General features: G+C 39.7%; 8 protein-coding genes and 2 long non-coding RNA genes across 16 annotated transcripts in view; 6 read left to right on the forward strand and 4 right to left on the reverse strand.

Moving 5' to 3' along the window:
* LOC105354409 (cadherin-like protein 26) overlaps window positions 1-1,512 on the forward strand; it is a 3,560-nt gene extending 2,048 nt beyond the window's left edge. The window contains exon 5 of the transcript XR_909040.3: window positions 1,164-1,512. The gene's annotated coding sequence lies outside the window, so the exon portion shown is untranslated. The remainder of the gene's footprint in view (window positions 1-1,163) is intronic.
* A 13,122-nt stretch (window positions 1,513-14,634) lies between these two features.
* On the forward strand, window positions 14,635-16,720 carry LOC111947664. The gene is made up of 2 exons (XR_002873531.1): window positions 14,635-14,812; window positions 15,099-16,720. It is a non-coding gene; the product is annotated as an uncharacterized LOC111947664 (long non-coding RNA).
* Window positions 16,721-17,886: 1,166 nt separating this feature from the next.
* On the forward strand, window positions 17,887-19,130 carry LOC110015367. Its single transcript, XR_002290564.2, has 2 exons — window positions 17,887-18,052; window positions 18,689-19,130. It is a non-coding gene; the product is annotated as an uncharacterized LOC110015367 (long non-coding RNA).
* A 10,444-nt stretch (window positions 19,131-29,574) lies between these two features.
* On the forward strand, window positions 29,575-50,690 carry LOC101154865 (cadherin-like protein 26). The gene is made up of 14 exons (XM_011477314.3): window positions 29,575-29,857; window positions 30,830-30,881; window positions 35,257-35,313; window positions 35,400-35,492; window positions 35,566-35,712; window positions 37,379-37,526; window positions 39,618-39,787; window positions 39,873-40,001; window positions 47,046-47,090; window positions 47,932-48,117; window positions 49,118-49,389; window positions 49,506-49,651; window positions 49,739-49,963; window positions 50,043-50,690. Exons 2-14 carry the CDS (start codon window positions 30,855-30,857, stop codon window positions 50,294-50,296), a joined length of 1,899 nt encoding a protein of 632 aa, XP_011475616.2. The 5' UTR covers window positions 29,575-29,857; window positions 30,830-30,854; the 3' UTR covers window positions 50,297-50,690.
* A 1,945-nt stretch (window positions 50,691-52,635) lies between these two features.
* Window positions 52,636-60,173, forward strand: LOC105354410 (cadherin-like protein 26). Of its 4 annotated transcripts, none has more exons than XM_020704788.2 (17): window positions 52,636-52,808; window positions 53,201-53,320; window positions 53,401-53,547; window positions 53,647-53,788; window positions 53,894-54,063; window positions 55,012-55,143; window positions 55,233-55,415; window positions 55,978-56,321; window positions 56,665-56,807; window positions 57,595-57,819; window positions 57,988-58,215; window positions 58,309-58,427; window positions 58,553-58,645; window positions 58,736-58,822; window positions 59,203-59,298; window positions 59,506-59,565; window positions 59,752-60,173. In XM_020704788.2, exons 1-17 carry the CDS (start codon window positions 52,776-52,778, stop codon window positions 59,890-59,892), a joined length of 2,463 nt encoding a protein of 820 aa, XP_020560447.1. In that variant the 5' UTR covers window positions 52,636-52,775; the 3' UTR covers window positions 59,893-60,173. The 4 variants fall into 4 exon arrangements, with proteins under 4 accessions (XP_020560447.1, XP_011475620.1, XP_020560445.1 ...); XM_011477318.3 differs by having other exon boundaries at window positions 52,702-52,808; window positions 59,656-60,173; XM_020704786.2 differs by having other exon boundaries at window positions 52,704-52,808; window positions 59,653-60,173.
* Window positions 60,174-61,305: 1,132 nt separating this feature from the next.
* On the reverse strand, window positions 61,306-64,019 carry mtg2 (mitochondrial ribosome associated GTPase 2). The gene is made up of 6 exons (XM_004070559.4): window positions 63,516-64,019; window positions 63,026-63,173; window positions 62,735-62,850; window positions 62,446-62,664; window positions 61,814-61,952; window positions 61,306-61,729 (listed from the first exon to the last, which is right to left on the reverse strand). Exons 1-6 carry the CDS (start codon window positions 63,765-63,767, stop codon window positions 61,356-61,358), a joined length of 1,248 nt encoding a protein of 415 aa, XP_004070607.1. The 5' UTR covers window positions 63,768-64,019; the 3' UTR covers window positions 61,306-61,355.
* Window positions 64,020-64,582: 563 nt separating this feature from the next.
* Window positions 64,583-75,761, reverse strand: ss18l1 (SS18L1, nBAF chromatin remodeling complex subunit). Its single transcript, XM_020704789.1, has 10 exons — window positions 75,393-75,761; window positions 70,604-70,680; window positions 70,447-70,531; window positions 70,199-70,316; window positions 68,871-69,035; window positions 67,422-67,523; window positions 67,002-67,094; window positions 66,742-66,861; window positions 66,566-66,672; window positions 64,583-66,276 (listed from the first exon to the last, which is right to left on the reverse strand). Exons 1-10 carry the CDS (start codon window positions 75,459-75,461, stop codon window positions 66,250-66,252), a joined length of 963 nt encoding a protein of 320 aa, XP_020560448.1. The 5' UTR covers window positions 75,462-75,761; the 3' UTR covers window positions 64,583-66,249.
* Window positions 75,762-76,115: 354 nt separating this feature from the next.
* On the reverse strand, window positions 76,116-79,417 carry LOC101155350 (protein LSM14 homolog A). Of its 4 annotated transcripts, none has more exons than XM_023956732.1 (8): window positions 79,326-79,417; window positions 77,827-77,993; window positions 77,630-77,753; window positions 77,364-77,552; window positions 77,141-77,227; window positions 76,893-77,042; window positions 76,437-76,572; window positions 76,116-76,351 (listed from the first exon to the last, which is right to left on the reverse strand). In XM_023956732.1, exons 1-8 carry the CDS (start codon window positions 79,387-79,389, stop codon window positions 76,198-76,200), a joined length of 1,071 nt encoding a protein of 356 aa, XP_023812500.1. In that variant the 5' UTR covers window positions 79,390-79,417; the 3' UTR covers window positions 76,116-76,197. The 4 variants fall into 4 exon arrangements, with proteins under 4 accessions (XP_023812500.1, XP_023812501.1, XP_004070608.1 ...); XM_023956733.1 differs by having other exon boundaries at window positions 79,291-79,399; XM_004070560.4 differs by lacking the exon at window positions 79,326-79,417 and adding an exon at window positions 78,104-78,291.
* On the forward strand, window positions 78,963-96,630 carry taf4 (TATA-box binding protein associated factor 4). The gene is made up of 16 exons (XM_023956731.1): window positions 78,963-79,249; window positions 79,408-80,148; window positions 81,261-81,412; window positions 82,071-82,190; window positions 84,286-84,417; window positions 84,505-84,624; window positions 84,716-84,805; window positions 90,072-90,293; window positions 90,400-90,535; window positions 90,821-90,938; window positions 91,482-91,651; window positions 91,748-91,878; window positions 91,956-92,081; window positions 95,489-95,545; window positions 95,631-95,750; window positions 95,838-96,630. Exons 1-16 carry the CDS (start codon window positions 78,982-78,984, stop codon window positions 96,003-96,005), a joined length of 2,871 nt encoding a protein of 956 aa, XP_023812499.1. The 5' UTR covers window positions 78,963-78,981; the 3' UTR covers window positions 96,006-96,630.
* A 35,240-nt stretch (window positions 96,631-131,870) lies between these two features.
* The window catches only part of LOC101175079 (cadherin-4), a 334,935-nt gene continuing 323,851 nt past the window's right edge, over window positions 131,871-142,954 (reverse strand). Inside the window, exons 13-17 of the mRNA XM_023957138.1 lie at window positions 138,111-138,350; window positions 137,069-137,305; window positions 136,405-136,544; window positions 136,161-136,325; window positions 131,871-133,793 (exon numbers count right to left, since the gene is read on the reverse strand). Of these exons, the coding sequence (XP_023812906.1) occupies window positions 133,587-133,793; window positions 136,161-136,325; window positions 136,405-136,544; window positions 137,069-137,305; window positions 138,111-138,350 (989 nt within the window). The 3' untranslated portion in view covers window positions 131,871-133,586. The remainder of the gene's footprint in view (window positions 133,794-136,160; window positions 136,326-136,404; window positions 136,545-137,068; window positions 137,306-138,110; window positions 138,351-142,954) is intronic.

Raw genomic sequence — 142,954 nt, forward strand, 5'->3', positions numbered from 1 at the left:
CCTGTTAAAGTGTTTACATTTGGTGAAACAATCCGCTTCTTTCACAGCCTCAGAAAAAAACAAATCAATGTAGTCACTGCTATGTGGTTATCATTTGTGACTGTCGTTAAATCACCACTAGCTGTACCTCTATGTGTTTCTGCTAATGATAAAAAGTGGATCACTGAACTCTCTTAATATGCAATCCTGCTAAATTGCTATTATTATTTCTATAATAGGCATTTAACATACATATTAGATGTCTGCTTTGTTAGATTGGAGCCTAAAAGTAAAATTTGAAGACAAATTGGCATCATTGCAAAATAATGCAACAGTTTTTAGTATTACATCATCTTACCGGCCTACTGGCCATCTAATAATAATAGAAGGTTTTTTTGTCTTATCAAAATAAAAATGTCTTATTGTGAAATAAAAACCAATAATTATATTAAAGCAGCTTGGCCAGAATCAGTTCTAGGAGACAAATAAAAAGACCAAAAGGAACCAAGAACTACTTTTAAAATGTTCTCAGGCTGCTAGATGAGATGAAACATCAACAACTCTAATGAAAAGGTTTCTCTAATATCTGCTTAAATAAAGTTTATCGCATCCGCAAATATGCAGCTGAGTATCATCATTCAGTAACACCAACATAATCTTGATAATATAATTATAATCTTCAAAAAATCTTTTGACTATTGCCAAACTGAAAGACACCATAAAAATGGCTCAGTGGTCTTATGGTAGTGTCCACCCTGAGATTGGAAGGTTATGAGTTCAAATCCACAGCCGAGTCATACCAAAGACTAAAAATTCCCTCCCTGGGAGGGTTAAATCACCAAATGGTTCCTGAGCTGTGTCTGCAGCTCACTGCTCCCCCAGGAGATGGGTCAAATGTGGAGAACAAAGTTCACACACCTATAGTTACTGAAGGAATTTATATTTTTGGTAATTTCATTAGGGTTGTCAGTCTTAAATTTTATTACATTGAAGATAAGTCATTTGCTGAAGTGTGTGCTTTAAAATCCTTTGAACCTTGAAGAAGCTTCCTTAAGTTGCATATGTGAGAAGGCAGCTCCACGTCCATCCCCCGTCAGGGGAAGAAACAGTCTTTGATCTTCTAAGGCCATTTGGTTGTAGGTCTGACATGGGCCATAAATTAACTATCTCTATACGGATTGTAGCTGTGGGAACAACTCCAGGCGTCCGCTCACGTGTGGAGGACCACGGGAAGCAGAGACCAGATGCTGTGATGGACTGAAGGAAGTAGGCGGGCTCCTCTGTCAGCCAATCTCTAGCGTCCAGAGGTGGAGATTCAGCGGCCATCATGCTGCATGAGGAGGGACTCTGACCACATGTTTAAAAGAGCCATGCTTTGGAAAAAGTTGTGTGTCCAGACAAGCTGCATGTGAATTGGATTGTAATGTCTTACGTATTGCAGGCCTTGATTTTGGACACCCAGATCGATCTGCTTTATTCTGTTTTATTTTTGTTTAGAGCTCTTTGTTAGGGAAATAAAACCTCTTAATCTTATTCCGTTCGCATTTTCTGGTCATTCTCCCGACATACGAACACGCATGGAAGAAATCTCAAAGCGACAGATTTCTCATTTTTCTTCAGTACGTAACAACTAATGGGACTTTATGAATTTGGGGAAGTTTACGAGAGCATTTGTGCCTTTTCGGTAAAATTATGGTGAATTGTTAAATAGTCATAATATTAAATACATTGAGTCTCCTTTGGTGAGCCATCATTCTTTTGCTTATTATTGCTTCTCATCTGATCCCAAACACTTGTGCAGCATAAAATAACATGTGCTTTAAATCTTTTATTTTTTGGTTTTAAAAAACAGATCTTGAAGAGAATCTCACTTTTTACCAATAATTTGCTCTGCAGGATTCACAGATCTCACACAGACCTGATGATTTAATGTCACCAGATAAACTTTACTGTTTCAGGAGATCCCCAGCCATAAATTCACAAATCTGACTTAATAAAAATTAACCAATGTTAAAAAAAGAATGAAAGTATGAATTATTGTTACAATTACAAAAAAATGAAAATGTCTTTGTGGGATCTTGAATTTGAGAAGATTGTGTTTCAATATTGTATTGTAAATGAGTGACCAGCAGAGGGCAGACCTGCAAGTTTAGTTGAGTTGTGGCATTGTGTGTTGAACAAGAGGAAGTTGAAAAAGACATGATGTCAGGCTGTGCAGAGAGGTTCGGTTATGCAAATTAAAAACTGTTGCACCCACTTATATGTTTGAGACCTTCTTTTTTGGATGAAGATGCAACAGTCAACCAAAGTTGCAAAGTTCATCCAAAAAGGCAAATTGAGGGTAAAAAGAGCTGGTTCGGTTTCTGTGCCTCGGTAGCTGACACCATGTTAGATAAATATGGCAATTTGATTGGTTAGGATCTAGACCAATCAGCAGCTGTTTGATGGCAGCTTTGTCACGTCAAATTGAAACTTAACTCAAAGATAAGAAAAAAAAGTGAGATAACAAACAACGCATGCGAAAACTTTGTCGTGGCAGTTGTGACGTATGCCAGTTTTTTGTCATCGTGAGATACACACTAGGAGGCGGTGTTGTACATGTGGCTGAAGTACAAGGTTAATGGCGAGTCTGTGTTATAATTAAAGCCTGTTCCAACAACGGAGGGCGTCCGGACTCATCAATATTACATGGTGTCAGAAGAAAAGCATTCTGAAAGAAGAGGAAATGGCGCAGTTTCAACCACCACCGAATCTAAGTTTGCAAGGAAACTTGACGGAAAACTGGAGGAACTGGAGTCAGCGTTTTGAGCTCTTCTGTACAGCCAGCGGCATCACGGAAAAGTCCGAGAAGGTGCAAGTGCAAATTTTCTTCACGTCGCGGGAGTTGAGGCGGTAAAAGTATACAATACTTAATTTGTAATTATATAATTTGGAGACGACGAGAAAGACAAAATTGAAGTGCTAAAAGAGAAGTTTAAGGACCATTGTGAACCTAGAAAAAACTTAACTTACATACGGCACATGTTTTTCACAAGAGCGCAGAAACAGGAAGAAACCATTGATGCATATGTCACAGATTTAAAAAAAAAAGCCAAGGACTGTGAATTCAAAGATTTACACGATTCCCTGGTATGTGACAGAATTGTGTGTGGAATTACGAATGACCAAGTGAGAGGCAGATTACTCAGAGAAGCAGATCTGACATTAGAAAAGGCCATTAATATTTGCAGTGCCAGTGAAATAACGACCATCCAGGTGAAAGCTCTCCCTGAAGAAGCAGAAGTGAGTAAACTGATGACAAAAGAAAATAAACGAACATTTAAACCTGTGAAAGCAGAGCTGAAAGAAATAAACTGCAATAGATGTGGACTCAACCATGCAGTTAAAGAAAAATTATCGTTTTGCTAAAATCTGCAGATCACAAGTCCAAAGGAAGCAGCAAGGAAAGAGTGCATACAGTGGAGCAGAGAAAAAGGGAAAATGACATGTTTCTGGGAGCAGTAAACACAGAGGAAAAGGCCATTGCTGTCATAGATTCTGGAGATACAAACACTGAGATTTGGACAGAAAACTTCAAGATCAACAAAAAACAGGTGACATGTAAGCTGGACACAGGAGCAGATTGTAACGTTATGTCTGTGAAAACTCTCACTGCACTTGAAGCTGCAGGATCATTGAAAGAAAGCAAAACAAAACTAGTCCCCTGTTTTGGTCACAAGGTGGCACCAATAGGCAAGAAACAACTGATCTGTAAGTTCAAAGGAAAAAGCACAAGATTGAGTTTGAAATCACTCAGGAAGATGAGAGCACTATAGCTGGAGGTGCTACATGCTTAAAAATACACTTAGTTCAGAGAGTATATGCAGTTGGAAGAGAACAAGACATTCTCAAAGACTATAATGATTTGTTTGACGGTCTTGGTTGTTTGCCAGGTCAGCATCTAATCGAAATAGACCACTCAGTCTCACCAGTTGTACACGCACCCAGAAGGATTTCTGTACCCTAAGAGACAGAGTAATTAAAGAACTGCAGAAAATGGAAAACATGGGAGTTATTATAAGACAGACAGAGGCGACCGGGTGGGTCAACAGCATGGTGACTGCGGTTACACCCAAGATAATTCGGATATGCATGGATCCAAAAGACTTGAACAGAGCAATAAAACGAGAACATTATCCATTGCTCACTGTGGAAGAAGTTGTGTCTCTTATGCCAAACGGCAAATACTTCTCTGTGTTAGACGCTAACCAGGGGTTTTGGCAGATCAAGCTGGCTGATGAAAGCTCAAGGCCTCTGTACATTTAACACACCCATCGGTCGTTACAGGTTTCTACGGCTGCCTTTCGGCATCTCATCAGCACCCGAAGTGTTCCAGAGAGGGGTAGCACAAATGATTGAGGATCTGGATGGTGTTGTAAACATCATAGACGATATGCTAGTATGGGGCGACTCGAAAGAGGAACACGATCACAGACTGAGAAACCTGCTGGACAGAGCAAGACAATACAACCTGAAACTGAACAGAAACAAATGTTTCATCAAAAGTAATGAAATCAAATATGTTGGACACACACTCAAAGATTAAGGACTGAAACCAGATAAAAAAAAGTAAGAGCAGTGACGCAGCCACCCCCACCTCAGGACAAACAAGAACTACAGAGGTTTTTAGGGACGGTCCAGTACTTGACCAAATTCATACCAAAACTGTCAGACATCAGTGCACCACTGAGAGAGCTGCTTGACGGAGACATAGAGTGGCACTGGGAAGAAGCACAGAAAAAGAGCTTGGAACATCTTAAACAGCTCGTCACCAAGGCTCCAACTCTGAAGTTTTATGATGTCAACAAGCCAGTGACACTCTCAGTCGATGCAAGTTCAAAAGGCTTGGGATCAGTTTTACTGCAAGATGGACTACCTGTAGCCTACGGGTCACGAGCACTAACAGATTGTCAGCAAAGATATGCTCAGATAGAAAAGAGCTGCTAGCAATTGTGTATGGCTGTGACAGGTTTCACCAGTACGTTTATGGAAAAGACATTCAGGTTGAAAGTGATCACAAGCCACTGGAGAGCATCTTCAAGAAATCTCTGCACCAAGCCCCCATGAGATTACAGAGAATGCTCCTGAGATTGCAAAGATACAGCTTGAAAGTGACTTACAAACCCGGCAAAGAACTCCATATTGCAGACACACTGAACCGAGTATTCTTAAAAGAGAAAGAAGATTTGATGAGAAAAGAGCTGGAGGTAAACATGATTACACCTCAACTTCCAATGTCAGAGGAAAAGCTGAACAAGTTTAAGAAAGCTGCAGCAGAAAATCCAGAACTACAACACCTAAAAGAGAGAGTTCAGAGAGGATGGACAAAAAAGCGGCATGCTGTTTCACAAAGAAATTCAGCCATATTGGACATTCAAGTAAGAGATCAAATACACAGCTGGACTGATGTTCAAGGGATCAAAGCTCATAGTACCACAAAGGTTGAGACAAGAAATGCTTGAAAAAATTCACGAATCACACTTGGGAATTGTCAAGTACAAAGAAAGAGCCAGATACATTTAAATTGGCCAAACATGTCCAAACACATTGAAGAGACAGTGTCAAAGTGTGCAGTCTGTAATGAGAACAAGAACAGTCACAAGTTCTTCTGCTCCAGGGATCCACTCCTTCACCAGATTGACATACAGAACACAACTTCTGTGGCTGTGATCTGGAACAGAGATTTTGTAAGTGGTGGGACCCAATTTTTGAATAACTTCAAAGGGCCCTTGCCACTTAGCCAGTAGCTTGCTCTCCACTGTTGGCAGCATCACCAACACTATCTGACCTGGGCAAAAACTTCTGGTGCGAGCAGCTTTGTCACACCAGGTTTTCTGGTTTGCTTGAGAGATCACCATGTGCTCCTGACCAAGGGCAGACATCTTCTCCAACTTTTCTCTCATCTTGATGACATAAGACACAATGTTAATTGGTTCTCTACCTTTTCCATCCTCCCAGGTTTCCCTCAACAGCGCTAGAGGTCCCCTCACTTCATGTCCAAACAGAAACTCAAATGGGGAATAACCGGTGGAGGCTTGTGGAACTTCCCTGTAAGCGAAAAGCAGATAGTGGAGCCACTGGTCCCAGTCAGAACCTGTGTCATTGATGAACTTGCGTAACATTTGCTTCAGTGTTTGATTGAACCTTTCCGTTAAACCATCCGTTTGTGGATGGTAAGGTGTAATCCTCAGGCCTTTGATGCCAAGTAACTTATACACATCCTTCAGCAGTTTAGACATGAAATTTGTCCCCTGGCCAGTCAGGATTTCCTTTGGAAAACCAACCCTTGAAAAAAACTGAACCAGGCAAAAAGCAACCGTCTTGGCTTTTACTGACTTAAGAGCAAATACTTCAGGGTGCTTTGTTGCGTAGTCTGTAATGACGAGCATAAACTGGTTACCACACTTGCTTCTCTCCACTGGGCCCACAATGTCCATTCCAAGGCGTTCAAAGGGGGTGCTGATGAGTGGCAAAAGGCTGCAGAGGAGCTTTAGGTGGGTATCTGCTTGAAGTCTTCTTGCACTGCGGGCAACTTTTACAGAAGTTAGTGACATCTTTCTGTAGACTGGGCCAGTGAAACCACCTCTGGATTCGAGCCAAGGTTTTGTTCTTCCCCAGGTGGCCAGCCCAAGGAATTGAATGGCCCAGAGATAAAATGGTGTCTCTGACGTCACGAGGAACCATTAGTTGTTTCACTGCTCCGTGCTGTTGGTAGAGGATGCCACTTTCAATGCAGAGGTCAGTCATGGCACTTCTGCAGTTGTTCAGCTTTTTAAAACACTCTGCTAAGGTCTCATCCTGGTGCTGGAACTCACCAATATTACCAGGGATTTGGTAACCAAGCAAAGTGTCAGGTTCTGGCAGTGCTGCAGTTGACTATGTTGTGCAGAAACTTCTCTCGCTTTTGCCGTTTGTGTGATTTATGCTCTTTAGTCTCCCCAACTTCTATGTCTGCATCATAGAATGGCACTGAGTTCAACATTTTGACAGTCTCATCTTTTTGTTTAGCTTGGGCCCGAGTTACACCAACATTATCCTGGAGTAACATGCAATGAGTCCAGTAGTACAGGTAGATCATGCCCCAACACCACTGGTGCAATGCAAACTGTCTGCAATAAAGCAGATAGATCTGTCCCTTCACTTTAAGGTAAACATTAGCAGTTGGATACTGCTTCTCATCCCCATGCACGCAGCAGATCGAGAGGGCCTTGGTAGGAGAGATGGTGTGAGGTGAGACATACCTTCTCTGAACTAATGTTTGTGTACTTCCAGTGTCTATGAGAGCTTTCAACATTTGACCATTTATTTCCACAGCGGTCTCCTTTAGAGGGCTCGTCACATGGGTTGGTTCAGGTGTTGCTCTGGGCACAAAACACATCTGCGTAAACTGTGCAATAGCTTGGGGGCACTTGGGCTTTGTGTGGCCCTCCTGTCCACACAAATAGCAAATGGACTTTCTAATAAAAGATTTAGAATGGTGTGCAGATGTTACTTTTTCAGTCAATGGTGGCTCACTCACACCCGAAAAAGCTGCTGAATCTTTTTGGGTAGTAGTCTGCCCACTCCTCTTGTGGCTACTGTAAGCTTATGATTGCTTCTTCCATCGAGCAGCCACGAATGCATCAGCTAAGGAAGCAGCTTCAGATGCCGTTTTTGGATCCCTTTCCTTAATCCACACTTGAAGTTCTGGTGACAACATTCGAAGATACTGCTACAGTATAATCATGACCCTAATTTCTTCACCAGTTTTACCTTTGGGTCGAATCCATTTCCCATACAATCCCATCCAATCCTACAGACTCGTGTACAGTTCCTTTGGTGTTTCATCTGGCTTCACATAGAGGGCGCGAAATCTCTGATGATAAGTTTCACAGTTGATGTCATATTTCTGGAGAATAGCACACTTAACTTCATCATAATTCATAGAATCATCAACATCCATATGAACATATGCGCTTCTGGCTTTGCCAGTCAGTAATGGGATGATATGGAATGCCCACTCTGACTTTGGCCATCTGCAAGCTGCTGCTATTCTCTCAAAAGTTATCAGGAAGTGCTCAATGTCATCATCTTCATTTAAAGGATGTAGCTTTGGTTGTTGCTTAAAATGTGAAGGAAGATTAAACACATCATCTGAGCCAAGGTCCCTTTGCGGAGATGAAGCTTCTGAGTGGGAGCCACTGGATGCATTCGTTTTTTGACACCTGGGTGGTGTAGTAGGCTCTTGGTCTGTAGTGTGGGATTGGACCTCACGTTGAAGAAGGCTGAACTGGTGTTGAAGAGCCTTAAACCTCTGATCTTGTCTGGCAACTTCTTTATCCCACATGGCCTGTTGGGCCCTTTGCTGTCCAATGTGGGTTTGCAGAATGTTTGCAAGGTCATATAAGCTGGGCTCCTTACCTTCTTCACCCGCAGTGCCACCTACAGCTCCACTCTCCTCAGTGTCAAAGTCCTTTTATATAATCTTTGTCTGGTGACAGGTTTGAAGCTTTGGCTCTGGCTCCTCGCATGACTTAAACTAATGTCCAATTGACTATCCTACTTCTGACACCAATTGAGAAGGTTCACAATTAGTCAATGGACCAATGGGGATTTTTTGCAAGATCTTTTAATATGTTTGTTTTTTTTGGTAGAGTTTTTTTTAAAAGAAGATAAAAAGGTACAAAAACAGAATAGTTTCAAAACTAAAGTAATTTGGGCCCAACTAAAAACATAACTAAATGAAACAAAACAATTGATAATCAACTGAAAAGGCCTGACCAGACTCCGCCCTGCACTGACACACTGGGGAAGCTTTATAGACAGGGACAAACCATACTGGAGACATAAGAGAGGAGAAACAAGCTAATCAAACATTCCAACCAATTAATCTAATTACAAAACAGGAAAACATAAACCAAACAAAATTCATACAATACAAAAATAGTCTTCAACAAAAAGTTAACGGAATAATTTCCTTTAAATAAGCAAAACTAAAGTCCATGAGGAGTTGTTAATCCCTGCAGTTCCTCAGTGGAATTTCCCAATCTCCTCTGCTGATTACTATGGATGGGCTCACCTGGGATGGAAACTCAGAAAACAAAAAAAAGTGAATAAACTATTTTTTCACTTAAAACAAATCAATCAAACGTGTGCACCCATTGTTAATTTATTTTAAGTAAACAAAGTAAAAATGATCGTTTTAATTTAAAGAAAAATAAAGAAATACTAACACCTATGTGGTGGTTTGAGGTTCAACCACCACACTCGTTTTGTATGTAAAGCCTGGAAATGGTCGTAGAGATTTGCTTGTTAACACGAAAGTTTTAAACATGGAAGCCAAAAACGCACATATACATTTAAACGCACATTTAGAAGTGATGGCTGGAGCAAGCATTTCAGAGGTCAGTGTGTCAATCTTTTGCTTTAGTAAGTCGGTGCTCTTTCACAAAGGTTTAAGTGGATAAAGAAAACAGAGACAGAAAGGCAAACAGAGAAAAAAGAAGGCAAAGTTATGCGAATCCCTTCGTTAAACACGATTGCTATGCATGATTTAGTCTGACAATAATGAAATGATTTTTGACTAAATATGTAACAGTAAGTGACATTTGGGATATGGGATAAGTCGTCTGAATGCATTCTTATAACAAAAAAAGAATTAGAAATTGGTTTTAGAAAGTAGATATATAAAAGAAGCTGCATTAATCCACTACAAATTAATTGTTTGATTCTTAGACATCTCATGATAAATGTCCCGCCTGTACATATCCATTTCATCTGGGCATTTTTTTAGGCTAGTTAACATATATTCGTGTTTTTTTCCACAAATCTTGCACCAGGTCAAACTGAATTATTTCAGTGTGATCCGTTACATTTTTTAAACACTGAATGTAACTTTTATTAAACTTTACATTTGAAAACGGAGAAATCACAACCGAAAATCAACTTTATGACTCATAATTACGTTGATCGGACACAATAATCCAGTTATTACAGCTTCAAGTGAACATAGAAACATATATTCACATAATGAAGTAATCGATTTTACCTGCTCCACCCTTGAAATTTAAGAATAACATCTTTGTTCAGACTGAAAAAATTTTATTCTGTAGTGTTATTCTGTTTTGTCTTGATATATGGTTTTTAATAATTATTATCACCTAGATTATTTTTATTTTTGAATTTTTGGCACTTTTAGATACAACAAGATTTAAAATTTATGTAATATATCAAATGTTACCAATAAAACTGTACAAATGTTTAAACATTTTGGATGACATACTATTCCTACAGACTGAAACAACAGACAACACCCTACAAAACCTAAATAATGAGTTTTTAAAAATTGTGATTGACAGAACCCAGAACTAGAGGAGCCTCTGGCATTATTCAAGAAATAAGTTGTCATTAAAAAAAAAAAAAAGACTACAAATTTACACTTCTCACGAAGTCACAATTTAGGAGTTGATGAAAAATGAAGACTTGCTTTGAACTTGCTCTCTGTGAAGGAATTTGTTTTATTATTATCATTGCTTAAATGTATTTGGTTAAATGTATGTTTAAATGTTAACTCAGATTGACCTTTTTACCTCTTCTGAAAACAGTTGTGTGTTTGTTCATCTGCTTCTCATCCCCCACCCAGGATGAGGGGTTTACGACACACTGTCCTGAGCTCATAAGGGATACTGTTTGAAGTTAGAATCCAACCAAAAGGGTCATTTGACGACACCCCCTAATGAACTTTTTGTCTTTGTCTTGAAAATGTTACCTCCTTCTTGTGTTCTTAATAAAAGCAGCACGGGGAGAGGCAGACTTTTGAGAAGAGAAACGTGGTGGACCTTTTCCAACACATTTGCTCCTCTCCCTCGTGCATGAGAAACTTGATTCTTGTTGTGGTTTGTTGTTTATAATTGTGTTTTTCTTTAATGTCTAGATGCATTTATCTGACATTTTTTGGTCCATTCGAGCCGGATGACAACATATCTGCGTCCTTGGGGGAGGACCATGCCGATTGAAGTCTGTGCACAGCCCGTGAGACTAGGTCTCCGGAGGAAAGTCCGTCGTAGTGAATTCTACGCCGGCCAATCGACTGGTCTGATCCCTGGGTCCGGATTGACGTTATTCGTTAACCAGTCAGACCACAACGACAAGGCAAGTACAGCGCTTTTTCAGGGGTTCAAGTCCCCGAAGTGGCCCAGAATTCTGAGGGACAGGTTCAAGTCCTGTTGCCTAAAACACGTGTGGGTTTGGAGTCCCGGAAAAGTCCAGAATTCTAAATAAAGGTGTAGGTTCGAGTCCTGCAGCCTAAAACGCGTTAGAGGGTTCAAGTCCCTAAAAGGCCTATTAAAATTTAAAAATAAATAAAAATAAAAACGTTTTTTTTGGTGTGAATGTGTGTGCGTGTGTGAAAGGAGTGAACTTGTTCGAAGCAGTGAGCAGCTGGAAACCTTGCGGTGTTAACACAAGGCTGCTTGTTGGAGTAGAACAAGATTTCATCTCATTAGGCTTTAGGTGAAAAGAACTCAGAGTCTAAAACGTGTTTTGCTCCTGGGAGGACCCTAAACGTGTGACCGGATCAGACAATAGGTCTGACCTAGAAGCTTGTTGCACGGGGAGTGAAATTCGGTCCTGAGAGAAATTCTCTGTTGGTTCTGATCACACTCTGTGACTAACATAATGAATAAAAAAAATTTAAAAAATGGGGGAATTCAAATAAAAAAGTTGAATTATCATGAGATTAAAAATATATGGAAAGAGGTTCATCCAGGTTCAACTACATTCTTGATAAAATGGGATAAAAACTACAATTTTAAGGGGAATGTACTGAATTAGTTCAAAGGTTACAAATTAAAAACAAAATAAAAAATACAAAAGAAACAAAAAAATAGTGAAGAATTAATTTGTGCAAAACTGTGCTTAAATGAAGCAACGAAAAATAAAGAATGGCATTCAGAAAAGTAAAACTAGAGATAAATCAGTTGTGAGACTCAGACCCCTGCAACAGCTGGCTGCAGCAGGGTGCAGACCGAGCAGGAGCAGGATGAAAAGGGGGGGAGAGCAGAAACCGGCTGATTTCTCACCTCCTCCCTACCAGGGGACAAATGCTCCTCTGTTGACGGGTTTTAACCCACCAGTGACTGATTTAAATAAACCAGAAAAAGAAAAAATAATGTTAGGAGGAAAAGGGAAAAAACTTGAATGGAGTAAAACTATGGGGGTTGGTTTGGAAGAAGCTGGAGAGTCATCTGAACCCAATGATTGAAGTGCCCAATCCCAGAGCTGGAGAAGATGGCCAGAGGCCTACACTTCTTGTGTTTAGCACCTGGACATTAGAAGATGTTAGGAAGGCAGTGAGGGGAGTTATCTCTCACAGGGAAAATCCACAGGATTTTCATGAGCAAATGATGGAATTTCAGAGAGCTTACCATCTGAATGGCATTAAATGTCAGAAACCATGTATGACTGCTATGAAGACTGGGCAAAAGTAAAGGAATCCTATGAATGATGACTATCCACCCAGACCTCTTCCACATAACAGTTTAAGAGTTGGTTCAAAGTCTTACACTTTTAGGACAAAGAATTAGAGAAGCCTTTCCAATGAGACCTGATTATGGAAAGATTGGTCAAAATAACCAAAAAGATGGAGAATTAGTGTATGATTTTAGGGTCAGATTTGAAGAAGTTTTAAAGCTAATAGTGGACTCAGAGATAATGATAATGATAAAAGTCCCTATAGACAGCAGCTGAAACAAGCTTTACTGCAAGCTATGAGACCAGAGATTGCAGACTAGATAAGGAAACTTTACGTTGATCTACCAACAGGAGCACTACAACAGTTTAGGAATTTTGCTGTTCATGCAGAAAAAGTGATGGTGAATAAAAAGAAATTTAGGAATCAAAGTGAACATACATTTTGGCAGGAGGAAAGTAGTGATGTGTTTTTTGGAAGGAATGTGAACAGAGGAAGAAATTGTGGTCGTGGAAAAGGAAATTTTAAAGAAAATTTTAGAAGAAGGTCTAGAGGAAGTAGCAACAGAGGGTCAGAGCAAATTGATGATGGATGTTGGATTTGTGGACAGAGAGATCATTGGGAGAGAGATTGTCCTGAAAGGAAGAAATCAGATTGATTAGATGGTAAAAGAAATGACAAGATAAAAGATGAATCAGAACTAGAAATTCAACCAATTAGTGATGAATTTTTAGATCTCACTGAAAGAGAAATAGTTTTTGTTGATGGGTCAGCAAAGAAAGATGAAACAGGCAGAAACAAAGTGGGTTTTGCTGTTGTAACTCAAGATAAGGTTTTGAAGGCAGGACCCCTGCCTGGAAATTACTCAGCACAATCAGCAGAGTTGACAGCCTTAACTGAAGCATGCAAACTGTTTAAAGATAAACCAGTTACAATCTACACTGATAGCCAATATGCATTTGCTACAGTGCATTTATTTTGTCAACAGTGGAAGAACAGAAGGTTTAAAACATCAACAGGAAAACCAGTAACGCATGTAGACTTACTGAAAGAATTATTAACTGCTGTAATGTTACCATCTAAAGTGGCAAAATGTAAACGTGAGGGACACACACAAAGAACAGATCATATTTCTAAAGGGAATGCCTTTGCAGATGCAACAGAAAAGCAAGCTGCAACAAAAGATGTAGAAATATGCACAAATGAGAATGTGACTGCAGATGCACCCGCTGATGTTTTAAAAGAAATGCAACACAGCGCACCGAAACAAGAAAAAGATTTATGGTTGAAAAAGGGAGCAAAGTTAGAACAAGGTTTTTATGTCAGCACAGAAGGAAAACCTATTATACCAAAATCCATGTACAAATGGGCAGCAATTTTGAGTCATGGGCCTTGCCATGATTCAACAGGGGGGAGGATGAATTTATCAGAGAAATATTATACAACTTATGGATTTATTCTCTATTCAAAAAACTGTTTGTAAACAATGTGTTACATGTATGCATCATAATCCCCAAGGCAATGTTAAATTTAAGAGAGGAAGATTTTCTGAACCACCTTTTCCTTTCCATACAATCCTTATGGATTTTATTAAATTAAATAAAAGCAAAAAAAAATTGAAATATTGTTTAGTGATTATTGATGCATTTTCCAAATGGGTTGAAATTTTTCCATGTGCAACACAAGACGCTATTACAGTAGCTAAAGCTATTTGTAAAAGAATAATCCCAACTTTTGGCATACCACAAGTGATAAGAAGTGATAATGGTACACATTTTGTAAATCAAGTGATAGACAAAATGGCTCAACATCTTTGTATTGATTTAAAGAGACATTGTAGTTATCACCCACAGAGTGCAGGATTAGTTGAGAGAACTAATGGCACTATCAAATCAAAGTTAAAGAAATGCATGGAAGAGACAAACAGACAGTGGCCTGACTGCATAGACTTAGTTCAACTAAGCATGCGTATCACACGCACAGCAGGTCAACCTTTAACGCCTTTTGAAATGTTGTATGGACGTTCTTATAGGTTACCAGACCTTGATCCTACACAGCAACATTCTCCAGATGATGATGCAAATTTAGTGGATTATTTGAGAAAAATGTTTACCACTAAAGATGTGCAAAGGACAAATCAAGTGCCAGATTCCTTTTTATCTCCACAGGACACTTCACCAGTGCAGGTTGGTGACTGGGTGTTTGTGAAGGCCATAAAAAGGAAGTGTTGGTCCAGCCCACGGTGGGAAGGGCCATTCCAAGTCCTGCTGACTACACCAACAGCCGTCAAGATTGCTGAAAGGACGTCTTGGATCCACCTGTCACACTGCAAGAAAAAGCATCTGGGTAAGGCTAATTCCAACTGCTAGGTGGGGAAGTCTGACTACAAAGGGAGGCAGCTGTATAGAAGCTGCTTGTCTCAACGTCAGCGAAGCAGGGGAATCCACCTAGTCTTAGGGAAGAAAGCACACCAGATCTCTTTTGCACTACACGGATCCTACACTGTTAGAGGACTTGAGGAGGTGATGTGCTAGTAACCTCTCCCTCCCGAAGATAGGTACATATCCACCATGGCGTGTCCAACTGGGCTAAGAGACATTTTATTGTTTACTGTTCCTGCTATTCCTGACAGGAGCCACCACGTGGATTTGGTTCTTTTGGAATCGTTATCCACCTACAAGAAGAACCACCAACGAGGAAAGACTAAATGTTTCTCGACGATGGCTGAGTATTGATGAACATGATGTTTTGAATAGTCCAAAAATGAACATAGCTCACCTGTATATGACAAATTCTTGGTATAGGTATGTTATGTTACTGGCTAAGGAAATGCATAGATCTGATTGCTATGTTGTTCTGTAATTCCAACTTCATCCCTACATCCTAATTTGCAGGCAAAGCAATTTTCTGAGTGGAAAAGCGACTGTGTTATTGAATATAGTACCAGAGGGTATATTAGTACTGGAGCCGTCACCACTTCAAATGGAACTCTTGTAAGACCGAGTTGTAAGAGTTTGTATCAGTTTAAAAAACTGAAATTGACAAAATCATTAGCTCCATATGTTAGTGTGGAACCAGGAACTGTGTTTCCACATTGCGTAACTAAAAATGGCACAGAGTTTTTAGGAACTTTGCCGATAAAGATGTGTCATGAACTTCTTGTTCCCTTCACAGTCCAGATAATCAATGACAGAGTTTCCCATGGTTATGCTGTTCCCTGCCCCAGAGGACGTTGTGTTAGATCTAATCCAGATTTAATTCCAGGTAACAATGGTACTTATGTGGTTCATCAAATGTTTTGGTTATGTGGGCAGGCCCTCTACCTCAGTCTGCCTAGAGACTGGAGTGGGATTTGTGTTTCTGTAAAGGTCACAGGTCACACTTTCATAGTTTCTGCAGTCCATGAGCCTCACCTGAGCCACAGACGTAACCTTATTGATGTCAAGCCACATGATTCCATTTGGGGATCACATGTACCTGAAGACCATAAACACTGGAATACTGGGGAAAAGGTAACTATGGCATTGTTTCCCTAGGTGGGAAATGCTAAAAACACTTTCAGAATTGAGACCATTGATTATCGATTAGGTTTATTTTTGATTATTTTTGAACGCTACAATTAAAGCATTTAAAGGCTATAATGAAGAAATGTCAAGCATGAGACTTATGGTTCTACAGAACAGATTGGTTTTGGACTTATTGGTTGCTCAGGAGGGAGGTGTTTGTAAAATGTTAAATGACACCTGTTGTACATTTATTCCTGACAACATCGATGAAGGTCACAGCATCACCGAAGCATTACATCAACTTGAAACGGTTCAGCAGGCAATTCAGGATGACAGGAAACCCCAATCTTGGGATTTCTTCTCCTGGTTTGCTTTTGGTTCCTGGTAGCAACTTTGTTAAAAATAGTGACACCTATTCTTATGGTACTGATCATATGTTGTGTATTCACTATGTGCATTTTTCCTTGTATTCAATCTATGATTTCCAGAGCAGTGAATGGTGGAGTACAGAGTGTTCTTCTGAGTCAAGAATACAACTTGTTATTGAAGGGAGAACAAGATGACTGTAATGATTTTGAAATTGAAATGACTTGAGAAAAAACAAAAAAAACAAAAAAACTTCTCATCTGAGTGTAAATTGAAAGTGTTATGAAAATGAAGATGTCACAGAAAACTGAAAAGAGATGTGATATTGGATGTGAGATTTTGACATTTATCAATGATAAACAGGTGGGAGTATGTGAAGGAATTTGTTTTATTATTATCATTGCTTAAATGTATTTGGTTAAATGTATGTTTAAATGTTAACTCAGATTGACCTTTTTACCTCTTCTGAAAACAGTTGTGTGTTTGTTCATCTGCTTCTCATCCCCCACCCAGGATGAGGGGTTTACGACACACTGTCCTGAGCTCATAAGGGATACTGTTTGAAGTTAGAATCCAACCAAAAGGGTCATTTGACGACACCCCCTAATGAACTTTTTGTCTTTGTCTTGAAAATGTTACCTCCTTCTTGTGTTCTTAATAAAAGCAGCACGGGGAGAGGCAGACTTTTGAGAAGAGAAACGTGGTGGACCTTTTCCAACACATTTGCTCCTCTCCCTCGTGCATGAGAAACTTGATTCTTGTTGTGGTTTGTTGTTTATAATTGTGTTTTTCTTTAATGTCTAGATGCATTTATCTGACACTCTCCTTGATCGTTCCTTGCTGGAGGTGATCAGCCTACATAGTTAATGTAGAAAGGCCAATTTAGTTGATTCCACTCCAAATGTATTCGTGTAAATAACCTCTATCAGGCTTGTAATCTCACACTGGAATGAAGCAGTGGGTAAACAAAGAAAAAAAGTTGTATGGTTAACATGTCAACACGTACTAACTCATTAAAAGAGTCTGCCCTAAGACTTGTTGGGTCATGGATTTAAAAAGTTTGAACTCATTCCATTTGAGATTGGCACTAAGCCTCATGGGAAGGATAGGGGGGGGTGAAAATCACCAAATGGTTCTTTGAGGGAGTGAGCCAAATTAGCATGTGTTAATGGAATATCAAATGTAGGTACAGCTCTCCAAGGTGAGAAGTAAGAATTCTTAAAGGGTGGTTCATGTCAACTAAATTCACTTAAAGTTCTTTAACATTACTTGACTGGGGGGCATTTAGACAAGGTGAAAACCCTAACCCTAACCCTAACCCACTGGGGGGCATTTAGAAAAGGTGAAAAATGTCACAGTTCAAACTCCACAGGAAGCAGCTAAAAGGCAAAGAAAAATGAAAGTGGAGTAGCATTTTACTTCTCTGAAATATAAAGATGCATTGTTTTTAACTTAACACATTTGGACTTTTTAAATATATAAAATTTTTGGTATTTCATTTGTCATATTTTTTTATTTTAGTAATGGGACAATTACTAAAGCTAGCTAACAAGATCATCCGTGATATGAAAAAGCAACTAAGATAATCTATTTAAAAATACTTCAGGTATTTTTCTTCTTTTTCTACTTTAATTTATTTCCATATAACTGTTTTTATTAAATGTACTTTTTCCATTTCCACTTTTTTTTAGCAAAAAACAAAAAGACAGCAGAGGTTGGTGGATGTTTGGTGTTGAAGTAAAATGCAGTAAAAAAAAATATTTTTTTATTGTTATTTAAATGGTAAATGGCATATACTCATATAGCGCTTTCCACCCTCTTTCAAAGGCCCAAAGCGCTTTACAGTCACAGTCCCGTTCACCCATGCACACACACTTTCACACACACTGGCGGCGGCTCCGCTGCCGAACACTGGCACCAACCTCCCACCAGAGGCAAGGTGGGGTTCAGTGTCTTGACCAAGGACACTTCGACACATGGGCGTGCAAGGCAGGAATTGAACCTGTAATCTTATGATCATGGGTCGACCACCCTACCGCTGCACCACGGCTGCCCACAGTGTATTGACATTCGCGACGAGCTAGCTAACAAGATCATCCGTGATATGAAAAAGCAACTAAGATAATCTATTTAAAAATACTTCAGGTATTTTTCTTCTTTTTCTACTTTAATTTATTTCCATATAACTGTATAAATATATAAATGTACTTTTTCCATTTCCACTTTTTTTTAGCAAAAAACAAAAAGACAGCAGAGGTTGGTGGATGTTTGGTGTTGAAGTAAATTCAAGCAAGCTAAACTCAAAAGTACAAAAATATCCAACTTCTGTTTATTTAACTTCTGTTTACAGAGGATGATGAAGACGAAGAGGATGAAGAGGCAGAGCGAGCGCCTCTGCAGCGACAAAGGGGAAATCTACCGTGGCTCACAATCCCGCATTTCTTCAACGTCGTCTGGTTCCAGTGACACCAGCGCCAGTGGAGCCGACACTCCTGTCATCCAGTCAGATGATGAGGAAGTTCATGCTGACACTGTTGCTGACAAGCGTCCCTCAGTTGAGGGATGAGGAATCAGAGGAGGACGAGGAGGTGAAAACAAGTCTTCCAACTGATCCTCTGAGAGACTGACTTTTATCTATAACTTTCTTTGGCTTTATGTGTAAATTTCTTTCTTATGGACCACAAACTCCAGCATGATTGAGCCTCACTGTGCTCCTCTGTGCAAACATGCCCTATACCTCTGTTAGCTTTACAAAACTATGTGGCAATCTAAAAGTCAATGCCAAAAAAAAACCTCTCAATGTGAATCATTCCGCTCACCTGCAACAACACGTTCAGCTCCTCTTTTATTTATCCTCTTGCCTGAGGGACAACCGTCCTCCAGCCTGCACACATTTCTCTGGAAATCACTGGTTTAGAACCCACAAAAAATGAACAAAAGTCGCTGGAAGAAAAAAATCCAAACCAGAATAAAAGTTCAAACGAATTCACAAAATAATACACATATTTTTGAATGAATTGCTGTTTGTGAAAACTTTAAAGACGTGCTACATGTGCTTAGAGTCACAATGTCTTTGTGAATCTGATAAAACTTAGAAAAATATGTTAGATATGAACCAAACCACCATATTTTCATAAATTAACCTTGAAACGGAGTAAACTTATCAAAAGGACAAACACCGAAACTTTTGTTCAACAGCTTTTTAAGAAACTAAAATAGTAAAAAAAGATGACGTTATGTTTTTGTTTTTGTTTTTAAACATCACAGATGTCTTTCCATGTGTAATTAGTGATCAATAAGAGGGCATAATTCAAAATCACAAATGAGCTTGTCAAAAGGAAAGACTTGATGTTCAAGCAGCTTGATGTTCCTTTTCACTTGAAATTATTAAACGGTAAAAACCTATCCTTATGTTAATATTTTTTTTAGAAGGCCCAAAGCGCTTTACAGTCAAAGTCCCATTTAAACACACATTCAGACTTTGTTTTCAAACGCTTGGGTCAACCCTATAACCACCAGGAGCAATGTGGGTTCAATGACTTCCCCAAGGACAATTTGACACAAAGGCGGGGCAATGTAAGATCTGTAGTGTGATCTACCGATCAGAGGTCGACCACACTACCTCTGAAGCATGGCGGCTCTACAGACAATATACTCTGAACTGGGTCTGCAAATTAAGAAAATGTTGACAATTTAATCCTTGTGCTATCTTAGATGACCCCACCCTTACATTGATGTGTTCTCCCTACCATGACAAAGGTGGATAAAGGTGGAAAGATTTCGTGTAATCCCTGGTCACCAGTGAAGATCACAAATCATTGAAGAAAAAAGGTTCAGAGCACTCTATTGGGTCTAGATGACCCAACTCCCAATGTTAAAGTGCCTTGGATAGTACAAGGGTTAAAGACCTGGATCTAGAATAGAATCTTCCACAAATAACAAATGTTGAGATGTGTTTTCAAATAATTTTAGATTTACATGTTCTGCTTTAGAACATTTTGGATATTAAATGTGTGTACTAATATAGCACTTTTCACCTTTCTTGGAAGAACAAAGAAGCTTCCGGGGAAAATTCTATAGAAAGAGGAGACAAAGCTGGAGACAAAGCTTTTTATTGGGGAAAGTCATCTTTAAAGCACAGCAACTTTACGTACAGATGCAAAAGAAAAAAGGAAACTAAAGAAGCGTAACAAGAAAATAAAATTCTTACTGTTACACATAGAGGAACAGGGCATTCTGCAAAACATGCAATGTGCTGCCAAGAATCAGAAAGCTTAGTCAAAGTTTGGAGATCATGGGTCAACCAAAAATCATCCAAGAATAGCGAGATCCAAAACAGTGGATTATCCCACAGTGGCCTGCTGTAAGGACCTGATCTACAGGAACTAAAATATGTTGTGTGCAAACATGTGACAATTGGAGCTGTTTACTCACAAGGTGTGGTCCAAAATAACTGTTGAGAGATGCAGACATCTAACTGACGGTTATAGAAGTTGTTTGATTGTAATATTTGTTTACAAATGTTGTGCAAGAAAAAAATTATAATCAGAGCATCATTATGGTTTTCCACGCCTGTTTCAATTGTCAATTTCTTTGTGTTGTTTTAGATGTGACATGGGTAAATACTGAAAAGTGAGATTTCAAGACTTTAGAAAGTCAAATTGGCTGATCTGCAGTCTATCACAATGAGGAAATGATGTCAAAGGAGGTTTTTTTTCATTCCACCAATTGAAAATTTGTGAAACTTAGGTAATGTTCTTTAGCCTGTGTTCTTATCAGAAAATTACGAGGCTTTGCGTGAACCACGCATGTACTTTTGAGATTGGTAACACACCTTCAAGTTAATAGGCAAATCTGTACTTGTAGCATGAAGAGACAGCCGGCAAACAGGTTGTGCGAGTGATAAGTTTGTATCAAACTGGATGATGCATTTTAGTCCGGCAAAGAGATCCACTCTCACAATCAGGGTTCAAAACTTTAGTGGGAGAGTGAGTGGGACTGATCAGTTTTCTCAAGGAAGCCATACATTTGGTACCAGATTCTCAGTACTTTATGGAGGATTTTCTGGACTTCATTCCTTTGTAAAATGTGTAGAATCACAGCTGTAAATGAGAAAGCCATTTGAATCCAAACGTTTTCAAAGAGAACCGGGTAGGAAAATGTGCTTTTGGTCATGGGTCAAGTATCTGTTTGGGGAGGATTAAACCTACTGTCACCCCTGAGCAAGACCCTTGGCATTCATTTCCCAATTAGAGTTGTTCAGTTGCCACGAGTGAGTTGTTCAAGGCAGCCATAAATGCCTTTTTCAAGGTACCTAACGGGTTTTGCCAATAGTAAAGACATTTTCTAGTGCTCCACAACTAGGACGGAAAAAGTGCTGTCCCTCCCAAATTTAATGTTTGGGGGGGACAAGGTCTACCTGTAAACTGAATATAATATAATATATCATCACTCCAGGTCTCAATGAAGAGATACAGCTTCAAATGTAAAAACAATGTTTGAGAAAAGTCAACTAAGAAGGTCCTACAACACCCAGAGCCTTAAATAGCTTTGCATGGATCGCTCGTCTCTAAGGGCCTTGTTTCTGCAGAGTTTTTAACCAACCCAGGTGGCCCAGTGCCCAAGTTCCTGCTTCTTATGAAGGACATGTGGATGGTAAGAAGAAGACCTTCATGGTATCCCAACCAGTGCCTGATGACATCATGAGTTCAAGAAAACAGTCATCGAACCTGCACTTACAAGGTTCTTTTCTCAGACAGATGTGAACATTTTCAGACTCTTATTTCTTGTTCAAAAACCCCCAAAGTTCAAGCCTTAGAGAAAAATAAGTCCAGTTTTATAGAATGAAAACTAAGATCTGCTCACGATTGAAGACTTATGTTATTCTTTCAAACTGTACGTGCAGCATCTCTGTAAAGAAGACACAGCACAGAAGATTGACATGATCAACAGGCAATCACGATGCAAAACAAAGTGCGTTGTTAAAAAAAAATGAATTCAAAGTTGAAAGAAATCCACGAGAGTAAGGTGAACCACAATATAGCAAAGGAACACTGTAATGTGGAAGTGGGTGAGACATAAGCCTGTCTTACGCATTTTTCCTTTTATTTTTACCCCAGGTAACTCTGCGCCATCCGCCGGGAGCAAGTGCTTTCAAGTGCAAAGTGAGCACTCTTATGTAGCCTGGCTGTTAGTAATCAAGAAATTGGGCAATCAGGGCATAGTTTGTTCGAGCATCTAACAGGCACTTACAAATCCACTGCACACCCCATGCATGCAGCATTGTGCAGTCTCAGCAGGGTGCCACTGCGGGGACATCACTAATGACCAGACCAAAGTGTGGCATAAGGACAGCCCATGACATTATGCCTCATTTACACTGCATAGCTCAAGTGACCCAATTCCGATTTTTTCCTCTCATGTGGCACAGATCGGATATCACCGGTGAACGTGTAAGCAGGACAAAAGCGCATGGATTCCGTTTTTCTCAGATCGGATTCAGGCCTCACTCATATTTGGAAATAAATCAGATACGAATCAGATACGTGCATTTGCGAGTTGTAGGTCAGTGACATCAATTCAGGACACCACCAACTGAGGTCACATGACTTATTAAGGTGCTTTTGTGCGCTGATTTTGCTGTCAGCGTGTTACCTTTCAGCCTCAGACTTCAGACCGTAGTCGGAAACCGCTGTTATTCCCGGTCCGGTCCCGGTCGGGACGCAAACGGTAACTTATCAAGTGGAACACCGTTGCTATGGAACAGGCTAGAAGCCGTCTATTTATTTGCTTGTGTTGCGGAGTGGGGGCGTGTATGATGGGGACCGCGCGTGCTGTGTGTGTGTGTGAGGGTGTGTGTGTGTGTTTGTGTGTGTAAGGAAAGGAGAGGGGGTGTGTCGGAGAACTGTAATAAAAAGGTGTCTCCTCCAAAAGTTTTGGAGTCTTTCTTAACCCACTTTGGAGGCTGAGGGTTCAGAACGGGAAAGTGAACCCCGAAGGAGAATCTGCCTTCAGTCCTGGAGAAAATCTCCCATGCGTTTCCACGGTCAGAAAAGAGAAGTCATTGCGCAGGAAAGGTTCAACACTTGGATCAAAGTGTTAGTACAGCACGTCTGCAAACACTTCCTCATTAAAAACTCAGAGAGAGCCGAGCAGCCCTCCTTTTTCCTCTCCCCTCTGGAGCGCCCAAGGCAAATCCTCCTTCGTCACTGCGTTGCCTCCATGACAACCGCAGTCACAAAAGTCCGAAAAAGGACCGCGGAAGCTGGAAATGCTGCTACGTAGTCCTTAGAACAGGGGTCGGGAACCTTTTTGGCCAAGAGAGCCATAAACGCCACATATTTTTAATTGTAATTTTGAAAGAGCCATACAATAATGTGGTGTCTCTTTCCCACACTGAGGCACGGAGACTTAACCTCTTTTAAGGTTCTTTATTCTGGTTACTGTAGACCGCAACAAACGCCGTACAATTAATTCAGCAACTCCTGAATCTCTCCCGCTGAGACGAGAGAGAGCGCGTCTCCCAACTTTATATTCCCTCACTGCCGCGTCAGCCCTCCCATTTCCCTTATTCGGCCCATAGCTGAACCCCATTGGTCCAAACTACCTAACAACAGGCTCAGCGACAGAACTGAGAGCCAATCAGATCTCTGCTTGATGCATTCATTGAACTCCAGAATTTTTAACGCGGCCCAACAGCCACCCAGCCCAACTCAGTCTGCGACAATATGTTTAAAACTAAATATACAAATGAATGTGTGCATTTGATTTAATTTCAACACTTTCAAAGTACAAGTCTGTGGATTCTGTTTAATAACATTGTTATGCTGTTGCTAATAAATGATGAGTATTTCTCGTGGTAGTTTTGCTGATGGTCTAGTCTGGTTTATATGTGGGGAGTTTCTGCTTCATGCAGGCGTTGAGACTTTAAACGTGATCTTAGGTTAGTATGAATGCTCTGTAGATGTGAGACAGACTGATCACATGCAGACCTGGAGCCAAATACACACTCACACGCTGCAGTGAGTGACGGGTAGCGGGTTTTACGTTATTACAATCCCTGCGCGATTCACCTGCTGCCGGTCCCCGCAACCCCTCACCCCCACCCTCTGCTTTTATGGAATTACGTTTCTGCCATAAACTGAAAGGGCGTAAAGACAACTAAGCAGGCGTATTTAGGAACTGAGTGAGTGAACCTTAAAACCGCGCAGGCGCAATTCTAACTGAGAAGTGATCTTGCGCGGTCAATTCCTTTTTGCGCGCTCATGTGGATTTACGCTCAGTGTTAAGGGGGCGTTTTTGTCACTTTTGGGGCAGGAACCTTTCTGGTTGATCTGATTGGCTGAAATTTGCATGGCCTATCGGCGAGGCAGAGGGGCGGGACCTTCATTTTTCAGTGCGGGGGGTGGGTTAACAGGCGGCTCTTGAGCTGCGTGCAGCTCTCTGCCTTTTATCATATTTTCTATATTCAGTACTTTCACAACCATAAGGCCGTGAAAGAAGACCCCCCCCCCCATAGTACAAAGGAGCAGATATGTGAATAATGCAGAACAGCTTCGTTTGGAAACCCTTGAAATGCAAAGAGACACGATTATGAGGCACAGTTTAAACTGCAGCTGTCAGCTACGCGGAGGAACACGGGAATAGAGCAGCTGTGGTTCGGTTAAATTAGATCTTCACAGATTCGGACTTCCTGCTTCAATAACTCTTCTGATAAACGTTCAAATGTGTCAGTAAGTATCTCACTCATTTTGTATTAACACAGAGAGTGAACTACAAAAGCATTTTTAAATAAAAAAGTTCGTTTTTATTGCCTTTTAATCAGAATTGTTCGTTTCAAGCTGTGAATGCAAACAGAGCAGCGGGCCGACTAAGGGACCGTCAAAAAAGTGCAACTTCTGTGAAACAGCATTCTGTAAAAATCAGTGAACTTTTAAAAAGTGAATAAATGTCTATATTTATATGAACTGGTAATGAAGACTCGTCAGCATAGTCATGCTACATTATTATTTATTATACTAAATTTTGTTAGAAAGTCAACCTCCATTTTATTGCTTATAGTTTTTAAAATTTAATAGAGATATGAATCATAACATAAATGGTCAATAGCTCTGAAGATACTAAAGCTTCTGTCACCAAACCTCCTGTACTGACTAATCATGACCTTATTGTCCTACTGCAATAAAGATTATGTCATAATTCACCTTGTTTATTGTTAGGAATTTTTCATATTAAAATGTTGATCAGATTTGGTCAAAAATGCTCAATGGCTTTGAAGATGCTGTAGTTACTGACACAAAACTTCCTGTACTGACTAATCATGACCTTATTTTATTGTATTATATTATATTTTCCTACTAAAATAAAGATTATGCAAAAAAAAAAATTTTTGGCATCTTCAGAGCTATTGAGGATTTTTGACCAAATCTGATCCATTTGTAAATATGAAAAATTTCTATAAATAAACAAAGTGAACTATTGACATTTATTTTAGTATGACAATAATGTCATGTCAAGTTACTGATAACTTTAGTCATGATTCATATCTATTAAAATTTGAAAAAGTATATGCAACAAGATAAAATGAAGATGGACTTCCCTACAAAATATGTATTGTAACAATAATATGCTTTATGATCATTTTATGATTTTTTTGTAAGATTATTGATTTTTACACAGTGATGTTTCACAGTTCACAGAGGTTGCACTTTGTTGACGGTCCCTTGGCAGCCGGCAGCGGCATGTCTGCATTCACAGCTTAAAGCGAACAATTCTGATTAAAAGGCAAAAAACCGATCTTTGTTCTTCAGAAATGCATTTGTGGTTCACTCTCTGTGTTAATACAAAAGGATTGAGATACTTGCTGACATATTTGAACGTTGATCAGAAGAGTTATTGAAGCAGGAAGTCTGAATCTGTTGAGATCTTTCTAACTTATCGAACCTCAGCTGCCAGAGAATTTAAAATACTGAATCCATGGTTCACAAGTGAGAACGCTGGAAAACCAACTCCGACAAGACAAGAAGACGGAGCAGCAGCTGAGTTTCCGTGAAAAGGGAAAGGCCTGTGTTGGAAGATCGACTCGAGGCTCAGCGCTGCTACTTCCAGCAGATGACCGTGAAAAGAGCCATCCTCCCCCCTTACCGGGACGCAGCGCCGGCAAGTTACTTTGGGACTGCAGGACTTAAACTTGGCCTGAAGAGTCTGCTTTCACTGTTCTTTGGAGCTGCATAGCAAAGAGACGGACTCTGATGATGAGGAAAGGGAAGCTGGCGTGTTTGATAGAGATGTAGTCCAGCTGTTCCAGATACAGAAGATGAGGACTTTGATGGATTTTAAATGCTGATTGATGACTGAAAAAATAAATCACAACCAACTCAGTTTTGTGCTCGCTGCCTTTTTTAAACACACACCAGCGTGCATGTTTCACCGGTATGTGTGTTAACGTTAAATACAGAAAAAACACTAAACTGAAACGGCGCCGTTGTAATGAGAGGAGGGGGTTATGGCACATAACATGGCTTTAATTGTGTGTTTGTGTGTGTGTCTGGCAGGTCAGTGTGTGGTGTGACTCTTTGACTATCACAGTTAGAAATGTCGGCTCTTTGTGTCAAACTTGTTTGTCTCCCCCCCCCCCCCTGTTAGAGGCAATCATAGAAAAAAAACGCGGATGTAACGTGGATTAAAACATTAACCAACAACCCAAAACTAAGGTAAGAAAGTGCAGCGGGTTTTTTTGTGCTGTATGATTTTCTCATGTGAAATTCACTGCATTTGTTATCGTTTTAATGCTTTTAATCCACGTTACAGCCGCCGTTCATTTCTATTAAAGCCCCAAAATGAAAGTCCCGCCCCGCTGCTTGACATGCAAATTTCAGCCAATCAGATCAACCAGAAAGGTTCCTGCCCCTAAGTGACAAACACACCCCTGAATACCGCCCCCAAGTGACAAAAACGCCCCCTTAACACTGAGCGTAAATCCAGGTGAGGGCGCAAAAGAGAACTGACCGAGCAGGATCACTGTTCATTGGGATTTCAGCCGTTCAGTTGTAAAATACGGGGTCGCTTAGTTAGAATTGAACCAGCACGGTTGTAAGGTTCACTCAATCAGTTTCTAAATACGCCCCCTTAGTTGTCTTTACGCCCTTTCAGTTTTTGGCATTTATGTAATTCGATATGCTTTCTTCTTCATCCTCCCGTCCCCGCAACTGAAAGAGCGCGCAGTATTAGGCACGGCAATTCACAGGTTTCCAGCTGCTGGTACAAACTCTGAGAAAAATTAGATAATAGTAAACTGATATGCGGTGCAGATTTTTCTCCCCAAGCACCGATACTGCTGCGCGCCTCTGGCATCGCATCGCGCACGAGAATGACTGGTCTAATGAAAAAAAAAAGTATAATTAAAGATTTGTCTGTGAGCCACATGTGACCATCAAAAGAGCCATATATGGCTCGCGAGCCATAGGTTCCCGACCCCTGCCTTAGAACGTCTACGTTTGATGGTTTCAGCATTGTATAGTGTATAGTGTAAATGCAAAAATCGGATACGGGTCACTTTTAAAAGATGATGTAAGCGGGTCGTCAAAAAAATCGGATATAGTCAGAAATTCGGATATGGGCATCAAGACCTGCAGTGTAAATGCAGCCTAAGAAGCATGCGTCACAACTTACATTATTCTTACAAATACTTAACGAAACACTTACCACTCGCACAACATTGTTGTTCCATTTCCCTTAAGGTGGCCGTACGAGCTTCAAGGGAACTGCAAGAGACACCTGTTGTCCTCTTAGGATGCAGCCTCTCCTCCTTACAATCCTCTATGGGTCTGGACAACCCAAAAGTCCACAGTATCCGTACAGGAGGACATGACTGAAGAATTAGGAGTTTTTCAGGGATGCCCATACCTTCATCAGCCACTCTTCAACACAACTTTTGAAATAAAGTACCGTAAATTACGCACTATAAAGCGCACCCGATTACAAGCCGCACCCACCCATTTTTACGTGTTTAATTACTTTTATTCATACACAAGCCGCGTCAGAGTACAAATCGCATGCGTTAAGCAACATGGTCATCCTGACAATTCACGTCCTGACTCCCAGAGTAAGTGTGATTCATTAGCACACTGTGGGAGGAATCGGCCTGGCCTCAGGCTCATGTATTTGAGTACACCCACATCTGCCAAACAGCATGGAGCTTTATTCTGTTCATAAGTTCCTCAAGTATGTTTTTTTTATTTTTTTATTTATTTTTATTTTTTTACTAATTGACAATCTAGGTATCATACATAAAATTACAAACAGTAACCATATAATCAACATTACATCCCTCAGTTATGATGAGGATATTTACATCCGCGATCGCCCATTTCCCATGAGTCTCAGAGGCTTAAGGCGGGGCCAATGCCCGGCTCGCCACACTGTTGTACGTGTGTAAGAATGAGCAAGTAGCAGCAGTGCATGGAGGGTTGAACGGGAACAGCTCTCCTTCCGCTTGTGTCGCGGCAGCGTTATGGGAGTAACAGGGCTGGTTAAAAAAACACACCGGTAAAATAAAGCAGCCACGCAGCGAATCGTGTCTGTGCAGTACACCCACATCTACCAAACAGCATGGAGCTTTATTCTGTTCACAAGTTCCTCAGTTATGTTTTTTTATTTTTTTTATTTTATTTTTTTTTTTACTTATTGACAATCTAGGTATCATACATAAAATTACAAACAGTAACCATATAATCAACATTACATCCCTCAGTTATGATGAGGATATTTACATCCGCGATCCCCCATTTCCCATGAGCCTTAGAGGCTAAAGGCGGGGCCAACGCCCGGCTCGCCACACTGTTGTACGTGTTTAAGAATGAGCAAGTAGCAGCAGTGCATGGAGGGGTGAACGGGAACAGCTCTCCTTCCGCTTGTGACGCGGCAGCGTTGTGAGAGTAACAGGGCTGGTTAAAAAAAACACACCAGTAAAATAAAGCAGCGGCGACTGAAAAGCACGCGCCTCAGCGCGATATGCACGCCTCTGTGCGGCAACCGGTCGCTGCGCGTGGCTGCTGGTGGACGGAGCAAATCGTGTCTGTGCAGAGCAATCGGACTTAATACTGAACGCTTTGTGGATGAGGGGCGGATGCGTTGTTACGTGTGGGAGCCATCAGACTGCCATCGGCCCCGCAGCTCAATGTGATCGAGCAGCAGGAGAACATATCTCCAGCTATCATGGAGGCTGTGAGCTTTTCAATGCAAAATTCTGCTCAGTCCTTAGGGGCGTGAAGCGTCTCTGATGATGTTCTTTGCTCTGTTGAGGCAGCAGGAGCTGTAGAGGGGTCCCAGTCTTTGGTATGGCTTGGCCATGGACACAACCTTCCAGTCTCAGGGCAGACACACTGGGCCAATAAGCTGGAATTTTTTGGAAATTTTAAAAGATATAATGTCATATAGGAGGGTATAGAAAATGGATGGATGGATGATTTTGTCTTTGTTTGGTAAAGACTGACTGTTTTCAAGAAAACATTCCACACAGGTAAGAGTTGAGATAAAATACATTTTATATTAACAATCCAACATCTTGCTTCATTCTCAGGCTTCACATATTGAACTTAAACTTGTTTCCTGCAAAAACAAATTTGATCTTCAATTACCCTAAGGCTGAATTAAAGAGGAGCACCTCAGCTTATTTTTTTGCCAAATATGTTCTTTGAGAAGCTCCAACAGCAGTTCCTAGGTTTCAGTTGATATTTTTCTTCCCCAGAATTCTTTAACACAACCTGTTAAAGAGAACTACTGTGTAACAACTGCAAGTTATGCTCACAGTTCATCAGTGTTTAAAGCATGCAGATTTAAAACAAATTGTTGTCTATAATATATATAATATGTTTTTGATCAGCCCAATTATATACTTTAAAATGGGGACCAACCTTAAAAAAATATACACATAAATAGATTTTTGTTATCCCAGCTTTGTTTTACTTTTCCCCATCAGTTTTGAAGAGGTATAAAAATAGAACAGAACTGACATACTGAAGACATGATATAGATTTGTGTTAAAACAAACAAATTGATGTCAATGTAGACGTCAATTGCATCTTTTCTGCATCTTGTTTTTTAAAGGGTTAAAAGCATGTATTATCATGAATGGTATTTTATTTTATTTATTATTATAGATTATATAAATACTCTTAATGTAAGCTCCACGGAACACGGAAACATGGTAACATTAACACTTGAGTCAAGAGGTTTCCCGAGCATGCTCAGATTAAGGAAATGCATTTACATAAAAAAAAAGCTTCTGTAACCTGTTGTTTTTCCAGCTCTAAATGTCTTTCTATTGATTGTAGCTGCATCTAAAGTTATAACTTCACCAAATAGCTGAAAAAGGTGCACCAACAAACAGGTTAATCAGTCGGTCAATTTGCTGCCTGGAGGCAGAGTGGAATTGTCTCCACCCATGTTTTTTTTCAAACTCCTTTCTGCTCCGCTGGGGCATTTCCCACAGTGAATAGCAGGCAGTGGAAACCAAGATGAGGACTGTTTTTCTGCTTCTCTTGGTAAGCATGACTTTTTGTTTTCTTATATTTTCTTAGTCACACACCTGCAATGTTTTAATTTATGGGTGCAATAATCTTTAAAGGTTAATAATTCTACTTGTATTTAAATCAGCCTACATGCTCAGTGTAGAAAATATTACTCCAAAAAGTTTTTTTTTACAAAATACATAAAACATACACCCAAAGGTATGCCGTAGTCTGTTCCAAGACTGTTCTCAATGGGAGGATTGTGGTTTTTAAATGCATTCGATACTTATTTATTGAACTGCAATGTGTATCACATGAATCCTGCAGGTAAATTCACCAAAAATGAAAAGAAAAATTGTATTTAAAAAAGGTTTTGCCCTGCTTGTTAGCTTTTCAGTAAAGGTACATTTTGTCAGACAGTCTCTCTTCTGTCTCTGAGTGGGAGAATCTGTAAGGTTAATGCAAAATAGAACACGATTCTTTTTTCTTTAATAGCCAAGCAGCTCAGTTGGAGATGAGTTGGAAAAGACAAAAAAGTTGTTTTATCCTTCAACAAACCATTTTTTTTTCTAAATAAATAGTCATTTTAACTGAATACAGATATTTCTAGTTTGCATTCAAAATTTATTCAGCAAGTACGTGTGCACGTTTCTTTTTTGTTGTAGTAGAGTCCATCTGACCATCTAGCTGTCTGGACTTCTTTTTCTGGGACAAAAACAGAAGGAAAAACATAAAATGTTTTATCTTTCAATGAACCCAGGGCCTCAGTTGTTAGATAAATAAATATTTTATTCTTGAAAAACTTAATATCAGGGTGGAATTTTCATGTTTGCTTAGGTGTGTGCTCATATCGGTTTCTGCAACGTGCAAACTAGAAACATTTATAAATGAGACCCCGAACAAAGACACCTTTGCAGAGACTCATTGTATTCTTACATTTGGCATGAAAAAGAAGAAAATGTCCTGAGTACAACATGTGCTGGTTTTGCAATGAATTTAAACTCTTCTGTGCTTTAAAATGCACTGTAATGATAAAATATACTAATGTTTATTAAATCCAGCCAACCATCATTGGTGTTTGTCTCTACTCACATTTCCTAGGCACAAAACTTGTTTTGCCACACCTCTGAAAAATAACTGGAATCAGCAGTTAGAACTAAAGCAGCTACTTGGAAGAACAGCAAAACGTCTTCTATATCAACTTCTTAAGTCCAGTTGACCTGAAGAACAAAATACTGTCTTAGTGTTCCTTTTTAAAAGATATCCTTTGAATGGTCCTTAAGTTGTCTTCCATAATACTAGTAATATACTTCTTATGCTACGTCGACACCGGGCATGTGATGCAAAACTGGAAAACTCAGTTGGTTAAGTGCAGAACTTACCTGTGGCGGCCAGGCTTGTGGGTATCCTGTCGGCTGCAGAGGTGGTCGGGCGTGCGGCGCTGGGGAGTCGGTCGGCCGGAGGGGATTACTGCGTGGTGACGGGGGGTGGAGGGCAACCAGAAGATTGTGAGTGTGTGTACGAGAGTGCATGGGTGTGACGGACCTGGGGGTTGGCTTGCTGGGTTCCTCTGGGGCTCTCTCTCCCCATCACAGAGTGGGGAAGGCATTAGGGGGGTTAAGGGATCAGGGGTCGGTTAATATGGCGGGTGAGGAGCGTTGTACAGGGTGGGTGCGCGGTGATTTCTGGGTTGCTTGGGTTGGGTGCCGGGGCTGGCTTGCAGAGACGGGGCGACAGTTGGGTGGTAGGCGGCTCATGGCCCGTGTCTCGGTGTCCGGCGCCCGGTGGCCCCCATGGCTGCCGCCTGGTACGGCTAAGCATGCCTGTCCTGTGGCTTGGGGGTCGGGACGCCGGGTTTGCCTATGCCTATCGCCGCTGGTGGGGCCCCTGTAGGGGGGCCTCCTCTGTGCCTGGCTGGGTGGGTGGGCGGTCCTCTCCTCCCCCCCTCCCGGGCTGCTTGGGTCCCGTCGCCGGGGGCGCTCCTGGCCTGGGGGTCTCTCCCCCCCTCTCCTGGTCTGGCTGGTCGGGCTGGGTAGGATCTGGTTCCCCTTATGATCACACGATTCACTTCGGCAGCATGTATCTCCACCCCCACGTGCACGTCATTACCACACTGCTCCCTGTCTGCTTCATCCCTCCTCCTAACCCACAGTGTATTGATGGACAGATATCTTCCACTCATCTTCGTGTCAGAATTTCACCTTTGATGTAATATTTGTCTTTCCAGCAGATCGGGTATAATTGTTACAGCTTAAAATAATAAATTATTCAAATCAGTGCTTGTATCCCCCACTTTCTCCACCTCTCCTCCTTTTACCCCCCCCGTGTCACATTCTTCCCCTCTCCCTCCCCACACACACTAAATGTGACAACTAAATAAAAAATAATTAAAAAAACAAAAAGGGTTTATACAAATTTACACTCTGGTTTCTCAAAATTATATAATCTCTTTTTGTAATAGTAAAACCTGCCCAACACAAAAGGCCTTCAGCTGTTTGCTCAGCTGTTGGACAGAACAAGTTAGAAAGAAAAAAAAAGTGCAGAACTGGCTCATGGGAAATCAGAGTTTAATTCACAAGGGTCGTAATGAGTTTAAGCCAGTGTGGGTTAACCACAAAGGGGCCATAGTCTGGCTCTCCCTGTGTCAATCCCCATCCCGGATTAAACCCAGGGATTTGTCAGGAAGGGCATCAAGAATAAAAATCTCCGCCAAACCGCCTGTGAATCATTTAAAGATGATTTGCTGTGGCAGCCCCTGAAGAGTTATGCTGAAAGGTGAACAAACAAACACTAGCGTATTAAAGCACTTCTTTAACTCAGGTTTTTAAATGCTCATTTAGAATATGGTGTTTACACTGGACAGTCGCTATTAGCAGTCGATAATAGCACATGGACTCACAGCTGGAGGAGGCTTGGTGCAGATGTTGAAGCTGCAGCCTTTTTCTTTTACAGCTCTATTAGGATATATAAAAGATTTGGTATCACATAATTCTGGCCAGGCGCAAACTGCAATTATTTTTTCTTCTTCTTCATGATGCTACCCATTTTTCACTACCAAATCCGAGTTCATGATTGGTCAAAGTTGAACTGGTTTAAACTTTCAATGCATGTGAAGAGCCTAAAAACTGACTTAGAAATGTAGTGATGCATGATTGCATGAGCCTGAATCGCTAAAAAAATTATTTAAACGCAATTACATCTAGGATCTGAAAATTTCAACTGCTGGTTTCAGTGTGAACTAACAAAACTTATATGCAAATAATAAGAAAAACAACGAATCAGTTACTGTTTTGTGTTAATTACTGTTTTGTCCATTCAGCCTTGAAACTAAAATTTCCACGTAAATAGTTTCAAGCCTAGATAAAATGAGTTGTTAAGCTGGACCCCTTAAGGCAAAGCGGTGGAGATAAAGAGAGAGTTTAAAATGCTTTACAGAGGCGCAGAAAGTGTTGGCAGGACATCAATAAAACATTGAAACAAAAAACTGAAAAACATATTAATACAGAAAATAAATGTAAGAAGGGAAGCTCAGATAGTGCAGCATCTGAACTGCAAACAAAGCCACAAAATGTCTAAATGTCTAACAAAGGCACCAAAGTTTCATGTGTAACCCTTGTGCTGTTTTAGATGACCCCACCCTTGCATTGACGTGTTCTCCCTAACATGACAAAGGTGGATAAAGGTGGAAAGATTTCATGTAATCCATGGACACCAGTGAAGATCACAAATCATTGAAGAAAAAAGGTTCAGAGCACTGTCTAGCGGGTCTAGATGACCCAACTCCCAATGTTAAAGTGCCTTGGATAGTACAAGGGTTAAAAACCAGGATCTAGAATAGAATCTTCCACAAATAACAAATGTTGAGATATGTTTTCAAATCATTTTAGATTCACAGTTCTGCTTTAGAACATTTTGGATATTAAATGTTGTGTATATTATAGCACTTTCCACCTTTCTTGGAAGAACAAAGAACACTTGCGTCACACACACCCACACAAGAGGCTAACCAGTATGCTGGGTTCAGCGTTTTTTCCCACTCACAGATAGGCAGAGCAGAACCTCACTGGGACACAAAGGTCAACCAAATACCTCTGCATCACAACCACCAATTAGTGGCCAAATAAAGGCTTTTTTCCTTTTTTCTACAGTTTAAAATATGTAAAAAAACAACAACATAAAAATACAGAAAATGTCATGTATATTAAAAGAACTGCAAAGAAAATATTTGTAATAGATTTTTGTACAGCCAAAAAAGACAATATACTACTTGCTCAAAAAGATGTACTTGTAGCAGTGTAAATGCATGCAATTTCAAGTGTCAAGTTGAGACTATATAGGAAATAGCTTTTGCTGGTAATCAGAATATCACAAACATTTATCTTGTAACCCATGTTCTTTATGCATGCAGGTTGCATTTCCAGCCTTGGATATCGGCAGTGCTTGCGAGGAAGCTCGAAAAAAGCGGGTACATGAATACTAAATGTTTGCAAGAGAACTATAACTAAAACTTCAATCACTGACCTCCATCTCACCAATTTTTTTCTTTTCCAGGATCTCTTGGTTCGAACTAAAAGAAGATGGGTCTTATCTACTATTGAACTTGAGGAGGAAATGATAGTGAACTACCCGTATTTTCTATCAAAGGTTAAACAAGTATAATCTAAAGTTAATCTGTTTTTGCAATACAAACATCTTAGTTTGAATTTGTTTCTTTTAGATGTATAATGACAAGATACAGGGACAAGACTTTAGCTTTGAAATAACCGGAGAGGCTGTGACTGAAGGGTATTTAGCCATTAATGGAACTTCTGGAGAGGTCTTCGCGCTTAAACCTATTGACAGAGAGAAGTACGACTGCTTCCATGTGAGTCAATATGAAATTGGAGATATATCTACAGTGGAGCAATAAAATATTTAGTCAGGCACCAATTGTGCAAGTTCTCCAATTAATAAAGGTGACAGAGGCCTGTAATTTTCATCAGAGGTATACCTCAACCATGAAAGACAAAATAGGAAAACAAAAATCCAGAAAATCACATTTTCTAATTGTAAAAGAATTTATTTTTGAATTATGGTGGAAAATACGTAAGTATTTGGTCACCTACAAACGAGCAGGATTTCTGGCTGTCACAGACCTGTAGGATCCTCTGTCCTCCACTTGTTACCCGTATTAATGGCACCTGTTTGAACTTTTTATCTATATAAAATACACTTGTCCACAACCTCAAACAATCACACTCACAACTCCACTATGACCAAGACCAAAGAGCTGTCTAAGGTCACCAGAAACAAAATATTTTACTTGCACCAGGAATCTGCAATAGATAAGCAGCTTGGTGTAAAAGGAGTCAACTGTGGGAGCAATTATTAAGAAATGGAAGACACAGAAGAACATTGATATTCTGCCTCGGTCTTGGGCTCCCGCCAATGTCTTACCCTTGAGGTCAAAATGAACACAAGAACAGTAATCAAAAATCCCAGAACCACACGGGAGACCAAGTGAAAGACCTGCAGAGAGCTGGGACCAAAGAAACAAAGGCTACCATCACACATTCTGAGGCTACCATCAGTAACACTCTACACCACCTGGGGCTCAAATCCTGCAGTGCTAGACGTGTCCCCCTGCTAAAGCCGGTACATGAGGAGGACCGTCTAAAGTTTGCTAGAGAGCATTTGGATGATCCAGAAGAGGTTTAGAAAATGTTTTATGGAAAAATGAAACCAAAATGGAACTTTTTGGTAAGAACTCTACTTGTTGTGTTTGTAGGAGAAAGAATGCTGAGTATCATCAAAAGAACACCATAGTTACTGTAAGGCATGGGGGTGGAAACATGCATTGGGGCTGTTTTCAGCAAAGGGACCAGAACGACTGATCTGTGTAAAGGAAAGAAGGATTAGGGTATCGTCAGATTTTGAGCTAAAACTTCCTTCCCTCAGCAAGGATATTGAAGATGAAACGTGTCTGGATCTTTTACTATCACAATGATCCCAAACACACTGCCTGCTTCATAAGAAGCAATTCAAGGTCCTGGAGTGGCCTAGCCAGTCTTCAGATCTCAACCTCATAGAAAATCTTTGGCAGGAGTTGAAAGTCTGTGTTGCCCAGCGGTAGCCCCAAAACATCACTGCTCTATGTGAGATCTGCATGGAGGAATGAGCCAAAATACCAGCAACAGTTTGTCAAAACTTTGTAAAGACTTACATAAAATGGTTGACCACTGTCATTGACAAACAAAGGTATATAACAAAGTTTTGAGTTAAACTTTTGTCATTGACCAAATACTTATTTCCCACCATAATTCACAAATAAATTATTTAAAAATCAGACAATATAATTTTCTAAGTTTTTTCTCCGTTTGTCTCATATAGTTGAGGTATACCTATAATGAAAATTACAGGCCTCTCTCATCTTTTAAGTGGGGGAACTTGCACAATTGGTGGCTGACTAAATACTTTATTGCCCCACTTTACATATAAAAACATTTTAATTGTAGCTATAATGAATGTAACCAGAGTGCTGTATTCCACAGGTAATTTTTGATGTGTATGACACAGACACCAATCAAAAAATAGACAAGGAGCTGGCATTTGATGTGGAAGTAAAAGACATCAACGACAATCCACCAAGGTTTATCCAATTTCCCCAAACTTTCACAGTAAGTGAAAGCCAAGTGGAAGGTGGGTTTCACTTAAAGGAATGAGGTGAAGTAGACACAGTTCTAAAGTTATTTGTTGGATTCTAATGAAACTAATAATAATAATAACAATAATGGATTGGATTTTTCTGTGCTTTTCCAGACGCTCAAAGCGCTTACATTGTGTCCATTATTCATTCACTCCTCATTCATACTTGGTGATGGTAAGCTACTGTTGTAGCCACAGCTGCCTTGGGGCAGACTGACAGACACATTATAACACACTATAGGTGGGCGGATTGATCTGAGTATTGATATTATAAACAACAAGGTGAAGTATTAATATAAGCATGATGAATTGATACTTTTGTTGCATTTTTTTCTTTAATAACCACAGTAATGAGCTTGAATTGACTCATGCAAGTTCATGCAAGCATTGTGCCTCTGTCTGCCATGTTGCCTAAATGGACAAAGAAGAAACAAAAAAATTCCCAATTTGAGCAAAAACCCACCCAATTTGAGTGGAAAACTGCCCAATCTGGCAGCTCATACCTTGCTCCTCCCTTTCCTGCTTCATCAGAGAGCAGAAAGAGCCACATATATGCACATAATGGTTCCAGAGCATGCTCATTGCTACAGCTCACTTCTCTCTCAGGGGAGGGGTCAGATGCATAGAACACATTTCACATAGATGTGTGATAACTAAAAGACATTGTCTTAACTTTATTACAGTAAATCTTTTATTTCATTATTATTATTATTTTTTAGTGACTTAGTTGTTTTCATACTGCCTTTAAAAATAAACATTTAGGGTGCTGTTTATTTTTGTTTCATTGTAGTAGCTTTTTTAAGAATGTTGTACTAGTTAATGTTTCTTTACTATTATTGTAGTATGACATTACTAATATACATGTTCTATATTTGATGCGTGTTCAGTTCAGATTGTGGTGATTAGTTAAACATATTTATTTGGTGAAAGCCTGTTAAAGCCTGTCCTGTGTTTTATTATACACTTAATTAACAAAAAAAATGTGTCTTTCCAAAATTATTCTATAATCAAACATTTCACTAAAAAGTATTGGTATTGATATCTGTGATATGGCCCCCTGTAATTACTTGGTATCGGATTGAAACCCAAATTCCCAGTATCGCCCAGCCCTAAAATACACATTAGCTGCATTTCCATTACATACATGCGCAAAACTTTATCAATATTCTAGAAATGTCAAAAGAACACAGTTTCAGAATTGCAATGTTTCCATTAAGTCATAAATTTCACGAATAAACACAAACCAAATCCTGCGATAAGCCCTTCAAAAACATGGTGACGGATGTGAAAAATACTTTGATTTATAGGAGATGTGTTCAAATTTTTGCCACAGCACTAGCGCTCATCATCATCTCTCAAAGGAGAATGTTTTGAAACTGGTGGGTGTTGCAGAATCAAATCTCTGACATGAAAATAGAGTGGTGAACAGGTTTTATTTTTATGAGGCAGAGGGGATGAATGGAGGAGAGGAGAACAGGCCGGCAGGTGAGCAGACTGACGGCGAGGCAAGGACACGGGCTGGCAGGAATTCATGAGGCACAATAATCTGACGTTTGCCGAAGGTTCCATCCCAGAACAAATAGTCCCTGTGATGAGCTGCAGGTGAAAAGATTAAGAGGAGCAGGTGTAGAGTAGTCACTGAGGAGGCACGGCCACTGAACCACAGCAGAGACGTTGGTTTCTTGACCAGGCCATGGAGCGCTAAGCTCTTTGCACGATTGCTCTTTGCACAACCACGATTTTGGGAAATCGTGGTTGGTGATCCAGCAATTCTGCATGATACACTCAACCTTTGCTCATATGACTCATTTAATTTGAAAACAGTGTTTCCATTGCAGTTTTGCAAAATATTGTATGTGCATTCTATATGTCTCAAAGCGCAAAAACTTTTTCCGATAAATGTGAGTCTTTTCAAAATTGTGGTACTTGCTTTAGGGAAAATTTATAGTCAATAGAAATTCAGCTATTGATAATGTAATGTCATTACGTGAAACTAAGGTTTGGAAATTATTGAAATCTGCAACATTAACTTTAGTTCCATTGATAAGTTTTATAAAATGAAGTTTGCTGTTTCTCTTCTGAAAGGATATCTGGGTGTGCAAGTGGTTGCTCAAGACATGGATGAGAAGAATACCAAAAACTCTACGTTCAACATCACTGTGATTAAGCAGACTCCACCGGAGCCCAAGATTCAGGCAAAATGGATTGATGAAAGAACTGTTCATCTTAGCTTCACTGGATGTTTTGATTATGAAGTAAACCCAATTGGTCCTTTTTTTTTTAAATCAGTAGTTCTTACACTCTTAGACTCATCTGAATTTCAATGTTTTAATGTTTTAGAAAGCAAAGGAGTACAACATTACTCTTGAAGCAAAGGATCATGGAACACCTCCACTGTCAAGCACGGAAATTATATCGCTGAATGTTAGAGACACCAACACACATATGCCAGAGTTCAAGAAGAAAGAGGTAAGTTTTGCTTATATATATATTTTTGTTGGTTTTGTAAAGTTTTTAAGATGTCACTGGTGGATGACAAGGTCAACCTCTTCTGGTTGAGCTATTCAGCCTCACTGTGATTTGTGTTTATGAAGCTGATAACAGTTCTAAATACCCAACCTTCTTGTAGTTGCTGAAAGGCGTCGTCTTTCTGGTCTTAGCTGTTCTGCTGGTGGACTTCAGTTCTTTGGACAGTGACAGTGAAATCAGGATAAGGGTAATTGGGAGGAACGTCCTCTCGGATCTGAATCAAATGGAAAATCACCCTCCTCCTTTACCTGGTAGGGTTAAGAACACTAGAGAGGAAAGTGTAGTTGATAGTAGAACCTCGGGAGAAATAGTTTGGGTTCAGTTCTGACCTTAGAATACTGTACCAGCTAAGCCCTTATGTTGTTGAGAGATACTGGTAAGTTTTTACCTTCAGCTCAGATGTACGTGGTGGAGTAGTATGCTTATTTAAAAATTATAACACTCATACAAAAGGGTGGTATACCATTTTCCGGTTAGAAGAGAGCTCCGGCTTCAACTAGAAGAGTTTAAAGTCCCACTGTGGTCAACCTTTGAGGTATTTTTAAGTGTTTCCAGTGGTCTTTTATTTTAAAATTATAATTTTCAGCTAAAATCAATAAGCCTGTGTTGTTTTCCAAAGCAGTTTCTAGGACAAAGCAGCAAAAGTTCATTTGAAATTCACCTGTGAGTTGTGGGTGAGAATTTTGGTGTGGAGCAAGTCTGTCCCCACCTCCCCTTCACCCATCTGTTTACACACTCTCCCGCTAGCTTACAGCCCCTTAGACCACAATCGGTGCAACAAAAATGGTGAGCAATATTGGAGCTATCCAGTCATACAGTTTTGAGCCAGATGCCAGCTCTGATGAGGAAAACAAAGAACTACATGGACCTTGTCATCCACAAGTGGATGTATCAGAAATGAGCGGAGCAGGGAGCTTGTGGCCTGTCAATTGTACCTTCTACATAACAACATCAAGCTTTTTCTAACTGTATTTTTTCATCCGCTCCCGATTCTCATCAACTTGAATAAAATAGTAATCAAAAATTCAATTTTGAGCTTGACTTTCTTAATAAATCTCAATCATCTGAAAAACTTACAAGAACATGTTAAAAAACACCAAAAAACAACTTGCATTGGAGTGGGTTTTGAGTATCATGGAGTCTTCATTACAACAAGGAGGGGAAAGGAGGGAGCATGAGACTGACTGGTGGATTGGTGCAGTAGTTGCAGCAAAGTAATCCTGTAATAATCGAGGCAAATGTTTTGGTTTACAAGTGAATGTCTGCTCCTACTCTCACCTATAGTCATAAGCTTTTGTTCACATTTAACAAGACAACATCCTAAATACAAGCAGCGAAAATTTAATTTCCTCTGCAGGGCTCATGGATAGAGCTCAAACAAGCTACAAGCTACTGCTTCTCCACATTAAGAAGAACCAGTTGATGTTGCTAGGGCATCTGTTTTAAATTCCTCCTTGGCAAAAATGGATAAGTCCAATTGGCTAGATGTCCAGGGGGAGACCAAAGACAGACCAGTGAACTCTCCCTTGCTTGGCCAAGCCCATGTCTAGAGTACTTCCATAGATCTGGAGAATGTGTAGGTGGAGAAAAGGGCCCAGTTTTTGCTTGGAACGCTACTCCCCTACCTGCCTTTGGATAAGCAAACTTGGATGGATTGATTGTCCCCTTAAGGCTGTTCATGAGTATTTTTTGGAAGTGAAGGAAGAATGCTTGAGATTGTCTGACAGGTCAGTGTGGCATCTGTAGCATTGAAAATACAAGTCCACTGTGGCAAAGAGAGATCAAGCTTTTTTAAATCTTTCCTATTAACTCCTTTTCTCCTCATTCAAAAGAATGTTGGATCAGTCCTTAATAAACTATTTAAAAGACATTAACAAGTCCTTAATAAACTTTTTAGAAGACATGAACAAGCACTAGTAATGTTTTATTAAGCTGCTTATAAGTACATTAATTGGCATTTGTAAATGTCTTACAACTGACTTACAAGTTTAAATAAGCTGTTTATAAAAACATTTAAATATTCCTTAATAGACTACTCATAAGACATTAACAAGCATGATTAACGTGGCATTAAGCTGCTAATAAAGAGATTAATTAGTATTTGTGAATCCTGTTCAAAGCTATTTATAAATTACTTGTATGGGATTAATAAATATATTAACAGTGTTTTTATTAACAGTTTAGTGAGGGTTTTGCAGTCCCCCAATCTAAAGTGTGACCAAATAGGGGGTGATCTTTACAAGCCATTTATAAATTGCTTGTGGGCTATGTTTTGTCACAAACAACCACAAAGTACAGAATATGAAAAATGACCTTTATAACACTAACACATATATAAGAACTCTTCAACACATCACAACAACATTGTGAAAGAATGTTTTTGTACATGTGTCTCTTCTTTCACATTGTTGTTGTGATGTGTTGAAGGGTTCTTATATATCTGTGGCTTTGATTAGTGTTATAAAGGTCATTGTTCATATTCTCTATTTTGTGGTTCTTTGTGACAAAACATAACCCACAGTTTAGGAGGCTGCAAAACACTCAAACTGTCAAAAAAGTATTTTTGCAAATGTAAATGTATTTTAATGTATTTATAAACAGCTTATTTAAACGTGTAAGTCAGTTGCAACACATTTACAAATGCTAAGTAATGTACTTAGCATCTTACTTAAACATTACTAGTGCTTGTTCATGTGTTATAAATAGTTTATTAAGGATTCATTAATGTCTTTTAAATAGTTTATTATGGACTCTTATAATAAAGCGTCCTGTTCTCATTTCCACTTTTAAAAGATTGTCTGAATCACCTGAATTCTATAGGAAAAAGTTCATCAGTGAAGAAGAGAGAGCAAGCAAATGATGGTCTTGTGAAGATCTATCGCAAATATCAGAACTACAACAACAATAAAAACAGCAAATAGAAGACACATTCTGTAGAAGAAACATGCTCCCTCCACAGCTCACTGTGTCGTTACTTTCTGTTAGGCTGTTAGCCACTCAGCCCAGTAGAAATTTCAGAATAAAAGCACTTCCATTGCAGTTTTACTTCCGTTGTGAGTTAATGTGTTGTGTTGTGAGTTAATGTGTTGTGAGTTATTGTGTTGTGAGTTATTGTGTTGTGTTGTGAGTTAATGTGTTATGTTGTGAGTTAATGTGTTGTGTTGTGAGTTAATGTGTTGTGTTGTGAGTTAATGTGTTGTGTGTAAAGTTAATGTGTTGTGTGTAAAGTTAATGTGTTGTGTGTTAAGTTAATGTGTTGTGTGTAAAGTTAATGTGTTGTGACCCTTCTGGGCCACCGTAGGATGGTCTGGGTTGTCCATGATTGAAATGAGTTTGAACAGTGACCTCCTCTCCATCACTGCTTCAAATGTTTCCTGTTTGTAGCCAATAGCTGCATTTACATGGGCAAAAGTAATCAAAAAGAATGCCTGATCGGAATGAAAACGCGTCATGTAAACACGCCGTTTGGAATAGTCTGCCCCGATCAGACTCGTTCGGATCAAAATTTTTTTCCGATCGAGATTGGTGGGTTATGCCGATTGTTGATTTGATCGTTGTACATGTAAACGGTTCATCGTGTGTCACTGCTGCTCTGGTTTTACGTCATGCATGGACGGTGTTTCACTCCAGAGAAAGCTTTGGAGCTAAAACTGACCGGCTGCGAAGTGCCACTCCGCCTCTCCTTTCTCTTATATCCCTCACGAGGGGGGTGCCGGGGAGGACCGGAACCCTGCGCGGTCTTGGCTCGTGTGCCGGTGGACCGAACCAACTGAGTCTCTGAGCAGAGCAGCTGGATTAATGGGGAGGATGCTTTGTTACGTGTGCGTTTTGTTGTTTGTGTGACTGCGATCCGTCCCGCCGCTCTCGGTCAGCTGCTATCAGGAGAACCGTGTGTCCAAGCAGAGCTCGGACTTCCAGCACACACAGCTCCTTTGGGGCGGTGTGCTAACTTTTCAAAGCAGAAATGTCGCTCAGTCCTTAATAACTGTTCAAAACATCACGTGGATCTGTGTTTCCAGTAAGCATGATGTTGTTCCCACATATTTACGTGCAGCCAAGATGCAGATTGCCGCATATCCCGCATGAGTTTATCAAACAAGACTATCAAACAAATCTTGTTAGCGCGTGTGTTAGCCTCTCCTGGGAGCTCCGTTCTTCTTCCACAATAAATGCACTGACCACACGGATTAAATATAAAATGATGAGCGAACAGGCGCTTCATAATATTCATAACATTAATGAAAGCACATTTAGAAGATCGTCTCGTATATTACCGAGCTGCTGCATAAATGTATATGAAAGCAAAGGTTTGTTTACTGTGGGACTCTTCCTTTTTCCGGAATTTTCGACGTTTATTCAATCGGAAAAATGTTTTTTGGGCCCATGTACACGGTTTAATTTTAATCCGACCATTGATCAGATCTAGATATTTTGCCCATGTAACCGCGGCTAATGACAGAACCCGCCTTCCTGATCAGCTTGTTCAGTCTGTTGGTGTCACTGACTGCAATAATGCTTCCCCAGCAGACCACGGAGGAGAACAAGACAGAACAAGAAGAATTTCTGTAGGTGACATGACTCTGAGTTGTGCGAAAATCTGAGGTGTACAAGGTGAACAGAAATGGAGAGAGCACAGTGCCCTGTGGGGTTCCCACACCACTCAGCACCACGTCAGACAGGACGGCGCCCAGTCGGACAAACTGTGGCCTGTCTGTCAGGTAGTCAGTGATCCAGGAGACAGTGGACTCACCAGCACCCATCAGCCGCTGCTTATCACCCAGCAAAGAAGGCTGAATGGTGTTAAAGGCAATAGAGAAGTCAAAGAAGGTGACACCGCTCTCTTGTTGTCCTGCTGGAGTTTGGATTCCAGCTTCCTCCTGTAGGAATCTTTCCCATTCCTCAGCTGATCCCTAAGCTGGTGCTGCGTCCTCTTCAGCTCCTCCTGGTCTCCAGACCCGAAGGCTCTCTTTTTCTTGTTAAGGAGGTTCTTCAGGTCACAGCTGATCCAGGGTTTGTTGTCAAGGAAGCATCGAACAGTTCGAGTAGGCACAACGGATTCCTCACAGAACTTAATATATTCCGCAATGCAGTCCTTCATGCTGTCAATTTCCTCCCCATGAGGCGTGCAAAGAGCGTCCCAGTCTGTGGACCCCAGACAGTCCTACAGGGTCTGCTCCGTTTCTGGGGTCCACCTCCTCACAGCCTTTTTGTGAACCCGTTCCCGCAGGGCAATAGGGACATAGTTTGGGATGAGGTGAACCAGGTTATGGTCAGACCTGCCGAGTGGGGGAGGGCTGTGGCTCTGTCATCACCTTTGTCATCCCTACTATGACAAAGGTGGATAAAGGTGAAGAGGATTTCATTCCATGGAGACCAATGAAGATCACAAATCATTGAAGAAAAAAGGTTTAGCTCACTGTCTTGTGGGGTCCAGATGACCCAACTCCCAATTTTAAAGTGCCTAGGATAGCACAAGGGTTAAGGAAGCCAGCTTGGAGTTTATTCACTTAACGCTAAAAATAATCCCAGGGAGGATTGATGGGCTGAGATCTGGATCCGGATAATTAAAATTTAGATTTTCCACCAATAAATAAATTCAAATTATTTTGGAAATATCAACTTTAGCTTTACTTGACATGTGTAGACAAGATTTTAAAGTTAATGGCGTATACTTGCTTAAATGGTAAATTTAAGTTTCTATCTTCTTTTGAAGGCCCATAGCGCTTAACAGTCACAGTCCCATTCACCCATGCACAGACACATTCACACACTGATGGCAGCTCCACTGCCAAACACTGGCGCCAACCTCCCACCAGAGGCAAGGTGGGGTTCAGTGTCTTGCCCAAGGACACTTCGACACATGGGCGTGCAAGGCGGGAATCGAACCTGCAATCTTACGATCATGGGTCATGGGTCGACCGCCTTACCGCTGCACCACGGCCGCCCAAAGTTTGGATTCATTGTAAATATTTCAATGCCAGCATATATGTATATGTATAAGGAGTGTGTTTGTGTACTTTGAATTATGTTATTAATGCAATAGCTAAACCAGATGGCCTGTGACCGCTGAAGGAACCATTTGGTCCAGTTTGTTTCTTAAAGCGAAACTGAGTGACAGCTGTAAAAGTTCACTACTATTTTTATAAAAATACAGTTTTTTGTGACCATAAGGTCATTTAGTTATACCATGTTACATTTATAGTATAACAGTGTTATTTTCTCAATAGGCCACATGCCGATTTGTATTTATTTTAATCTGACAGCAAGACACACAAGTTCCTTTCAAAATAACATTTTGCGTCAATAAAAATCCCCCAAAGCAGTAAATGTACTTGCACTTATAATGCATTTAAGAACTTTGCTTCTAAACAGAACCAGGTTCTGCTGTGCAGCAGAAGATAAGAAAATTTGTTTTAAACTTAATAACCGTTCTGACAATGGATTTAATCATCATTTGACTCAGTCATCTGATGTGTGTGCATTTTGGAGGTTTGATTAAACCTATAAGGCCTCTGAAGTTAGTGTCATGTCAGGAAAGGCTCAGGATATTAAAGAAATAGTGATGAGATGAGGCAATAAGGGAATAATCATTCCAAAGGTCTCGTAAAAAAGAAAACAAACTCAACATGAACATCATAACCCAATGTAAAGCTCTGAGAAGTATTAGTTAATCTACGGGAACACATTGTGACCAGAAAATAAATAATGTTTAATTTGTGGAATCCATGTACTCTTTTTCCTTGTGGAAAATATTACATTGATAACATCTATAACAAAATTGTTAAACAAAAGATTAAGTAAAACAAGACATACATGTTAGACAATGGTAACAAGAAGGCAAAAATGTTCACTACACTCAATTACCGGTATACTTCTTTGAATTGTACATGTTTTAACTAATCAATTTATATGTACTTCAATCTGCATTTTAACTCTGTTGTAATTGTTAAACATTTGTTGTATTTTTTTGTTGATTCTTTCTAGGGCTCCATGAAAAAAGAGGATTTATATCTCAATGGGACCCTCCAGGTAAAATAAAGGTTAAAAAAAAGAAAAAAACATAGCGGCAAAACCTATGGGCACCAATATTAGATTTAAAAAAAATTATAGATTGGTATCATATAATTATATGTTAAAAATAATTCAATTCAGACATTAAATAAATAAACCATTGGAATAAAACATGGAAACAATACCATCTGCTGTATAGAGAATGCAAAATCACTGTTATCCATGTGGGATGCTTTCTTCTGGGGACCACTGCCACTTAACCCTTGTGCTATCTTAGATGACCCCACCCTTACTTTGACATGTTATTCCTACCATGACAAACGTGGATAAAGGTGGAAAGATTTCATGTAATCCATGGACACCAGCGAAGTTCACAAATCATCGAAGAAAAAAGGTTCAACACACTTTCTAGTGGGTCTAGATGACCCAACTCCTAATGTTAAAGTTCCTAGGATAGCACAAGGGTTAAAGGGGGATGTCGTGAGTCGGACAGATCCTGCTACTTGATTCAACCGGCTACACCCACAGCAAAAGCTAATAGTGACAAAACTATCAAGACATTATCCATAAGCTACAGGCCTGAAAAGAACAGTCAGACTGCAAAAAGTTGTAGATAGAACAATTTAAGTGTCTTCCAGAGAAAAAGCCCCTTCTTCATCCCAAGTTGGAAAGGTTATTTCTCCTGACTGGCTCTGTAAACTCATATTAGAGCTCAAAAGGAGCCAGTAAGAGGAAGACTGTTTTTTTTGCCCCAGCGACAAAATTCTAAATAAGTGAAAGAAATGAACTACTAAAAGTATCGATAACTAATGGATAATCGTGCAATATCTACATTGTTGTTGTTGTTGTTGTTTTTCAGTTCCAAACTGAAGTACATGAGATGAAACTCTACAGGGATGTCTTCAGATTTCCAGTAGAGGACAAGGACACTCCCAACACTGATGGCTGGCGTGCCAAGTTCTTCTTCATCAGTGGAAATGAGGAAGGAATTTTCAAAGTGGAAACTGATCCAAAAACAAATGAGGGTATTTTTAGTATTGTCAAGGTAACTACATTTTTTTCTGTCCGAGAGAATCCTTAAAATGTGCTTTATAAAACATATTTGCTAAGTATCACATTACTAAACTATTTTTCTTAATACAATGCATTAGTTCACAATTTCATTTGATTTCTGATTCAGTGCCATTTGGTTAGCAATTGTTCTAATTTCCACTTTTAAAAATGTTCTTTGGACAATAAAAGACTACCGTATTTTCCGGACTATAAGTCACTGCGGAGTATAAGTTGCACCAGTCCAAAAATGCATTATAAAGTAGAAAAAAACACAGATAAGTCGCACTGGACTATGAGTCGCATTTTGACGGAAATTTTTTTGACAAAATCTGAGACCAAGATATAATAACTTGCACAAACTCATATGACACAATTATAGCAGACTGTTTATCTTATAATTTCACAGTAATTCTTTCTCATACTTATTTATTTATTCCTTTCATGAAGCATCATTGGCCAACTAATACTCTGTTTTCATCCTGTATTTGTAGAAACAATTGTCATTTTCATTGCATTTCTGAATCTATGAAATCATTGGAAAATAGAATATTATGTTTTTAGCCTTCAAGATCTTACTATAAAAAAAGGTTTGCTGATTCTCTGAGTCACTTAACATACTCTTAACACTTATCATACCTCATATATCAAATTGACCCAGGAACATCATCTCTGTTCTTCACAAATGAACATAACAGGAGGGTTATCAATGTATTTATTTCATTTTATTTCTAATATAAGTCGCTGCAGAGTATAAGTCGCACCCCTTTCCAAACTATGAAAAAAAGGGCGACTTATGTTTTCATGTGAAAACTAACAAAACTACAGGATTATTTTGCCTGAGAAAAATTATTTTGGAAAACAACTGATTTGTGGATTTATTGCAGCATTTTCAAAACTTTCTAACAAATATTAGTCCAATTTGTTAATTATAATTTTCTACATGTGCTCAAAAACGAGTTGGACCTCTATTCATTTCTGTGTGTCTTTTGCAGGAAAAGAATTATGAAAACACCACGATGATTGAGTTGAAGATTGGGGTAGAAAACATTGAACCATTTACTAAGTGTGTGAATGGCAAACTGATTAAACAGGACGGAAAACTTTATCGTCCTGACTCAATCAATGTCACAATTACTATGATTGATGGCAATGACCCACCAGTGTTTCAGCCACCAAAAGCTGATGTGTATGAGAAAGAAGAATCAGAGCCAGGCAGGGTGCTCTTCACCCCAAAGGTTTATGATCCAGACTCTTCTTCTTTCAGGTAAAATATTTGTGGACTGCATGTAAACTGTGAATGTAAGAAAGTCCCAAACAAATAATATTATTTTCTTGCTTGAATTTATGTAGTATTCGCTACTCTCAATTCTCTGTTTCCAGGTTTGAACTAGTAGACGATCCAGCTAACTGGGTCTCTATTGATGAAAAAACTGGAGAAATCAAGGGAACTAAGAAGATGGACAGAGAATCACCCTTCGTGGATGCTGACAATGTTTACAAAATCATTATTGCTGCCATAGATGATGGTACTGAAACAAACCTGAAACATAATTTGTTAATGATGTTTAATTAATTAGTTCAATTGAGAGATTTTCATTTTTGTGATTTTCAAGGTAAACCTCCAGCCAAAGGTTTTTGTAATGTCAGTATTTACTTGAGGGACATCAATGACCACAAGCCACAACTGGTCAACAATAGCCTCATTTTGTGTGGAAACAAGAACAACAAAGTGATGATACCTGTGCAGGATTTGGATGCTGACCCCTATAATGGACCATTTTCTTTCTATTTTGATGATGAGGAAGACGAGAAGCATTGGACACTAGAACCTGCTTATGGTCTGTAAACATCTGTTAATCCATTTGACTAAACTAGTGCATAAAGCAGCTACATATCTGTCTTTACATGTTTCACCAGGTCAGCAAGGTGGCCTTGTCAGCCTGAAGCCACTCCCCTATGGAAAATATTCTATACCACTGCGGATGCAAGACCAACAGAACAATGAGGGACATGAGACACTGGAAGTGGTTGTGTGCGACTGTGAGGAGAAGAATACATGTAATGTAAAAAAGGCACTTTCTTTTTCATCCTGGATGTCCCCTGCCTTTGCCCACAAGTGGCCGGACAGGCTCTGGCAGACCCGTGACTCTGGAAGGGACAAAACGGCTTAGAAGATGAATGAATGAATGAATGAATATTTTTTAGAATGTACATTTTAGAAAATGAGACAAAAATATATGAATGAGGCGACTAAACCACCTTTTTATTGATGTGAGGATTGAGTGCTTTTTTTGTTTTTTGTTTTATAATATTCTGTTTTCCTTGTCAGTATTACCAGGTTATGGTTGATTCTCCATAGTTGTCTTCATTTAGTTAATGACCTTCAGTGTATTCAAATGTATGGTGTTCAGGTCTTCATTGTCAGCTTATCTATGTTGTCACTGTTTTTCTATGTTTTTTTTTTGTTTGATTGTATCTCTCTCTCTCTCTCTTTCTCTTTCTCTCTCTGTCTCTCTCTTTCTCTCTCCCCATTAGTTTTTTCAAGGTTATTTATTAAATGTCAAAGTTTCTGTCACTAAGCCTGTCTCCTGCTTATTGGGTCCTACATCACCAGTTCCTGACCATTTATCCTATTGTCTGCAGGATTGTTGCTGTTTAACCTCTCAATTCTTATACTGAAATTCGCAAGTAAAAAGCAGAAAATACACAAACATGTGGGCAGCCATTAGGAAACCTGTACAACCTGTTTAAGTGTTTACATTTGGTGAAACAGTCAGCTTCTTTCACAGCCTCAGAAAGAAACAAATTAATGTAGTCACTGCTATGTGGTCATCATTTGTGACTGTCGTTAAATCCCCACTAGCTGTACCTCTATGTGTTTCTGCTAATGATAAAAAGTGGATTACTGACCTCTCTTAATATATAATCATAATTGCTAATATGATTTCTATAATAGACATTTTACATACATATTAGATGTCTGCTTTATTGGATTAGAGCCTGAAAGTAAAATTTGAAGACAAATTAGCATCGTTGCAAAATAATGCAACAGTTTTTACATCAACCTACTGGCCATCTTATCAATAGTTTTTTTCTGTTTTTCATATCACAATAAAAATGCCTTATTGCTAAATGAAAACCAATAATTCCATTAAAGCAGCTTGGCCAGAATCAGTTCTAGAAGACAAAAGATAAAAAGAACAAAAGGAACCAAAAACTACTTTTAAAATGGCTGCTGGATTAGATGAAACATCAACAACTCTAGTGAAAAGGTTTCTCTAAGATCTGCTTAAATAAAGTTGATCGCATCCACAAATATGCAGCTGAGAATCATCATTCAGTAACACCAACATAATCTTGATAACATATATATAATCTTCCAGCTGCAGCTGCAAAAGATCAATATTTTCATCAATTGTTATATGAATTTCTAATATGGACTAAAAAAATATTTGACTTTTGGCAAACTGAAATAAACCATAAAAATGGCTCAGTGGTCTTATGGTAGATTCCACCCTGAGATTGGAAGGTTATGAGTTCAAATCCACAGCCGAGTCATGCCAAAGATTCTAAAAATTCCCTCCCTGGGAGGGTTAAATCCCCAAATGGTTCCTGAGCTGTGTCTGCAGGTCACTGCTCCCCCATGAGATGGGTCAAATGTGGAGAACAAAGTTCACACACCTATAGGTAATTAACAACTAATGGGACTTTATGATGAGGGGAAGTTTACAAAAGCATTTGTGCCTTTTTTCGGTAAAATGATGGTGAATTGTTAAATAATCATTAAAATATTATATGAAAACATGAAGTTGCATATTGAGATAGAAGTAATAAACAATAGTTGCTCTGTCTGAATTGGTTCATGAAAACAGAAGTCACCAATAGCAGTCGCCCAGCATTTGTTTGTTGCATGTATATTTTAATGCAACAGTAGCTTTTAATGTTTCATCTTGTTACAAATATCATTTTATCCTCTTAAATAAAATCATGCAATAAGTAGTCCCAAAACACGATTACATTGAAGGGATAGCAAAAAGCAAAATAATTTAAACCACTAGAAGCAGAAATGATCCTGTGTTATTTAACACAACCTTTTTAGTCTTTTATTTTTCAAAAACACTGTTCAAAAGCAAGACACCTAAGTTCCTCTTTTAGATGGCTAGTCTTAACCCTTGTGCTCTCCTAGGCACTTTAACATTGGGAGTTGGGTCATCTAGACCCACTAGACAGTGCGCTGAACCTTTTTTCTTCAATGATTTGTGATCTTCACTGGTGTCCATGGATTACATGAAATCCTTCCACCTTTATCCACCTTTGTCATGGTAGGAAGAACACATCACTGTAAGGGTGGGGTCATCTAAGATAGCACAAGAGGGACATGTACCTATGATTTGTTTTAATAGGCTAACAAAGGACCCTGTTCCAACAAGTTAGGTTGAGGCTTCCACTACAAAGACACTCAGGGTTTTCTGGGAAAATGTCATGCCTCCATGATTTTTAGATATTCATGTGGGTTGATTCAGTGTCCCCTCCTATTCCAGGTGTCATGTTACAAGAGTCATAGCTAACTTACAGTGAAAAATTTTAATATCACATTGTGTGGGTAGTGTGCGGTGGACGGACCTCACAAATGACACAATTTCATGCAAAATGAACATAAGACACCTCATCTTCTTGTCACTGGTAAGAATGTATCTTTGCTCTTTTGCTTCTCAAATGAAGGCGACTTTTTTGACACAATTTCGATCTATAGTGTACTTCTATCTGAAGATAAAAATCAACATAAAGAGAAAAAAGATCTGGTTTATGTTATGTCTTAGTTTGGAATTTTCACTGTGCTGTTTTAATGATCCTGTCCATGCTGAGAGTTTACTACATTGTTCCTGTGTTGGTGCATTAACTGCATAAAATGTATTTAGCAACGAATATACTAATGGCAAATGTAGGTCATATCTGAGAAAATATGCATATAATGCAGTAACACACTTTTCAATAAAATGAAAAGTGTGTAGATTGAGACAGCAATTCATATTTTCTGGACCAAAATCAAGATGTATTTATGTAATAATGTGCAGTTTCTGGAAGTTCAGTCATCCTTCGCAGACATTTTGCAGCGACAAAAGAGAAACTGGATCATAGACACTTTCACTATTGATGAGGCTTACACTGGTCCTTTCCCATACAATGTCGGCCAAGTGAGTATTCATATAGCCTTTTAAAATGCACATTTCAACGAACATAAAATGAAACCAACATTTCCCGTCTTTGAATTCAGATTAAAGTAGAAAACAACTACACCAACTTTGAAATTCATGGTCAAGGAGTTGAGTTGGAACCTTATGGATTGCTAAGTATCAACTCATATTCTGGAATTCTTACTGTTCAGGAAGCTGTGGACTGCGAGAAATTTGATTTTTTAAAGGTTAGAAAAAAAAGTTTTCAGTGATTATATTATTTTGGGTGGGCTGTAAGAAAATATCTTACGTATGTTCTGTCTGTCTAATAATTGTTGTCTTTGCAGGTGAAATTTAAGGCTCAAAATAGAGAAAACAAAGAAGTTGTACAGTTGGGTGTTCTGATTACCGTCATCGATTCAAATGATAACCCCCCAAGATTTTCCCAAGATTCATATGAGATCACTGTCAAAGAATCAACACTACAAGGTAAGATTTATCATTTTAAACGGTTATTTTGATGCTATGTGATTAGATTTTTGTTTCTATTTGTGAAATCAACATAAATCCCCTCCATTGTTGTTTTATTGACAGGCTTTGATTTAATTAGTCTGCAAGCCACAGATGTGGACAGAAGTGAGGATAACAACAACTTTACTCTTCAAATAGTCTCGGTTGATCCCAAACCTCAAGACTTGGAGTTCTACTTAAAACAAATGGCTGATGTTGGGACCATTTGGTTTAAAGGATGCTTGGACTATGAGGTAAGAGTGTTTTATATTGTTAAAATGACAACAAAGAAAAAAAGAAATTTACAAGTAGAGGTGTTGTATCAATTACTATTCCTACAATCCAACCAGATCAATCTGTTGAGGCAAATTGTTAATCTAATTGACCTATATCATTATAAAATCATCTCAAAATGAAAGATTTAAAAAATATCCATATTGGAAAATACCATTTGGATTGAGGCACGGCAGTTTTATTTTATTATAGTGTTAAAAAACAACCAAGTGTCTTCACAGCAGACAACACACATGTGATGTAGCAAAAAATGATTAAGCCATCATTTCAGTCCAAAGTATGAAAACCATTTGAATTAAGCAAAGACATGTGACCATACAGCGTGGTAGAATGTTTTAAGAATGTTCCCTTTGTATTATTTTGATGGGGAAAAACAACAGTGGACTGAACTTTAGGAAACTAAAATGCCAATGGATTTCCCATTAAAGCTTGTTTTTTTCTTTGTTTGTTGTTACACATACCGTATTTAATTTACATTTGATTATCTTGTAAGAAAAACAAAGAATCTGAAATAAAATCACCTGCACTGTTCAGTACCCAGGTATTCACCTCTGAGTCACATTGGTTGAATTTTAGGCTAAAGATGTCCTTGGTCCATTTTGAGTCAGTGAATCAGATCAAATGGGATTGTTCAAACATAAACAATATTAACTATGGATTATATCAGAAACTTCTAATTTTTGATGAATCTAATCATTGTGAAAATGAATTATTACATTCCTATTCACAACGAATATTCCTCTTTAAAGAAGGGCAAACAGTCCTAATACTATTTTTTCTGTTCTGAACTTCTGGTAAAGTCAAAATATTTTGTTAGAATAAGCAAAAAAATAATTATCAGACAGAGTCCACTGCTACGCAAATAGTCATTCTAATATTCTATTATGATTATGTATATAACTTACCAGAAAGCAAAGAAATACACCATTATAGTGGAAGCCAAAGATAGTGGAAATCCAAAGCCTTTATCCAGCACCTGCAAGGTCATAATCAACATTGAAGATGGAAACAACCACCTCCCTGTGATTACAAAACAAACAGTAAGACATGCATTTTTAGACCTGGTATTTTTGGTAACAGCCGACTTTAACATGTGATTTGCAGTATTCTTTGGTGCTTTCTACCTTAGGACTCCAGGAAAGTTAAGGAAGGCGAGCAAAATGTCCTTGTTTCACGTCTAGAAGTTAAAGATGACGATGCCAAAGGTTCCAAAGCCTGGAAGGCAGAATACAGCATCCATGGAGACACAAATAACAACTTCAGAATCACCACTGACCCTGATACAAACGAGGGACTGCTGTATGTGCAAAAGGTACATTTTATCCATGTCAGCAATTAATTCAGTTGACCATGTCAATGTAAATAAATGCTGTTGGTTTTGAAATAGATAAATCAATGGTTCTTTCTATTGAGAGCATGACTTTTGAATGTCTTTAAGAAGTAAAATAGCTGACCTTCAGCAGCCCAGTTATGTCAACGATTCAACTAACATGTTAATTTAGTTTACCAGTTAATTAATAGTTGTCTATCAAATGGTTATAACTTGCTAAAAGATTTGTTAACAAGGTTGTAGTGCATGCTGCATTATTTTGTTTTCTTTTATAATGGAGGATTAGCTTTAGTTGTGGGAGAACACAAACATTTTGGCAGTGATCCTTAAACAGATTTTGTTTAAATCTTTTATTTCTGCTTTAATTCATAGTCAAAAATTGTTAGAGGTTGACCGTATGGAGCACCCAAACTACTAACCGGTTTCATCATCTGTTTGTGCCCAAGATTGAAATATATGAATATATGTTTTGAAGTACTGTACCTACTCTACTCTGTTAAAAGTGAACTGAAAACCAACTTTTATGTTTCTTTTTGTCTTCCAGCCTTTGGACTATGAAGAGGAGCCAATGAAGAACTTAACCATCACTGTAGAAAATGAGATCCCTTATTTCTCATGCAGAGTGGTGGCTAAATCAAATGATAGTCTTTGGAAAACAGATGTTATCACTGATGTCTTCTACACTGGGGCTGTCGATAAAAGTAGCACAAACAAACTACCACATTCACTCAGCTTTAGAGTAACAGTGGAAGTGGAGGACGTAAACGAACCCCCAGTCTTTGAGAAACCTGAGAAAAACATTTCTTTGAGTGAGAATGTTCAAGTTGGGAAGTATCTGGAGACCTTTACGGCTATAAATCATGATATCACAAAGTCAAAGGCAATTAGGTAAGACGTGATACAGTTTTCAGAGCTGAATTCCACGACTACATTGATTGCATTTCCTAATTGTAGTTTTTGAGACACTGTCAAGCAAAAGCAGATACATTTCAGCAAAAGCCATGATTTATTTTTGGCTCTCACCTGATTTAGATAACAACAGATCAATCTAAAGTTTATGACAATAAAAAGGGGAACATAGTTCACCAGCTCTAAATTTAAATCAGATGTGGCAGACCAAGGCAAAGCAAGAATAATCAGGGGAGTGGGTCTTATGAAACACTGATTTGGGTCAGGGTGTTCTGAAGGCCAAAGTTAGAAGTTTGATAGTGTCTTTTTTTTTTTAATCCAGATACCTTAAAGGGGAGGATCCAGCTAACTGGGTTACAGTGGACACCATCAGTGGAACCATTAAAACATTAAAAAACTTAGACCGGGAATCCCCTTTGGTTAAAAATGGTGTCTATGTAGTCACAATATGTGCAGTTGATGATGGTAAGAACCAGAGCACCACACTTGTACTTTATTACCATATTTCCTGCACCACAGAGCGCACTGGATAATAAGGCGCACCGTCAATGAATGGTCTATTTTTAAACTTGTGTCATATATATGGTACACCCAACTATAAAGCGCATTAACCAAGACAAAAGAGTCAGAGAAAAGTCCATCAGTCAGTCCGACATTATTGACTGAGTTCACAGTAACTCTAAAAATTATTTATGACACGCTACACAGTAGCCCCGTTAGAAACGCTTGCCGCATTAGCGTATTTAAATTCTCCCGTTCGCGCATCACTATTCATGTTTTTAAGTCAGTTTGTGGGCTCGACGTACAAAACACACTGTCAGCGTGTGCTGATAGTTAAACCGGTTAAACTTTGACCAATCAGGGTCTCGGATTTGGTAGTGATGCGTGGGTACTGTCCTTTTCAATACAGTGAAGTGTCAACCATACATATATTTTCATTTATCTGAAAAAAGATGGGGGGGGGGCGGGCGCCTGTGGCAATTTTCATGCGATTTGCACCGCTTCAACATTTCACACCAAGCCTCTTCAAACTGTGAGTACATGCGCTGGTATCAAGTAACGTCAGACCTGTGTGAACTCCGTATGCTAAAAGCGCATTCAAGAGCCTGCGATCAGTCCGTTCTTGAATTCCCCACACATGCCCACTGTGTACGAAGCTTTATAGTGCAGAAAATACAGTACACATTAGTTTTTTAAAATTGTATTACTCAAGCATGAACTTTCTTATTGTATGTGTATTCTTGATTTCCAGATGAACCCCCACAGACGAGCACTGCAACGCTCAGCATCTACATAGCAGATGAGAACGACAATCTTCCATACCTGGTTGTAAACCAAATGGACATGTGCCTTTCTGATAATCCCTCATTCAGCAACATCACAGCCTTAGACTTGGATGGGGATCCCTACAGTGGGCCTTTCAGGTTCAGTCTACTTGGGGATGTAAAGGACAAGTGGAGAGTTGAACCTGAGATAGGTCAGTCATTGCTATGACAAAGTCAAATGTTATCTTCAAAATAAGCTTGTTTAAACTTTCTCAATAATGTCACTAATGTCTAACAGCCTAAAAGAGATGATAGCTTTATTTCCGTTTTATGTCTCTGCACAGACTTTATTCTAACATGTATTTGTTTTGGGTGTACAGGATATTCTATAAATCTAGTGAATGAAGGCAAAGTTCATTCTGGATACTATGAGTTGCTGCTGGAAGTGTCTGATCTTCAAGGAAAGGCGGCTGTCAACAATCTGACAGTAACTGTGTGCGACTGTTTAGACCCCAGAAGGCCAAACTGTCTGACACGAAAAGCTACTAGACTCACAATAAGGGGAGGTCTCCTTGCAATCGTTTTTTTCTCCATGGTGCTAGTTGCAGGTGGGATTTCCAATGGAAATAATATATCTTTATTTTTTAAAGAAACATTTCATAAAATACATTAGCTAATTCAGAATTTTCCTCTTTCTGTAGGCATTCTTCTTTTTTCTCTCGTCTTTTCATGTAAGACAGAGAAGGTGTTACTTCCATTAGAGTTTTCTGAACAACGATTGATGCCCAGTAACATAGAGGAACCTGGAACTGACTGCAGGGTAAATTCCCCAATAGCCTGGATTTTAAGTGCTTAATATCACACACATTTAAACATACACAAGCGTCTATTGACAAAACGTATTGCGAAAAAGCAATATACTCAAAACTACAGATATATTTACAGGTGATGCCTCCACCAGTGCTGAAATGTGGGAAAAGAGAACAAACTGCAGTGAAGTCTCAAGATCAAACCGTGTTGATGAAACAAGTAAGTGTGGTAAGGAGCAACTGTTTGTGGCTCAGATAATAACAGTATAAAAAATTATTTTGTCACATCCTCTAATAATTGTGGACCCAATGCTCACAGATGAGCAACAACAACAATGCCATGACAACAACTGCAGTCAGTCCTGGAAGCTCTGAGAAGGGTTCAGAGTCCCAAAGTCAGATGTCTGTGAGTAAATATCAACGGGACATTAAAATATTGATGTTTGGTCAATTAAAAAAAACAGCAACAATAAGGCTGGCAACCTGTCCAAGATATCCCCTGCCTTCTCCCACAAATGGCCAGGATAGGCTCTGGCAGCCCCGTGACCCTGAAAGGGACAAAACGGATATAGAAGATGATGAATGAATGAATGAATGAATGAATGAATGAATGAATGAATGAATGAATGAATGAATTAATTAATTAATTAATTTTGTTTTTGCTCACTTTGAAATTTTTGTGGGGTTCTTTTTTGGTTAAAAATATTTGTTTTTCCCAGAAATTATGTCTGAGATATTTTGATGTATTTTTTTTATATTCATTTATCTATTTTCATCAAATTCAAGTGTCGCCGATCAAATCAAGCAATCAATCTCAAATTTGAAAGAGCTGCATCAAACCTTGGGTTATCACATCAGCAGCGGAAAGCATCCATTGATGGGGTACAATATTATCTCTCTCTGTTCACATACACATACATTGAAAAAAAAGATTTTAGAGCACTTACAGGAGAGATCCACTCTTGAATTCAATGATAGTTCAGAACAATAAGAGTAATAAAACAATGATATATTCTTTTAAAGGCAACAGTATTTGTATCATAATCCAAATTGCTTAATCATTTGTGTTGTTTATTTTTCCTTTTCTAGTCTAAACATCTGCAGAGAATGAATTCCAACTGTGGAGATTTTACAGGATGTCACCAAAAGGTATCTGGGAATTCTTTTTACATTCTTCTGAATTGTAATACTCCAATTACTAGAACCATAATTTTGTTTGAAAAAATGTTCCTTTAACAGGAAATTCTGTTGAAAAGGGCACTAATGACAATGATGGCTAATCAAAAGGCACCGAGCACGGAACTCTGTGATTATGAACCCCATGTGTTCTCTGAGGAGGGAGACTCAGAGCACAACTACGACCTTGATGATATCTCCATCCCTGAAGACTCCTCTGACACCGACTGGGACCTGGATAACCGGTTCAGTACTCTGGCATCCATAAGTATGCCCAGCAACATCACCATTCAACGCTGATCACTAAATGGCAGTAATGCATTTCACCCATCGGGTTGTTGGAACTCACAGAGCTGGCCACAACAGACGACGGGACAGCCTTTTTTTAATTTTTTTTTATTTACATTGTGAAGATGCTGTCCCTTCACCCTCACTGGATTCTAATGTATTCAGCATGAACATTTGCTGTTTCTGCTTTCTGCTAAGTCTTTGGTTTGCCAGCTGCTCTTTTTGTCCAAGGCTGACCTCTACAGGATGTCCACTGGGTGCACACAGAAGAGGATCAGCTGGGGGGTTTTACCTGCTCATCTTTCAATGGACTCACTAAACCATCAGCAGCTCTTTCCAGGTTTTATATGTGGTTTTGTTTCTGTTGTTCATGCCATTCTATATGTTGTGATGGGTGTTTAGTTGCTTTGTGTGTCTGTTTAGCCCATCAGTTATCCTGGTGCTGAACTCCCTCCCAATAAAGAGTTGATGCCAGAAAATAAATGGCTAGTGGATTATATGTTAAACAGATTAGAACTTCATGCCGGGATCTGTGTTAGTCCCAGCAAATGTCAGACATGTTGTGAACCCTGAAGATTGCTGCCTCCAGGTACCTGGTAATCCATTCACTAATTGAGTCATTTCTTCTATTTATAGACAGCCTTCTGGGTTTTCATCCTGGCTGGAGGGTTCAGCACAGAGCAACTTCACTAACATGAAATTTATTCTGTAGTTTTCTTTTTAATCCTAATTATATCCAATTAGCAAGTAAAACTGGACTTTGTTTACCAGTTATCACATTTTCTCCAAGAGGGTTCCTCAATACTGGAATACAGTGGGAACAGAGCTGCTTTATGTACTCCTAGGAAAAAGGCGTTTATGACATGACCTCTCATTCTACAGGTTAGGAGATCAGTAGGATAACAAATAGTCTAAGTCAGTATTTCCCAACCCTGGTATGTATTTCACCAGACCAGATACTGTATGTCTTGGGAATTTTGGTGAATATTCAGGAGTGAAATTTGGGTCGATACTTAAGGAAAGAAAAATCCTCATAATATAGATGTTTTTTCAGCCACAGGCTGGGTGTGTGTCTTGGTGTGTGTGTTTGGGTCCTACACACAGTTTGTATTTATTGGGGCATTTTCTTTTGGTTTAGGAACTTTTAGTACCTTTTGCAGTAACAGTATGGCTCTTCACACACTCTGTATGTTCTTGGGCCATAATGACAGCTGGGTTTCATGAAGGTCTATTATAAATTATCTTTTCACAATGCTTCTCAGTGTATTTTATAAACGTCTAGTACACATTTAGTAAATTATACTTGTTTCATAGAAGCGACGTGTTATTTGTAATAAAAAGTAATCAAATGTAATAACGTAACAACAGTAAATGGAAAGCAGTTTGTCACCAACAAAAACATTGATTTATACAAAAAAAGCACAATTACTGTCAAAATTAGTATTTTTAATAATAATTGAACACTCTTTCAGGTGCTATTTGTTAGGTTTTCCATGCCCGCAACCATCATATAACTCTCTGAGGTGGAGGATCAGCTCCTCTGTGTTTTCTCCAGTCAGCGCTGACACAGGGATGACCCTTTGGGTGACGCTGTTTTTGAGAATCTCTAGCTTTTCTCTGGCCTCGGGTAGGTCCATTTTGTTGGCTACAACAGCCTGAGGGCGCTGGGACAAGCCTGGGTCATACTTGTCCAATTCATAACACAAGTGTTGTAGCTGGGTCCAAGGCTCTGGGGCCGACAGATCCAGAACAAAGAGGAGGAAACGGCAGCGCTCTATGTGACGCAGGAAAGAGATTCCCAGGCCTCGATTTAAATGGGCCCCCCGAATGATGCCTGGGATATCTGCAACTGAGAACAGAAACACGTGAATCATTTTAACAAGTATACAAGCTGGAAATTGTTCAGAATGCTCCTGTAACTTTGAACAATTACCTGCAACTTGCTCGTGATCCCTGTACTGGACAATTCCCACATGTGGGTTGAGGGTTGTAAACGGATAAGCAGCGACAGCAGGCCTGGCATTGGAGATGGCTCTCAAAAGAGAAGACTTCCCAGCATTTGGAAAACCAATCTCAGAGTAGAAAGAAACAAGCAGCTCACTATATTTCTAATAGGTATTTCTATAATGTTGAAAACCTTTTCTTAAATCCCACTCCAATCATCTTTTGATCAATTGTAAAAGCATCTCCAGCGATCTTTTAATGATGATTATACCACTATTAGCCAAAACCTCCCATCATTCATCTATTTACATGCTCTCCCACTAGCTTACAGCCCCTCACAACCCCAACCTAACATAACCAGTGTAACAAAAATGGCAAACAATATCAGAGCTATCCAGCCGTATGGTTTTGAACCAGATGCCAGTTCAGACAAAAAAAACAAAAACATTCATGGATCATAGTTATTTGAATAAAGAAATACTCAGAAATGCTTATTTTAGCTTAATTTTCTTCAAATATGTCCTCCATCATCTGAAAAATCTCTCAAGAACATGATAAAAACACAATATTCACTAGAGTGAGCCGTTAAACCTCTCTTCAGAAGCAGAATATTAGCCTCACCAGTCCAGCATGGGCCATGGTGCGCAGCTCTAGTTGAAGGACGCGCTCCTGTCCGTCCATACCTGGGGTCGCTGTCATGGGGGCGCGGTTTTCGTTTGTCAGAAAAAAACGATTTCCTTTCCCTCCGGTCCCTCCAAACGCAGCCAAAAACTCCTGGCCGTGCTCGGCAAGATCCGCTACGGTGTTACCCAGCTCCTTCACCACCGTTCCTAAAGGCACCTTTCATGAAAGGAATACTTATGTCAGGACAGTTTTAGCATGCATTAAATGATAAAAAGTACAGACTCACAGAAATGTATGTTGTTTTGCCATTTCGACCGTAGCAATTCTTGCTGCCTCCGGCTTCCCCATTGTCTCCCTTGTAGACCGGAACCACCTGTGCCAAGGATTTCACAAATCTGTCAGCTGAAAAAATAAAGAATTGAGATATGTTTCAACAAAAACGATGGCTCAGTAAGTGATTAGTTAAAATATATATCAACATTTTTCTCTCTCCAAATACCAGCCTAATACTGGCTGGTATGGAAAAAACTAAAAACTGAAAATGAAAGAATTAGAAAATCTGTTTGTATTATGACACCTTTTATAATTATATTTCCTCCATCGCCTCCATTTCCTCCGTCTGGTCCCCCCCACTCTTTCCGAGGTTCGCTGTGAAAGCTGCAGGAGCCTTTACCTCCAGAACCGGCCACCAGCTTCACACGGCGATGGTCCACGAAGTGGCGGGTCTGTGGATCAACGTTTTACCCAAAAGATGTCAAACATCTACAAAGCTATTGATGCAGACAGCAGCTACTGATTAAGACTATTATAATAAAATAGAAAAATTTGGAGGAAAAAAATAAATTTTGAGTTTTTTTAATCATAATTTTCCTTTTTTTTTTTTTTTTTTGGAACATAAGGATGTTGTGGCAATTCTTTATAAAATTGTCTCATAAATTGTTTTGTTTAAAGGTTGAGCAGCCTTGTCCTCGTGCAGACATGTATGACCTGAAAGAGCATCAGCTCAGTTAAACTCACTAGGAAATGTGTGGGACAGCTTACTACGTCGATGAACATCAGACACATACCAGCTTCTTCTCAGACATCTCCCTCTTCTTGTGGCTAGTTTGGGGGACTTTAGCAGATGATAGGATTGTTGTGGAGGTGCTGACGTCCCTCACGCGGATGGCTGCCACCCCCCACAGTAACGAAACAGCACATCTCACATTTAACCAGCTCAACGCGTCTTTTCGAACCACTTCGTCCAAGTTAAATCTCGAAAGTGTCTCGGCGGAGGCCAAATGGGATAAGGCAACTTTCCGAAACAAGGTCAGCATCATGCCGGTTACACGTAAGCTAACCCACGGATGTTAATTAACCATTCATAAAAACATGTCGCTAAAGCAAATAAGACAATTATATATGGGGAAAATGACTGATGTGTGGTTTACACTAAACATACGATTATTGCATTCGTTAAATATTACTAATAAAATAGTCAGTACAGGTAGGAGCCCCTCTAGAAGTTAGAATACAAATATGTTGCCAGTAGACATGCGCGTGTAACTACGGAATCCACAAAGGTACAATTTTCCATTTCTTCTGGTTTTATTGATGTTAGTATTGGCCTTATGAGCGCACCACCGCCATCTACTGATCTGGAAGATAAAACAAAGAACTTTTCTATTTCACTGAAGTTTGGACATGATGGAAACTTCTCAAAATATGTCCGCGATATTGCTATTAATTTTTTCCCTTTTTTGTTGAAAGCAACATTTTTGTGATAATTATGTTGTGATTAAGACATTGCACTTCTTTATTCAATAAATAAATAAACAAACAAACTCTTTCTCTCTGGGAATATAGCTTTGTAATATACATTTTGCCAAGAGATACTAGCAAAAACCTTAAAATTAGTGTTGTAGCCTGCAGCTTTGAAATATATTATTGAAAATGAAAATGTTTTTTTTTTCATTTGAACACTTATTTTTTGCTGTTATAAATTTGGAAATGTCAGTGTTTGCTGCTTCTTTTATTCCTAATTTAATTTAAATTTCCAAAGAATATTTGAAAAACCTTTCTAACGAATAATTTAAAAATAAAGCACTTAAAGTAGTGAAATCCTCGTATTTTATCATTTTGACAAATGCACAAAGACCAAAAACCTGTCATTTTAATTATTATTTATAACAAGTAGTAACAAAAGACAGCAAAAAAAAAATCAGACATTTTGGTTTTACACACATGTAGATGACATTCATATTTGGGTTGATGCACATCAAACTCAACTCACTCTCCATTTCTAACAACTATAATTCAGACATACATGTGCAGATCCATACAAGTCATACAGGATCAACCATGAGAAGGTTAATTTATATAAATATGTAGAAGAGACTGTCCCATCAAACACGTGACACTTTAACAGAGTTGAGAGAACCCCACGATTGTCAGAGTTAAAAGGTACATAGTTCATCAGCTGTTTGACAGCCAGGTATTTCCTTTGCTTGATTAGCCCTGAAAATCGACTGACCCAGTTTTTTTTACCCTCAGAGGTAAGGTAGGTTTCAGGAAAATACTGCAAACCTGGACTTTAGCATTAGAGTTCATGAAGTGAGCAGAAAAACAGGTAAATTGTAACATTTGTTATGATCTAACCTCATTCCCTCTTATAATAAGTAATTTCTTTGACAGTGACCACAAACAGTCGTGCCTTAAAGTCACACAAACATCCACAAATTATTCTTAAAGATCACACAAATGAATACATTCAAGAAAATAATGTTTAGTATGTTAAGAGCTTTTAGAGATGAGCTTTCCATGGCTGTGCATCAACAGACGGAAATCATCGACCTGCAACATGACTGACTATTGCACTTGTTGAAGCTGAGGTGCTGTTCTCTTCCTGGCTTGTTTTGGCTTACAGACGAAAAATAGTCTGTAATGTACTACAATTTCACACGTAAGAAAAGTGTAAAAATAAAGAGCAAACAGATACATTTCAGTTTATTTATGAAGTGCCAACTGACATTAAAGTGCAGAATAAACTAAAAAACACACTCAAAGTCATCAAATAAATATAAAACATAAAAGATGCTCATCAACGTGCCTTAAAGACCCACAGTTTTTGGTGTTCTTAACATGTTCTCGTGTTTTGTTTTTTTTAATGATGAAGGACATAAATTAAGAAAATGATGCGGAAAATGGCATTTCTGAGTATTTCTTTTATTTGGCTCAAAACTGTTCGGCTAGAGACTGCACTTTTGATATTTCTCACCATTTTTGTTGCACCGGGTATGTTAGGTTGGAGTTGTGAGGGTCTGTACTCTAGTGAAAGAGCTTGTAAACAGAGAGCTCTCAGTTATGGGTGGCAGGAAAGGGGACCGGGGTTGCCCTGCGCCAAAAATCACACCCACAACTCAGAGGTGAATTTCTGATGAACTCCTGCCGCTCTGCAGAAACTATGTCCTAGAAAACAACACAGGTTTTTTGACTTTGGCTAAAAAAGGCATTATCACTTCAACGCTTTTACAATAGATCAAAAGATGATCAGAGTGGGACTTTATTAACTACTATAAACCCTTTTTGAAACTATTCAAAAAAAACACCAAGTGTCCCGACTACAGAGTCTTTTCATTGCAGCTGCGACCCTATAACACAGATGAAAGCATCACACTCATTTTGTTCTAATTACAATGCTGATTAATGGCAGGAAGATAAATCTAATGCAGCTAGATCCTCTAATTCACATCCGACTGGAGTCCATTATCGACGGGTCATTCCATCTCACATTTTCTTCCAACAACAAAACTCAGCAGAGCCTCACGGCTGATAATTCCCAAACTGACCCTGGAAAAACACCAACAAATTAGTTGAAAGTTGCATCCACTGGAACGTTTGTCCTTTCTTTTTTATGTCCCAGGATATATTTGAAAGTTCAGAAATGTTCCTTATTTCAACATTCAACTCTTGTTCTTTTTTAAATATTAGAATTTCAGATAAAAAAGAGACCACAAGGCTGCAAATCATTGAAAGTACGGGCAAAAAGCGATTTTATTGTTTTATAAATAGCACAATCAAATTAATCCTCAACTGCAAATAATAATCTGTATTTTCATGCGTGTTTGATGGGAGTTACCTGATCATACGAGTATGGCCTCTGGGTTTGAGCTCCCTGGGGTGTCCGATAGGATCCGTACTGTTGCTGATACTGGGAATACTGGGATGATCCTCCCTGCCCAGGACCTTTAATGCATGTTACTGTTTAGATTTGGTTTAATGCACAAACTATGACATCATATGTGCAACTCTCACCATATCCCTGTGGCTGCCCACTGTAGCCTTGCTGTGAGGAGTACTGCTGTTGACTGAAGGGGTGCTGCTGCCCTGAACCCTGTTGGTACTGGCCGTGCTGCTGACTGTACTGCGTGTTACCTGAACAAGTACGGTGGTGACTTTGTGTGTTTTTCCTTTAATTTTTTAACCACTTTCTGTGATTTTATTGGACTACACAAAGAAAAGCGCAGGGAAAAACTGCAGATGAAGAAAAAAAAAACAGTATAAAGAATCTCTACCTCCTTCATAGTAATGCTGTGATGCTTCATCAAACGGCCTCTCATAGCCTTGTTCACCACTTGAGGAAGGCAGATATGAGTATTCCCCGTGACCTGTCAAGCACATGTTTAAACACCTGGAAAGCACCTCGACCGAACATAGACACAATGAAAGAACTAGAAATTCAAAAATGAAAAACAATACAATCACATAAACACATAAAATGATTCCCGATACATCAGAAATGTTGATCCAACAGAGGGGTCAGTATGGACACAACTTGCAGGAACTGATGATTTTAAATAAATGATGGCTTTGAGGAAGGGCTCAGGTTTCATCAGTGAATCTGGCTTCTCAGGCTGATCAGTCTGAGTGTGCTGAAAGGATAGAGCACAGTAAGAACCGTCTTTGAGACATATAGTAAGTGAAGATGCACTCACCATCAGCGTAATACTGCTGGTTTAAAGGTTCACTGGAGCTCTGAATGTGGCCGTACTGCTCTCCGTAGAACTCCTCCTGATCATAGTACGGCTGTGCAGATCCTGCAAGACACAGAAGGTGACGAAACCAGTTGGTTGCTCAGCTACACGCTAAGAGGACAGTAACTACTTTTTTCAAGATATTTGTACGTAATAATTATCACAGGGACGAATACTTATTTCAAAATGATAACCTGTGCAAAATGTAAATTCTAAAGGAAGAAATCGCAATCGTCATTACTAGTTTAGGGGTAAACTAAAGAGTCATCATCAAGACAAAATGTTCTCTGACTGTTCACATACATTCTTCCTCTTTATTGTTCATTTGGTATTTAACCAACAAAAACATCTTTGTAGTAGATGCAACAAAGAGTTACGCCGTTAACCTTTTCTTAAAAGTGAATGTCCTTGACAGTTTCCAGGGTGAGCTGTACCACAAAACACGGAGCTCTGCGATTCTATTAAACTATCCACGCTTCCGTAAGTAAATGAAAGACCCTGGCAACAGCCTGAAAACCAATCAGGACCCATTTATATCTAAAACAGGAAAAGCAGCTTCACAACCAGAAGTTCAGTCTGACGATCAAATGTACCAGTAATAGTATGAAGTGGGTAAACTGCTGTCCCACATTGGATTTACCATACTTTTGATATACTTTTGTTCATTTTATTGTATCTAAGGAATCAAGAGGAAAAAGCTCAGCTCAACAAAATGCGTTTCTGAATGTTATTCAGTACTCAAACACCCACTCTGATGAAAATTGAATTTTTGTGTCATTAACGTGTTCTTGTGGCATTTTTCTTTTCTTTTTTTTTTTAACTTGTTCTGTCCAACAGCTGAGCAAACAGATTAGAGCTGAAGGCTTTTTGTATTGGACAGGTTTTACTGTCACAAAAAGAGGTTATATAGCTTCGAGAACTTGTGGCATTTTTCTGATGATGGGGGATATCTATTGAGAAAATTGAGTTTAAAATTGTATTTCAGAGTATTTCTTCATTCAAATCGTTGTGAATCTGGAGCAAAGGAAAAAAATGCCTTTGGAAAAAGGTTGAAGCAGTGACGTTCAACTACAATCTGATGCATCGCTTGCAGACAACTAGATCCAAAGTGCGTCTTTGTTTTCCTGGTCCGAGCTGGCATCTGGATCCAAATTATATGCATGGAGAGCGCCGATATTGCTCGCCATTTTGTTGCAACAGTAATGTTATGTTTGGGTTGTGAGGGGCTGTAAGCTAGCAGGAGAGAGTGTAAACGGATGGATGTAGGGGAGGTCTTTTAATCATATCTAAAAGACCTCCATTAAAGCTCTTAAAATAGATCAAAAGATGATCAGAGTGGGTCTTTAAACACAACACCTAAAAAACTCTTTGAGCCAAATCCCTTCCTAAATTAAAATCAGGGCATCTTACCTTGTTGAGAAGAACAGAAAGATCCCACGGACCTCTGGGACATGACAGTGTTTCCTTGACTTCCCTGACTCATTAAGCCCCTGGCATGCTGTCCCTGATAATGCTGACCCCCAGCCTGAGCTGAGGAGCAGTGTGGAGCGGCAGACTGATGGTGCATCATGGAAGCTATAGGGAAGAGGATGGCTGTAACTGGGGGAAGGATCTCACTGACATGTCAGCATTCAGATCACAGCACTGTCACATCGGAAATTGACAGAAACCTTGAGGGAAAAAGAAAAGAAAAGCTGAAGAAAAATGTTCATGATGTTGATCACAAAAGAAAAAAAAGCTCTAGAAATTAGTGCATTAACATAAAAACGAATTCAATGAATAAATTAATATAGACGTTGAAGAAGTAAAGGGCTGCATTGGTGGTTCAGCACTTCCCTGATGAAGTGAATGTAGGGAAGAACTGGCAATAGCTCCTTATCCAAGCAAGCATCTTGAGAAAAAGGAGATCTGGTGTGAAGAATATCTTGCATGTCCTGTGGAGTGCTCATTTGATCGGCCAGAAAGTTTTTTGTTTTTTGAAGTTCCACTCCAATCATCTTTTGATCTGTTGTAAAAGTGTCCCCAGTGGTCTTTGCACCGTAATTAAACCGTTTTGGGGGATATTTAAAAAACCTGTCTTGTTTTCTACAACGTTTTCAACCTAAATTAATACTAGGAAGCACAATTTCAGTTTCATGTTCTTAACATTTGTCCACCAGCATGAGAAAAATGCAACAAGAACAACAGGTTTTTCCTGGAGTGTGTCTTTAAATAATCTTGTTGATTTCTTAAAATACGAGTATTTTATAATTTAGAAAACAACAACTTGTTGATTTCTAAAAATGTAAGCTCCTCAACACCTGGCTTGAATGCTCAAGTTGCTGTTGGAGGTGGAGGAGGAAGATGATGAGACCCAGGTCATTGGATCAAGTGGAGGAGAGGCCTGTGTAGCTGCAGCAAGAGGCCTCGCTGCTATAGCTGCTGCTGAAGATAAGAGCCAAACGCATCTGACCAGAATGCTGCTGCATAAGAGTCAAAGTCCCACATTCACTTCACGGAGGTGAAAATGGCTTTAATTGGGGAAATTTCAGGGGTAAAATGCAAGGAATAGCTGCTAACAAGCATTTTTTTTTTTTATCACAGCAGCATTGAGTTGGCAGGCATGATAGAAAACAGCAGCACTGGTAAGGATGGTACAAAAAGGCCACAAAAAACAGTCTGGATTAAATTAACAAGCAGGTCACATGATGAAAATGGATTAAAAATCAGAGCAAAAGCTAACATGCGCATGAACTCACCATTGCTCATTTGGGTTTGCATCATGGATGTGGGAGGCAATCCCATCACTATGTTATCATTAATGTTACTTGCTCCATGTGCCCCACTCTGGCCAACAGACATACAGGACGTAGGAGGCTAAAAGGGAAGGTATATACTGCATAATTTGCAGTAGTAATCAAATTTTTCCTCCTTTGTGTTGCTAATATTTCCATATTTAAGCTTTTGAAATAGTCTGCTGCATTCACCATGAAGTCAAGAAACTTACAGCAGGAAGCAGTGACTGTAGGTTCTGATTGGAACCAGCGATTGTGGCCAAATAAACAAGATTCCTGTGCAGGATCTGCTGATACCTGCCAACGAAGGAAGCACTTTGACTTTAAAGACAGATAATATGTGTTATGAAGTTTAAAAGAATAACTTACTGTGTGCATTCAGCTTTTTTTCCTTTGCTTTGGTAATCCATAATGCATTGTATTAAATGATGATTTTCATCCAGCATCTTTGGGAGAGATAAAACATTTTAGTAGGCAGTTTCATGGACAACCTAAATGATATAACATATATGTGCATCATTAGTCATTGTCAGACTTTCATGGAATTCAAAGACAAACTTTATGGCATCTATAATACAGTTTATTGTATCTTATTTACGGAGATTTTCTTGACTTAAGCCTTTTTGAACATTTATATGTTAATTTAGGGACATTGTATATTAATGAACATTAAAAAACGTGTAAATACGCCAGATTTTGGCCATAGGCCAATTGCCGTCTGCATTTCCCTTGCAGATCGATGTAATTGAAGAAATAAAACAGATTTTAAGAGGAACAAACTACATATGATAATATAAAAAAGGTAAAAGACGGTAGAACTACAGTATAAAACTAAACCAAATGTGACATTTTAAAACTGTTAAGTCTGTTAAGTAATAAAATGCTCTGATTCCTGGTCATTTGGGAAAAGACCTTTGAAGCTACAGTTTCAATTGTTTTCAAAGATGACAAAATTTGTACTTTTTCTTATTTCATTGGGTAATGTGAAAGCTGAATCCTGGTAAAACAGACCATTTTTTGAGAAAGATGTTTGTCTGATTCAGAGCTTACAGACACCTCTAACAATGGCTTGAGTTACTCTTGAAGACCCCCTATAACAAGGGTGACTCGAGGGTCGGCCTCCTACTGTTTTTGTTTTTGTTTTGTTTCCATAAATCCTGCCTTATCTGCTGCTGATTACCTGGATCAGGTGTATTTATCTTCAATGGCCAGTTGGTTGGAAAACTTGTTGGACACCGGTCCTCTAGGCCTGGATTGTGTTTAATGAATCCCTAGTCATTTAGCAGTGGAGGGGCTAAACCAAGAAGTACCTTATTCACCAGATAGGCTGATTTAAAGCATTTAAAATGATTACCATTTAGCCGTTTGTATTTGTCAATAATAAAGAATTGCGTTTCTCATCCAGGATTTTCAATGATTTTTTCAACTGGAAAGTAGGAGCAAGCAAATTACGACGGAGTATTAGGGCCACCAAAAAAAAAAAATTAGAGCCACCAAAAAAAAAAAAAAAAAGTAAAATTACGAGATTTTATCTCGTAAATTTAGGAGATAAAAACTCGTAAATTTACGACTTTTTATCTCATACATTTACGACTTAAAATCTCATAAATTTACGAGAAAAAAGTCGTAGATTAAGGAAAAAACACCGAAGTTGTCCGTTTATCGGAACCTAGCTTGAAGATGAAGTATGTGGAGCCTTTTGTGAAGCTTCATTTCCGGATTATTATAGGTGTAAAACAAAGAGATTCTGAACCTTTTGGCGACTCAAAATCAGATTAGTTTCCGTGTAGCAGTCTTTCCGGGGTTCAGTGTCAGTAAAGCGGAGTTTAATATGTAAAATAAGGAGCTCAGAGACACGTTTGGGTGTAGACAATCGCTGCAGCCTTTATTCTCCTTTTCATTCACATATCCTGAAGTTCATTTGTCTCATTACGTCATGAACCTGTCATCCCAACACCAATGCGGAAGTAAACAGTCTTACAAACGCCCCCTCCTGCAGATGAAATGTCCGTTTCAGCATAAAACAATAAAGAGGAATGAAAATAGTGTTTTATATTGGCTTTGGAACGTTGAAAATGCCAAAAAAAAGGGCTCCTCCTTTTGTGTGACGGAAGCGTCACACAGACGTAGAGTCTTGTCTTTGGTGGAGAAAGGATTCAAGCGAACAGCTGCAGGGACACCGACGACGGCTTCATCGGGCTGCAGAGATCCTGCAAACCAACTATCAATAAATAAAACTTTAATGAATCGGAAATCAAACAAATGACCTTCCAGACATTTGGAACGTTATCAATAAACATTCAGCTCACCTGTTCAACAAAGTTTAGTCGGTCTGCTCTGCTGCTGCCCGGCGTTCACCTGCTGCTCTGCATGCTCACTTCCACTGTAATCTCCTAAATTTACGAGTTTTTATCTCCTAAATTTACAAGTTTTTATCTCCTAAATTTACGAGATAAAATCTCGTAATTTTACTTTTTTTTTTTTTGGTGGCTCTAAATTTTTTTTTTTTTGGTGGCCCTAATACGACGGAGTATTAGGGCCACCAAAAAAAAAAATTAGAGCCACCAAAAAAAAAAAAAAGTAAAATTACGAGATTTTATCTCGTAAATTTAGGAGATAAAAACTCGTAAATTTACGACTTTTTATCTCATAAATTTACGACTTAAAATCTCATAAATTTACGAGAAAAAAGTCGTAGATCAAGGAAAAAACACCGAAGTTGTCCGTTTATCGGAACCTAGCTTGAAGATGAAGTATGTGGAGCCTTTTGTGAAGCTTCATTTCCGGATTATTATAGGTGTAAAACACTTTTAAAAGTTTGTTCTGACTATGGCAGAGACTTTGACATAAAATACAATCCCTCCAAAAGCAAAGTAATGATTGTAAGGACCAAAGACGACAGAAATGTAAACTTTCCTGTTTTTAAGCTTTGTGGAACGCCTCTGGAACAAACATCATCTATCAAATATCTTGGACATTTCATTACTGACGATTGGAGGGATGATAGAGACATTCAGAGACAGTACTGTAAACTCTATGCTCAGGCAAATATGCTGATGAGAAAATTCAGTGCATGTTCTCTTCAAGTGAAGTGTTCGCTGTTCAGAGCTTACTGCACTCCTCTGTATACGGCCCCTCTTTGGTGGAACTATGGACGTGGGACATTCCACAAATTCTTAGTGGCCTATAATGATGCTTTTAGGCTTCTGCTACAGGTGCCCAGGTGGTACAGAGCCAGTCAGCTGTTTGTGGACGCTCACATCCCCACCTGTGAAGCTCTACTGCGTAAGCTAACTTACAGCCTCATGGAACGCCTGGACAAATCTAAGAACTCAATTATCATGTCTCTGACTGATCCCAAAAGAAGCTCATGCCGCTACACTTCTGCCCTAAGGAAACACTGGATACAGCGATTATACTCTTTTTAAGTTATATCTTTTTACTTTTTATTATAAATACTGTATTTGTATCTTATGTTTTATTTTATTCTCTTTTCTTCCTATGGACCACCTGAGTCTGAAATAAAAGTTTGATAAAGAGATTCTGAACCTTTTGGCGACTCAAAATCAGATTAGTTTCCGTGTAGCAGTCTTTCCGGGGTTCAGTGTCAGTAAAGCGGAGTTTAATATGTAAAATAAGGAGCTCAGAGACACGTTTGGGTGTAGACAATCGCTGCAGCCTTTATTCTCCTTTTCATTCACATATCCTGAAGTTCATTTGTCTCATTACGTCATGAACCTGTCATCCCAACACCAATGCGGAAGTAAACAGTCTTACAAACGCCCCCTCCTGCAGATGAAATGTCCGTTTCAGCATAAAACAATAAAGAGGAATGAAAATAGTGTTTTATATTGGCTTTGGAACGTTGAAAATGCCAAAAAAAAGGGCTCCTCCTTTTGTGTGACGGAAGCGTCACACAGACGTAGAGTCTTGTCTTTGGTGGAGAAAGGATTCAAGCGAACAGCTGCAGGGACACCGACGACGGCTTCATCGGGCTGCAGAGATCCTGCAAACCAACCATCAATAAATAAAACTTTAATGAATCGGAAATCAAACAAATGACCTTCCAGACATTTGGAACGTTATCAATAAACATTCAGCTCACCTGTTCAACAAAGTTTAGTCGGTCTTCTCTGCGGCTGCACGGCGTTCACCTGCTGCTCTGCATGCTCACTTCCACTGTAATCTCCTAAAATTACGAGTTTTTTTCTCCTAAATTTACGAGTTTTTATCTCCTAAATTTACGAGATAAAATCTCGTAATTTTACTTTTTTTTTTTTGGTGGCTCTAATTTTTTATTTTTTTTTGTGGCCCTAATACTCCGTCGTAAGCAAATAACAAAATACTGATGCAATTATTTATACGGTATAGAATATTTGCATGTAAATTAGTGTGTGTGTGTGTGTGTGTGTGTGTGTGTGTGTGTGTGTGTGTGTGTGTGTGTGTGTGTGTGTGTGTGTGTGTGTGTATATATATATATATATATATATATATATATATATATATATAAAATAAAGCAAAGAAATACATAAACAATCATGTTTAAAGGACATCTAAAAGTTGTTGTTCTGCATGTAAAAATGTAAGAGCTAGTATGTGTTCAACAATCAAGGTTAGAATCAATTCCGTTTTACTTTATTCTCTCTCTAATTCATATGAGCATTTTTAAATGGAACGTTTGAATTAACCATATTAGGTTACATTTTCTAAAAACATAAGCTGGTTGCAGGCTGAGAATTTTAGAAATAACTAGTTTGCAAGTGCACATCGTTGACAGTCATCACACAACTTTTGGGACTTCATGCATTAGGCTACAGGCTAGAAACTGTCTGAAATATTGATTTGTTGTTAAGGCAGCTTACAAGAGATAAAAAAATACACACGGCCGGTTGACAACCACAACAAAGCTGCTGTGCACGTAAAGAAGCTGCGATCTATTAACAAAGTCGTGAATGACAGAGGGATCCAGTCTGTTTACGTTCTGCATCACCACCTAGGCGTTGTTCTTTACGCACTGAAGCCTTAACTACCACTGTACCAGTTGCCATTTCCCTGATATTCAGATACTTTCCGTGCGCAAGGACGCAAATCACTTCCATCCTCACTTAAGTACTTACACGCAACTCCTATTTTTTCCCTACATTTACTTTTTTTTTACCTTCTGAATGGTCTGCGGTGTCATTTCCGCTTTACTCCTGGGGCGCACAGATGAAAACGCCACCGACATTTTATCATATGGAAAAAATAAAAAAGTGCTGCTTTTATTCTAATGATGAGCGCAGCCCTGTTTTGGGCTACATCGTTTTTCTGTTCGGGGGAGCCGTCAACAGAGTCTCTGTCGCAACCCTACCACCAAAAGGATAAATCACCCTTTTTTTATCTGAATATGGCTAAATATATGTCAGTGTTTAAGATAGTCACGGTCAATATTTCAAATAGTGTCCCAGACATTAATTCTGCTCTAAGAAGGGAACTCCCTCCCCCCGCCATCTTGGTTTAGTCCAGGCATGGTCGTGCGCTGTTTTCCCTTATGGAGGGCATTCTTGAATCATCACAAGTCATAACAGAACATGAGAGGCAGCTGGATGAATCTCGATTCAAGGAGGTTTTAAAGCAAATTATGCCCATTCATTTTATCTTCCAAGAAATTCATATAATTGTTTTATTAATAAAGCAATACACCATTAACATATACATTTATAGCCAGTTGCATCAAAATTTTGACTTGATTTAGGAAACATTGGGATTTTTAACACAAGGTCTCATGTATGAAAAAAAAAAATTAAATAGTTTTTTTCCCCCATGAGAATATATTTAAATTAAAAAGTCCTGAAGATATGTACTATTACGAACAAAAAGAAGGAAAAAAAAAGAGGGGAAATATCTAGAGTGCTCATAACTTTAATATCCACAGACAGTTGGCTAAGTTGCATTATTAGGCAGCTTTCATCAAATCCCAATCTTTACATATGCCCTCCTCGGGCGCTGCTTGAAGCCTGTGAAGAACCTTGCCCTCTTCTTCCACCATATCCACCTCTAAAGCTCTGGCCCCTAAATGGGACTCCCGGGACCCCAAATGTCTCCAAATTACGCTTGCGCTCCTCTGCCCACGTTAATCTGAAACCATCCACAAAAGGGCTTAAACATTAGGCTGCATTTTAAAAATAGAGTAAAGAAATGACAAAAATAAAAGATGAATCACCTAAACCCATTATCAGATGGTATGTTGTCAAAGAATGACTTTGATTTGTCGTAGTAGCGTTTCGGCCCGCAAGGATCTTCTTCTGTGGTTAAATGCATCCCTTCTTTAGCATTTCTGTCTAACTCATAATTTCCATCTGGACAAAAAAAACAAGAAATAAACAGATTTAAATTAAAATAGAGTAACAGAGGAAAGTTTAATCAAACATCTATTAGAAATGACTGTCACAGAATCTTAGGACAGCTTACTCAACAGTCTCAAACTAGGGGGATTGGGGTGATGAAAAACGGAAAAATGACTTCAGAATTCCCGATTTAATATTTTTTTAAACTCATGAGCTGAAACGGAATTCACTCTAATGCTTTTGAAAGTATGACAGGATTAACCATCACAATACTGTTTGGAACAATTTTCCAGAATCTGCCTCCTTTGAGCTAAACCACTTTGGCCGATTACCCTTAATGCTCATGTTTTTCCTCTCCATCTCTTCTTTTATGAACTGTGCATTTGAGGACTCAAAATCAAAGTCTGTGTCAAACTTAAGGACAGGAGACGGAATGCTATTCATCATTAGCTGGCCTCGACCATGGCTCCTGCGCCTTGTTCCTAAGATTAAAAAAAATAAAATAAAAATTCATATTAAATGTGGTTTTTGCTTTATTAAAAAAAAAAAAAACATTTTTACAAACTAACTTTTTTCACACCTTGCCTTCTGCTGGGTGGTGGCCTGTTTTCAATATTCTGACGCAGCGATTCCTGCCTTGAAGTTGTAAAAGCTGGGCCTGACCTCACTTGAATTCAAAAAACATCTTTGCGTTAGTTGTTCACAACTGTAAACAGAAGCTTCAACTTCAGCGGCTGTTGACACCCAGTGGTCCACCTCACCCCCTTTATATATACTTTGCTCAAGCAAACTTTATAGCTTACTTCTGACATCGACATCCCTTCGATTCTGGTAAGTCTCATATCTTGGCCTTTGAAGCTGCCTCCTGTCCCACTGCTGCTCCTGGGATGGAGCCAAACCCCTCACTGGTCTAGAGCTTTCCATCTGCATGGTTTGAACGGCCTTTTCAACCATGGGGCCTCGCCTGATATGCATGTCTTGAAGCAAAGGCCCTGCAAGAAGATGGGGAAGAAAAAAAACCCAAAATGCATCAGGTTTGTACTAAATACATTTGCACTGGCAGACTTACCTATAGCTGAAGCATACTGATGGTTCAGTAAAGAGCTAGCTACAAGCGGATTGGATACTGGCATCTTCATGGGGCTGAGAGGTCCAAGCATTGAGGAGACATTTGAAGGGATTGCACTCGATGACTGTAGAACATTAAATTAGAACCATAAAAAAATGTCTGTGGAGGTCAGTGTACTGTGCTGTTCTTTACTGTACGTGTATTATTGCAGGATCTGACGGGAGGCTTGAGTGATGATACGCTGCAGGTTCACAGAGTCCAATATCCATGATATCACTTCCCCTGAAAGTGATGTACTCATAGACTTCATTTTTTGGAGGTAACGGTCGATCAGCGGGCCTTCCCTCTGTTCCAAAACACTTCACTTTAGAGGGGGGAAAAAAAAGTTTATTAAATACATTTTAGTCAAGTTGTACTTTTTTTATTTATTTTACTTTTTAAATGCACCCTTGAAGCTCTATCTGCACTACTCACCTTTTGCCAAAACTACAGTAGAATTGATTTTATCAATTGTATACAAAATCCCCTCATAACGATTTTGGGCTTTTGAGATTAGCCCTATTTTACACCCAATGTACGGTTTTGCTGAAGCCATAGCTGGAAAACAAACGCATGTGCAGCTGTACTATTCTTTAAAGACTCACGTCACATGGAAACAAACGACTGGGAAAAGAACCGGAAGTAGTTTATATGCGTTCACAGGTGACTTGAGGCCACGCCCTTTGATTAGGAAATTATAAACCACCTGACAATGCCACGCAAGCTTCTTTGTCTATCCTCACTCCATCAACAGTTTTCTTTAACATTGAGAAAGCATGAATGTATGGTTATTTATTTAAACATAGTGTCTTGTATTTATAAGACAATAATCTTTAAAGAAAAATAGGGGAAGGGGGTATTTAGGTTGCTTAAAAAGGAATGTGTTAAAAATTAAAGAATAAAAAACAAAAAGTTGTCAGTAACTTTACTAAATTATAAGGTTTCACTCAAGCAAATCAACGTTACTGCGCTTTTATCTTAGTTTCTGTTTTAACAACAAGGGGGAACCGATACAAACGCAGCCATTTTGAGCCGCTTGGAGTTAACAATAAAATGTGGCGCATACAAAAACATAAAAAAGGGCTTCTGTCGAGCAACACGGAACGTTATAATCGAAGATATTTGTTCGATTGAATCCCACGAAAAGGCACGATTGTCCGTGCACCACCTTTCTATCCTTTCGACCCACGAATAGGCTGCTAAGAAGCAGCACTCTGCCGATTTCGTCCATTTGCTCAAGGTTTTATTTTCGCCGACCAGCCAATCGCAACGCCCGTTGGCTCTGCGTAACACGAGAGGCATCCAATCGGCGCATGCGCTTCACGAACGAGCGTGGTTTGGCAAAGATGGCGGCGAGCTCCGATTTGCTGGGAGATGTTTTCTTCAAAACAGAGAGGGACGAAAAAGTGAAAAGTGAGCTAATTGGATCTCTGGACACCGAGTCAACAGAAGAAAGTCACGTTAACTCAGCGGGTGGAACGCAGTCTGAAACAAATCACGCTGACAGCTCGGCTATTCGCAGTAGTTTTAATATTCAGGGCAGCAAAATGGGACTTTCACAACAAGAGCTTGCTAAAGCAGGTAAGATAGCTGCGCTCTAGTACTATTAGCCGATAGCTTACTTTTTGGTCGCGTTGTTCGGCTTTCAAAGACTCACTTCTTTTTTTCTTCTCGAAGCTAAAGTGACTCGGACAGTTGTTGGGCGCTCCACTTGTTTTCATGTGTCTCCGCTGCCGTAGGGTCAGGAGTTCAAAGAGGTGTCAGTAGCAGTGCGGGGTGCCTCGTTCCGAGGATGGACGGAGCGGCGGGGGTCACCCCGGCGGCTGAAGCGGTCGGTAACCCCGCTCAGAGTCAACCTCAGCCGGCAACGGCCAGCGGAGTTGTTACGGCGGCATCAGACGCGGCATCCGGGCTGGAGAAACCCGAGGGAGCCCAAAGTTTGAATGGAAGCGCCGCGGTGACGAACTGTCACATCGCAGAGAGCAGAGCCGACAGTTCGCAGCCCAACGGACCGGCTCCCGCGTGCAAGGAAGAGGCAGCGGCTGTTCAGCCTAGCACTATCATTCGAACTACTTTGAGTGCTCAAAATGCTCCCTCCCCCGGCGTGGTTCCGGCTCAGCCCGGTGCCAGAACAACTGTACCCACGGTCACGCTGGTGAAGCCGCTCATGCAAACTTCCACCAGCAGCCCGGTTCTAACCTCCTCGTCACCGGGCATCAGTGTTTCCAGTAGCTCCCCTGTCACTAAATCGGACTGCACGAAAAGTGTCATCCTGACCGGCGGTCAAGCCGCGCCGCCGCCAGGCGCCACGGCGACCATCAGGAGCCCCGGGGTCTGGCCGAACCCCAGGACCGCCGCTCCATCAACGATTGCAGCAGCTCCGGGTGGAGTTCGACCCCCTGCTCCACAGGTGCTGGCTCCACGGCTCAGTCAGCCCCAACAAAACACCACAAACATCCAAAACATCCAGCTTCCTCCAGGTAATACAGTTTCTCCCTCCTGTTTACGCTCAGCTAAGAGGATTTGTCAGAGACCTGCAGGTAAACAGCACATGCTGGTACTTTTCAGGACACAAAACTTTTAAAAGATTATGATTGTCTGTTAATGACTCCCTCTGATGAAGGCTGTGTTTTTAAATTGTTTTAGTGGCATTTTTGTCATGATGGAGGACATATATTAAAAAAAAATGAAGCTTGAAAAGTCATTTTAAGTATTCTTTTATTCAAATCGTTGTGAATCAGGAGCAGACAGAAAAATACTAATGGAAAAGGTTTGTAGGTGGGACGTAGGTGCCACTATGGCCAAAAAGCAACAAGCTCCCTGCTCTTCTCTTTTCTTGAAAATGACTAGATACATGTCCGTCTGCGTTTTCCTCATTTGAGCTGGCTTTTGGCTCCAAACTGTACGGCTGGATAGATCCACGATTGCTCGCTATTTTTGTTGCACCAGTAATGTTTGTTTGAGGGTTTAAGGGGCTGTAAGCTAACGGGAGAGCATTTAAATAGATGGATGATGGGGATGGGGGCAGGCTTACTCCACGCCAAACAACTCTGGTGAATTACTGATGAACTACTGCAGAAATGATTTAATGGAAAACAACAGGTTTTTATTTGAGCAAAAAACGGCATAATCATACATAAAAGACCACTGGGAACGCTTTTAGAATAGATTTAAAAGATGATCATCGGGGTGGAACTTTAAGGCTGAGTAAAGTTCTGCTGCTGTATATAGTGCATTCTTGGATCATTTAGTTGTTATCTATTGATTATTCTTTCTCCTTGTGTTAAAATGTTGCATTCCTTTCTGTTATCAACATTTGTTTCTTTGAATGCTTGTCAGTTACTTACTTGTCTTCAAGATAATTAAGGATTTGATCAGTTTTAGTATTAACATTACAATGTTGTAACATATTTATAGAGAAGTTGTGTTTCAATCTAATTAATACAAATCAAACTACAATAATCCGGCATGAAATAAAGTAGAAGGGTGTTTTCTGTTACTAATTCTGACATTCAGGCACCTTTTGTTTATTTTTTCCGTTTGTTCTTTTTTGTTGTTGAAAGTTACTAGAATGTTTGTTGTTCCCGTGCAGGCATGGTCCTGATCCGCAGTGAGAGTGGGCAGCTGCTGATGATTCACCAGCAGACCCTGGCTCAGATGCAAGCCCAGTCGCAGTCACAAAGTGCCATGACGCCGCGGCCCGCAGCGCCCACCAGCACTCCTCCTGTGCAGACGTCTCTGCAGGTACCGATTCTCCGGACATGTCGGTGCAGAAAGACATCCCCAAAACATAAGGCCAATGGATTAGATTGAAAAGTACCCAACTGGTTTAGAATTATCCATCAGAACGGATGAATGTTGTGGCATTAGTGTAGCTGTGAAATTAACATCTACTCACAGAGACTTGTTGCACATGAGCTTATATAAGATAAACACAAGATAATCTCAATGCAAATGCAAGTCATTTAGAACATTTTGGTGTATTATGGGAAAAAAATCGTCCCTGATATTGTGCACTGATCCCAGTGACTCCAAACCGGATATAGCAGGTTAAGAAAATGGATGGATGACATTGTTGTAACCATATCATATTGTGGAAAAGAAGAACCACTTTAATCCTCAAATAAGGACTAATGGTACAGTTCAGTTTCCAAACCAGTTGCTGTGTGAAATAAAACAAAGATACCTGTGCAATAGTATTTGGTACAGCATTGTTCATGGTAAGCATTCGGGTTAATCTTTACTTCCATGGAGGTTGTTTTGAAATTGAAATGAAGTTTCACAGCTGCTGAGTTACTTGCAGAAGAAGCCAAATCCGGCAGATGCTTGTAGATGTGTGAGTAGTTGATGGCATGAAGCTATATATGCATCTCTTACCACCCTCTCCACAATTATTGTGCAGACTCCAGGTACTCCACTGCTGACCCGCCCTGTCACCTCCACCACTATTATAAAACAGGCCTCCCCAGTCCAGACCACAGGGATAGTCACCACTGCGCTGCAGAGGCCTCCTGTGCTGCAGGTAAAACCACTGCTACCTTTAAAGCTGTGGAGGATTTGATTCTGAAAAACCACTGGATTCTCCCCACCACATCTGCCTCATTGTTGATCAGAAGTCCATCTGCTACTTTCTTAACCCTTGTGCTATCCTAGGCACTTTAACGTTGGGAGTTGGGTCATCTAGACCCACTAGACAGTGCTCTGAACCTTTTTTCTTCAATGATTTGTGATCTTCACTGGTGTCCATGGATTACATGAAATCTTTCCACCTTTATCCACCTTTGTCATGTTAGGGAGAACATGTCAACGTAAGGGTGGGGTCATCTGGACCCCATAAAATTGCACAAGGGCTAAAGCAGCTGGGGCAACCTCTAAAGTGAAACCCTCAAGCTAGCAAAGTTAAGAAAAAACAAACGGATTTGGAAAGTTTCTTTTGGCTGAGAAGAGCCAGTGAGGAAACAGAAGAAGAAGCTTTGACTTCAAAATAAAAGAAAGCTGCATTTAACAGAGAAAAACCAGGAGTCTTTTCTTCAAATATGGATTTATTTTAACACTTGTTCCCATACACCATAATGCTGCTGATAATGTTGTTCAAATGGTGGATTCACGTTTATTATTATTTTTAGAAAATACAGGTTACGCTAAAGGAAAGTGAGCACATCTGACTTCCGGCCAAAATTCTGGAAGGACAAGTTTGTCTGGCTGTTTTGTACAGCGGCGGTCCCCAGACCGCGGACCGGTACCGGTCCGTGGGTCATTTGGCCGCAAAGAAAGAAAAAGTAACTTACATGACTTCAGTTTTATTTAGCTAGCAAAATGAATAAAAAACAAACGTCTTTGGAACGTTTCTTTGCCAAGGGGAAAAGGCCCAGCCAGGAGACAGAAGAGGAGCCTTCGACTCCCCAGAATAAAGAAAGCTACATTTAATAGACAGTACTTTTTCGCACCACAAGTGTGGGAACGGGAGAGGATGATGACACCTGAGCGATGTTCAATGTTGTGCGTGTCAAAATAAAAGCTCACGGTTGGTCTTGTCACGGATCTGTACTTCCTTCAGCGTAGCGTTGCTAAAATAATTCTCTGCCTACTTCTTAAAGACCGGTCCGTGAAACCGTCGTGTGACGTCGGACCGGTCCGTGGCGCTAAAAAGGTTGGGGACCGCTGCTGTAGTGTACTCATTATTTGTTTGTGGATGTTTGCTCTAGAAAGCATTTAAACTCTTCTATTTCTGTGGTTCATTTTCTTGATTCTTTCCTCATTTTTCGGACGCCACTGCCTGCTCCTTTCTGTTGTCCTCTGAAGCTTTTGCCTTTAAACTCAAACAAAAATCCTGTCAGACTAAAAGAAAAGTCCAGTATTTTTGATAACTTAGTTAATAAATAAACTCACACACCAACAGATTTTTTGGAGCTAAATAAAGATTCAAATGTCACTAAATGTCTGTAGTTATTACATTTAAGAATTAGAACCCGGAACTGTGTTGTTCACAGTCGGCTGCTTTGTTTCATTTTCTGTGCTATCTGTGACATTGGTGTGCTCAGTTTTCTTGTCTTTATGTGCAGTTTGTTGTGTAAAATATTGACCCAGACAACAGCTTTATTAGTGTGAAATGGCAAAATAAAGGATGGTTTGAGTGTCAGTTATACCACCAAAACAAAGATATGCATAAAGAAATTCCTCCTGTTTTCAAGCAAAGATGGAAAGTCCTAAAAAACCTGCGTGAAAAAAAATGTTACCAACAATCTGATGGGATTGCCTTGATTAAATACATCCCAGGTCTTCCTGGATTTGCTTCAGACAGTGAAAAATGATGTAGAATAAATCATTATTTTTGATAACACGTGTCTAGGATGTCATAGTTTTTCTCAGGAGGAAAACAAAGGTGAAATCTAAGCTAAAACTAAGCTGAGGGCTTCTGTTCCACACCAATTTATTTCATATTCTGCAATTTTTTGGAATGGAGAAGAGAAACAATCTTTGATATTACATATATGCATTAAGGCTTCTGTGCAGGAGGAATCTGAAAAGATAGTTGCTTCTACTATTTTATATAAATATATAGTTAAATTTTTCTACATTGCGTGACCACTCGTGTTTTGTTTTTTTGGTCCATATAGAACACGGTCATGCTGGGAGTGACGGCCTCAGGACAGCCAATGGGAACGGCCGCCAAAGTCCAGCCAGCGGCTCAGAGGGTGGGACCGCTGGGAGCCACGGGAACAGCCGTCGCTCCAACACCAGTCTCAGCTGTGAGAGAGAAATCCGAACCCTTTTCCCAGCAGAACCAAGCTCCTAATTTCTGTGGAGTTTCTAATCGGAAACCCTTGTTCTCACAGGAAACACTGGAGAATGTGAAGAAGTGTCGGAACTTTCTCTCCACGCTCATCAAGCTGGCAAGTGGAAAACAGTCGCCTCAGACTTCAGCGAATGTCAAAGAGCTGATCAAGAACCTGCTGGTACTTCCCCCTCACATGATCTGGTCTTCTGGGCTTTTCTTTCTTCTTCATTCATTTTTATTGATCCTCTTTTGTGCTTTTATTGAAATAGCAAGCAAAAATAGAGCCTGAGGATTTCACCAGCAGGTTGTACAAAGAGCTGAGCTCCTCCCCTCAACCGTACCTGGTTCCCTTTCTGAAGGTTAGCCCACACTACACTCTTTGAGGTTTTTGATCAAACTTTGGAGTATAAAATCAAACAAATACGACAAGTAAAGTCTTATCATCTTTATATATTTTTTCTTAGTATAGTAAATTTGAGGATAATGACCCCAGAGAAGGAAATAAAAACTTTGTTCAAACCAAATGTTTATGCCATATGTTTAGACAGAATGGTTCCTAGCAGAATGTACTAGTGCATGAGGAGAGTAGGCTAACCCAATGGAGAGTTGAGGAGAAATGGAGATCAGGAAATTGAGTTTGTCCAACCAGGATTCGTGTTGCAGTGGACCTGTCTTGTCGTGAAACACAAACATGGTTCAAGTCTTCTGTTGCCATGTTGACGTGACACTTTTGCTCATTTAGGATGAAACACCACTGATGCCAGATTTACACTGGTCTGTCTGCGGTGCAACTCTCTTGCGTCGCGTGGGGATGTGTTTTATGACCGTCAGTTAGTTCACTTTGTCTCCGTTCCGTCTCCAGTCCCCCCCCCCCTCGAGGAGCGGTTTGTCCTGCCGCCCCCTTGTCGAGTAGTTCATCCAGGGCGTGCATTAATTTCTGATAATGCACGCCTCGTCTGGCATGATCCCTTACTTATCGCATGAACACGTCACCTTAAATATAAAATAACAGTTTTATTTTTATTTTTTTACAAAAGCAACGGACGCTTTTATTTTGAAACCCGGACCTGTTTTCTGATTCTCCGGCTGCAAAATTGACGCATCGATGGACTGGAAATAGAAATTCCCGCGTAAGGCTTGTGTTGCGTTGTGAAAGGACAGACATCAGACATCAGACATGATGGACGCAATGTAAACATTCCAACTGATAAATGAACGTTCTATTGTTTTAATTTTTTTTGTTTCAACGCAACAGAGACGCAGTGGAAATCAGCCTTAAGATAAAGCCAGAAATCATCACCAGATGAGCTTTCTGTTATTGGGTCAAAATTGATCAAAACATGAAAACAGTTTTTTGGATGTTATTTACAGAATTGACAGGAAAATCCACTGAATTAGAATGGCAGACCATAATATTACAAACCATGAACTCCAGCAGAGAAGCAGCGACTTACAACCATGACAATGCAGAAAGAAAGATTCAGGACATTCCAATAGCTTTTTTAATGGATTTATAATATGTTAACTAAATTAGTATTTTGAGTGGTGGACATTTTAAGAAGTGAGATTCTCTTAAATGTGAGGAATATTTAAGGAAAAGATTATTTACTTAGCTTTTTAGTTTCTATCTGACCTCCACAGATATATTCAGTCTGGAGAGTCTGAACAACAAATCAAATGAGGGCTTTTTATACATACCGTAGTCAAAATGTTCCTTTGTGTGGTTTCAGTTCTCCAAAAATTATTTCCAGAAAATATTTTTTTATTTGGACTATTTGAGTTTATATACTGCTTTTCAAACAGAACAAACTTTTTTTCTTTACTGTATTAAAGCTAGATAAAGGTGAACATTATCTGCTACAGATACTTTCTGTTTTCTTTTTTGTTATATCACGTTTTAAATAATTAAATATACATTTTAAATCTCAATTGGATGTTTCATGAGATCAAACATATAATGTTTTTCTTCTTCTTTTTTTTACTCTTGCAAACAAAATATGAAAATAAGAATTGTTTATATCCCATCCAAACCGGAGTTTGGTTAAACAGGACGAGAAGAACAAGAAATGATTTCTACAGTTTTCTGAACACTTTTGTTATTGATAGTTCAAGATAAAACCTAATGCATTGGTAGAAGTGAAACAAGCAGCAAAGAAAATAATATTTCAAAAGGTCATTGAGAAAAGAACAATGCAGGGAAGATTGTTCAAGAGGAAGATAGCAAGTGAGGATGAAGATGTACACGCTGAAATTAGAAAAGAGGAAGAAAATGTGAAAGGCGGAGGTGCATTTTCTGTTTTTATCAAGTTCTTTAGTACAATAATCACTTCAAATATTTTTCCACAAAGCCCTGTCAACAGTTCTTCACTGCTTTTATCTGTAGTGCTGTAACGGTTCATTTGAACAAGGATTCATGTCATAATTGGTGGTCGCCGATACGATTCATGGTGGATATGAGTTTATTTTGAACGATCCGATTCACTGACCTAAAATCAATGGACATTTATGCAAAAATGGAGCCAGTGTAACTCAGAAGACTTCCAGATTCATTGTATTTCTTGCAAGATAAAAAAAATGTGTGATGGACAAACAAGTAAACAAGAATTAGTGATGGGTAAATTACTTTTAAAGAATAGTTGATTGCTTTATTTACTGGATGAAATAGTAATTAAATTACTTATCTACTACTTAGTAGTTTCATTTAACCAAGAGACAATGTCAGATCCAACTGTTCACACAAATTAGTTTTTTACCAATTGTTTCACTGCACCAAAATGTGATTAATGAAATAATGAGGGTTTCTGTAGTCTGAGAGGGACTTTCAGTGGAGAATCATTCAGTGCAGGGCAAACATCAAAGTTAGTCATGTTTATAGCAAGTGAGCTCTTACAGGTCATGAAGCCACAATATGTTTTAAATATTCTAATTGACTTTTTAATAATATTAAATATACAGTAATTTCCAGACTATAGAGCGCACCTGGTTATGAGCCGCACACATTACATTTTTAAAGGATAAACCATTTAGTACATTCATGGGCCATACCTGTCTATAAGCCGCATGTGCCCATATTGAAACATGTGTTCCAGAATGAGGATGTGTATGTGCTGAAACCGCGTGCGTGTGTGTGTAAGAAAGAGGGGAGAACTTGTGCAGCGCCAGAGGGAGCGCTCTCTCACTCACTCGAGCTCCTTCCTCTTACACACACAGCACGCTGACACACACATATACTCATTCTACAACACCTGTACAGTTAGTTCATTAGTTAGATAGTTAGTAGTTACTGTTATTTGTTAATACAGAATAGTGCGTTGTAATTATTACTTGTATAAAAAATCCCACACGGTCACAGCTCTACTCCAAACAGTGCCTGTAACACGGCAGCAATATGGTAGTAACAGCACTAATAGGGCTGGTTAAAAAAAAAAAAAACATACTGGTAAGAGTCACTGAGAGCAGCAGTAACTTGAAGGCACCTGCTCCCTCAGTGCGGCCTCTTGTGCACTGAAACCATGGAAGTCTTCCTCCTCAGTGTTTGATTGGAATAGCGTCAGACATTCTTCGCCACACTCTCTCTCCATCTCTCCTTCTTTGTCGCTGTTAGTGTCACTCTCATCCTGAGGTAAATTCTCTCCTGAGCTTGCGCTGTCCTCTCCGTCATGCAGCAGACCGGCTTTTCCAAACCCGTTGGTGATGGTGGATTTTTTCACACTGCTTTTAACGATTGCTTTTAATTTGAAAGCTGTCATATGCATTTCTTCTTCCATTTTCCATGATGAGGGTCTGTTCGTGCTGTTCATTCACAAAGCAGGAATTTACATTAAACTTCCGTGTTCCTCGACACATATACCGTACTCCCCCCATCGCATTCTTCACTTTCTGCTCGAGCGCCCCCTAGCGGCCGTCAGAAAAAATGCATAAATTAGCCGCATCATTGAATGAGCCGCAGGGTTGAAACTGTGTGACAAAAGTAGCGGTTTATAATCCGGAAATTACGGTAATGTGGTTGTTTTGATTTTTGATTTGAAATGGTTTATTTCAAGCAATCACGGGATAATGCATAAACCAATACAATAAGATATTAAATCAAAGATTGCTTGAAAGGAAGCAAATTTCTATAATCCCACCCCTGTTCTGCCGTAACCATTTTATTACATGATTTATCATTATCCGTTTCATAACTTTTCATCTGATATCAATGCCTCACAGGCACAGTTTCAGGTCGTTACGTATGCTTGAGAGCAGCCGGCAGGCAATACGTGTCCGTTTGTCAACCCGAAACCGGAAGATTGAAGACCTATTCATATCTTTAATACATATATTTTTTAATTTCTTAGCAAAATACACTTCATTTTTCAGTGTTCTACTACCATTGCTGTTGTTTTCATGTTAAAGCTCTTGATTTGGACGGTTTTGATGGTAAATGTTCCGCGGGTCCATCAACACGTTGAGTGTGATGAAGCTGTAGCTCCGCCCAAATGCTCACACTAACTGTGAAGGTTTTAGTGTATGTGGGTCTATTTGAAACCCGATTTTATCAGCGCACACAGTGTTCAGTGTAAATTAAAAGTCAATCCTGTGTGAACTTCTCTACAATTTCCCTTGGGGGGGGGGTCAGGACAGACCCAGTCTAAAGTCCTGATCTGGGATTTTGAGTCCCGGACATTTTACCAGGAACTTTTGGACAAAATTATTTTCAATTTAAAGCACTCCTTCATAAAACAGTGTAACTCAGTGAAAGCTGACCACAGATCATCCTGGTCTAGGAACAGGGTGATGTTGAAAGTGCAGAGTTGGTTCTTCTGTTCTGTTCTGCTCAGTTTGTCCTGCTTCGTCTTGGTCAAGTTTCATAGTCTGCGTTAAGCTATGAGACAAACAACAGTTGAAGTATTGGAGCCATGAACAAGCTCCAGCTTTTTGTTCCATTCATAAACCACTGGATCCCATGTGGAGGATCTCAAAACCGAATCAAATGTTTCATTCAGTCACAAATAAGCCGCTCTGTTAGGACTAAAAGAATCTCATAGCTGCTTGAAATCCCAAAAGGGACTCTTTTGATGTTTTTTTGCTCTTTTAAACATTAGTTGGAAGCTTCCATGTAGGTCTTTAGACATGTTTCTATTTAAAAATGTTGATAAGTACATCTTGATAGCTCATTATGTATTGATGTTCCACCCATTATGTCTAAAATCATAATATTATTTATGGAATCAGGTTATGGATTCTCGAGTTTTTGTCTTTTAGCCATTTTGCCTTTAAGAATAATTCAAAGTATTTTATTTTATTATTATTTATTTTATTAAAAGCAGCTTATTTCGAAGGGTTTAGCAAACAAAAATAAAGAGCTGTAAGACATTTACATGTATGTTTGTCATAGGAATTCCATAGATTTCAATTATTTTGGAGGCTGTTTGGCAGCTCCTATGTCATCTCTGCTGTGCCTCTACAGAATAGTTTATGTAGTTTTAATGGCAAAGAGCTAACATGATGTCAAAGCTCAGATAAAGCCATGAGTTTAAGTCAGACTCCCGGTCTTAGAGTCTATATTAAAGCAATGTGACCGTGTCTCAAATGTGACCGCAGTAACATTTAGTATCGGTTTCATCCACTGTGTTTGCTGTGCAGAGAAGCCTCCCCGCGCTGCGTCAGATGACCCCAGACCCGGATGCATTCATCCAGCAGAGCCTGCTGCCTCTGCCCAGCACTCAGCCGGTTGCGACGGCCTCCACGGCCCTCACCGCTGTGGTGCTGCGGCCTCCTCTGTCGACCACAGTCACCACAGCTACAAGCACAACCAAAGCCACGGTCATCAGCCTCACCCAGACTCCTCAGAGTAAACCTGGGCTGGTAAACGTTCTTCTACTTAGAATTTGAAATGATAGGATGGCCAAGCGTGCCAGGATGACGTTTTCTCCCCCCCCCCCCCCCCCCCCATTTCCATGAATGTGAACAGATCGTCTCTCAGCAACAAGGCACCATGGTGAGGCCACAGGTGCCTCTGGCTCAGTCTCCTGTGGTGACCATCAGAGGACAGCCTCATAGCCGGATTATTGTTGGTCAGCCACAGGTGGTAAAACAGCTAACAGCAGGTGTGTGTCCAGCAGGTGCTTCTGATGATTTCAGTCAGTGTTAAAAGTTTGCCTAGGATCAGTCTGATAGTGAAGCACTCACTCATTTCCAGTAAATACTAGAATAAAAGGTTTTTGGTTCCGCTTTAGATTTTGATAAAATGGTCATATTGACATTGCTGCCATCTTGTGGTTAGTGTGTGTCATTACATTTAAAACGTTTTATTCTTTTCTAAAGTTTTCAGTGTATTTTATCAATGTTTTATTATACTCAAAATGAACTTGTTTTTTGTTTATAACCTCCAGTTCCAGCTGTGAGACAGACTTTGGCTCCGGGGATCAGAGGAGTTCAGGTGCTCGGTCACGCTTCGGTAGCTGATGCTCACAGGAACAGGCTAAAAGAAGCAGGAGGGGGAGCTTTCAAGTTAGTCCCACTTGCAAACGTCTTTGTGCTCTTCGATCACATGCTGCACTAATTTGTTACTTGTTGGCGTAATTTATGCACTTACTTGGGAATTATTTACTGGATGGTAAAAAAAAAGGCTTTCATTTAAAACTTTATTTTTTTTGTTGTTTCTATGGAAACCAAATATTTAATTACAAATGATATATTTTATGTAATTTTGCACTAAAAATTAAAATCATTTTAAATCAAATCAAATGCATCAGCCTTAATTATCTTTAAATATGACTTTTTTTGTGTGTTTTTGCACTAAAATGATTTGCAAAATAATTGAATACACAAAAATTTGGCTAACTTCCCACACATATTGTTTGTTATTTGTACTTTTAGGATTTGTCTCTTATTTTTAGCATGGTTCTGAAGAAAGTTTGTGACTGATTCATTTGTCATAATCCCAAGTGTGTTTCCACCCACAAAGCTTCACACCAACTAAACATTATTTTTGACTCGTGGTCAAACGCTAACTGAGATTCTGTCGTTTCTTTACTTTTTAACGACACGCAGGGATGATGATGACATCAACGACGTGGCGTCCATGGCCGGGGTCAACCTGTCGGAGGAGAGTGCCCGCATCCTGGCAACCAGCTCCGAGCTTGTTGGCATGGTGACTCGTTCCTGCAAGGACGAGGCCTTCCTGTCCACCCCGTCCCTTACCAGGATAGCCCTGGAGATCGGTGAGAGGCAGGAAGTTGGGATATAAAGTCGTTAAGTCTTCCAGAACAATTGAACTTACATCTGTGGATCTCTTCCACCCTCTTCTGCTGTTGCAGGTAAAAAGTTTGGTGTCAGCGAGCTGGGCACAGACGTGATCAGTTACATTTCTCATGCAACCCAGCAGCGACTCCAGAACCTGTTGGAAAAGGTCTCACAAGTGGCTCACCACAAGAACGTCACCCTGAAGGTGATCAGTCATTTCAGAGCGAGCTGGGCTTTATGCCGCTTCTCCCGTTGTGACCCCTCCGTCTTTTGCATCATCAGGAAGATGAGCGATGTGAGCAGGTCAGCGATGTCAGAGGACAACTTAAGTTTTTTGAGCAGCTGGACCAGCTGGAAAAGCAGAGAAAGGAAGAGCAGGAGAGGGAGATCCTCTTGAAGGCTGCTAAGGTATGTCATGGAAATGTTGTGTATTTTCACTTTTGCTAGTTATGTAAACAGTAGACACGCATGACATGAGGTAAGTCCAGGACACAGATTTGCTTTCGCTCATACGGTAGATGAATTGTAGAGACCCAAACACTAACGCCAAATACTTGGGGGCTGGAAAGATCTGCCCTCCTGCATAAAGGATTCATTACAACAGGGTTTGGCAACCTAAGGCATGTGTGCCACAGCAGGCCTGCAGAGGGAAAGACGGTGTCACAACAAAACACACTTGATCTGTCTTCTGTTGTATTTTTGATCATCTCATCTCTTTTCCGAATCGGACGTCTGTGTTCTTCCTGGGCTTCATTTTTAGGCTGCTTACGTCACAGCGCCACAACAAGTGCTGTCTAAATTCAACTACTCCTTCGAATACGGCCTTCTTTTTCCCAATTTCTAGGATTGGTCTGGCACATCCTTACTGTTCTTATCCCAAGATGCATTGCAGCCGAACCCGGAGATTTTCTGACAACAATGGCGGACTGTTAAAAGATAATTACATCTTTTTATAATTACACCTCCAAGATTAAAAATTGGATCAAATAAGCCAGGAAAAGTTCGAGCTCCATGTTTGGTTCCCTACTCCTCTCTGTTTGGGACTCACGGTTGCTAGGCGACAGGACATTTGCCGATGTAACGGCTGGAATTATCTAAAGAATAACCTCGTCCAAATTCACAGCCGGCAACATCCGTTCTACTCGCTTCACGAAGGACCCGGCCAACGTCGCCCCGGGAAGGCCGCGGCCCCTTGAAGGATGCAGCCGGCGAATTTGGACACACCCATTGATCTTTTTGCCAATATGAAGTCGTAAGGAAAGGGTCCAATCACGCAGCGCTGTTACTGTGACCCCACCTACCTGTAGCCTATAAAAACTCATTTCGGCATCAGCCTTTAGAATCAGGCGATTTAACTCAATGCGCTGTTGAAAAAAAAAAAGAAAACGAGTAAATGAAAACGTAATACTGATCCCGGGATTTTGAAACTGTTGCCGGTGAGATGACAGGTGTGTCTGTGGATGAAACGTGAGCGCATGCGTGTGCAGGGAAAAAGCGTGCAGGCTGCTGTACACGTTTATGACTGCACCACTGTTTTTTTGGTCATGTTTTGGCGTCGCAGCGGCTGATTTTTGTGAAGGTATGAGTTCAGTTTGTTGAAAAATAACCAAGCGAGGTCAGATTAAACCCAGAATTTCTTTCTGTTATGCTGAATGTTAAAATGAAAAGTTTAAAAGTTTCAAAATGAATACTACAACTGATCACAAATCCGCTTACTCTGTGAAAAAAATGAATAATAACGTTGTCCAATTGTGGAAAATGTAGATTACTATAATTGTCAAACTGACAAAAAAGTTAAAACATTTAGTTTTACATGCATATAAAGCAGCATCAGAGAATTGACACTAAGTTCAGGCCCTCAATATGCTTTTATTTAATGTACTATTTCAACCTTGGGCGATTTTCCTTGTGCAATATTATTATGAAAGCATGTTTTGGAGTTAATGGCAAAATATGTTTTAAAAAGCTGTTTAACTTGTAGTTTGTGAATTAAATCAAACTCAGATTTATTAAAAAAATGTTTGTGTATTTCTGTGTAGTTCACAGTTTAGGTGGTGATGGCAAAGTTGTTAAGGAGAGAATTTCTAATTGGCACTTCATGTCATAAACGTTGCTGACCCCTGCTTTAGAAGATGAAAAACAAGACATTATGTCACATTTTCTTAGAAAAGTAGTGACTATTGACCACATATGAGAACTGGACTGTGTGACTCCTCCCCCTTGGCGTTCCAAATAGGAAGTATCCAATGGTTCCAAAAAGCCAAAATCCCAGAACCATTCTTGCTCTGCCACCTGTTTTTAATGTGTTCTTGTTGATCCTAATTTTTTGATGATATTTTTTCTTTATTGCAATCTATTCAAGTTATAAACTGACTGACCAATCAGGTGCCTCAATAAAAGCATGTGGTCTGAAGTTGATTAACAGATTCTCACTTTCAGTGGAAGAGGTTTGGACTTCCAAACAGCTCCCTTCTGATTGGCCAGAGTGGTTGCTATAGAACTGTTGACTCTGACCGATTTGGACCAATCACTGCTCAGCATGGTGACGTCTGTTGTTTTATTAAAGCCAAGAGTGGGCCGTTTTCTAGGGGTGACATCACACTCACTGGCTCCAGTTCTCATATATAGTCATATTCTTGCGTATGTAAAGGGAGGGTTTTATTGCATTTGTGTACCTGCCAGTCAAAAACGACACACCCCTGAATATGTTCTCTCAGTTCTCCCCGCCAACGGTCCCGCCCACAACTCAGAGACGAGATTCTACTAAAGAACTCTGTAGAGACTGTGTCTTAGAAAACGACACAGGTTTGATCATTTTTGGTTAGAAATGACATAATCATTAAAAGACCACTAGAAACAATGATAGCAAGTAGTTAATAATAGAAAATTCTTAATAACTGTTTTTGGTGCTGGCGCCTTTTTCGTTTTTTGACTACTTTATTATTCAGGAAACGTAATTGACATTATAGCTACTTTAGATATTATTCTAGGGATGGGCCGCTATAATTTTTTTTCTGTCTGATATGATATCTCCCCTGTAAACTGTGGCCGATAGCCCATATTTGCAGATACTTAAGTGTCTACAGTAACACAAAGTTTAGATGGTGATCACCTTTTTAACATACAGCAAAGGATCTCATAGGAACAAGTATCACTTTAAAACTTATCTAAATGCTTTCAGATATATTCATATGAAAGTTTGAATATTGGACATAACTATAAACCATAAGCTCTCCATTGGCAGGGATTTATTATGAACAACATGTATCCCTATCAAAAATAACATTTACTTGAAAACAGTCAATTACTGACTATGACTGTCAACATTACCTTCTTTATCTATTAGGAACATTCAGGAAATATGTTTCTGAAAACAGTCAGAAGAATATTGGTAGTTTTTTTTTTTTTTTATCAGACCGATACAGATAAACTTAGATTATGCAAATATCAGCCGATAACGATACTGACACTGATGTATCACCCATCCCTACATTATTCATGCTTTTTTTCTTTCTTTCTTATTCAGTTATATTTGTATGCAACTGTTAAAGAAGCGACCTGAACTTAATACCACAAAGTCTGTTTAGTTGAAATGGAGTGACTGGGCATTATCTAATGAAGGACGGAGTGTCACTGTCAGGAAGAAGCTTTTATTCTTTTGTGATCGTGTAGATAAAGAGCAGAAGTCTGGGCTCAGTGTCATTAATAAACATTTCATCTGCTGCAGGTCGGCACATACGAGCAGGAGAATGAATAAAACAGTCCGCGTAATGAATTGAGTTCAATATTTAAACATGCTCTATATATTTTGTCAGTCTCGGTCAAGGCAAGAAGATCCGGAGCAGCTCCGACTCAAACAGAAGGCCAAAGAGGTAAGTGTTCGCTCAAGTCGTGGCAACATGTTTGGCAATTTGAGGAGATTTGAGACGGGTGACGAAGCTGCGTGTGACTGTTCAGATGCAGCAGCTGGAGCTGGCTCAGATCAGGCAGAGGGAAGCCAACCTGGCAGCCCTGGCAGCCATCGGCCCCAGGAAAAAACGCAAAACGGACTCTCCTGTGAAGGGGGCGGGCGCAGACGTGAGCAGGACCATTCCCAATGATTTGACATTGATGAAGGACAAGAGATCAAACGGAGGCTAAATCCTCCTTGGGTTTTCTTCTCAGGGCTCAAGTTCGGGTCCCTCTCAGCCCGGAGGCTCCGGAGGAGCCGGCTCCAGACAGTTCACACGTCAGCGCATCACTCGAGTCAACCTGCGGGACCTGCTCTTCTGCCTGGAGAACGAAAAAGAAACCAGCCACTCCCAGCTGCTCTACAAAGGCTTCCTGAAGTAGCAGCTCCGTTTGGGGCTAAGGATGCGGGTCAGACTGCAGTCTACACACAAACACACACAGGTGTCCGCTTTAAAACTCCCACAAAAAGGTACCGCTTCTGATGTCATCGTGCCTCTTGCTCTGTTTGAAACCAGAACACGTCAAAAACGGCTATACGCTGTTTTTTTTTTTAACTCTTGAGTTTTGGCTACAAAACAGAGATGTTAACTTCTCCTTCATTTTTTATTGTACATTATCAATGCCTTTGTATTTGTTTTACAGAGACTAACCTGGTTTTGTCATCTGCACAGCTGCCTTTCTAACACTTAAACCATGTAAGCCATATGCTGTATGCATTTAATACCTGACATGTTTTCTTGCTAATCTTTTCTGAATGAAACAGAAAAGCTTTATACAGATATTTTTGTTTTAAATATTGTGGGGATTGATCCCTATGCAGAATCAGTCACTGGTTGTCATAACTTTTTTTTTTTTTAATAACGCCCCTATAACATTTAATTCTTAATTATTTTTCACTTCAATCTTGTAAATATTGATTTTTAAATCAGAAAATGTAAGTTAAAAATTAAAAAAAATTGATGCCTTTGTTTTTCTGCACATTTACAAGCCAAAATCTAAATTTGAACTTATTTCATTATTGCCAGGAAGTGATTTTACTTCCTTTTCTTATCGTCACTAAAAAAATGTTTATCAGTATTTATATTTTTTGAGCACATAAATTCTGGACTTGCTTGACTTGAAGAAGTATCTTAATTAGTACATTTTATTATAAAAATCAATTTGTAAATTTTTCAGGTGACAACTTGGATTGAAAAAAAGAAGTGTTTATTTTCCATGTAAATAAATGTGCCACAGATATGACACTGATGTGCTTTTTACCCATGTGTACATTTGTACAGCTACGTGTTTATATGTAAATATACATTTAAAAAAAGTTTTTAATGGCTATTTTATAAATAATAAAATGATCTCTATTAAAAAAAATAAACAAATTATTTATCTGTGTGATCTTTATTCATGTCTTTGTTTTGTCTTGTAGTTTAGTATTCAATGCATATTAATAAAACATTATAGAATTATCCAAAAAACTAGTTTTTATCTGTAGTTTTTGGACAAATCAATAGAAAGTGACAATATCCTGTGAAGCCAACAGTAAAAACAAATATAAATGACGGCAGCAATAAACTAGAAAAAAGACAGCAGGGAGAACAACTGAAGAGTATTTAAGCCTTTCATTTGGAGTCAGACTTCCTTCTGCTAACAGAAATGTTTAGATTTTATTCTACAACTTCTTGGGTTAATTCAATGGCTCTGAGGGTTTAAAGCGTTATGATTGGTCAGGCATAAATCCTAAAATAAGTGTGAATGTGCCCTGTGGATGTCTAGCCTGATTCTAACATTTGCAGTGATAAAACTCTCCATTTTAGGGTTTTGTTCTATGTGGGACTCAGAATCAGGATTGGAGTTTGGTTTACCATCCAGAGTTTGTAGTTTTTCTCCCGAATCTGAAATTTCTGTAGTGTAAAAGCGCACTGTCTAGTGGGTCTACATGACCCAACTCCCAATGGTAAAGTGCCTAGGATAGCACAAGGGTTAGGCTGTATCCCACCTTCGCCCAACAGTTCCAGGCCATGCACCATCAGCTCCGTGACCCCAGAAGGGTCCCAGCCTATTAAAAAATAAACAGACGGACGGTTTTGTGGTTACTGTGTTTGCGGCTCAAGCCTTTGTTCTGAACTGTCCTCAGTTCCACAGCGACAGCAGAAAATCGTATTTACAGTCTTTTGAGCTTTCATCCTTTGACCAGCTTCATGGAGATACTGATCGCCATTTTCCAGCAGGACTTGCCACCTGTTAACATTTTTTTTTTTAAAATTGCCCTTTATCTGCTGCCACAATTAATCCAAGCAGCTTCTGACATCAACAGAGCCAGGAATTTTCTCAATTCCAGACATTTCTGAATCTCTTTTTCACATTGTAAAGACTATTCTCCAATATCAAGACCTTCAAACATTTGAGCGGAGCTCTGATCAGGTTTTTTTTTTGTCCCTGAAACGACATTTCTCTCACTCAGTTTTCATGCATTCTTTTCAAAGGGGAAAAACAGCATCTTTTTTAATTATATTGAAGGGCTTTCATATCCTTAGTCATCTCCATCTCCCTCACATGCTTCTTTTTTTTCCTTTTATCTCATTAACAGCTACTCTAAAAAACATCATTTTGAATATTCCACACTTAAAACCTATTGAGAATGAAAGCAAAGCGAAAAGGATGAGGCCGTACCCTCAAAATGAAAGGATTTACAGACGGTTCCAGTGACATGAAAAAGGAAATCATTTACTTCTAACCTTGTTACACGATCGAAGGATGTTTGAGCAAAAATAAACACAATTTGATGACGGTCGCCATTCTATCTGCTATGACAGGCACTGGCAGCTCTGACAGTCTTTGACTGGGTTCAAATGAAATCTGACAAAACAGTTCAGATCAGGCTTCTTTCAGGTGTCGCATTCATCCAGAAACATTATCAGAATGTGGCTGATCACTTTCCAATCACCAGAAGATGAGAAGAAGGTTTGATCGTGCCAAGCAAATTGCACTTTAAAGTCCCACACCAATCATCTTTTGAGCTATTTTTAAAGCGCTGTCAGGATGATTAGACAATTTTTTGCCTATATTTAAAAAATTGTGTTGTTTTCTAGGACATAGTTTCTGTAGCAGCAACGGTTCATTAGAAATTCACCTCTGAGCTGTGGGTGGGACTGTGGGCGTGGAGTAAGCCCGCCTCCTTTTCCCATCATCCATCTGTTTACATGCTCTCCTGCTGGCTTTCAGCACCCTCACAACCCCAAGCTAACGTTACCGGGGCAACATAAAATATTAACCCAATACTTTTGTTATTGCTCCCATTTTTATGGTATGAACTCAAAGATGTGAAACATTTTCCACATACACAAAATAACCAGTTCTCTGAAATATTGTTCACAAATATGTCTAAATCTGTGATAGTGAGCACTTCTCCTTTGCCAAGACAATCCATCCCACCTCACAGGTGTGCCATATCAAGATGCTGATTAGACAGCATGATTATTGCACAGGTGTGCCTTAGACTGGCCACAAGAAAAGGCCACTCTGAAATCTTCAGTTTTGTTTTATTGAGGGGTCAGATCAGATCACAAATCATTGAAGAAAAAAGTTTTAACGCACTGTCTAGTGGGTCTAGATGAACCAAATCCCAATGTTAACCCTTGAGCTATCCTAGGCACTTTAACATTGGGAGTTGGGTCATCTAGACCCACTAGACAGTGCGTTAAAACTTTTTTTCTTCAATGATTTGTGATCTTCACTGGTGTCCATGGATTACATGAAATCTTTCCACCTTTATCCACCTTTGTCATGGCAGGGAGAACACGTTAATGTAAGGGTGGGGTCATCTAAGATAGCACAGGGATTAAAACAAACTCAAAAAGGCAACTTTTAGCATAATTTTTCTTTATATTTTTCTTCCATCATCAGAAAAAAAGAACAATAAAAACACAGTTTTCAATGGAGTGGGTCTTTAAGTGCTTTTCCTCATTTTTGACAAATGGTGAGTCTGTCGTTTCTCTATTCTTTACCATGCGCCATTATGACTAATCCCTTCCATTTCATTGTCATTTGCAATAAAAAAAAAGCAACTAATGGAACTTCAAACAGGCAAAGAGATCTCTGAGGTCTGAGAAAGACAATAGAGGTACAGCAGCTTCAAAGCTGCACTCTGCACTCGCTTCTACTCGTGACATTTCATAGATATGGGACATTTTAAAGTGATGAACTGCAGTCTGAGCCCTTCAGCTATAGTGTAACATTCCAGCAGAGATTCAGACAAGTGGCTCAAAGTCAAGTTCTCCATAAAAGAGTTCCCACTCATTCAGTTTTTCTATATTGTTTTTGCTGGCAGCCTTTTAAGTAAATGTCACGGGAAACAGATGCGTCTTGCGGCGCCGGTGCAGAGCAGACCGCCACCACATGAGAGCACTGCTGCATCACAGAGGATTGAGACTGGTAGTGCTGTTTTTGAGTCTGTTTCTTTTTTTTTTTTTTATAACAAAGAACTAAAATCTCAGATTAGAATTAATTAAAACGTACATTTCAGAGTTTTTTTTTAAATACATGTGACATCTTGGGCTTCAAATGGGACTAGAAGCCAACGCATTTTTTTTTGCAAATTTCTAATCCTGACTCCTGCTGCTCAGGATCCAAGAAGCTTCCCACATCAAGACACACCCACACAGATGGACATCTCATTTAGGATGATAATAAAGCACTTCCTCCGGTTCCTTCAGATCTGGTGGATTTAAGGCTTGGGACTTTGTTTGTTCTACTTCTGCTGCAGACAAGGTGTTCTTATGCCTGTCGCTGCCTAAACCCGTGTCTTCATTGTTTTGATATACGGGCATTGGTAGTCTTCTAATTCTTCTCCAATATGAGTTGTCAGGCTGTGTTTGCTCATGTTACCGTGGGACACCAAACTCAATTCCACTGCCTTGTTTGATTTTGCATAATGAGAGGTTGCTGGCTGTTCACACCATTATGTCTTTGAATGACAGATATGAAGATGAGTGGAGGAATTGTACGTGTTTTAATACATTCTGAGAGTGCCGTGTGTATTTTGCATTGCAGTGGGAGGGCTCAGAGATGAAGTTTTGGACCACACAGCACACAAATAAGGGAAAAACCATAATAGCAACATCAAGAAAGAAAAAGAAAAATACGTCTAATAAAATCATCCAACAGCTTTTCAAAATAAGACAGATTAACCCTTGTGCGATCTTAGATGACCCCACCCTTACATTGACGTGTTCTCCCTACCATGACAAAGGTGGATAAAGGTGGAAAGATTTCATGCAATCCATGGACACCAGTGAAGATCACAAATCATTGAAGAAAAAAGGTTCAGAGCACTGTCTAGTGGGTCTAGATGACCCAACTCCCAATGATAAAGTGCCTAAGATAGCACAAGGGTTAAAACACCATCAATCATCTTCTTTGCCATACACCAAATTCCTGAGGACAACCTAAGGAGATGGCTACACACCATGTCCTCACGTCAGTGTCTGATAACCACCGACACTCTGAGATAATTACACCACGGTTTGTAATTTCCACAGAGCGGAACTGAAAGTGAGCCGTCTTAGAGAAGAAAGGTAAAACTAACTGATCAATGCTGCTTTTTGTCTTCAAGCGTCTGCTGTCGGTTATTTTGCAGCTTGTCTGCGGCGGGAATTTACAGCCAGTAACAGCTTTTGCAAAGCAAAAAAAAAAACAGATTACACAACTGCAATAACTTGATGTGCAAATGAGTTCTGATAAAGCAATTTCCCATTGCAATCAAAAGAAGATGAGACTTTATGTTCAGGATTTTCTTCATTTAGCCAGAGATGACTTTTGACATATTCTTTTAGGCAATAAATGTTTCAGATACTGCGGAATCACCAAGCTGCATAGTATTTGTGATTTGGGCAATTGTGTTTATCCTTTGTGCTATCTTAGATGACCCCACCCTTACATTTAGGTGTTCTCCCTACCCTGACAAAGGTGGATAAAGGTGAAGAGGATTTCATGTAATCCATGGACACCAGTGAAGATCACAAATCATTAAAGAAAAAAGGTTCAGAGCGCTGTCTAGTGGGGTCTAGATGACCCAACTCCCAATGTTGAAGTGCCTTGGATAGCACAAGGGTTAAATGAGTTGAAAACTTTATTTACACAACAGAAAAGATCAGAAACAGACAAGAAGAAAACAGAACGTCAAATTTATTTAATTGCAAAAATGAAGTTGCTTATAAAATGAGCCAAGAAATAAATCAATTGCAGTTAATTTGTAAATTATCAATTCAGTTCCTCTTAATTAAAATTAAACCCCTCGCATTGTGACAAGTACAGTCTCCTGAGCTTTGAATGGATGCAGGGGTTGATGGCAGAACTGCAAATTAAAAAAGCCATATTGTTCCATTTCTGACATCTCTTGGTGACATGACTCCTTAAGCTCAGGTTGATTTGACCTTATAACTCATTACAAATATTATTCCAAATCCTATTACCGGTATACCTCCAAAATGTGAGCCGTGCCCGTGCCTTCTGAAAAAGTTGTTCAGAATCAAAGACGCTCAGAAACAATAATCTTCCACATTCAAACAGTCTTTTCTTTAAATTCTTTTCTTGATTAACCAATTAACTCTTATGCTGGGATCACAAAAGTACGAGTAACCTTGATGACAGCAGAAAACAACTTAAAAACCCTTGTGCCATCTTAGATGACCCCACCCTTGCATTGACGCGTTCTCCCTACTTTGACAAAGGTGGAAAGATTTCATATGATCCATGGACACCAGTGAAGATCACAAATCATTGAAGAAAAAAGGTTCAGAGCACTGTCTAGTGGGTCTAGATCAGTGTTTTTCTGAGCCACGGCACACTTTAACCTTAAAAAAATCCTGCGGCACACCAGCATCCAAAAATTAAAAAAAACAAGGAGAAACTCATAGTCTGTATTGATCTACAGCCCCTCCACAATCTCACATGCATTTTTTAGATAATTGTTGCAGAAAAAGCTGGAAACTGCAGCTGTTTTTTTCTAAAAGATGCAATAAAAGTTAAGTTAGAAGATTTAAAAACAGTTTGATGTGTGTTCATTGGTTTCAAGATGTTTAACAACAGATCTCCTTGTGCGCTGTCACTCTCACAACCCAATGCATCATGGGAGATGTAGTGCGTAAAACGGCCGGAGATCGCGTCTCTGAGCTTCATTGTTTTGTTCACTTGTTCCACGGTCTGATACCGGACTCTGTGGAAAGCTACACCACTAAAGACGAGCTTTAGCTGGTATTTTTGTTAGAACTGAGCGACTTTACGAGCTAAATCGGGACAAGGAAGTGAAGACTTTAACCACTTCTGATTGGTCAGACTGATGACATGTGATTAAGCCCCCCAAGAATGATTGGTGGAGACAGTTAAAGGGGCGGGACTTTTCCAAAATACAGCCGAAGCTGCAACTGAATCCCGGTACAGTCATTCTTATCAAAATGTCTTTAATAAAATAAAATAAACGCAAACAAAAAGTATTTTACGATCTTTTATATTCCTAACTCCTCAGTGTTTTATGAGGGCCTGTTTGGATGATCAGAGAGCTGAAATCCTGGAGATGGGAAATGTTTTTAGATCAGTTAATGAGGGCAATTTCCCACGGCACACTTGACCATCTCCCACGGCACACTAGTGTGCCGCGGCACACTGGTTGAAAAACACTGGTCTAGATGACCCAACTCCCAATGTTAAAGTGCCTAGGATAGCACAAGGGTTACAGATGAACGTCTTTTTCTGAACCTTGTTTTGTAGGTATTTCTTAAAATTTAAAGATATTTCAATTGATGAAAAGAAATGAAGATAGTTTTTGTCAGCTAATAAAACCCACAACGTCAATGTTGTATATGTTGATGGCTCCTGCAGAATCTGTGAAAAGTTGCTCCAAAAACTGTTGCTCAAGCACAGTACAGTTTATACTTAAAGTGACCTTTAAGTAACCTAGTTTGCAAATATGGGCAAACTAGAATACTTCTCTGTGGTTCTGCAGTTTTGCTCAGCAGACACAAAGCCAGGTGTCATTTATGGTCATATATGTGAGCTGAATCCACTGACTGTATGCAAGAACTGGATTGTTTTCCAAATAGGAAGTATCTGCTGGCTCCAAAAAGCCAAAATGCTATAGAGTTCTATTTAGGAATGAACAGATGTTACTCAGTCATCATGTTTGTCAATATAACAATTCCTGCTCTGATACTTTTTTTAACATGTTCTTGCAAATCCAAATTTTTCTCATGATAATTTTTTTTGCAAGTTATAAACTGAACAATCAGATGCCTCAAAAAAGCATGTGGTCTTGCAATGAACCTATGAAATGTTTGACAGATTCTCCTGAGCACTCTTTGGTAGCAGTGTGGACTTCCAATAAACTCACTCTTGACTGGTGAGAGTGGTTTTCAAAGAAACAAAGGCTTGGACCAATTTGCATCAATCCCAGCTTAATGACGTCGTCTGGCTCCAACATGGGGTCGCCAAAATTCCAATTGAATTGACTTAATTTGCTTGGAGCTGGAAGTAAGGTATTTTCTATGGGTGACGTCACATCTGCTCAGTCCACTTCCCAAATACAGTCAAAGGTAGAGTCCAGATTTAATTTGACAAAATCAACAAAAAAAATCTCAAGAAAAGGTCTCAAAAGCAGTTGGATTTAGTGGGACAAAAAAAAACAGGTATTAAAAGGAGATCACCTATAAGACATGCATTTGCAGGTGGTAAAAGTACTGTAGTTTTTTTTTGTTACTGTCAACCACTGTGTGAAGATGAAACATTTCAGAACCCTCAATTTAAGAGCAACTGTAGAATCATAATTCATCCAAACAGCTTACAGGCATGATGTGCACCATCAGTTTTGCATATCAATGTTGTTGTTTTTCACTTTTCAGCATATCCCATTCAGTGGTCGCCACAGCCAATAAGCTTTCACTGAAACCCACAGGTAGTTTGGCAGAAATGTCCTTCCTGACACGACCCTGTATTTTATCCAGGATAGGGACCAGCACAGGAGGATCCAGACTTGGTTTCCCTTGTGGCTACATTGTTAGGCAGTAGCACGAAGGGTCTTGCCCAAGGACCCATACTGGATGAGCTCATCACGCCCCCTGGGAATCAAACCCTGATTTCCCAGCTGCCAGTTCTGCGCTTCACCAGTTCTGGGCTTCACCAACTCGCCCATGAAAAGGCAAAATACTCACTTTTGCATAGCGCCATGAGGCCCACTGAGCAGAGTTTCTATACTGATAGACAAAACAAGAAAAACTCAATTTGAAATGTTGACATGTACAGTGATGGGACTTCTGCATGTCTAATTTTAGAAAACACTCAACAATATTGAATTAAGGTCCCGTGTAACAAACATCTAACACTGCACGAGAGGGCAACTAAATCTATTGATCACCATACAAAAATGCTAAATGTCGTATTTAAATTATTAAATCACATTTTGACTTTAAGCATGAACTTGCCAGCAAATTTACCTACTTTTTATTGTCAATCAACAATATTAAAACTTAAACATGACAAATACTTAGTACTTTTTACTTTGAGCCTTCATTCTTGACCAGTTACTTTGCATCTTCATAATAAGTAATTTAGTTAATGACTTCACTCTCAAGAGTTTTAATGTGGATTTTATTTCTTTGGCTCCTCTGCTAAAGCCCAATAGTAGAAAACAGGAAAACTATTGTCGCGTAATTTGTTATTTTTCAGGAGTTTTAGAGTTCATCACTTAAAAAAAACGTAATCATTTCAAGTGAGGATGGATGAATTGCTGTGGTTTTACTGGCTCCTGAGTGCTGAACTGACAATAGTACAGTAACTTGGCAGCGACACAGGAGGGCCGGTTCCCAAATCAAATCTTTCTGCAAAAGGTCATGAAAAGCCCATCCTGGCAGGGAAACTTTGTGGCATCCAATCGATCTGGGTAGACAAACTCTCATTGTTATCAATTACATTACAATTCTGAGTGATCGCCATCCTCCCATAATGCATTTTTCTGATGTATTGGATGATATTGGTCCTTTCAGCAAAGCAAGCTAGATTACTCAGATGTTTCTAGGGAATATCTTGGGTTGATTGCTTTAGGCTAATATCAGTCCAGGATGTAAGTGGAAAAAAATTTTGAAAAAACACTTGCTTACAAAAATAATTTTATAAAGAGCCCAGAGATCACTTAAAGTAATTATTTAGAGTAAAAAAAAGAAAAGAAACATTTTTGCATCGTCACAGCCCACAGTGCTTTTGTTGTCAGGTATGGATTTCCATTATGAACTCTGACGGAAAGGCGAGGGGAGAGAAGCCGGTCCCTCGGGACGGGAAAATCAACCTCCGCTTATATTCCATGCACATAATTGAACAAATTAGCAATGAACAGCTGTTACCTGTTAAAATGACCTGCATTCATTTCATCACTGTGGACAAGAGCTCTGATCACATCTGCATGCTGCAGCTGCCAGCCGTTCTGATTAGGTTGCCGATTCTTCCTTTCAATATATCATGACAAACATAATTACCTCAACATCTCTTTTTATGGATTCTACAATGATCGGGTGAGAGAGCGCCAAGTGTTCATCAATCGCAGACACGGATGGCCGCTACTTCACTTAGCTGCTGTGACCTTTCTTAAAGAGAGATTTTATTTAATGTTAATGCAACAAGTAATTTGACTTTTGAAAAAGAAGTTTGTAGAGCGATTATTGTGAAAGTGCACCAACGATATAGTCTGCGCTTTAAAGAACTACTTCCCCCATTGCAAGCCCCGAAAGAACACTTGATGTTGTTCTTTTACCAATCACGCAAAGTGAGACACCATTTGGCCTAGAAGGACTTCTTTAAAAAGTTTGTTCTCTTGAAAGATGAGGTTAAGTGGCACTAAAGGACTAATTTGAGACATGAGGAGAAAAGTTGATGCCCTAAAAAAAAGCTCAAAAACTGCTTTTGAGTTTCATACTCAATATAGAGTTGAAAGTTGTTTATGAATAATTGAATAAATATGGGAGAAAAGATCAAGCGGGAAGACAGTCAAGACTAAGCTACTGTCAAAGTTCTTATTTGTTAAAGTTTATTTAATAAAGTTGGAGCAATTAAATTTTCTGAACCAAAAATATTTGTACATTAAAAGATGGATAGTAGTTAGTTCAGTAAAACTATCCAGCAGTCATGATAAAAAGTTTTTTCTCCCCTATATGTTAGACTTGATTTTCTTACTTATCCCTTTTTTGTGCGTATTTGTTTTTCTTCCCATCAACACTTTTTAAAAAATTTAGATTCCGAGTCAGGATCACAGTTGTTTCAGACCCCTGCTGTAAGTCTTTGTCACATACACCCGTTTTGGGGTTGACCTGTACGTATGCTGCTGGTTTTTGGGTTGTCCGGGCCTGTGGAGGGTCGTAGACAAGGAGCGGCGGCATCTTATCGGGAGCGCATGTGTGTCTTGCAGTTCCATTTGAGACTCATTCATTCACCTCAAAGGATGTTATAAAAATGAACCGTACCGTTGTTCTGCGTGTGGTAACTGTATCGCGGCGTGTTTGTAAGGATAATGTGAGTTGTAAGCACTTATGATGAATGGGGAATGCTGTCTACACTCTAAATATGGATGGGGTGTGCAGACTTGTAAGTGCCAGTTGGATGCCCACACAAACTACACTCTGATTGTCTAATATCCCTCAATTCTAAAAGTCTGACTGCACATAAGGAGCCTGCAGGGATCCCACAGTATTTACGTGGGGCTGAAAAAAGGAAAACTCCGTACGACGTGGCTGTGTCTCACCTACCTCACCCTTACGTGCTGTATGTCTTCACGACCGGGGGTTTGCAGAATGAACATTTTTGCTCTATGGGCTCACTGAGTGGTCGACCACTTTGACATTTCAGCCACCTGCGTGCCCCAAACAGGTTTCCCTGTTTTGCCTGCAGACGGCCCGTATCTATCTATAAGGGCAGCTGTGACTGAGGTTTTATCAGTTTTGCATCACTGAACTTTTCTGAGCTGCTTTGAGTGAGTTGCTGTCTGTGGTCAAAGCTATTGTTTAAATTTTTAGCTTACCTTGCTTGAGTGACAAATTCGTCTTCACGTCATTTAAACTCATCAGGGGTGTATTCCTGTGGTTTGAAATGCTGCAGTGGAGTGTTTCTGTTTCTGTTTGGATGAATTTTGTTATGTTTTTATTTTTTTTGTTCGGCTACTTGTGTCATCTTTTTCGTTATACGCCAATTCCTAATAAAAATGGACTTGTGAATAGAAAATATGGACAGGCCTAAATCTGTTCAAAGATGTTATATCAAGTGCACGAATTTGTTGCAGGTTTTTGCCAAGTTAAGCGGAAAGTTTGCATGTTAAACAGTAGTGCTTTTCTTTATACCTGAGTCACACTGTTTTCTTGGTGCTAAATCATTAAGTATTTGTTGTTTTAAGCTAGAAACACAGATTTTTATGACTAAATATTCATTTGTTCTACTAAAATCAAACCTTTTGAGCACATTTAAAGTTTTGCTGAGGATATGGTTGAAGTAGAGCTTCCCCTAAGCTTCTAAAATTCAGAGATGACTGCAAGCACAGTGTTAACTTTCTATGTAGAAAAAAAAAGACAAAAACAACAAAGAGGAATCAAAGCTCCACAGTCTTCAGCCTTTAAAACAAGTGCATTAATCTTTGAAGTAAGTGATGGCTCATCATGGAGAGATCTTCAATCATCCTCCTCCCTGATTATGTGGTCACACACTACAACAATCAGCGGCTGACCTTCTGTTGCAGGAGCACTCACAAACACAGCGGGGAGAAAGGGAGGCATTATCTGTAAGTCCAGTAGCTGCAGACGACTGGGCCATGAAGAAACAACAGTCTGATTTATAGAGAATTAAGATTTAAATTAGATTCAATCTCTGTTGGAGAAGATACCTCCTGAATGAGAATGCATCCGTTACAAAAACCAAGAAATGGACTTAAGAACTTCGTTAAAACACAAAACAAGCCAACGGCAGCTTGAGGATCATTAGTTAAATCCTCATTAATTACGCCAAGGCTTTGCTTTCTGCTGGAATGAAAGAAGTATTTTATTTCCAAGCAAGAGAGCCAAAACTGAAAGAATTCAAATGACATTCAGCTAACAGAGCAAATGCTTTTTCCTCAGGTGTCATAGAAAAAAAAAAAAAACGACCCTCGGAATTCTGTCAAATGTGGCAAAAACAAGTCATAAATCAAACGTTCCAGCTCCCTTTTTGTTGAGCATTTAATAACATTTTAGCAGCGTGGACATGGATCAGTAATTTCTGCCACAGACGTACCTTCAGAAGCAGAGAGGAGCCCAAGATGCTGCCTGTCTTGAATGGAACTTCCAAGTATGTGTTTGTTTTCTAAAAAAAAAGAAAAAAGAAACAACATCACCGCTACATCAGCATATATCTGAAAGCCTGGTGCAGGTAAATAGTGACAGAAGGTAAAGGATCAGCTAACAGCATGTGTGTGTGAAAGATCCTTCTCTGTATGTGTAGAGATAATATGATATGAACGTAAGAAGGTCTAAATCTGATTTCAGGCTCAGACTTTCTTCCCTTTATGCCAGCTGTACTCCAACCATGACCTGATCAGATGCAGCTGACCATAAATCTTTATTTAATGCTTCTAATTTAACTTTTTTGATTACTTAATGCCACTTTAACTTTAACAATCCCACTCATGTGGCAACCTTGGATTACTTTTCGAGTTAATTGTACAGGTTTTTCTTTAGTCCAGTCCTGTCAATCAGCATGCCAAATTGAAAGGGAAAAATAGTTAATATTATTATAATGGATTGGATTTATCTGCCATTTTCCAGACGCTTAAAACGCCTACAATGTGTCCATTATTCACTTGGTGATGGTTAGCTACTGATGTAGCCACAGCTGACAGAGGCGTGGCTGCGAGTTTGCTCCATCACCGTGACATTTATGCACATTCACACTCCAGTGGAGAAACACTGGAGACTTCAACCGTCGTGTCTTGCCCAAGGAAACAACATCAGTTGACTGGGGGGAGCTACGATTGAACCGCCCACCCTTCGACCATTGGATGTCCTGCTCAACCACAGTTGCACTTCAGCACAATCACACTTCTGTAAACCCAAATATGTTAGCAAACACTCTTAAATGTCGGGAAAAACCTCAGATAACCATCAAATAGAAATGATCTTATTAGGAAAAAAAAGCATATATATATATATATATAAAACTCTTAATATACATTCACATAAAGCCAACAAACCGTCGTTTCTGATCCGACTGGAGCTTCAGGGTTTTGCTGTAAGATTCCTGCTGGGCCAATTATGAGCCAGCAAAGCACCTGACAGATATAATGACAGTTAACCACACTGTCTTACCTTGCAGTTTATTAACGACGATGAAAAGTCAACTGGGGATCCCCTTGAGTGTTCTTTGTTATCAAACTGCAGCTAACATTCTCTTTGCTGACTCGGCAGTTTCAAACAGCACAAATCATTGGAATGGGTGGGTTTGGGTTTAATGCAGCCCAGTTTGGTGGATCTCCCATGTGTCCTGGCCTCTGATAAGCTGACAGACCTGTCAGTCTTCACAATAGAGCTATAGATTAGCCAATATGGCCAACAAGTTCAACAGGACAACTCTCTGTTTTCATCAGTGAAATTACAGAAGCCCTAATTCCTTTTGGGAGTCTGAACTTTAACCCTTGTGCTATATTAGATGACCCCACTACGGTGGCCCAGAAGGGTCACAACACAACACATTAACTTTATACACAACACACTAACTTTACACACAACACATTAACTTTACACACAACACATTAACTTTATACACAACACACTAACTTTACACACAACACACTAACTTTACACACAACACATTAACTTTACACACAACACAATAACTTTACACACAACACATTAACTCACAACACAACACAATAGCTCACAACACAACACATTAACTCACAACACAACACATTAACTCACAACACAACACATTAACTCACAACACAATAACTCACAACACAACACATTAACTCACAACACAACACAATAACTCACAACACAACACATTAACTCACATCACAACACATTAACTCACTGCCCAGAAGGGTCACAACACAACACATTAACTTACCTCACAACACATTAACTCACAACGGAGGTAAAGCAGCAATTGAAGTGCTTTTATTCTGAAATTTCTACTGGGCTGAGCAGCTAATTACCTATCAGAAAGTAATGTCACAGTGAGCTGTGGAGGGAGGGCTATTCGGTACGACAGAATTTTAGGGCCACCAAAAAAAGTAAAATTATGACATTTTAAACCGTAAATTTATGAGAAAAAAATTGTATTTTTACGAGATTAAAGTGGAAGTGCGCATACAGGGCAGCAGCAGCAACAAGTGAACGCTGCAAAGCAGCAGAGCAGACCGACTGAACTTAGTTGAACAGGTGAGCTGAATGTTTATTGATAACGTTCCAAATGTCTGGAAGTTTATTTGCTTGATTTTTGATTTATTAATGTTTTATTTTTTGAAAGGTGGTTTGCAGGATCTCTGCAGGCGATGAAGCCGACGGCGACAGTTATGGAGTGTGCGCGCGCTCCAAACTTCAGAAAAGGCTCCACATAATCGATGACTTTTTTCTTGTAAATGTACGAGATTTTAAATCGTAAATTCACGAGATAAAAAGTTGTAAATTTACGAGTTTTTTCCTAGTAAATTTACGACTTAAAAGTCTTAATAAAAAAAAGACAAAGAGCGTTAGATACAGATGTCACTGTGGAGATCTGAGTAAATGTATTTTTTTAGACAAACGTATTTGTAAGTAATCTAATAAGAACCTGCGCGATAACTTCTCTTTTTTTCTTTCTGACCGTGGTCGGAAACGCAGGGGAGATTTTCTCCAGGGCCGAAGACGGATCCTCGTTTGGGGTTCACTTTCCCGTTCGGATCCTCAGCCTCCAGAGCGAGTTAATAAGACAAAATACTTCTTCTGGGGAGGGACACCATCTTTTTATTAAGGTTCTCAGTCCTCGATCACACAATATAGACGCAAACTCTCACCCCCCTCTTTCGCCCGTGCTCTCACACATGCACGCAGGGTCTCCAACACACACACACGCACGCACACACACACAGCAGCGCGCGCACACTCCATAACTGTCGCCGTAAGGTTCATCGCCTGCAGAGATCCTGCAAACCACCCATCAAAAAATAAAACATTAATAAATCAAAAATCAAGCAAATAAACTTCCAGACATTTGGAACGTTATCAATAAACATTCAGCTCACCTGTTCAACTAAGTTCAGTCGGTCTGCTCTGCTGCTTTGCAGCGTTCACTTGTTGCTGCTGCTGCCCTGTATGCCCACTTCCACTTTAATCTCGTAAAAATACAATTTTTTTCTCATAAATTTACGGTTTAAAATGTCATAATTTTACTTTTTTTGGTGGCCCTAAAATTCTGTCGTACCGAATAGTTTGAATCTGCCAGGCTTTTATTTTTTCCCCGGAAAAAAAAGTCCTCACTTCCGTTGTGCTGAGCTTAATGCTAATGCTGCGGTTATGTCGTCGTGCTTCGGGTAATGCCGCTGCGCTGTCTCTTAATGCAGTTGTGCTTCGGGTAATTTCGTCGCGCTTCGGGTAATGCCGCTACGTTTTTCCATTTGTATGTAGTGTGAGCCCTGTCGGCCACCGTATAAAAGGCTATAAGAACTTATTTCAAATCTAGTCTAAAAATGTCTGAACTTCTAGCTGGTATCAAATGGGTCAAAAAAATTACAAATTTTTACAATAAAATACAGCAAGTTAACTTTTTTTCAATCTATTTTGTAGAGTTAATGATCACAATTTACTTAGCTATTTTTTCAAACTAAAATACAGATTTTTTTCCAACATAACTCTGTTTGTTAACTAATACTAAAAAAATAAGAAATGACCTGGTAAATCCCTTTTGGTCAGTGGTTTACATCTTACTTATTTAGCCTACTAACAAAGAGCTCTTACATTTTTAAGAAAAATGGTCAATTAACCCTGCGGCTCACTACATCAAAGAATTACCACGTGTTTTTTTGTTGTTGTTGTTGTTTTCTATTTTTATTTTTTGGGGAATCAAGCTGTGAGAAAATTCTAAAAAAAATTGTTGAACGTTTTTGCTCACAACAACGTTAGTTTAAAATGCAAAAATATTGAGTGTTTAAGGAAAAAAGCACCCTTTTTAGCCACTGTCTCAAATTGTATCCACACATTTTTAACATGATGTAACTGTTTTATAAAGAATAAATCATTAATGAACTTTGCATTTTTAATACAGAAAGTAGAAAAATAAACAACAACAGATGAGCTATTCTCACCAAAAAGCTTAGAAATTAGCTAAACCTTTCAATGCCAAAAGTGTTTTTGAGATTTTATGAAGGCAGCCCTTTTGAAATGAGCAGGAAAAACCCTTCTACTGCCCCTATAATAATAATAATAATAATACATTTTATTTAAAAGCGCCTTTCAAAACACCCAAGGTCACTGTACAAAGTTAGAGGTAAAACACAATAAAATCACAAGTTAAAAACAATAAATAAATTGGATTCATTAGTAAAATCAGCTGACAGAAAATGAGAAACTGTGTTTCGGAAATGCAAGCTTAAACAGATAGGTTTTGAGTCTGGATTTAAAGATCAGAAAGGAGTCAGTGTTACGGAGGTCTGGTGGGAGAGAGTTCCAGAGTTGGGGAGCAGAGCGACTGAAGGCACGGCTCCCCATGGTGACCATACGGGCCGGAGGGACAGAGAGCTGAAGGGAGGAAGAAGACCGAAGAGAGCGAGAGGGAGTGTTAACATGGAGGAGATTAGAGAGATAGGAGGGAGCCAGGCTATGGAGGGCTTTATAAGTGTAGAGAAGGAGCTTGAACTTAATCCTAAAGGCTACTGGAAGCCAGTGCAGTTGCTGGAGAACGGGAGTGATGTGATGGAAGGAGGGGGTTCTGGTGATGATGCGGGCAGCTGAATTCTGGACTAACTGAAGCTTATTTAGAGTTTTGTTGGGAAGACCAAAGAGAAGTGACCAGACTATGAACTAAAATGGAGGCGGAGTGGATGGTGAGGGAGGGGCGGAGACGATTAATATTACGTAGATGATAGTAGGCTGACCGAGTAATGCTATTGATGTGGGATTGAAATGATAATGTACTGTCAAGGATGACACCCAGACTCTTTACTTGAGGGGAGGGGAAAACTGGAGAGGAATCGATGGAAAGGTTAAAATTAGAAACTTTGGAAAGGGTGGATTTGGAACCTACGAGGAGTAATTCGGTTTTATCACTGTTAAGTTTGAGGAAGTTTATGGTGAACCATGTTTTTATTTCAGACAGGCAGGAGGAGAGGGAGGCAGGTGGAATACAAGAGTTGGGTTTACTGGACAGATAGAGCTGAGTGTCATCCGCGAAACAATGAAAATCAATATTGAATTTACGAAATATATTGCCAAGGGGTAGCAGGTAGGTAATGAAGAGGAGGGGACCGAGAACAGAACCTTGAGGAACACCAGATGAAATGAGTGAGGGTTGGGATTTGAAAGAATTCAGTTGAATAAACTGAGTGCGGCTTGAAAAATAAGAATGAAACCAGCGGAGGGGGATGGACTCAATACCGAGGGCTGAAAGTCTGTGAAGGAGGATGGAGTGAGAAATGGTGTCAAATGCTGCGCTCAAGTCGAGGAGGATTAAGATGGTGATGAGTCCAGAATCAGCTGCAAGGAGAAGGTGATTGGTGATTTTTAGTAGGGCAGTTTCTGTGCTATGAAGGGGACAGAAACCAGATTGAAAGGGTTCAAAAAGATCATTTTGGGTGAGATGATGGGAAAGTTGGGAGGCGACTATTTTTTCAAGAATTTTTGAAATGAAGGGGAGGTTAGAAATAGGACGAAGATTATGAAAGGAATTGGGGTCTGAGCCGGGTTTTTTTAGGATGGGTCTGACGGCAGCGATCTTGAGGAGTGAGGGGACAATACCTGATGTCAATGAGGTATTGTGGAATGATGTTGAACTACAGGGCAGAAAACATGGAACAACCAATATACAATGGCTTCTTAAGGAATATTTTGATCATTCTAATGAGATAGGGGTCTAAGAAATGCGTTCATCAGATATGGCATGATTGGTTATAGGGTTACAATTTGCTTTGTGTTTTGTTTTCAGGCTTCCCACTTGGTCAGATGCAGCAGTAGATTTTTCAGTGACCACAAAGTTATTGTGTTTCAATTTTAGCTTTTGTGCTTCTTTAAATCTTTTTTTAAATAAAAATTACACACTATCTTCCACTGCTTCCAATCTTCTGTTGGCACTGCAACTGCTTGAAAGGCTGCTGAGAAGTTTGAGAACTGTTTTCCAGAGTATTTCTGACTTTGTGGTCCTGCTCTTATTTCTCTTGAGATCCCAATCCTCCCCTACAGCAGAGTTCCTCTCTGAAAGTAGATGTGGAGTTCACCAAAGGGGCATCGTGCTGTTTGCATACAACAACCTACCTAGGCTGGGAATAAATCTGCTCCGATGTCTGACAAATACCATATGCAGTACAGTTATTTGTTTATTCTTATTGTGTGGAGCAGTTTCTGAAAACTGTTAAACATCTACAGTGCTTCCTTCTTTTTCTTTTTTGTGGGTTTTGTTGGTTTTTATAGGTGGTCCTTCAGAACACTAAAGCAGCCATTACAGGGACAAGCAATCACACCCGATTCATTCCTTTCTCCTTGCATCCTGCCCACACATCCTCAGGTCATCACAGAGAAAATGAAACTCACTGAAGGAGAAAACATAATGGACAGGAAGAAGATGGCTCTGACTGTATCTACTGAGTTTGGTGAAAAGCATGTTCTTTTTGTACTCAGGAATTATGAGACAGTGGGGCTGACAGGAAGTCCTGGTATGGAAATCGTTCGTGAATCCGATCAGATGCTTTAAACGATAGTGAGAAACCCTTTGTTCCTTAAGGAGACAAAATTAGAAATATTCAGATCTATCGAGAACAAATAGAAACTTCAACAAATGTTATTCTTAAGCTTCAGTCACAAGGCTTTCTGCAAGGTGAGTTCAAGTGATTGCTTTTGATAAAAAGTCTATGAAAATGTTTCTACAACTGGTTTTAGGCTATACTACCAGTGGCCATTGAACATGCATTGATAGCTAAACCAGGTCGAACTTTGATCAATCAGGGACTCTACCTACCGTTTGGAAATTGATCGTGAAGGAGAAATTAACAATTGTGGTTTGTGTCCAGACAGAATTCTATGACACCAAGTCATATATTGGTATAAAGCTGTGAAGGAAAAAGCCTTGATCAAGATTTACAACGTTTGCACCGTTTGCCATTCCGCATCAAACCTCTAATTGGTGGCGGACATGAGCTAGTAAAGAGTAGAAAAATAAGAAGAAGCGCTTCCCTGCTGGGAACATGCCTGGTGTGAATGTAAGCATCAGGGTTGTGCAACTTTCTTGGTCGTCATCCTTTGCATCAGCCAGGAAGACTTCTCTAATCTCCACTTGATGAGCCTTCTGCTTGAACTTTAGAAAGTATTGATGTGGGGTGTAATCAAAGGTGTTGCTAATTTGATCGATACATCTTCAGCAGGGGTAAATCACTGTCTTTCTTTTCAGAGACACACATAATGAGTTGTTTTCATCATTTGAAGGCTCAATGACTTCTGGAAAACCTATCAATTCTTTGGTTGTACTTTTGAGGAAACACGTTCCTGAACACACGTTCAGAAACAAAAATGTAAGTGTGTGCATCTTAGCATGCACGTCTTTTGGTCAGTTGTGGGCCTTTTTTGTGTTTCCCAGATGTTTGAGTGTGTGGATGTGTGTGTTTTTTGGTGTTGTTGTAATCCTCTAACACATTCACACAAATATCTTTTTCATGTAACCCTTGTGCTATCCTAGGCACTTTAACATTGGGAGTCTGGTCATCTAGACCCCACTAGACAGTGCTCTGAACCTTTTTTCTTCAATGATTTGTGATCTTCACTGGTGTCCATGGATTACATGAAATCTTTCCACCTTCATCCACCTTTGTCATGGTAGGGAGAACACGTCAATGTAAGGATGGGGTCATCTAAGATAGCACAAGGGATAAACAAGGATAAATGACATTTTGCCACAAACACTAAATAGTGATCTGACTTCTGTTTAATTAAGCTATGGATGACAGAACAGTCCCACAAAAATGGTTCACCTTTGGAAAATAAAATACATTTAGTGTTTTGGGGGGAAAACAAACATTCAAACAGGAGTGTTATCTCTGAAAGGGAAGAGGATGACTGCTGCTTTTCTCCTGGACTACATATTAACCCTTGTTGCAGGTTTTTGCCAAGTTAAGTGGAAAGTTTGCATGTTAAACAGTATTGCTTAGCAGTATATTAATGACTTATATTTCATTGCTTTCATAAAATTAAAGAAATGCAATAAAGAAATCCGATTTTTTTATGTCATTTTTATTTTGAGGATTCGAACAAAAAAACAACTACAAAATGGAATGCATGATGTGCCCCTTCTCTGGGAACTAAACAGAGCGCAATAAAACACAGCCTGCGTTTATAAAAAAGAAAACAACAGCCTTTTGAGAAGGTAAAGAATATAAAATCAAATTAATACAGTTGAGTTTGATTTCTGTGCAAAAGCCAAGCAAGTCAGTGCAAGATTAAAACGCAGCAGCATCCTCTTCTCTTCTTTGCTGTACAGTCAGCTTGCGCTCGAATGGCAGAACAGCTTCAAGCATTTGCGGCGCCTGCAGACTTTCATTCAGCTTGTTTAGTTGGCTTGTCACAGTCATATGATCCACCAAAAAGTGCAGCTTTTCGGGCCACTCAGTATCTTCCAGTTGCGGGTAGTTCAGGTCTTTGCTTTTCAGGAATGTTTTCACGTGTTCGAAACAGACGACAAAGTGACGCAAAACGTCACCCCTGGACAGCCATTGGACTGTGTTGTGTAGCAGGAGATCGGAATATTCGCTTTCAACTTCATCAAGCAATGCACGGACCTGACGGTGGTTCATTTACATCAGCCACTTGCCTAGCGGTCCGCTGCCCTGTTAGTAGAAACGTGTGTCGCATACTATGACGCAAATCTTCGTTGACAGAAATGTTGAAATTTAATATTTATTCTACACATTCTTACAGCATTGGAAAACGTTAAGAATGTTTGTGTCTTTTTTTTCCTCCTACAGAAACCATATTAACCCTTGTGCTATCTTAGATGACCCCACCCTTACATTGACATGTTATCCCTACCATGACAAAGGTGGATAAAGGTGGAAAGATTTCATGTAATCCATGGACACCAGTGAAGATCACAAATCATTGAAGAAAAAAGGTTCAGAGCACTGTCTATTTGGTCTAGATGACCCAACTCCTGCTGTTAAAGTGCCTAGGATAGCACAAGGGTTAAAACATAAAATGTATTTCTCTCCCACATCTTTTTACATTTTCAAAGATTTTTCAAAATGCTCCAGGGAACCACTAGGGCAGCGCTAAAGAGCCGCATGCGGCTCCTGAGCCGCGGGTTGCCGACCCCCGGCCTAGACTGATTGTTTGGATCACGTAGGCACCCCTACAACTTTATTGAAAACAAAGGTAAACACACTTTCTTTTTTTTAATGCTTTAGACTCCTTTATTAAAGATGAAATCATGTATTAGTGTAACACATGAGAGTTTACGATCATTATCGACTTAAAACTGAATTAGAATCTCATTGGAGGGTCAGCAGTGCAGGCAGTGGTTAACTTCTCTTGGTTCCTGCCTCCAACCCTTGTTTTTTGAACTCAAGCCTCACCAGACAACTTCAGTGACTTTAACAATCCTCCCCTCCTGACATAAAATGTGTTTCAACTGCAGGAAGATACTGGGAAATGGTGGAGAGGCTGAAGATCAACCAGTTCTACGGGGCCCCCACTGCCATCTGCCTCCTTCTCAAACATGGAGACCAGTGGGTGAACAAATACGACCGCTCCTCCCTCAAGACTATGGGATCTGGTATGTGAAACCTTTTTTACGTATGATTTATTTATTCAATTTTCAAAAAAAAACAAAAAAAAACAATTCAAAACCACAATTAAAAAGAAAGAAAAGAAAAGAAAAAAAATGTACACAAATGAATGAATAAAATCATACAAACAGTATACTGTGCTACCAATCTATGAACAGCAGAGAAGGGCAGTAAAAAATTGTGTGCACCCTTTTAAAAGTAATCTAACTTCACATAAAGAGATTAACAAAAAAAATTGAAGTAATTATAAATGGGGGTTTTTGGAGGGGGAATTCACGTTGAACCACCACATGAAATTACAATCATTCAAATTTTTTCTTGTTTTTTAAAAAACTTTTGTTTCTCTTTGCAGACACTTTATCACTTTAATTAATTTGAATTTTCTTATTTTTCATCCTTCCACTTTCTTTTCAAATGACTAAAAGAGAATCTGCTTGGCAAACAATGGTAGAAAAATGTAGGCCAGAACTAAAGCATGAAAATGAGACTTGCTAGTGTTTTTCATTTCCCTTCCCCCTTCTTTAAAAAAAAAAAAAAATCTCTTTCATTGTTACAATCATGTCTTATCATTTTGCATGGAGTTTCATCACCTCATATTATGCCATTTATTTTTGTTGCTTTCACCCATAATGTCAGAAAATTACAAACCATGTTGAGTTTTCTCACAGAGATAGGATTAGTTGAGTAGACTACATATAAACTACATCTAACTGTTTTCCCGTTAAAAAACTAAAAAGGTGGAGGAATTACTGTTGATTAGCCACAAGGGGACCCCAAGTCTGAATATCCCTGTGCCGATCTCCAGCCTTGATAAAATACAGGGTTCAAATCAAATCAAATCAAACTTTATTTATAAAATAGCGCTTCTCATGCACTTTGTGCAGCTCGAAGCGCTTTAACACTAAAAACAGTAAACACACAACATTACAATAAAAACCCCAACCCACCCTTCACCCTTCCCACTCCCCTCCATTAAACCACATGACCCATGGCTCCCACGTACAATGAAATATGACTATGTAACTGTAAAAGAATAAATAAATAAATAAATAAATAAACAAACAAACAAGTATGGCTTGGCTCTGCTGTGAGGAAACAGTATCTGGGAATCCTTTCATACCAGGAGCCAGCCTGGCCACCGGAACATCGCCACAGTGCCCACCCAGACCGGGACAACACCGGGGTCCCCCTCACAGCCAAAAGCTGTAAAATTAGACCCCAGCCGCCCCAGCAAGGGCAACAACTGCAGCAACAACCGCTGACCAAGCCGGCATCCCTGGAGGAAAAGACCCCCTCAAGAAACACTGGGGCTAAAATCATAAGATGCTAAAATTAAAAACATAAAATTGAAAATAAGATGCGTAAAATTAAAATAAATACATAAAATAGCCTATACTAAAACTAATAGAATAAATTAGCAGTTAAAATCAACTAAAAGCTAAATTAAAAAGGTGGGTCTTGAGCCTCTTCTTAAAAACCTCTACAGTCTCTGCGGCCCTGAGGCTCTCCGGCAGGCCGTTCCACAGGCGAGGACCATAATGGCAGAACGAAGCCTCACCATAAGTTTTGGTCCTCACCTTGGGAACAACTAAGAGGCCAGCACCGGAGGACCTCAGGGTCCGCGAGGGCTCATATTTTAAAAGAATATCATTTAAATAAGAAGGCCCAAGACCATAAAAACATTTATAAACCATTAAAAGAATCTTAAAATCAATCCTGAAACGCACAGGGAGCCAATGCAGCGATTTTAAAACCGGTGTAATGTGTTCTCGCCCTCTGGTCCTCGTCAGAACTCGTGCCGCTGAGTTCTGTAGAAGGTGTAAGTTTGAAAGAGACTTTTTGGGTAAACCAGAGAGCAGGGCATTACAATAATCTAAACGACTGAAAATAAAAGCATGCATTAGTACCTCTGTGCTGGCAAGAGAGAGGAACGGGCAGACTTTGGCAATATTTTAAGATGATAAAATCCTGTCTTAACGACATTTTTAATGTGTGGGATAAAATTTAGCTCAGAGTCAAAAAGTACGCCCAGGTTTCTCACACATTGAGAAGGTTTAAAATTATGAAGATGTGGTAAAATCATCTCTCTCTTGTCTTCAGAACCGATGATTAAAACTTCAGTTTTGTCCTGGTTGAGCTGTAAGAAATTTTCTGCCATCCACAGCTTTATATCTAAAATGCAGTTTAAAAGAGTGTTGACAGGTTCAAGGTCATCAGGAGACACGGCGATGTAAAGCTGTGTATCATCAGCATAGCTGTGAAAGTCAACGCCGTGTCTCCTGATGACCTCCCCAAGAGGCAACATATACAAATTAAAAAGTATTGGCCCTAAAATCGACCCTTGGGGAACCCCACAACTTATTTCGTGGATTCTTGAAGAGCACGTATCCATACTTACATAAAAGTGTCGATCTGTCAGGTAAGAGTAAAACCACTTAAGAACATTTCCAGAGAGGCCCACCAGACTACTAAGTCTGTCTAATAAAATCTGGTGATCTACTGTATCAAAAGCGGCACTAAGATCCAGCAGCACCAGAACAGAAAGTTTCTGTGAGTCGTAGTTTAATCTTAGATCATTAATGATCTTTAAAAGAGCCGTCTCTGTGCTGTGGCTTTTCCTAAAACCAGACTGATATTTTTCTAAAATTTTTTGGGCATTTAAAAACTCATGCAGTTGAGTAGCGACACTTTTTTCTATTATTTTACTTAAAAATGGTAAGTTGGATACGGGTCTATAGTTATCCAGATTTTTTGGATCTAATTGACTCTTCTTCAGAAGGGGCCTCACCACCGCCATCTTACAGGCAGAGGGGAAGACCCCCGTCTGAAGAGAGCAGTTTACTATATTTAAAAGCTCTGACTCAAAGAATCCATAAAATGTTTTAAAAGTGAAGTGGGAATGGGATCTAAAAGGCAGGTTGTAGTGTTTACTTGGGATACAACTCGACCAAGCATCTCTGCATGAACCAGGACAAAACTCCCCAGTGTTTCTTCTGGTAAAAACAATGCTGGTGGTCTGTTAAGATCAGTGTTTTGCATAGATGACATGTTTGATCTTATAGCATTGATTTTACCCATGAAGTGGTCTGCGAAGTCCTCACATGCAGCATTAGATGATGGCATGGAGGACTTGTTGAAGTCTTTGTTTATTAAAATATCAATTGTTTTAAAAAGAAATTTGGGGTTGTTTTTATTTTCTGAAATGATTTTTGAAAAATAGGAGGTTCTGGCCCGTTTGACTGAGTTATTGTAGATTTTGAGTTGTTCTTTAAAAATGTCTTTATGAATGATTAAATTTGTCTTCCGGTATTTCCTCTCTGCTCTCCTGCAGTTCTGCTTCAGACCCTTAATGTCGTCAGTCTTCCATGGCATTTTAGGAGTGGCTCTTAATGTTTTTGTTTTGAGTGGAGCCACTGCATCTATGGAAGACTGAAGTCTGTTATTAAAATGATCAACAATAAAATCACAGGGTGCAGGTAAAATCTGAGCAGGAGTTTGCTTAAAAACATCAATAAAACTTGCAGCCACTTCAGGAGTTAAATACCGTTTCCTCACAGTTCTCACTGACGCTTCCTGCTGGATTTCACTGGTGACAGTAAAAAACACACAATAATGGTCTGATATGGCCAAGTCAACAACAGAGGACACCCCAGTGGACAGACCATAGGTAATGACAAGGTCCAGGGTGTGTCCTCTGTTGTGAGTCGGCTGTGTGACATGCTGCTGAAAATCCATGCTGTTTAGAAGATTTAAAAACTCACAGGCATAGATATCATCATGATTGTCAACATGCAAATTAAAATCACCAGTAATTAAAATCCTATTGTACCTAATATGAAGAGATGATAAAAGTTCCGAAAATTCTTCGATAAAACAGGAAGGAGGGGTTGGTGGTCTGTATACTGTGACAGTTAAAACAGGAGGGTCTCCAAAGACAAAAGCATGATGCTCGAATGAACAATATTTACCAAGTAAAATATTTTCAGATAAAATTCTTTTGTGAGCAATCGATGCTGTACCTCCACCTTTCTTTCCTTCCCTGATTGAAAATAAAAAGTTAAAATTAGGTGGAAAAGCCTGAGTGAGAATAGCTGGTGCATCAGAGCCAAGCCAGGTTTCAGTTAAAAACAAACAGGTTAAATCATGGTCTAAAATCAGATCATTAATGATAAAAGACTTATTTAAAAGTGATCTGACATTTAAAAGAGCCATCTTCATGGTTGTGGGTACAATCTGATGTGTGCTTGTCGTAGGTTTTGCGACTGATGTGTGAATTGGTCGGAGACAACAAACACGCGAGGCACGTGGATATGAATGCAAATGATTTGACTGTCTATTGGTGATGCGAACTGGTATGTGATGCTGAATGGCAGAGAATGATGAGTCAGGGGTGTGGATGTCCTGGTTCAACCGTCAGCTGGATATGGTTTTGAAAGAACGGAGGGTGAGATCAATGCTCACACTGAGAAGACGGGAACCACTATTGTTGGGGTGTAAACCATCTGATTTAAAGAGGTATGGTCTATTGTAAAAGGTTGTGAAGTTATCAACGTATGGAATGCTTATGGAATGACAGTATGTTTTTAACCAAATGTGAAGCTGACGGACGCGTGAGAACATGATGTCTCCATAACGGGGTGCAGGCAGTGGTCCAGATACGATACAGTTTATGTTTAACTGTTGGATGGTATGAATCAGATGGATGAAGTCCATTTTCAGAGTCTCTGATTGCTGCAGTTTCAGGTTGTTGGTGCCTGCATGTATGATAAAAGTCTCCGCAGAGGGGTGTTTGACAGAAAGTTGGTGAGCAGAGTTTTTAATGTAATTGACGACAGCTCCAGAGAGTGAGTGTGTGTGGCACCTTCTGACCCGGACATGCCGGACAACGGAGTCTCCCACGATGAGCACGGGCTGCTGCACAGGTCCGGGTCCGGGTTGTGGCATAAAAATTTCTGCCAGACCAAATGTGGGAAACACTGAAAGCTGATTTGCTATGGCGCTCCTTTATCCTCTTGTGCTATCCTAGGCACTTTAACGTTGGGAGTTGGGTCATCTAGACCCACTAGACAGTGCTCTGAACCTTTTTTCTTCAATGATTTGTGATCTTCACTGGTGTCCATGGATTACATGAAATCTTTCCACCTTTATCCTCCTTTGTCATGGTAGGGAGAACACGTCAATGTAAGGGTGGGGTCATATAAGATAACACAAGGGTTATGGGATGTGCTGAAAGGTGAAGAATCTTATTTTAGAGAATCATTTTGAAAGCTTGAAAACAGTTGTTGGATTTCTCAGGAAACAACTTTTTAAATGAAATATTCACATTGAAAACATAAGAAAAATGTTGTTTGGCTTTTTGAAAAAACAAAATAAACCATCTTGTTATCTTTTATAGAGTTTGAGCGGCTGCCGTTCTGCCCAGTCATTGAGCAGATACTACAGGCGTGTTAGGGTCAGGAACTTTAGAGGTCAAGTAGGGAAATAAATACAAGCGATGCCTTACATTTTATATTTCAAAAGTCTCCTCTTTCAAAACTTCCTGCTTATTGAGTCTTGCATTTACGTTGACTGACAGAAATTCTTTTTTGTGTCCAATATTTTGTGAACTAAGACAGGTCAGGTGTTTTAAGTCATCAGCTGGGTCGGCCTCAGCCAAATAAACAGATAAACAAACACCATGCGGCCTGAAAAGCACAGCAGGTTCACATTTTTGAAATAAGCTGCAGGGCAGATCAATATAAGCTGAGAAATCATCAATGTGTGTGAATCTATACAGGGTCAAAATACAGCATGAGGGATATCTGATAATTATGTGACTGTTGCCTGAATTAATCCATTCTGACTTCCCTGTCAGAAAGTCAGATTAGTAGCTCATCAGCCCTGGTGGGAGGGCAGGAGCTGGAGAGGTTTTTTGGCCCTTTTTTATTTTTTGCATATTGGGATTGTGTTGCGTTTGTTTTGTGAGAAGTGTGCATCTGCAGGACTCAGTGAGCACTGACGCGCTCTGACAGGTAAGTCGATGAGGAAAAGATGCAATGTGTAGTGGGTTTATAGACCTGCTGCGCTAAAAGAGATCATTTCATCGTGATCCTTTTGCCTCCTTGACTGCTTGCTGAATTATTTCATTTTATCTTTAATTTCTGCTTCTTTTTGTGCTTAAGAGTTGTGGAAGATGAGTCAGTTTCTGGTCGGTTTTCAATATTCCAGGTAGGGCGTAAAGACAATATGATTACAGGAATAATTTGCTTTCCCTTTCTTTCTACCGCAACATGTCAGCATCTTTGTGAGTCTTTTAAGTTTTTAGTTTTTTTGGATGTTATTACATTTTTTCACTTTTATTTAATACTTTTTGTACTATTGGACATGGTTTTAATGTTCTTTTTCTTTACACTCAGTTACACAGCACATCAGTCAAATGCTGCTAAAAGTAAAACTAAGCCAACCCTGTCATATTTGATACACACATTTCTGAGACTCATATCTCATTAATACGATCCAAACTTTCCTTTCAAACCATTTGCATGAAACTTAATCAGTTGGTCCATGTTTTCTGCCCTGTAGTTCATCAGCTTTCCACTAGGGGCAGTAAAAGGGCTTTTCCTGCTCATTTCAAAATGTCTGCCTCCGTCAAATCTGATAAATACTTTTGGCAGAAAAAGTTTTGCCCGTTTTCAAAACGTATAGTGGAAATATCTATTGTTATTCATTTTTAAGTGATTACTTCCTGTAGTAAAAACATGTGTTGATAATTAATTGTTCATAACACAGCTACACCATGTTAAAAATGTGTGGATCAAATTTAAAACAGTGGTTAAATAAGTTTTTTTTTCTTCCCCTGAGCATCAGTACAAATTTTTTTGCACCTTAAACTAACATTGTTGTGGGCGAAAAGTTACCAAATCTACAAAATGTGTCATGATTGACACTATCTATATCTCATCCAAAAATGACAGCCATTTTTTTCATTGGATTTTCTCACAATGTTAAAAACATCTTGATTTAAAAAAACAAAAACAAACATTTTCTGTTATTTCATTTTATTTAGAGGGCCTTACATCCACTTTTTTTATGGATACTCGCTTGTATCTCATAAAAAAACATTGTCTTAATCTAGTCACTTTTAACAAGTAGTTTAATAATTCACTTTTGGGGTCTTTTTTTTACTTGTATAACAAATCTTCTGTTTGTCTTATGTTTGTCATGGTAACCCCGGGAGTCCTCTCCCCCCTCCCTTCGTTTCCACTGATTGGACCCAGCTGCCATCATCAACGCCGCAGTATATCAGATGGCCAGTTTCCAGTATTCATCGCCAGTTCGTTGCCATCTATGGTGAAGTACCTAGTCTCAAGTGTTCCTCGTTTGTTTTACGAAACTCTCGTTGTCTCTGAACCCGTTACTCAAGTTACCCTTCCTGTCTGTGGGACAAGCTTCATCCACCAAGTGCCATCCTGGGTCCAACTCTCGTCAAGATTCCTCAAACCACCACAACATCAAGACCTCCAGCCACGCCACATCCTCAAGCCACGCTCCGTCAGTGATCCGCCAGATCCACCACACTCAACTCGCCACGAAAATCTCAAGTCAAAGGGAGGTGTATTTACCCACTGGATCTCCCCTCATCACGGACTCCTCCAGAACTTTCCGTCCCCTGATCCGCTCATCCATTGCCAAGAACATTAAAATCATTCACTGCCTAAACTCTCGAGCGTCATCTTTCCGGGGTTTCAGTGTCTGGGTCTGTTCTTGTCATTGTCAGTCATGACAATGTTATTTTTATGGTGTTGAAATTTGGACTGCAAGCCTGTAATACAGCTGTATTCTATTTCATTGTATTTTATCACAAGTTTCAGATGGTCTTTTTTGTGTTGCCTCTGCTTCGCCTGGGAAGGAGTTCATGACATATTCCCGGACACCCCTGACACATGAACAGCCTCATATGTGCTGGAAAAAAAAGCTAAATTTAAAACTTTCCCACATTTTTCGATTAAATATAAGTGTTCTTTATAATGCATATTATGTAAAGAAACACCACCTTGAGTATAGCTTTGTGAAGAATAGTTAGAAACTGCCTTTAACTTTTATTACACTAATGGTTTAAACTTAATTCACTGAGCCTGTATTGTCATCTCAAAATTATATTACATTTGAAGAAAGCACAGCCAAGCTATTGTTCTCAGAGTTTATTCTCATCCTCCCTTTTTCTGTGCATGTGTGATCTGCTGAGCAGGCCTCAGACTTATCTTCACTTTAGCCTTGGATCTTCTCTCCAGCAGTAACCTGTGGGCGTGATTTTCACACGAGGTCCATCGGACGATCTTCTGAATATGCAAATGCAGGGTTTTTATACCAAGCCCATCCCTGAGCTTGTGGGTTCGGACTTTGAATGCACCATGTTCATCTGTCTGTCCCCTTCGTGTTTGTGCGAAGTAAAACCTCCACAAAAGATAAGTAACTGTCTCTGAGTCTTATTCATTATTTCTGTGTGCAAGAAACTGACGGGGTCACGAACTAATATAATACAGTCCTTTCTAGAGAATCCAGTTTCTTCACAAGCTTTTTTTATTTGGTGAAGAAAATTTAGGCAGTAAAAAGTCCAATATTGAGTTCACACGAAACACAGTTTGGGCATCAAATCCGCTGCTCGAAGCTCTTCTAAAAGTGTGTTCATAAAGTTGGTGCTCCTGACATGGGTGGGAGGAGCTACAGTCAAATTTCTTTAGCCTCATTGCAACATTGCAGCACTGACTGTATGCAGTAGCTGAATATCTAATACACAATCAATGCATAGAGGATACGGATGATGCTGATATCAAATTTATTTATTTATTTTGAAGAGCTCTCTAAAAGCATCTTTTGAAGTAATGCTCATGAACCCATGGGTTCATGAGATCATTCAGAGTTTCTCCCAGTGCGCAGAGGTTTACCATCTACTGCAGAGGCTGCATCCGAATGACGACACCTTTCAGTGGAACTGTAATCTCACTTTGAGCCAGTTTGATGATTTGCTGTCCCGCATTAATCCCCTGACACATCTTCTTTGCAAGAGTTCAGGTATTTGAATTTTGAAAACAACACACAGGGCTGTCCAAAACGGATTACGATGCCTGAAACACGCTGCTGCCACACCGCCGAGCCGTGGTCAACCCTCAAAACACACCTCAGGACCTCTGATCGTGTCTGTACTTAACATTGAAACTGGACGTCCCTAAAGCTATGAACACACCAGGGATGTGATGCACGCTCAAGAATGAGCCAAACAAGAGTTCTTTGCCCATGTGTTCATACTGGACGGACTTGTTTTTCTTCATCTGCGGTTTGCTAGTACATGTCTGCCACCTACAGGTGGAAGGGGCTTGGTGCTTGGTGCACTATATGGACTTAACCCTTGTGCTATCCTATGATCCCACCCTTACATTGACGTGTTCTCCCTACCATGACAAAGGTGGATAAAGGTGAAGAGGATTTCATGTAATCCATGGACATCAGTGAAGATCACAAATCATTGAAGAAAAAAGGTTCAGAGCACTGTCTAGTGGGTCTAAATGACCCAACTCCCAATGGTAAAGTGCCTAGGATAGCACAAGGGTTACGCAGTCTGGCAGAAATGGAACAAGACATTACATGAATATCTGACTGAAAGTAACTTTGTCCAAAACCCAGCTGATCATTGTGATTACACAAAGGAAACAGAAAATGGTGATTATGATCACATGAGTGGATGATTTGATCCTTGCAGGTGACAATGAACATGCACTGAGAGTTGTAAAAGAAAAGCTCACGGTGAGATTCAAAATGAAAGATTTAGGAAGACTGAAGCTTTTTTTGGCATTGACTTTGACCAGACTGATAGCATTGTAAAAATGACAAAAAAAACAATAGCATGTGAAAAAGATACTGAAAAGGTTTGACATGCAGAATTGTAAACCTACATGAACCCCATGTGAACAGAAGCTGACTTACAACTGACTTACACAAATGTTGCAGAAAAGACAACTGATGTCAGAAAATACTGAGAGGCAGTTGGGAGCCTTATTTATCTTGCTACATGTACACAACCTGACTTGAGTTGTGTTGTAAGTAAACTGTCTCAGTATTTTAATGAACCAACAGAAGAACACTGGACCACTGTCAGACATGTTCTGAGATACATCAAAGGTACGATTAAAATGGAGCTGTGTTACAGGAGATGTGAAAACGTGAAACTGGGATTACATAGTGATGCGGACAGGGCAACAGACACAAATGACAGACGCAGCACAACTGCTTATTGTGTCAGTCTAAGCCAGAATGGTCCTTTAAACTCTCTTGGATGACAAAAAGGCAACCTACAGTTGCTTTCTCCACTTGTGAGGCTGAGTATATGGCATTAGCTGCCACTGCTCAGGAATGTGTGTACCTGGTACAACTGCTACAGGGCATGGATGGGTACCAGTACACCCTACCCAAGGTCTATGAAGACAACCAAGGAGCTATAAAGTTAGCAAAGAATCCTGTAAGCATACAAAAATGTAAAAATGTTGACATCAAGTACCATTTTTTAAGGTCAACTGTGAATGGTGGGGAGATCCTTTTGGAATTTTGTCCAGCTGACCAGATGGTGGCGGATGTGATGACAGAGCCTGCAACAAAACTTAAGCTGCATAGGTTTGTGATTTTTATGTTTGGAGTTTATTCTTATGTGCTGAGAATGATAAGATGAGAGAAGTTTGTAACTATAGTTAAGTTTGTATAAAAATATGAAAACATGAGAACAAGTGGGGGTTGTAACCCTTGTGCTATCCTAGGCACTTTAACATTGGGAGTTGGGTCAATCTAGACCCACTAGACAGTGTGCTTTAAACCTTTTTTCTTCAATTATTTGTGATCTTTACTGGTGTCCATGGATTACATGAAATCTTTCCACCTTTATCCACCTTTGTCATGGTAGGGAGAACACGTCAATGTAAGGGTGGGGTCATCTAAGATAGCACAAGGGATAAGTGCATTTACATAGACATTGAAAGTGGTTACTTGAACGTGCGTTTCCGAGGGCGGGGTTAACCTAGCTGCCTGAATCGGGTTCGGTGTGAACACAGTATTTGGAGATATTGCTTTGCAATAGTCTCATTTGACTTATTTCAGATACACATGGTAAACAAAAACAAAAAAAACAGACAAGAGGCTGTTTTAAAAGGTGGAAGTAAATTTTATTTATAACACATGATGCTGACAGGGAACCTCCAGCTCAGCGTCTATATTACAAGGTTGATCTGCAAGGCTGCGCATGTACTGTACGGTATTTGGAAACCAAGATTGCAGTGGCACTATAAACACACGCTTGAAACAACAGAACTCTCCCTTTTTTTGTTTTGTTTTTTTGTTTTTTACAAAATGGTACAAACAACAATACAAAATATTTGTGCTGTTGACAATTTACAAAAAAAAGTCTATTTGACATGGTAACTGTGCAATTCTTTTTTATGCTTGTTTTTTTTTGTTTTTATCGTCTGAATTTGATAGTGTGTGGACTATGATACACCAGAATCAGCTTCTGGACACCAGCCTCCATCATGCAGGCTGTGACACTTCAACTGTTGTATGATGGCTGTAACAGAGCTCAGCTGCCAATTATAAAAAGGACACATGCAAAAAGCTCAAATTGTACAGTAATAGTTTGTCTAAGTCAGTCTGTTTAGCTTAAAGCAAATATTACATTATGTACACTTGGACTTGAATAGCTGGAGAACTTTGTATAAAAGTTTGCTGCCTGCATGGGTTTCCGTTGTGATTACAAGAGGAGAAAAGTTTGGCTTCTTCGGGGGAAAAAACTTGACTTTGACGTCAATGTACAGCCAACATAAGCATCCCAGCACCATAGACAGCGGAAGAAGTTTTTTTTTTTTTTTCTAACCTTCCCCCCTTACTTAAGCCTTAAAAAAAAGAAAAGAAAATGTAAACAGTGCATCAACCTTTTTATTCCCCTCACAAACTTATGTACAGGGACAGACTTTTTTGCTGCATGCAACTTTCAATCTGGCAACATTCAGGGTCAGCATACGTGTACGTATGATGCAGCGGTACGTGTCTTGTTTGTGTATAGCGCATCCTGTTTACCTGTCTGAAGAGAGCACAAGCTGTCCTTTCGGTGAACACTTTTACGGCTTTCGGGGGGTGCTGCAGCTCAGCGTCTGAATTAAAACACTACTAAACAAGCTCCTATATTACAGAACACTCACATATATACAGTAAGGCCTAGGAGTGAGTGTGTGCTAGACTGTACAAGTGACACCCTCTTGTAAAAATGAAGCAAGACTTGAAAAGCTGATGTGCTGTCAGTATGGCTGTGAGCCCGAATAGAATCATACAGATTCAAGCAAAAGCACATGGCTTTTTTGTGAAACAGGTGTAATGGGTGGAAAAAAGGTAAAAAAAAAAAAAAAAAAAAACGCAAAAAAACACATTAAAAAAAATCTTTATGTATACTCCCTGTTTACTCATCCAATATATAATCTCAGACAGCAGAAAGTAACAGCTGTGTTTATTTCTTTTTTTAAGACATCCTGTAGGATAAGGAGCAGTCAGATGGAACCAGAATCTTTCTTCTCTTCTTCAGGAGGAATCATTTATACTCCTTTTTGAGTGAATTTAAACAACACTGTCTTATTCTTTTTATGTTTAAAGATCCACTCCGATGAAAATTGTGTTTTTACCATTTTCTTGTGGCAATTTTTTAATTAGAGGACATATATAAAGAAAATTAAGCTTAAAATGTCATTTCTTTAGTTAAACTGTTGAGAATCAGGAGCATAGAAAAATGCTGTTTGAAAACAGAGAAAATACAATCAACACTTAACTAGACGACTAGATCCATGTAGGTCTTTGTTTTCCTCGTCCGAGCTGGCATCTGGCTCAAAACTGAACGGCTGGATTGCTCCTATAATGCTCACCATTTTTGTTCCACCGGTAATGTTAGAGTGGGGTTGTGAGGGGCTGTAAGCTAGAGAGCGTGTAAACAGAAAGCTCTCAGTAACAAAGAGAGGAAGAGGGGGTGGGGTTGCTCCACGCCAACAATCCTGCCCCCAACAGTAAATTTCTGATGAACTACTACCACTCTGCATAAATGATATCTTGATTTTGGCTGTAATCTTTGCTATAAACCCTTTCAAAATAGTTCAAAAGATGATCGGAGTGGGACTTTAAATCACAACATCCGCCTTTATAGTCACAACTTACTTGATGAAAAATGAACTTTATTTTCCTTTTTTTTCTAAGACTTGGTCATGTTAACATTAACCACTGTTGGAGATATTGTATTTTCACATCACTACTGAAAAAAACGGAATGCACTTGGGCTTCTCTAGATCGTCATATTGAAATTCAATTGATGTGAATATAGTCTAAAATAAGATTTTCTGTTCATTCAGGAGCCTCTATTGGTCCTTGGTGATAAGCTCTTTAACCAAGCAGACTAAAGTTCCTATAGATTCCCTCCATGACAGACATCATAAGTAAGTCTCCTTTGTAGCAAGTCTGAACCAAACGCTCTTTTAAAACGCCTGTCAAGCAAAAAGCCTACAAACTACAACTTTTTTTTTTGCATGTTTTGCATCAAAGATCTGTACATAGATTCCCTGCTCCTGTAACTTTACCTTCAAATACTCTTAAACTTAATGCAAAAAAAAAAAAAAAAACCTTTTCCCTTCAGATCAATCAAAAACTTTCTGGCAGCGCCAGGATCCTGGCTGACGATCAGTTCCCCCCTCTGTGGCAGAGCCGAGGACATCTCATTTACTGAAAGTTTGTTGTCGAGCAAACTTGAGTCAACAAAGGAGTGAATTAAAAAGAGAATGTGACTCTGAGTGAAGCAATGAAACCAGCCCTCCTTTTCTTAATTTATAGGTATTTGGTTTCCTACGATTCTGGAGTGTTTATTTTATCTTTTAGGGGAAACGGAGTAACACAAACCCCGCAGGACTCATAATGAACGCTTCAGAGGGAACACGTGTGACTTGTCAATCTTCCAATTCAGTGACAAGTCTTTCTCGAAGTTTAGGTGCAAACACAAAACTCCAAACAAACACAGCTGCTACTGAAGCCACAAAAAACAAAGTCTCAGAATTCATTTCTTCTGTCAGACAGCCTCGTGTTTAGCTGTGATCACAGCAATCAAGTCTAATTTAGAAGCACAGATATGAAAACTTGATGATTTGTCTATAAACTAAAGGCCTGTGTACCGTCTGTTTACATGTTACCGCCCCTATCAAACCAGCACTGTCATTCCGCACAGCTACCACAGCCCAGCAGGACTGGAGAAACCAAAAGGGAGAATTTAAAGGGTCAGGGGTTCTGTGAGGGAATGCAAGCCCAGAAAAAAAAAGCAACCAATCCTGAGATAGCGGGAAGTCTGCTAGGATACGCACCACTGAAGGCACTTTTTTAAACAACAGTGCTTCTGTTCGAAGTAATTGAAGTTAAGAAAAAAAAAAATCTAAGCCTCTCCATGCAGGGAGGACTTTCATGTTAGTGTTCTTCTTTATTCCCCTTTTGTTTGCCTCAAATCAAGCTGCTCAGATGCAAAGCTTCTTTGGAGTGGCAAAAGAGAGCTGGGAGCGAGGGGGCAAATAAGGAAATGATTTGAAAAGAAAAAAAAAATAAAGCAACAGAGAACGAGACATTTTTGAAGTAACTGAAGGAAAAGCAAACATTTTAGGTACTTAAGTTTACATCCAACAGCGGACTACAAGGAAACAAAAGCACAGAAGATGGAGAATGCACACTGAGAAACCCGTGAATGAGAGCCGTCAGTGGAGATGTCGACAGGCTCAGAGCAGGACGGATTTGGCTGCACCGGTCATGTGTGGTGGTGGTGGTGGTGGTGGGGGGTGTTCTGATTGGTCGGTCGATGCAAACATTGTCTGTTTGGGATGTCATAGGAACATGGCAGGCCAGCTGACGGGACGAGGGTGCGTGTTTGTTTAATCGTCGGCCCCGCCTCCGTACATGTCAGCCAGCTTCTTGAAACGGGGGCCCCAGTCGTTGAGGTAGTCATAGTCCTGGTCCCCCGTGCTGGATGAGTTGAGGGAGCTGACGGAGCCAGCTGTGGAGCCACTGCCCTCGTAGTCAAACACCAGCAGGGAGTCATAGGGGGGCGCTGTGGGGTCGTTGTCTGCTGCCCTCAGACCCTGCAAAGGAAAAGACAGAGCAGGAAACAGGTGAAATTACATGTTTGCTGTCCGCCGCTGACCGGAGAGCAACAAGTTGTTAAACAAAATCCACCCAGGTACACCGAAGCAAATCCTACCTGTCAGAGGAGACAGCTGGGGAACAATGAGGGCATGTCGGCATAGCAACGCACACTCACAGGAGAGGAGCACAAATACATTCATAACAGAGGAGGCCCAGCAAGAGACTCAATGGAGAAATTACAAGAGAGATGTCCTAAGTGTTGACATTTTTCCTTTGGCAATTTTGAGAGAATTGTCTTCCATAAAAAAAAGAAAGTGGGGAGAAACAAATAAAATAAATCAAAGCATCCAATGTTTCATCAGTTGGGCCATTATTCCGTACTTTACAATCGTTGTAATTCAATTTGAGGATGACACAGCGGCAAACGTACTGCGGGGATGAATTATGACCGGCTCCACTTTTATTAATTCATTTTGATTGCTGCAGAAGTCTAAAGACATTTACTGCCGAGGCACATTATGAGATGATCCTAAAAAACAATGGAAGGACAGCTCTTTGCAACCTTTTACAGGTTTTAGTTATTTACTGCTGTCCACACTTTGGCTGTCTTATTTTGTAGTCACAGCTAAAAGTAGCACCAGTAACGATTAAACATTAGAACATTCAAAAAAATAACCGGAAGGCTATTTAAAGAGCCAATTCAATGAAAATAGTGTTTTTAACATGGTTTTGTGGTCTTTGTCCCATGATGGAGAACACATATAAAGAAAATTAAGATTAGACTGGCTGGGCAACATTTTTCTTTAATCGCTATTGTTTGGTTGTGGGTGTGAGGGGCTGTAAGCTAGCGCGAAAGAGTGTAAATAGAGAGCTCTCGGCAACAGGAAGGGGAAGAAGGGCAGGGTTGAACCGCACCAACGGCCCCACCTACAACTCAGAGGTGAACTTTAAATGAATTCCTGCCACACTGGAGAAACTATGTCCTAGATAACGAAACAGTTTTTTTGAATTTGGCTAAAAATGGCATCATCATAAATAGCAGACCGCACTTTAAAAACGCCTTTAAAACAGATCAAATAATGATCGGAGTGAGTCTTCAGAAAGTCTTATGCTTTTAAAATGTTTTTTCAAATGCAAACTTTAATCCAAAAGCAGTAATCAAAAATTTTAGCACTGCCCTCTGTCTTCAAAGGCTCAACAATCAATCACCGCATTTAATTTAAAATTAAAACATGTTAGCGAAAATATCGGCTTCCGGCCGAGGATTTCAGGCGCCATTTAGTGTGCAGCTAGGTGCCCTCCCACAAAAAACAAAAACAAACCCTTCATCCTCTCCTCCTTCACTGACTGAACTAGAAAATTGAGGCTTTTGGGGATCAGTTTAAAGATAGGGGAGCGTAAACAGGAGTTCACCTGCTGGCGTCTTGAACGCACTTCTGACAAACAGTCGAAGCCAGTTCTGGGTGAGATGTAAGATTTTCCTTTATTTCTCTTTTTGCGGAGCACCTTTAAACATATTTATCATAAATACACTTTTTTTTCTTTACCTGGATGAATTAATGGACATGGACAAAAAACGTTTTACTTTGTGCTTTTTAGGGTGGACTGGTTCTGTTGGGGGGGGGATTGTGTGTTTGGATAAAACAAAAAAAAAGGAATAATTGATAAAAAAGATTTCAATGATACAACGTTATTTATGATTATTGATTGTTTGTGGTAGTTGAATGTAACCGGAATTTTTTTTTTTTTTTTTTTAAATTATTTAAATTCATAGTAATCACACATGAATTTCTAAGGATGGAAAATTAGCATCAAAAAACAGCAGCAGGTCTTTCTGACTTCAGTGGAATGATGGATGGTGGCAAACTTAAAAAGCGCTGGTGGAAGCAGTGTGCAGCAAAACCTCAACATTCTCTGTTTGTGTTTAAGCAGGCTGCTGGAGCAAGATCAGGTGAGTGTGTGTGCCTGTGTGTGTGTGTGTGTATGTTTGTGTGAGTCAAAGTGAAACTCCAGGCTGGATGGATCAAAGCTGAACAGCTGCCAACACCTCTCCACTGTAAACGTGTTGTCACAAGTCTGTCAATCAGCATTTTTCTTGCATCAGTTTACTGATGTCAAAGTTGCATGCGTGGGTATGAGGTGTGTGTATTTGTTTGGAGGAAAAAGTGACAGTGGCTTAGTAAAGCAAAAGCCAACACTGCCACCTCCATGCAGGAGTAAACATATTAAAGAGCATCCAGAAACCCTGTAATCACATTAAATGTCAGACAGACGGGAAGTGAAGGTGAGGGGCCAGCAAACGGTGAGCTCATGTGACTGCTGAGGCTTTCCGTCTGCAACCGCCGCTCCTTTTCTACGTTTACCTCGTGGATGAAGTCCCCGATGTCTCCAGGGTGGGGCACGACAGGTCTGATGGGGTACTGTGATTCAGGGATGATGGGACGCTCATCCACTCGGCGGACACCTGGCGGCTTGCTGATGATGTGGTCTAAGGAGTCAGGCTGCTGCAGCTGGCTCAAGTCGTAGTCCTGCCCACGCCCAACACAGGAAAATACATCTCAGCAAAGAGGAGTGGTGCGTGAAACGACTGGATCTCTCCAGCCTTACCTGATCTTCCTCTCCTCCTCCCTCCTCGTCGTATTTGAGGATGTTGTCCCTCACGTCGTCTTCGGGGTCGATGAGCAGCTGCTTCGTCTGCCTTTCCTTCTCTCTGCGCTTGATCCACACCACAAACAGCAGCACCATACCTGCAGGGGGACGCACACGTGAGTCTCACAAAGCAGCACGTTGTGCTACAACAGCAACAAAAGGAAACAAACAAAAAAAAAAAAAAAACACAGGCAACTGCCTCATCTTTACTCGCTAATGCGGCCAGGTCCGCAGCCTCGCCCGGGGACTGCAGCGAGGCACAGCCGATGTTGGGCCCCAAATGTGGACATGATTTATTTATCAAGTTAAGTTCACCATGCTCAATATCTAGTTCTGTGTTGTAGGAGTGTAGTTTTCTAAATATCAGAAAACATCAAAGGATGTCAGCGTCATCACGTGACAATGATACTATACATGTACCAACAGCTGGAAGAGGCATGGTGCTAAATATCAAAGCGGTTTTTGTTATAACAAATCCTTCTTTGATAATGCCGATTTACAAATACTTTATGATATTTTTGAGTTTTTTGTCACACAGACAAACATTTTTTAAGATATTGACAACCTCCATCTTTATATAGGAAGGCAATGGTAGGAAGTTGATTCAGAACAAAACACTCACAGAGCAGTATGATGATGCAGATGAGGATGGAGATGATGGCTCCGGTTCCCAGACCAGCGGCGACCACGGCTCCCAGAGTGGTGCAGTCTCCGTGTTCATCGCACGGACAAACCTTCACTTTGATGACTGAGCGGTTAGACAAGGGGGGGTTACCCGAGTCGGACACGACTATGGGTACCTCGTACATTCCTGGCTTTAAATAGACTTGGTATCTCAGAGCCAGACGCGCATAATCACCTGTGCACAAGGAAAAGAAAAAGTTTAACCACTTTTTTTTATTAAAAAGAAAAAAAAAGATTCTTGCAGAATATTGTTGGATGTGAAAATTTAAATTTTTTGTGTTTGAAATATACACACCACCCAACATATTACCAACTTTAAGCATTTTTAAAGCTTTATTATCTGCATGTTCTACTTTTTTCTGTGACTTCAAACTTCTGAAAACGGTTTAAGCTTAGAGAGGAACGTACTTTTTCTGTCGCAGCTCCAACATTTTTTCTCCCTTCATTACCAGAAAGACTTCTTTACTGTGTTTTAAGTCGACCTTTAAAACTCTGCTGTTTTATTTGACTAAGCTAGAATTTTATAAATCTTATATACTTATTTAAGCTTCTTATTCTGTGGTTCATTGTATTGCTAATTGCTTATATTTTATATTTTAAAAAGTAAGAAAAATAATTGAATGAAAAATTAAACAAAATAAACTGAAAGGAAATATTTTGTTTTTTTGGGTCTAAAAGTCACAACTGAACAGTTTTTCAGTAAATTTGTAATGGATTAGCCTCTTGGAACTTAAGTTTATATGTAAAATACCTGAAAGTTTTCATTTAAAAGGAAAGTTGGTGTTGCAACTGCCTAAAGCAAATTGACGAAAGTCAACGAAAGCAGAAAAACAAACATTTGATTCTAATTTTTGACTTTGCTTTTCAAGTTAACGAATACAAATGTGATAACAATAGCAGGATTTGCTCCCTTTAACAAAAAAAATGTATGAAAGTAGCTGCAGAACAGATTCAAACTTTTCAGCCCAACCCCCCCTCACCACTTATCCGTGAAATGGTCCAGTTGCGTCGGATGCTGGTGGGGTAGTTGGGCAGCTCAAAGACAAAAGGTCCGGCGTTTGGGTCTGTGTCAGCATCTGCGGCGGTGATGTTGACACCGTTGACATTCTTGTTCATCCTCTCGCAGATCTGAGACTCCCTGGGAACGAGTGCTGGGGGGTTGTCATTAATATCTATCAGAGAGATCTGCAGAGTGCCTGTGCCGCTGGCTTCAGGAGAGCCTGGGAGCGAAAAGAGAGAAAAAAGAGGAAAAAAATCGATGACAGAGGGAACAGATGATAAGAGAAGATACATGGAGGCGAAGGGACGACTGAGACGGAAAGTGAGATGAGCTGAAGGCTGACAGAAGAGTGAAAAATATTAAAAGGGGATAAAAAAGATTTTTTTTTTCAAAAGGTGAAATGAGCACTGTTCATTTGCAATAATCCTTGTAAAGTAGGCGCGCTGCAGAGCTCGAGGAGAATTGAAACTTTTGATATAAATCCTTGTGACAGCAGTGTTGTTCGGGTCGCCATTCGGCCTTACAGCTAAATGGAAGCAATCACAGTTGATCTGGATGAAGGCAGAGCACATCTGATCGCCTTGAGACGGCCAAGGTACACTAATGATGACTGTAATACAGTAAAACAGGCCCTTGTCTGGCTCTATCCACAACTGAGCGTGGGAGTTCTGTAGGATCGCTAACATAAAGCGGTTTGGCTCAGTTTTAGTTGGATTTTCTTTTTTCAAAGGTCAATAAGGCGATAATATTAAACAAGACTATTCCAATGCCACACACAGAATGTTTAATTCAGCCTAAATAGGAACACTACGGTGGCCCTGAAGTGCAAATCAACAAACACCCATATTAAAGATCACAACGACATTTTAAAAAGCAAAACAAACAAGAGTTCCAACCTTTCCTGGTTTCTGTAAAAAAGAATAAAAAACGTTTTGGAAAACAAACGTAATTTCGAGATCAAAATGAATTGGTAAAGAAATGAAACAAAAGAAGAGGCTAGAAAAGGTAGATGATATGGGACATTGCTGATTGGAAAATAACCGTTGTCTTTTATTTTAACTGGAGGCTATTTGGCATGAAGCGATACTAGATTTGCTCGGTATTGATCATAAAGCTTTTATTAGTATCCAAACATTGAAGACGAATTCAGAAAAACTCAACTGTCATCATCCAATCAGTTATGTCTCATAGTAGCTACTTTTTCTGGTTTCTTATTGTGTTTCATTTTGTAACGTTTCATTTCTGAAAAATACTTTCAATTTCTGAAATGTTTCATTTTCATTTTGTCCCTTTTTTATTGTGTTTTGGTTTCTAAAATTTGGCTTTCTTTCTATAATGCAACGTTTTTTTTTTTTTAATTATCATTTGTTTCACTTTTTTGTTAATCGATTTGTACTTCAGGGCCACCGTAGAAACCAAAACCTGTAAACCGTTTTTGGCAAAGATCATCTTTATTGCCTCCCTGATAGAAACCATTTATTTTAAAGTGCAACATTGAGATCCTTCAACGACCTGCTAGATATATGCTGTGTATTTCCTCAGTCTTCTAAGCAGGTGGAAGATTTCAGGTATGACAGTGCCTGGTCTGACCTTAGAAGCTAAGCAAGGTCATTCTATTCTGTCTTTGAATGGGAGACCACTTGGGGACTTTTTCTTTGTCTTTTGGTTGCGCTCTTTAGAGATCACCACAGCAAATCATCTGCCTCCATCTAACTCTATCCTCCTCCGTTACACCATACACCCTCATGCCCTCCACTACATCCATAAATCTCCTATTTGGTCTTCCTTTCGGCTTCCTTCTTGGTAGCTCCAACCTCATTTCATCAACATAATCAGTTTTCCTCATCAGTCCAAATCATTTCAATTGTCTTTATTTCCAAAAGTCTGTGTGTCCCTCTGTATCTTTCCTCACCACTCCCAAAGAGAACCTCGACATTTTCATCTCTGCTACCACCAGTTCTGCCTCCTGCCTTATTTCTCAGAACCACTGTCTCTAAACCAACAACATGGCTGCTCTCACCACAGTCTTCTACACCTTTCCTTTTAATCTTGCTGACACTCAACTGTCACAGCTAAAAACTTTCATTCGACTTTCTTGCACACCCCTCTTCATTTCTTTTCTACACTCTGTTTTGCTCTGAACTGTTGACCCAAAGTACTTAAAGTTGCTTCACTTCTGCTCCCTAAAACCTCACCATTCCACTGGAGTCTCTCTCATTTACAGACAGATACTCTGTTTTGCTGCGGCCAACATTGCTTCATCTCCGTTCCAGATGATACCTCCACTTGTCAAGATGTACCTGCTCCCTGCTCTCACTACAGATCACAGTGTCATCTGCAAACATCATAATCAAAGGAGTAGACCACCTGGCACCAACCACAAGCCAACCAAGTGGGAGCAGAATTTCCATGTCCAGGTAAATGCAGAGGGTTGGGTTTAAGGCGGGCATCTGCTGTAAAGCCAAATACAGACATGAATTACAGCAATTCGCTGGAAAGTTAACGTAAAAACCAAAAAAAGGCAAAGAGATTTCAGCATTGCATCTGTTCAACCTTTTAAAAACAACATGAGACAATGATCATTGGTTATTCTTAGAAACTCTGGATAACCGGCTTCATATTTGACCTAAGACCACATTTAGAAACCTCTGCTGAGGCAACTGAAGGCGTTTTCTCTGGTGATCCTTGATGTTTGCCCAAGACGCTACAGTTTCAGCAACAATTCTGTCAGGTTCTCACTCATACCATGCATGGCTGCGCACAGACACACTCGCACCTCATCTGCTGACACAGTTCTTGAGTGGCTGCATTGATTGAACATGGTGACAGACTTTCAGCAACAGCACTTATAGAGATGTGAGTAAAGAGTAGATGCTTTTAACAAAATGAGGAAGCTAGATGGCTGATCTGAGGACCCTACGCATGAATGATTATCTGCAGCGGAAAGATGGAGCAAAGCAAAGTCTAAAAGAATAGAGCTTATGGTAGGATAGGGCTCTGGGGTGTTTATTGAGTGTGTGCCGGGGGATGACCCATTGCCGCCTCCAATTACAAATCATTTCCCTGTCATGCCTGAGCTGCTGCCATTGCATGAACTGTAGCAACCCCAGGGTCTGTCTCTAGAATCATCCATCCATCTTCCTCCGCTTTTCCGGGACCGGATCAGCAGTCTAAGCAGAGATGCCCAGACTTCCCATGCCCCAGCCACTTCCTCCAGCTCCTCTGGGGGGACCCCGAGGCGTTCCCAGGCCAGCCGAGAGACATAGTCTCTCCATCGTGTCCTGGGTCTTCCCCGGGGCCTCCACCCAGTGGGACATGCCCAGAACACCTCTCCAGGGAGGTGTCCAGGAGGCATCCGGACTAGATCCCCGAGCCAGCTCAACTGGCTCCTTTCGATGTGGAGGAGAAATGGTTCTACTCCAAGCTATCCGCGGGTTACCAAGCTTCTCACCCTATCTCTAAGGGAGCGCCCAGCCACCCTGCGGAAGAAGCTCATTTCAGCCGCTTGTGTTCGGGACCTCGTTCTTTTGGTCACCATAGGTGAGTGTTGGAACGAAGATCGACCGTTAAATTGAGAGCTTCGCTTTTTGGCTCAGCTTTCTCTTTACCACAACGGACCGATACAGCGACCGCATAACTACGGACGATCCGCCTGTCAATCTCACACTCCGGTCTTCCCTCGCTCGTGAACAAGACCCCAAGCTATTCAAATTCCTCCACATGGGGCAAGGACACTCCACCTACCGAGAGATGGCAAACTACCTAACGAAAGCCAAGTTTCATGACCGGGGTTTGGGCCGCCGAGCCACCCGCCCTTGACTGCCACCCAAACCACATTGCACCGGCCCCTTTTGAGGTACGGGTGGTGGGCCCATAGGAGAGTGGTCCCACGTCGCGCCTTCGGGCTGGGCTCGACCGGGGCCCGTGGGAAGAGCCCCGGTCACCAGGCGCTCGCCTGTGAGCCCCAACCCCAGGCCTGGCTCCAGAGTGGGGCCCCGGTGACGCCAATCCAGGTGACGTCCTTGTTCTTTCCTTTCATCAGGGGGTTCTGAACTGCTCTTTGTCTGACTCGTCACCCACGACCTGTCTGCCATGAGGGAGACCCTACCAAGGGCTTAAGCCCCGGACAGCTTAGCTCCTGGGATCACTCGAGCTCTCAAACTCCCCCACCACGTTAAGGTGGCGGTTCACCGGGGAGATCTCTAGAATCAGATACGGGCAATTTCATTTAGAAAGATTAATGCAAAGTTTACAGATCTACCAATTAGTTATGGCAACAGAGCAAGAACCTTGCCACAAGATATGTGAAAAATACTTTAGGGACGGGCTAAGGTGACACAGTCTGCACGTCTATCCAAGAGGACCTGGCCGCAATGGGGCCAGAATCCCCCCCATGTATCGCGAGAAAAAACAACAGTTAACTGGCAACTTAAACAGTTAAGGATTTAACCATTTTAGTGTTAATAAAAGTTTTTGACAATTCTGAATATTTTTGTTAAAATCAAATTAAAAAGCAGTTTGCTTTGGCATCATTTTAAGCTGACATTGTTCACAAAAACTTTTTTTGTACTGGGGACTATAACTGTTACTGTTTCAAGCTGTTTTAAGAAAACTTTTTAAATGCCAAAGTAATTACCGTTATCCCTCAATTTAGGTTTTTTAAAAGTATTAAAAATCTGAGCAATTTGGTTTAACATAATTTTAAAATGTACTGCATTTAAGTGGAACAGTTTAAATCAACATCAAATCCTGCAGCGATCTTGATGAGTCTTCTAGAGGTTAAAGCAGCACAAGTGACAGATTGGAGACCTGTCCAGGATGTGT

The sequence above is a fragment of the Oryzias latipes genome, chromosome 7 (genome assembly GCF_002234675.1).
Source record: "Oryzias latipes chromosome 7, ASM223467v1".
In the NCBI taxonomy this organism is placed as follows: domain Eukaryota; kingdom Metazoa; phylum Chordata; class Actinopteri; order Beloniformes; family Adrianichthyidae; genus Oryzias; species Oryzias latipes.

What these genes read in the sequence shown, in the direction of transcription:
- taf4 (XM_023956731.1), top strand. Translation starts at nt 78,982, where the DNA reads ATGCGCTTCACGAACGAGCGTGGTTTGGCAAAGATGGCGGCGAGCTCC. An exon ending in AGAGGCCTCCTGTGCTGCAG is followed by an intron (nt 82,191 to 84,285) that starts GTAAAACCACTG and finishes TGGTCCATATAG; the next exon opens with AACACGGTCATGCTGGGAGT. An exon ending in CAGGATAGCCCTGGAGATCG is followed by an intron (nt 91,652 to 91,747) that starts GTGAGAGGCAGG and finishes CTGCTGTTGCAG; the next exon opens with GTAAAAAGTTTGGTGTCAGC.
- ss18l1 (XM_020704789.1), bottom strand. Translation starts at nt 75,461, where the DNA reads ATGTCGGTGGCGTTTTCATCTGTGCGCCCCAGGAGTAAAGCGGAAATG. An exon ending in AAAAAAGCTGAATGCACACA is followed by an intron (nt 70,532 to 70,603) that starts GTAAGTTATTCT and finishes CTTCGTTGGCAG; the next exon opens with GTATCAGCAGATCCTGCACA. An exon ending in TTTCTGTTCTTCTCAACAAG is followed by an intron (nt 67,524 to 68,870) that starts GTAAGATGCCCT and finishes TGTGTCTTGCAG; the next exon opens with GATCTGCACAGCCGTACTAT.
- LOC101155350 (XM_004070560.4), bottom strand. Translation starts at nt 78,224, where the DNA reads ATGGCTTCAGCAAAACCGTACATTGGGTGTAAAATAGGGCTAATCTCA. An exon ending in TCAGTATGCTTCAGCTATAG is followed by an intron (nt 77,553 to 77,629) that starts GTAAGTCTGCCA and finishes ATCTTCTTGCAG; the next exon opens with GGCCTTTGCTTCAAGACATG. An exon ending in ACCACCCAGCAGAAGGCAAG is followed by an intron (nt 77,043 to 77,140) that starts GTGTGAAAAAAG and finishes TTTTAATCTTAG; the next exon opens with GAACAAGGCGCAGGAGCCAT.
- mtg2 (XM_004070559.4), bottom strand. Translation starts at nt 63,767, where the DNA reads ATGATGCTGACCTTGTTTCGGAAAGTTGCCTTATCCCATTTGGCCTCC. An exon ending in AGGAAATATAATTATAAAAG is followed by an intron (nt 62,851 to 63,025) that starts GTGTCATAATAC and finishes TTATTTTTTCAG; the next exon opens with CTGACAGATTTGTGAAATCC. An exon ending in GGATCACGAGCAAGTTGCAG is followed by an intron (nt 61,730 to 61,813) that starts GTAATTGTTCAA and finishes TTCTGTTCTCAG; the next exon opens with TTGCAGATATCCCAGGCATC.
- LOC101154865 (XM_011477314.3), top strand. Translation starts at nt 30,855, where the DNA reads ATGAGGACTGTTTTTCTGCTTCTCTTG. An exon ending in AAGTGAAAGCCAAGTGGAAG is followed by an intron (nt 37,527 to 39,617) that starts GTGGGTTTCACT and finishes CTCTTCTGAAAG; the next exon opens with GATATCTGGGTGTGCAAGTG. An exon ending in CCAGACTCTTCTTCTTTCAG is followed by an intron (nt 49,390 to 49,505) that starts GTAAAATATTTG and finishes CTCTGTTTCCAG; the next exon opens with GTTTGAACTAGTAGACGATC.
- LOC105354410 (XM_020704786.2), top strand. Translation starts at nt 52,776, where the DNA reads ATGAACATAAGACACCTCATCTTCTTGTCACTG. An exon ending in AACCTGGAACTGACTGCAGG is followed by an intron (nt 58,428 to 58,552) that starts GTAAATTCCCCA and finishes ATATATTTACAG; the next exon opens with GTGATGCCTCCACCAGTGCT. An exon ending in TTACAGGATGTCACCAAAAG is followed by an intron (nt 59,566 to 59,652) that starts GTATCTGGGAAT and finishes ATGTTCCTTTAA; the next exon opens with CAGGAAATTCTGTTGAAAAG.